At 47.7% G+C, this 102,467-nt stretch overlaps 3 protein-coding genes across 6 annotated transcripts; 1 reads left to right on the top strand and 2 right to left on the bottom strand.

Moving 5' to 3' along the window:
• Positions 1-10,061: 10,061 nt before the first annotated feature.
• PARK7 (Parkinsonism associated deglycase) lies at positions 10,062-28,730 on the top strand. Of its 3 annotated transcripts, none has more exons than XM_061602023.1 (7): positions 10,062-10,170; positions 14,939-15,080; positions 18,663-18,764; positions 20,216-20,275; positions 21,347-21,416; positions 27,089-27,175; positions 28,271-28,730. In XM_061602023.1, exons 2-7 carry the CDS (start codon positions 14,991-14,993, stop codon positions 28,429-28,431), a joined length of 570 nt encoding a protein of 189 aa, XP_061458007.1. In that variant the 5' UTR covers positions 10,062-10,170; positions 14,939-14,990; the 3' UTR covers positions 28,432-28,730. The 3 variants fall into 3 exon arrangements, with proteins under 3 accessions (XP_061458007.1, XP_061458006.1, XP_061458008.1); XM_061602022.1 differs by having other exon boundaries at positions 10,063-10,231; XM_061602024.1 differs by lacking the exon at positions 10,062-10,170 and adding an exon at positions 10,295-10,315.
• Positions 24,426-45,066, bottom strand: LOC133372887 (taste receptor type 1 member 1-like). 2 transcript variants are annotated; one of them, XM_061602020.1, is made up of 5 exons: positions 44,789-45,066; positions 41,841-42,632; positions 39,999-40,205; positions 37,541-37,664; positions 24,426-34,019 (listed from the first exon to the last, which is right to left on the bottom strand). In XM_061602020.1, exons 1-5 carry the CDS (start codon positions 45,035-45,037, stop codon positions 33,079-33,081), a joined length of 2,313 nt encoding a protein of 770 aa, XP_061458004.1. In that variant the 5' UTR covers positions 45,038-45,066; the 3' UTR covers positions 24,426-33,078. The 2 variants fall into 2 exon arrangements, with proteins under 2 accessions (XP_061458004.1, XP_061458005.1); XM_061602021.1 differs by having other exon boundaries at positions 39,999-40,166.
• A 15,068-nt stretch (positions 45,067-60,134) lies between these two features.
• Positions 60,135-75,176, bottom strand: ERRFI1 (ERBB receptor feedback inhibitor 1). Its single transcript, XM_061601070.1, has 4 exons — positions 75,060-75,176; positions 64,935-65,151; positions 64,700-64,776; positions 60,135-62,716 (listed from the first exon to the last, which is right to left on the bottom strand). The coding sequence occupies exons 2-4, from the start codon at positions 65,069-65,071 to the stop codon at positions 61,482-61,484; spliced, it is 1,449 nt and encodes a 482-aa protein (XP_061457054.1). The 5' UTR covers positions 65,072-65,151; positions 75,060-75,176; the 3' UTR covers positions 60,135-61,481.
• Positions 75,177-102,467: the final 27,291 nt, after the last annotated feature.

The raw sequence follows: 102,467 nt of genomic DNA, 5'->3' as shown, positions 1-102,467 counted from the left end.
TTCAAAAGAAAGTTATGAAGCAAAATGTGCAGGCAACCTTCTATGCAATTTCTGTGAGATGAGTCAGCTTGGCTGCTCCTGCCTTTCAGTATTTTTAGCCAATGAGTGAAATCAGTGCTGTGGTTGATTAGAATTGTTTGGACACCAGGCAAGATGAATCTCTGGGGTTCTAAAGAGCATCTGTCTTCCTCTCCCCTTTACTGCACTTTTCTTTCCTGCTTCAGTCTCATTTTATAGCCCTTGGGTCCCTATAGTTTGCCCTTTTTTCTTTTTTCTAGCAACCAGGATGCATCTTTCCTGTGGTGGGTTCATACCTCCTAGAACAGTAGTTCCCAGCCTAGGGGCCGTGACCTCCGGGGGGGGGGACGAACTAATTCAGAGGGGGGCGTGAACATAAAGAAAAGAATTATTTATTATTATTATTATTTTTAAAGTCTTCACTCCCTGGATGCTGTCTGCTCCCCATTGCCTCTGCAGATGACACCTCCCCCTTGCTCCAAATGAGAGGGGAGGACTTTGCTGAAATGCCAGAGCATCTTTCAGGCATGCTGAGGACAGGCATCTGCCTGTACCACATATGGCAGATGCCAAAGGAGGCTGAGGGTGGAGTTACCAGGAAGAAGAGGGGATTACTATCCAGACTCCCATCACTTCGCACTGCCGCTGCTGCTGACTCAGAATGAGAGGAGAGGGCTTTTCATGAAGCAAAAAGAAGCAGGGCTGCAAGGAAAGGCTGCTTTCCCCCTTGCTTCCTGGCAGCCAACCTGCCTGCCTTTCTTGACTCCTACTTTGCTCCCACCTCCTTAAAAAAATTATTCTTATTTGCGAGGCCCATATCTCGCTTTCAGAGACAGAGCCAAGGAGCAGTGAGGAAACTCGGGACTTGCTTGCCCCCCATCTCTGCCCCCCTTTCTTACACCTACATTCTGTCCCCCAACCTCTCTCTCCAAGATGCTGCAGCAGTTGAGGGTTTCCCCCCTCCCACAAGTCCAAACGCATGTGCGCCTGCAGATGCTTGCAGGAGGGGCAGGTGTGTTACTCTGCGTGCGCTGATCTGTCTTTTGCTCCACTGTCGTTCCCCAAGTGCACGCTAACCAAGTCACCAGTTCTGATGATCATCCCAAGGCCTAAAAGCACTAACACCCCTCCTCAATCTATCCACCCTTTTGTCTTCACCATTTAGCATCCCCACCACTACTACATTGCTGTTTCTTGATGATGGTGATTTTTATAAAGCTCAGCAGGTTGGCTGAGCCTGGGGTCCACATACTGCAGCTGAAATGTATTTATTTAATTATTATTGCATTTATACCCCACCTTTCCTCCAAGTTGCTCAAGGTGCTGCACATGGTTCCCTCCCCCCCATTCCATTTTATCCTTACACCAAGCCTGTGAGATAGGTCAGGCTGAGACACTGTGTCTGGCCCAAGGTCACCCAGTGGGCTTTATGGCTGTGTGGGGATGTGAACCTGGATCTTAGTCCAACACTGTAACCAGCTGGTGTTTGGAGACAGGACTGTACATTTTCAGACTGTCGGGTGGGGGAGTGGGATCCCATTTTGATTAGACCTTTGCATTAAGAAAAGAAAGCAGCACCTTCCTGTCTGCAGGGAGCTTTTTATGGAAAGGGATATTTGGAGATGTCTTGCTGAAGCAAAAACAGCATGGCTCCTGCAAGACTATCCCGCCTAACTAAACATGTAGAGTTCTTCAAGAATGTCAATAAGAACGGGCAATCCAGTAGACATTGTATTAAGACTTTTAAAAAGCTTTGATAAATTCCCTCACCAGAGTATTCTTATGATTCAACGTTGTTAAAGCATAGAAAACAGGATCTGTGTAGCAGCAAACTGGAAAACATATTACTCCATCAGGTTCAAATGGTTTAATCAAATATGGAGCCAGCACGGTGTGGTGGTTAGAGTGTCAGACTAGGACCTGGGAGACCAGAGTTCAAATCTTGATTCAGCCAGGAAGCTTGCTGGGTGACTCCAGGCCAGTCACAGTCTCTCAGCCTAACCTACAGCACAGGATTGTTGTGAGGATAAAGTAGAGAGAGAGGAGAACCATGTACGCCACATTGAGCTCCTTGGAGGAAAGGCGATATATAAATGTAATAATAACTAATTAAATAAATAAATATTATCTAAATTAGCATACTACAGAAGAAATAAATTAACAGCAATCAAATAAGTTTGTAAAATAAGGATTTTATTTGTGATGTTCTGGAATAACAAGTATCAGGACAATATTCAATTCTATATTTCCTTTGCTTTATTGCAATTATAGTGAATTAAAAATAACAACAACAGGAAGCAGAGTGTAGGAATAAATAAACAGTTCTCACTGTGGAGGGATGTAAGAAGTGGCATCCCCCAAGGATCAGTATTGGGACTGATGCTTTTCAACTTGTTCATAAATGACCTGGAGTTAGGGGTGAACAGCGAGATGTCCAAGGCTGTTGATAACATCAAATTGTTCAGGGCTGTAAAAACAAAAAAGGATTGCTAGGAGCTCCAAAAGGATCTCTCCAAATGGAGTGAATGGGCATTAAAATGGCAAATGCAATTAAATGTAAGTAAGTGTAAAGTGATCAAAAAATATTGGGGCCTAGCTTCAAGCTGCCCTCTGGCTTGCGGTCAAGGCCAGTACCAGAACAAGGCAGGACAGTTAATAATGACTGCTAACTAAGATGGCTGTGTGCTACCTCCAGTGTTGTAGAAGGTATGCCTGTTGTACACCAGTTGCTGTTGCTCCCAGGTGGGGAGAGAGCTGCTGTTGCACTAATTTCTTCCTCCTTGTGGCCTTGGTGGGAGGCCAGTGGCAGCACAGTGGCCTCAACAGCAGCAGCATCAACTGCTGGGAGGGTGATGGCTGGGCCTGGTTGCGTGGGAGGGTGGTGGCTTCTGCAGCCCAACCAACAAGGCAAGTGGGTTGGAGTGGGGAGTTGGGTGGCGAGGGGGAGTGTGGGTGGGTGTATGAAAGAGTTCCCCTCTCTGTCCATTTGGGGGTGCCTGGGGGGTGTCTGTGTGTTTGGGGGTGGGGGTTGGCGAGCAAAGCAAGCAGGCCCTAGTAAAACTATAACATGTCTCCAGCTGTCCATCACTTTTGTCTGTAGCAGTGGCTAGTCAAGAGGGAATCTTAAAAGCCGCCAGACTCTAGGACAACAGAGTTGCCTTGGTATCGGAGGCAGAGACTGCCCCATCTCTAAAATGGGTACGTATTTTCTAATAAATCTTTTTTTAAAAAAGAGGAAACCAATGCCCACATCCCCAGATGTCCGCCATCCCATCATTAACATGTGTCAGCTTCAGAATTACCACAGCCTTCATAGGTTCCATTGCCTAAAACCAAGACGTGTATTTCAAAGCCTTCAACGGGTTTTCTGTGTTAAGCGCTAAGGCAGTGATTCTGAAACGGTGCGCCGCGGCACACTGGTGCGCCGCAAGAGGTGACTAGCTGCGCCACGAATATTATGAAAGTATATTTTAAAAATGAGAAGAAACCCATTTGTATAGATTTATTACATCCATGATCAATTAATATATTAATATATATTAATATATTTTTAATTTTGTACACAAAGTGCGCCACAAAATTTTTATATGTTTTACAGTGCACCACGAACCAAAAAAGTTTGAGAACCAGTGCGCTAAGGGGAGGGGAGGGTAGAGATGTGAAGGTGTGGGGGAGAAACGGAGGGCTTCCCCCCGTTTTTTCACTATTTCCCCCCGTTTTTTGGGGGGGGAAATGGAACCACTTTCAAGCATGGAACTGGAAGGTGCAATAAGCCTTTCTAGGTGAACTGAAGTAGGCCATGAAATGATGACTTCTCCAGTTCTCGTTATTATGTTAGCACTGTGGCAATATTTTCTTTAGGTGGTAAAGAACTGTGCTAATCGATTGCTTTGTACGAATAATTGCATCAGGAAGTGTATTATCTTCCTCCTCTTAAATTCCACGCCTGGAGAATGAAATTTGCTCAAGTCCGTCCTAGACAGCAAGATCTCACCATCTCCTCTTTGTTCGGTAATAGGTACGATGCAGCTTTTCAACAAAAAGGACTAAACTCTGCCCAGGCTACTTTCGTCCAGTATTGTACAACTGTCTCCTAATAAACACATCTTTCTGTATGCAGTTTTGACTAATGTGCACTTTTTGCGAGGAAACCCATGGATGCCACCTTGCAGGTGAGGTGGTGCTGGGGAGCATTTTTCATTACTGATTTCTTTAATTGCTGTTTCTTTAAGGGGGAAAGGGGGCGACGGTTTCTTGGTTTGTTTGAAAGGTCATCTGAAAAATAAATGCGCGACGTTTTCACAGGGAGAGTCGCCGTTCGTCACCCGCTGAGCTGAGGGGGCGACCCGAGAGCGGCTAAACGCCGCTCTGAGAGAAGGAAAAGGCGCTCTTCTTTCTCTCTCGCTTTGCTCTCCCTCTCTTACGTCACGAGCGGCGCTCGTGCCCCGCCTCCGCTTCGCCCAGAGAACTAAGGAATGTCCAGCTAGAGCTGCCCCCATTGGCTCCCTCCTGCAGCTAGGCGGGCCTTAGCTCAGGTACAAAGGAGGCGGCGGTAGGGGCCGCGGGCTCTCTCGTGACGTCAGCGCGAGCCGCCGTCACCTCCAAAAAGCGCGGGTCGCGGGCGCTGTTTCTTCCTCGCCCCCCCCCCGCCTCCTTCCCTTTTTCCTCAGCCGCCCACGGCGACCTTTCAGTCAGAGGCTGCTCTGCTCCGCATTGCGGTCGCCGCCGCCTCGCCCCCTCACGGCCACCAAGTTCTCGATCAGGGACCCCTGAGGGATTTCCGCGCGGATAATATTAAATGTTTCCCTCCCTTTAAATATGTCTCTTCGGCGCCTGCTGAAGACCTTCCTCTTCCAACAAGCCTTTTAAGCAGACCTTCATTCCCAGCCTGCGTCTGTGCTGGGTGCTTTTCGTGTGTTTCTTTGCTGCCCTGGGCTCCTACTGGGAGGAAGGGAGGGCAGGACAGAAATGTAATAAATAAATGAGGGGAACATCTGTGCCCGCCACGGCCGCCAGATGTTTGCTGGTCGACGCTCCCCACCCTGCTCCTCACAGGCTGGGGAGTCACAGAGAGCTTCCATGATGAGGAAGAAGCCGAAAACCTCTTTTTCTAGGTCACGAGGTTTAATCCGTGAGGCTGGACAAAGGGCCACGACTTCGCTGCAGGGTGTGTGACGTCAGCCCCAGTTGTGCCATAGCCTGATCCTCTGCATGCCAAATAAGGCTGCTTCCACACTTGCTCTTTTGCAGGTGGGATGCGGCGATATACTGTCAAATTGTTGTTGCATTCTTGAGCAACAGACCCACGTAAATCAACGTACATCAACCACAATAACAAAAACCCAACACTCCAGACACTCTTGGATGAGACCGATTATCTGGATCCATTTCAATCGGGTTTCAGGCCCAGTTTTGGCACCAAGACAGCCTTGGTCGCCCTGTATGATGACCTTTGTCGGGTGAAAGACAGGGGGAGTGTAACTGTTGATTCTCCTTGATTTATCAGCAGCCTTTGATACCATCAACCATGGTATCCTTCTGGGGAGACTCGCTGATCTGGGAGTTGGGGGTACTGCTTGGCAGTGGTTCTGCTCCTACTTAGCGGGTCGCCTCCAGAAGGTAGTGCATGGGGAGTATTGCTCGGCACCTTGGGTCCTCCAGTATGGAGTTCCGCAGGGGCCAGTTCTATCCCCCATGCTTTTTAACATCTACATGAAGCCACTGGGTATGGTCATCAGGAGTTTTGGAGTGCGTTGTCACCAGTATGCTGATGACACACAGCTCTACTCCTTTTCATCTTTTTCAGGTGAGGCTGTCGAGGTGCTGAACCGGTGTCTGGCCACGACAATGGACTGGATGAGAGCTAATAAACTGAGGCTCAATCCAGACAAGACTGAAATGCTGTTAGTGGGTGGTTCTTCTGACCAGATGATGGATGTTCGTCCTGTCCTGGATGGGGTTGCACTCCCCCTGAAGGAGCAGGTTCGTAGCTTGGGCGTTCTTTTCGAACCATCCTTGTCACTTGAGGATCAGGTAGCCTCGGTGGCACGGAATGCTTTCTACCAACTCCGGTTGGTGGCCCAGCTATGCCCCTATCTGGACAGAGACAACCTTGCTTCAGTTGTTCATGCTCTAGTAACCTCTAAATCAGATTACTGTAATGCGCTCTATGTGGGGCTGCCTTTGAAGACGGTTCGGAAACTGCAGCTCGTGCAAAATGCAGCGGCCAGATTGTTAACGGGGACCAGGCGGTCCGAACATATAACACCGATTCTGGCCCACTTGCACTGGCTGCCTATATGTTTCCGGTCCCAATTCAAGGTGCTGGTCTTAACCTATAAATAAAAAAAAGAGAGGGGATGTCCTCAGAATGTCAAGGAGGGAAGTTCCAAACTGTATAGATTTATTTGTTTATTTTCTTTAAAAGAGAAAAAAATTATTCTTAAAATACCCAACGCGTTTCAGCCTTATAACTAGGCTTTCATCAGGGGCTACAAATCAAATATAAAGAACATCATTTTGACAGACATATGTAGGTATAAATTTTCGTTAAAATATCTTGAAAAAACATTCTTCATTTGATACACTTACAATCTTTATATATGCACAAATAATTTTTTGTTGTTATAAACAACTCCTTAAAGATATCATTTTGTTTACCTATAGACTATATATATATATATCTAGGTGCACAAATCCATATAAGATACCTTATCTTTCTATACAGTATCTAAAAGATTTTATATTATCAGAAACACTTACATTTATGTTGTTGAAATGCTTTATTCAATAGAGTACTTCTCACTTTCACTATGGATGGCTTCAATATCTTTATGACTTATTTCAAATCAGAGAAAACCCTTTAAATCTTTTTTTCATTGAACTACCATATGACCAGAAGGATAATTTTCTTAACCTTTTAGAAGTATAATAGAAAACACCTGTAGAATACTTATGAGTAAAAAAAATTTTGGACTTGAGAAAACCTTTACAATAAAGGAAGAAATGAACATTCTTCATTTAGACCATTAGGTGTCACTGTCTTGAGTCTTAAGATCCATCCTATTTCTTTTTTGTATAAAACAGAACTGGGAAATGATCCTTGTATTTGTTGTAAAACCCAAAATTTTAAACCTATTTTTATATATTCAGAACATTGCAGGCAATGAGATACCAAAGGTGCTCCTGGTTTTTTGTTTTTTATATTATTCAGATGTTCTCCTATCCGTATTTTAATTTTTCTTGATGTTTGTCCTACGTACATTTTTAAGCATCCACATTGTATTGCATAGATTACATTTGCAGTATTGCAGTTTGAAAAGTGATGTATTATGCATTTCTTTTGATCAATTGGGTTAATAAAATGTTGGACCTTAAAGGTGTATTTACAAAAAGAACAGTATCCACAAGGATGATGTCCTACTGGTGGGCGTGTTCCAGGGAGATTACAAGTAAGAAGAGGTGTATGTTTCTTGAAGTTACTATTCACTAACAGATCTTTTAAATTTCTAGTTCTTTTATAAGAGAAAAGTGGCAAGTCTTGGCACCCAGGAATATGTTGTATTATGTGCCAATTTCTTTTGATACTACCTTGTAATTTATTGGATACATAATCATAAGTGAGATTACAATGTATTCTCTGGGATGGAAGTTTATCAGTTTTTTTCATTAAATCCATTCGTTTTTTTATGTAAAACCTTTGTAAAATTTTGTTCTACAATTTGGGAAGGGTATCCTCTATGAATAAATTGTTGTTTTAAATTCTCTGAGTGCAAAAGAAAATCTTTCTCTAATGTACAATTTCGTTTTATCCTCAAAAATTGACTATGTGGTAGATTATATCTTAATGGTATTGGATGGGAACTGTCAAAACAGAGATAGGTATTTCTATCTGTTGGTTTCTTATACATTGTGGTATAGAGATGGTTATTTTCTTTCCTGATGACCAAATCTAGAAAATTTATTTCTGTTTTGTCATATTGATGATCAAACTGAATATTAGGATCTTTATTATTTATCCATTCTATGAATTTTTCTAATGATTCAGGTGAACCTTTCCAAATACAAAAGATGTCATCTATAAATCTCCACCAACATCGTAGTTGTTGTGTATATATATTTGAAGATATATGAATATCCTTCTCAAAATTTTCCATAAACAGGTTTGCTACCTCTGGTGCCATAGGACATCCCATTGCCACTCCTTTGATTTGCCAATAGAAAAATTGATCAAATTTAAAGTAGTTTTTTCTCATGGCTATATCTGCTAATTCTCCCAAAAAATGTGTTGGAGGATTAGTATCATGCCGTCTATCTAAAGTGGAGTAAATGATATCAAGTGCTTCCTGTTGGGGTATACTGGTGTAAAGTGATCTTACATCCATGGTTACTAATAAGTCCATAGGTGACACCTCCATGGGTTCTATTTTATTAATGAAATCTGTAGAGTCCCTAATATATGATGGTATTTGGGGTATAAAAGGTTTAAAAAAATAATCTATATATTGGGATATTGGTTCCAAAATGGATCCACAACCTGATATAATAGGTCGTCCAGGGGAAGGTGAGATTCCTTTATGGATTTTTGGTAGAGTATAAAAAACAGGGACTCTTGGTTTTTCTTTATCTAGAAATCTTTGTTCTTCCTGGGTTATATAACCTAAACATACTCCTTCTACCAAAGTGTTTCTTATTTCCCTTATAATGGAAAGGGTGGGATCACCTTGGCATGCCTTATAGGCAGTTGTATCCGCCAACTGTCGTAATACCTCTTTTTTATACACGTGTGTGTCTTGTATAACTATTGCTCCTCCCTTATCCGCTGATTTTATAATAATTGAATTGTCCTTTGATAACACTTTTAGAGCCTCGGACCCATTCATAAACACCTTTGAAACACTTATTACTCGAGACCTAGAAAAATTAGAATCATCTCCCCAACATCATTGGAATAATTTAAATAAAAAAGAACAAGAGGCATAAATGTAAGTGTTTCTGATAATATAAAATCTTTTAGATACTGTATAGAAAGATAAGATATCTTATATGGATTTGTGCACCTAGATATATATATATAGTCTATAGGTAAACAAAATGATATTTTTAAGGAGTTGTTTATAACAACAAAAAATTATTTGTGCATATATAAAGATTATAAGTGTATCAAATGAAGAATGTTTTTTCAAGATATTTTAACGAAAATTTATACCTACATATGTCTGTCAAAATGATGTTCTTTATATTTGATTTGTAGCCCCTGATGAAAGCCTAGTTATAAGACTGAAACGCGTTGGGTATTTTAAGAAGAATTTTTTTCTCTTTTAAAGAAAATAAACAAATAAATCTATACAGTTTGGAACTTCCCTCCTTGACATTCTGGGGACATCCCCTCTCTTTTTTTGATATTAATGAATGTCCACACCCTATATATATTTTGACTTAACCTATAAAGCCTTACACGGCCTGGGACCACAATACCTCATGGAACCTGTACACTTCGTTCAACATCGAAGGCCCTCCTCCAGGCGCCTACTCAGAGAGAAGCTCGGAGGGTAGCAACAAGAAAATGGGCCTTCTCAGTGGTGGCCCCCGAACTATGGAACGATCTCCCCCTTGAAGTATGCCTGGCACCAACGTTGTTATCTTTTCGGCGCCAGGTTAAAACCTTCCTCTTCTCTCAGGCATTTTAATCATGTAACATTATCACATCTTCGTACTTTTACATTTAATAATTTTAGTATTTTGGTATATTAGTATTTTAATATTTAGTATTCCTGTGTGTTTTTGAATTCTATATGTAGTTTTAATTGTATATTGATGTTTTATTCTGTTGTGAACCGCCCACAGAGCTTCGGCTATGAGGCGGTATAGAAATTTAATAAATAAATAAATGGTCATACTGACCGGCAAGTGTGAGATAAAAAGTGTACTTGACGCGAATCGCAATACGGTTTAACCTGTCAAATTGCAGCTCTGAGAGGACTAAACTACAGTTCCCAGGATTCTGTGGGGCGAAGAGGGAGGGCAGGCAGGCTCTCGGGCTGTTCCATTCCTCTGGACGGGGAGGCGGGGAAGAACTATTAGTCGCCGCTCTCGTTGCGCCGCCACTAGTCTCGGAGTCCCCGCAGCAGGAGGAGCAGCGTCTTGGCGGAGGTAGGAGGCGGCACACGGCTGCAGCTGCCGCCCTCGATTACGCGCGGCTTGCCTGCCTTTTGTACGTAAGGACGGGCTCGCAAGCGGGTGGGGAAGAGGGGACGTGGCCTGTGCCAGGCGAAGGCTTCGCGGTGGAGCCTGACTTGTAAGGCTGCCTCTGCGCGAGCGTGAGAATGCGCCACCAGCCACTTCGCCTCCCGCTCCCGTGGAAAGGAGGCGGGTCGGCCTGGCCTGGCCGGTGCTGCGTCCCTCCCCAGGCCGACTCGGGTCAGGATGCGAGTCGAGCGGCGGTGGAGGCGCCCCTCTTCCGGCCATCGGAGCGGGCGGCAGGCAGGCGCAGCTGCCGTGCGCCCCTGGGTCCTCACTTCCCCTCCGCCCCCAGCCCTGCTCGAAACGCCCAGAGGAACGTGGCCCCTAACTGCGCCCCAGGGCTGCCCCCCACCTACCTATCCACCCACGGGAAGCAGGCCCCGCCGCGACGGAGCCCCAGGCCCGCCAGCTGTTGCTGAGCCAAAGGCCTCCTGGGTCGGGCTGCAGCCACAGCCGGCGGTTGCTCTCGCAGTCCAGCGCCAAGGCTTCCCGCCCCCTAAAAAAGGCCAATATGCCTGGATAACAGCATAGGCCTACCCTGCAGGGCTGTCAGGCACACCTGTAACTCCTTCCTCCCCAGCTAAATAGATACACCTACATTAGGCTACTCTGCAGGGCTGATGTAGCCCGTGCTCTCTCAACCAGAGCCGTCAATGCTAGTGTAATAATGATGGAGTTTATCTGCATTGACACTGGCAGGCTATTCCCCCCCAAAAAAAAAATCCCATGAGGGGGTGGGGAAATCACTTTTTTGGGGAGGGGGACAGGGAAGTATGAAATAGGCCCCAGAGAGTTAGGAAGAGCATGAGCTCCTCTCTTTGCTAGTATCTTTTTGGCTTTGGATAGCCGCTCCACTGCAACACAAAAATCCTGGAGGGCTGAACCCTTTTCTATGGGGCAGCAGCCGGGAAGATGTGCAGAAGAGGCTTTGAAAATGAACCTTGAAGCTTTTCCTATAGGAAACTGGCATGTCACACTTGCCTTTAATTGGTTGGATCTGCTGCCCTTAATATCAGTCATTGCTATGACTTTATTCATTGACTAAAACAACTGGAAAGTGGGAGCTGGCTAGTTTCCCCCAGAACTGAGGAGCAGAGTAGTACCTGCAATTTCGCCTCCTGTCTCAGGTCCTACAAGGGCTAGAGACTTCATTTTTAAAAAGGAACGCTGTGACCCTGGCGTCAGCTAACCTGTAGCAGGCTAGGCTGCCCACTGAAGTCAGTGGGACACATTAGTTCAGGCCAACTCTGAAATGTCGGCACACTCCCAGAGAGACATCGTCTCATGGCAGGCTTCCTCAGGATTAGGCCCCATCACTGGATTTAGGGATTTCAGTCTGGCTCATTAAAAACCCCGGGTATTTCTTTGATCCATGAGCACAAAATTGTTTTGACTGAAGCTGGCTTTCCCCCCACAGAACTGCCCCTGTTGAACTGTACCTGGGTCCATTCCCACAGGGGCCAGTCGGGTCCCTCTGAAGGGCATAAGCACGTTCCTCTGGGGTCAGGAGCCCCTTGGCCTATTGGCTGTTGCCAGGCCGTCCTCCATTCATGTGTCATCCTTGACTTTCTTTATGGCCTGTAAGTTAGTGACTATCCTGGTATCTTGTGAAAAGGAATCTCAAAAGTTAATTATTCTAGGGAGGTCCTGTACATGCTAACGTGAAAATAGACTTCATCATTGCCACTTTTATCGATTGTTGTAGCCAAAGACCATTACATTTTAATTGTTATAGTCTGGGGTGTGTTATATACAAGAGCAGCTACAGAATATATCTTGGTGTTTCAGCATTCCATCATTAGGTATATTTTGTACAAAAGGAAGATGATTTGTCTTGTTGATATGATCTTTGACACAGATAATCTTCTTTGAGTGGTGTGTGAGTGTGAGAAAGAAAAGTGCTGAATGGAAATGTGGAGAGGGTTTTCTGTGTGCATGCATGTGAGAGAGCATTCACAGCCATCAAGTTAGGTCTGTTTTAATTCATGGTTTGTAAAATCAACCTTTTGAGGCCTATGGGCATATAGGCAAACTGGATAATATGTTATGGGCACCACCACCCCATAGCCTGTTGTATTGCCTCTGTCAAGCTTAATTTCTGCAGGGGTAGAGTTGGGGCAAGGAGGCCCTGAGGGCAACAGGGAAGGCCTCTGCGGGCACACTTGTGCCTGCGGGTGCCATGTTGGCAGCCTCAACTTGTAAAGTATGCCTTTTACATCCTTAATTCTTTTATTACTTAATCCATGCTTTAATTTCAATTGTAATCAGTCGCTTCCTTGTGTGATCTGATCTCTGGGTTGTAAGTCAGATGTCCTGTCAGTGCAAGGAATTTTCCTTGTGTAATGCAACATTCAGCCCTGAATCTGCCCTGAATCTGTTGTGCGGGTCCCTCAACCCTCTGCAGGAGATTTGGGGATGGTAAGGGGCACATGCTGAGGTGGGGAGGAAATTCTTTTGCGCTAGTTGAAGTTGTTCCACTGGGGCAAGGATTTTGTTGAATACCTCACTGTGTGTTTTGAAATCTCTGCCATGGATTCCCTTGATTTGCAGCCTGTAATAACGATGGGCCATATTCCAGGGCTGGCTGTGTCAGTTGTAACTATACCCAGTACACTTTTTGAGGGATTTGGAAAAATCATGAAGATAATAAAAATTGGGATCTTTAAAACGAGCACTATATGGTTCAGAAGTTAAGGTGAGTGCCTTGACTTTACATGCTTTTTGGTGCACGAATGAATGCCTAAGAGCCTTAAACAATTATCTAAAATAAAGTGTGGGGGGGTTTTGTTCTAGAATTGACCTATAATATATGGGTATGTATATACCACAAGCAGCAAGAGCCTTATTTGACCACCATGAAATCAGAGAAGGACAACAGAAAGCCAGGGGCCAGCCCATTGGGACTTGATTTATTTTATTTATTTATTTAAAAAGTTTATATCCCGCTTCAGTTCCAAAGAATTCTAAGCGGCCAAAAACAATAACATAGTGCAAACACATCATACAATATACAATATATAAAAATATAAATTATCTCTCACGCTACAATTCAAAAGCTAACCGAAATAAAAAGGTCTTAACTTGGCGACGAAAACTAATTAGAGAGGGGGAAGAACGAATTTCCTGCGGAAGAGAATTCCAAAGAGTTGGTGCTACCACCGAAAACAATTTATTCCTAATGCCAGTCCGATGAATTTGGGAAAAAGAGGGAATATTAAGGCCGGGGTCTAATGAAGATCTTAAAGGACGAGCAGGCTCATAAAACGAAAGACGATTTGAAAGATAACTAGGGCCTGAACCAGATAAAGCTCTAAACGTTAAGACTAGAATTTTAAACTGAACTCGATAAGGAATTGGAAGCCAGTGCAGTTGTTTTAGGAGCGGGGTAGTATGGACTCGCCAGCCTGCTCCTATTAGCATCCTGGCAGCTGCTCTTTGGACTAGCTTCAGTTGATGAAGTATTTTAAGGGGAAGTCCAGTATAAAGCGAGTTACAGTAGTCTAACTTAGACGTAACCAAGGCATGGGTAACCGTGGTTAGGTCAGAGAGTTCCAGGAAAGGGCGCAATTGGCGAACCAATTTTAGGCGGGCAAAGGCGCTTCTGGAAGTTGCTAAGACATGGGCCTCCAAAGTCAAGGCCGAATCCAGAAGGACACCCAGACTACGAACCTGGGTCTTTAAAGGGAGTGAAACTTCGTCTAATAACGGTACATTCCCTATTTCCAACTTGGTTCGGTTCCCAACCATCAGCACCTCTGTTTTATCTGGGTTCAATTTCAGCTTGTTCTGTGTCATCCAGGTCTTAACTGCTGTTAGACAGTTATTTAAAGGGAGGATAGCATATCTCGTATCCGGAGGGAAGGAAAAATAAAGCTGGGTGTCATCAGCATATTGATGAAATCGAATTCCAAACCTCCGGATAACCTCTCCCAGCGGTTTCATGTAAATATTAAACAGCATCGGTGAAAGCACTGAGCCTTGTGGTACTCCGCATGACAACGGCCAGGGATCAGAGGTAAAATCCCCAAATAGTACTCTCTGTGATCTGCCCTCCAAGAAAGAGCGGAGCCGGACTACAGCTTTAGAGCCTTGCCAGATGAATTATAATTATGGCTTCCTAGCATAACAACAGTTGGAGAGAACATTTCGTATGCCCTCTCTATAAGAATGGGCAAATGTGTTTCCCCAGCACTCAAAAGTAATAACCTAATTTCCCCAGCAATGACATTTGTCCCTCCATCATTTTGGTGGTTTGCGAATTTGGGGCTGTAGTTATAAGATGGCATCTTTTTGGCTAGTGTACCTGATAACCAACACTCAGCCGCAAAGGAGATCTCTCATCTGTTAATCTCTTCCCTCCTTTGGAGACTGAGGCAGATGAAAGAGCCAAGATCAGATACGCAGCTGGCAGGATGCTCCCATTTCATCACTCTTCCAAGAAAAAATGCTAAATCAGGGCTTCTTAAGAAACTTGTTGTGACTTTTGATCTTCTCAGAGCTCTGTGGGTGCCCATTGCGTTATTGGTGTTGACTTAACACAGCTACTTTCAGGTGCTGTTTAGGTGTGTTGTGCTCTGTTGCAGCATTCTTGCTTCACCTGCTCCTCAGTTTTGCTGCAACTTGAGTAATAAACTATGCCTGGTGGCTTGTCTAATATTGTCTCTCTTTTGTGCTATAGCAAGGGAGAGCTAGCATTTTGGATCAAAGCAAGCAAAGCTCCAACTTTCAAAATGACCTCCAAGAGAGCTCTGGTGATCTTGGCCAAAGGAGCTGAAGAGATGGAAACAGTCATCCCCACGGACATCATGAGGAGGGCAGGTGTGAGTATGCACTGGGGCTTCCTAGATCTCTTCCCCCCCCCCCAACACCAGACATTGTTGGCATTTTAATTTTTTTATTTATATGGCACCATCAGGGCCCAAGAGGACAAGTCCCTTTCTTGAGGAGCTTATTTATTTATTTATATCCCACCCTTTCTCCTAGTGGCAACCATAGTACTAAAAACACTTTAACACATCGTAAAAACAAACTTTAAAATATAGTAAAACAAAACAACCATTAAAAACATATTAAAACAAAGCATATTTAAAAACATTTTTAAAAAGCTTTAAAAACATCAGCTTACAGTCATCTAGTATTAGACTTGCCCTGCAGAGGTGGACTCAAGAAGTGGATGTTTTGCCACTTGTAGCCTCATTCATTCATTCATTGGCGATCACTCGTGGCCGAGTAAGATTGTCTTCCAAGATTGCTTGGAAGACGCCTGTGCGTGAATTTGTTTTATGTGGGGAGATCGGTGCACCACGATCAACACACAATCTTGGTAGAAATAGGCTTTGATCCAATGGCATGGGTACCATGACGATTGGAAGTCCTTTATCTGCTGCAGCCTTCATCCACCTTCACAGCCGTTGTAACATACACATTGTTATCCTCCGCCTGTTCTGCCGTCGAGGACTTTCTTGGATTGTTCTTTGTCTGGTTCCTCTCCCTTGACCTGACCGCCATGGGTGGACTCTGCTGGGAGGACATGACTCCCGACGGCATCGCTCACAGGGTTCATTGGAACATGCAAGCCCACTCACCACTACAAGGTGACGATCCAGTGGGGGCCATTTGATCACATCTAGCTGAATATTGATGATATGGACTAGCATTGGATCTTCAAGATTCCAGTCAATAGTCTCTTCCAGACTGAATTTTGGATGTTTGCATGCAAAGCATGTGCCCTACCACTGAGCTACAGCCCTGTTTTAAAAAGTATCTTTTAAAAGTATCTTTTAAATTCACTAATTGCTAGACCACCCAGATCCAGCCTATCCAAGTCTTGATGGGTCTGCCCTGGAACTGTGGTTGCATAGATGAGTTACCCTTGGTTGCACTACAGTTTTGAAATGGACTGAAAAGCTGCAGTGGCTGAAGTTCCCTCATACATGCGACTGTGGGAGGTCCAATGGGACCAGGGCTGTGTTAAATCCTCCAGAGCAGAATATTTTGGTGTGACTCAATCTCCATTAGGGATGCCACTCAGCTCCACTTCCCCTCAACCCCAGCAGGCATGGGTGATGGGAGCAGAGCTTGGAAGATTACTTTTAAAAAGTAATAAATTACAGTTACAATTACATGCCCCCCCCCAGAAGTAGTAATTACCGTTACAATTACAATTGCTCTGAAAGTAACTGATTACTTTGCTTTTTCTCAAAAGTAATCACTACAATTACATTTCAGTTACTTTTTTTAAAAAACGCCTACAAGGTGCTGGCCTTGGCTGCTGCACATTTACGTAGCCTAAAACAACATGAAAAATAAACACACACATACAGAGGTAGTAGAATAATTATTTTTATCCGTAAGATAGCAATGGTGGTCTCTCCGCTGGTAAGGGAGTTGGGGAGGGAGGCAGAGACCACTACTCAGATCTTTGCATATCAAACCAAGTGCCCCTACTCAGCCAGCAAGCATAATCTCTCTCACTCAACCACCTCCCAGACCCTGCCCTGCCACCAACTACTCAGCCACACAAGCAAACATTTTCCCCTGAGATGCAAAAAAGTTAAAATACTGCAGATGCATCACAGTAGCCAGAGAGGGTCGTGCCGGCCACTTTGTGTGCCAAGTGCAAACACAGTATTCTCTCTCTCTCTCTCTCTCTCTCTCTCTCACACACACACACACACACACACACACACACAGAGAGAGAGAGAGAGAGAGAGAGAGAGAGAGAGGCTTTGCTTGCCAAGTACAAACACACACACACACTGTCATCTTTCACCCCCACAGTGTCATCTTTCACCCCCACAGTTCTTTATCTCCATTCTGCTGCTGCCTCCTTCTCCTCCTTTACCCATGTTCTTGCCTTCCGGCTCCTTTTTCCTTCCACTCCATTTTTCTCCACCACTGTCCATTTTTTTAAGCAATTGTTTTCTCCACTCCACCCCGTCTCACTCTCCACCTCCTCCCTTGTCACCTCCTACCCACCCACAGAGCCTGAGGGAAGAGTGACGCTGCACAGAAGCCCAGTTTGAGGCACATGATTTTCATCCACAAATCAGAGGAGCAGACGACTTCCTCTGCTTCCCACTCCCCCCAGTAATGCCCAAAAGTAATGCTGGAAGCATTACAATTACTCATAGAATAGGTTGGACTCGATGGCCTTGTAGGCCCCTTCCAACTCTACTATTCTATGATTCTATGACTCCACAAAAGTAATAAAATTACTCCTAGTTCTATTACAATCAAAATGTAAAGGAATTACTCTCTTGTTCCTCAAAAAAGTAGTGAATTACAAGTATTCGTTACTTGTAATGAATTACTTCCAAGGACTGGACGGGAGGTGGAGTCCAGCAGCATCTAGAGGGCTGCAGCTTTCCTGCCCCTGCTCTGTCCAGATAGCAGATTGGGTAGGAGAAGGGGTTCTGCACTGTATCCCAAATGCACCTCTTACCACCTGTGCTGGGATGTTAGGCATGGTAGGTTGTTTTTACGTACATAGAGTGTTTTTATATTAAAATGTAGGGGAGCAGTCAGCAGTGCCACCACCACTACCCCCCGAACCCAGGAAAGGTTTTATTTGGTGCACATATTCTATCCTGTCCTGTCCTGTGGGCTCAGATGGGTCTACAGCATTTTTTTCGAAAGGTTGATCATTCTGTCCTCATGGGGCTCACTTTATAAGGAAACCAAACATTTGGAGATAAAAGGAGCCAAATAAAATAAGTGGCCCTTGTAAACATTTGCAAGCCCTGTTCATATAAATTAAATTAAATAAACCTTACTACACCATCAAGAAAGCAATCCAAAGGACAGCACCTTTTTGGGAGGCAAGCAGCAACCCTTTAACAGGGTGTTATAGATGGGCTTGGGCTGGGGAACAGAGGCGGGTTCCAGGTGTGGTGGTGTCTCTCTGATTGGCCATTTGTGTAGATCAGCCCTTGTCATCTGAGCTTGATAGACCTGCTGAATTCCATGCATGCTGTTATAGCAACAATTGCATGCTCACAGCATATTTAGATGGCAGGCATGCTGGAATATCTGTAGATTGTCATTTATCTATTTGCAGCCAGGGAGAAATGGAAGGTGCTGTTTATGGTGTCCCCTGTTGCTCCCTGTAATTATGCTAGGGAAAGATTTCTCAGAGGGATTCTTTGGAGAGATTCCTTTTTGAATAGTGGGAAGAAAAATTGTTACTTGCTGATGGATGGTGATAAATATATTGCATATAAGATTTCTGTGTTTGCTTTAGCAGCCCAGCAGATCAGACAAAATTTAACTGGACACACAGTTAATGCTGTTAATGCTAAAATGTACCTCAACCAGACCCGGTGCTTCTGTGATGACCCAGTGGATTTTAGCAAATAAATTTGGCTGACTGACTGAAGGAGAGCTATCTCTTTCCTCCTCAGATCTCTGTGACTGTAGCTGGCCTGACTGGAAAAGAGCCTGTGCAGTGTAGCCGGGATGTCGTTATTTGTCCTGATAAGAGTTTGGAAGATGCCCGAAAGGAGGTTGGTCCCACAGACTTCCTATTCTGTTTTGCGCTGTTTTGGGCCTGGTTGCCAACTGAGTCCATGTTGTGAAAATTGGTGCCGTACCTAGTTCGCCCTCTCTTTCTTTCATATGATGCCAAAGGTCTAGGGATGGCCCAAAGGTATTTTCAGCTGGCACAGTGATTAATAATAACAACAATAGGAAACTGCTGAGGAGCTTGAAATTTCCACTTGCACTGATGAGGAAGAGACAAATGGCAGCTGTGGTGACTTTTGAAGAAATCCCTAACTGTGCTTTGTTGAATCATGGCCACAGAGAAGAAATACAGTGGTGGAACTTGGAATTTTTTGAGTGGCTTCCCATCAGCAAATGTGGATAATGATTCTCAGTGCTGCTGAGTTTTAATAGACACTGCATTACATTATGCATCTCTCTCTTAATTGTTAAGCAGATTTTTATTTTATGTATTTATTTATTGAATTTATTAGTCGCCCATCTGGCTGGCTGTCCAGCCACTCTGGGCAATGTACAACATAGGCATAGATGCAAAGAGATTGCATTGCATTGTGCAAAAAAACAAAACAAATCCCACTGTTTATAAGTCACAGAAAAGGAAGTGCTGGGGGTCAAGGCTGCCTGGAAATAGCACCCTCTGATCTGGAAGGTCTCACCCCCCTGAAATCCTGTAGTGATGTATTGGTGAAGGAAATGTCCTCTGCAGCTGCTCAGAGGCACTTATTTCCATCTGTTCTTAGCGTGCATGTTCCAGGATTGAGCTCTCGCATGAATCATATACCAGGGACAGTTTGTCTAGACATCTGCTAGATAGACTTTCCTACTGCTGCCTGAATGGCTTCTGTTCCGATGCTCTCTTGGCAGCATTCCTGGTTACTGTCCTCTCCTAAAGTAAACTTTGGGCACCCTCCCTTGCTTGAAAGAGGGCCTAGGCTAGTTCACTGTGGTAGCCATTTTTGATGGTGTCTAGCCCATTGAAATGCTGCAAGGAGGAGCTATACTAGTAAATTAAGTTGCAGGTCTAGGGTAGCTGTATTTGGTTGCCATCCTGACCTGTGAAAATATACAGAAAGTTGCTTACAACTTACCTGGAAAGTGACACAGAGAGAGAAACAAGCGCAGAACTGTGTAAGTGATTGAAACTTGCTCACTCTGTGGTGACACTAAGCTTCAAAAACTTTATTAGCACTTTATCCAAATAGTAGTACTGTGAATGACAACTGCTTAGGGAGAACATTGTGTGTGTGTGTGTTGTGTTCGTGACTATTTTGATTTTTTTCCCCTCGGTAAAAAATTCTAATTTTTGAGGTTTGTCTGGCCTTTAGCCAGGGGGTGGGAGAGGCACAATGTTGAGCTATCAGCTGGTTGCCAAAGGATAGCTGCAAAAAGATTTTTGCTTTTGTTTTGCAAATCATCTTCATGTTGTTGTTTTGCAAACCTTTTTAATTTTTAGGGGCCCTATGATGTGGTGGTCTTGCCAGGAGGGAATCTAGGAGCGCAAAACTTGTCAGAGGTAACAACTTGGGCATCTCCTTTCCTCTCTGAGCAAACTTGAAGGAAGCAGAGTGCAATCTTTCCAAAGTCCTTGTATACTTGTGAACATTTGCAGTAAACAGTGCAGCTGCCAAGAGGCAGTGATAGCTGTGAATGCCAGAGGCCAGAGTCAGACACGGCCTGCTTGCAAACTAGCTTTGGTGGGCCTGGTCTGATCCTGCATGGCACAAATCTTGCCTTGGGTCATGGGCATTCTTGCTGCATCCCCACTTCCCCAACGATAGCAAGCTGAATGCCCCACTTTCCTTCCTTCCTTCCTTCCTGTGAGTCCATGTGCTTCCCTCAAATGGAGAAGCTGGGCTGTTCAGCTCTCCTCTGCTGAATAGCACATCTGCCCTGGTGTGTCTAAAGCAAAACAGGGCTGTTCCCTGGCAAAAGCTGGTACCCTTTCTCTTTCCTTCTATAGGGCTATGAATCCAGAGCCACCAGTGCTGGATTAGGCTAGCCTTATGTGAGTGCTTTGAAAACAATGGGTTGTATTGAACTAACTTAGAGTAGATCCATTAGTCACAGCCATTATTATTATTATCCAAAGGTCTCCAAGCGACTCACATTACTATATAATACCATAAAAACAGAACAACCAATCTCCATAACAGCCACAGGTAGCATATTAATAACAAAACAACGTAATCTCATTTGATCAAATCCCTGGGATAAAATATGTCAATGTAGCAACAAAAAAATGTCAAAGGTGGCGCCAGGCAGACCTCACTGGGGAGCGCATTTCACAGATGCAGAGCCACAACTGAAAAGGCTCTTCCTCTTGTCACCACCCTCCAAGCCTCCCTTGCAGGGAGTGTGACCCCATCTAGAATAAAAGTTAGTTGAATACAATCCTTTTTGTTTTGCCTCTAAAAAGGGCCTAAGGATGGGAGGGGGGGCAGAGTTCTTTACAAATACCCAAAAACTTTTTGATGCCTTCTATCGTACCTTTTTTTAAAAGGACCAATTGTTAAAAATAATAACCATCTTGTATGCGTAGCTGGAATGGGGTTGCTAATTGATCAAATAATAATTTTTCTTGCAGTCGCATGTTGTGAAGGATGTACTGAAAGACCAAGACGGCAGGAAAGGGCTGATTGCTGCCATCTGTGCAGGTGCGCTGTTAAGGTCCCCCTAAGCTCTGGGGAGCCATCCCTGAAAGGGCAGATACATTTTGCAACTTAGCCTACCTCACCTGAGACTGCAGTGGGTGGGTGGCTCACTCTTGAGGTTTGGCTTCCTTGTGCCAGTGATGGCTGAACAACAAGTGTGACTGACGTTGGGGTGCTGCAGTTTTCTGGGTTTGAAAACTCTGAGAATGGAAAAGCTCTCTCAAATGTCCTCCCACTTTGGAGAGAAACTTTATGATTAAAGTCCTTGTCCCCGTGGGGAAGTTGTTCCATTTCTTAAGCTAAGCAGGGCTCAGCCTGGCCAGTTTGTGGAAGGGAGACTTGCTTGGGGCCCCACAGTAACTCCTGTGAGTTGGGATGTCAGACAAAATAAAACCCTAATGGCAATAGTGAGCTCTTCCAGGAAGGCACCATATCACTTCTGTATCACGCCTGCCATGCTGTTGGAGCTGTGCAGTTATTAAGCCAAAAGAGCAGCAAATCTTCCAGAAGTCACATTAACGTGGCTTGCTCTGAAGCAGAAACGGGTACATTTTTTCCACATGGAATTCTACATCCCTCTTCCAGTTATTAGTAGCTGCTGGGTGTGATTCTGTTCCTTCTCTCCTTCCGTCTCCTGGCAGAGTTGCTGGTTGGGTTCTGCTCTGCTTACCATTTGTGGTGAGGCTTGCCTTCTCTTGCCCCTTGGCCTTTGGATGCTCTAAGTGTAAGGTTTCACACCCTCCAAGGCTTGCTCATTTCGAAAGCAGCACTGTCTGGAATGATTCTGGGCTGGCTGTTGAGAGCAGATCAGGTTGCCAAATCACATGATGCATCAGGCTTGGCCTAGTGCTTCAGGAGCCCTCTCGTTACTGTGGGGAACCTTGCTTGATCTCTCCTTAGACAGCTGCAGTTGGAGTAAGAGTGCTTTCCTGTGTGGGAATTTCCCTCGACAGTGGGGAAACACCAGTCTCCCTCTACTTTGTGGTAACGTTAACTCTGTGCACTGCTTATTTGTATTTGCATATGCAAAAGCCTTCCAGTCTCTTCTTTCTTAAGTAGAATAATAGAATGTGCCTCCTGTGCTGTATTGCTCAGGGCGGGCCCAGTGGGCCATCTGCCTGTCAATGATCTGCCATCATGATGACACCAGGTGACTGACTGGTAGATGAGTAGTTCTGCCCCCCGTCATAGTTGATCCACGGGATGGGGGAAGGGGACTGTGCTCCCCTCAGGAAGCACAGTGGCAAAGCAGCACCAAGCAGGATTGAACTCTGTGTGCATCAGCTGATGAGCAGTGACTTCAATGCTGCTCCCTGCAGCGGTCTGAGCAGGATTTAAACCCCTTCCCCCTTTCATCAGCTGATGACCGGGAGTTAAATCCTCCAGCTTTGGCTCCCTGTGGGGAACTGGCACGTGCAGCCACTGCAGAACTGAACCATACCACAGTGTTCAGTTTGACGCCTGATAACAGGTGTGCAAGGTTTGGGGGAAGTGGTCTTGGAGGCCATGTTACCCCCCCAGCAGCCCCCCCCCAGCTTAGGGCAAGGTGAGCAACCTTTTTTTCTATTGAGGGTTGCATTCCATCAGGGGTAATCTCTTCACAGGCCGTATCCTGGTGATAGTGGGTGGAGCCAGAGCCAGTGATTGGCACAGCCAGACAAAAGTGATTTGGATTAATGGATCCAGAATAAAGATCTTTGCTTCAGTGTTCACCATGGTGACCTCAGATTAGAATTCCCAGTCCTAAACAGATCTACCCTTGCTGGTTTTGATGGGGTTGCTCAAATCAGCATGTAGATCTTTTTTTGCTTTTCTTTGCTTTTCTTCCTCCAACAGACCAGTACAGCTATTGTTCTGGAAGGCAAGTGAAAATAATCCCTTTCTGACCAGCATGTTGTGTAGTCCAAAACATGGCAGGGCACCAGATTGAGAGAGGTTGGTCTCAATCTTGACAAATGAATTTGTTTAAATCTCCTCCTGGTCCCCCTGACATTGGAGCCAGGACAGGTGAGAGAGTCTTCTCGGTGGTGACACCTGGTTTGTGGAACTCCCTCCCAAGAAAAGGTCTTCTGGCACCAGGCAAAGATGTTTTTATTTCTCCAGCTTTCTCTCATGTATTAATGGATGTTTCATATGTTTTATATTTTATTTGCATCTTAATTCATTTTAGTAAGCTGCCCTGGAAGCTCTGATGAAGGGCGCTATAGAAATCTTTTTTGAAAAAACTCTAATAGGTTCAGAAGGCCTGGTAAAGTCTAGGGGCAGGATGAGTGAGTCATAGGGTAGATTAGAAAGTTCTCTTTTATGTTTCAGCTTTTGAGCTGAGCATAGAGAAGGGCTCTGGAACCAGAAGTTAAAACTCTTAAGTAAACGGGCATTGGTACTCTGCGTTCTGTGGAAGGTGGTATCAAACTTCCTGTTCTCTTGCTTCTTCAGTTCAGTGGTTTTAATCAGTACTAATCTGGTTGGTGACCTACTAAAAGCCTAAAAGTGCCTGTGAATATTTGTGTCACTAGAAACAAGTTCTCTGTCATAGATTTGTATTTTTTCTCTATGTCATAGATTCACCTGCTTTCCAGCTGTCTTGAAGGCTTCCAGTGTCGGAGGGCTCACCACCTCCCTAGGCACTTGGTTCCATTGTCATACCTCTCTTAACAGGACGTTTTTCCTGATGTTAAGTGAAATCTGGCTTCCTGTAACTTGAGCCCATTATTCCATGTCCTGCACTCTGGGATGATTGAGAAGAGTCTGGCCCTCCTCTAGGTAGCAACCTTTCAATACTTGATGAGTGCTGTCCTATCTCCCCTCAGTCTTCTCTTCTCAAGGCTAAATATGCCCAGTTTTTCCAGTCTCTCCTCATAGGGCTTTGTTTCCAGTCCCCTGATAATCCTTGTTGCCCTCCTCTGAACCTGTTCCAGTTTGTCTGCATCCTTCTTGAAGTGCAGAGACCAGAATTGGATGCAGTATTCAAGATGAGGCCTAACCAGTGCTGAATAGAGGGGAACTAATACTTCACGCGATTTGGAAACTATACTTCTGTTAATGCAGCCTAATATAGCATTTGCCTTTTTTGCAGCCATATCACACTGTTGGCTCATATTCACCTTGTGATCAACAACAATTCCAAGATCCTTCTCACATGTTGTATTGCTGAGCCAAGTATCCCCAATCTTATAACTGTGCACTTGGTTTCTTGTTCCTAAGTATAGAACTTTGCATTTATCCCTGTTGAATTTCATTCTGTTGTTTTCAGCCCAATGCTCCAACCTATCAAGATCCCTTTGAATTTTGTTTCTGTCCTCCAAGGTATTAGCTGTCCCTCCCGATTTTGTTTCATCTGCAGGTTTGATAAGTGTTCTCTGTACCTCCTCATCCAAGTCATTAATAAAGGTGTTGAAGAGCACTGGGCCCAGGACCAAGCCCTGTGGTACCCCACTTGTTACCTCCCCCAAGTTTGAGAAGGAATCACTGATAAGCACTCTGAGTACGATTCTGTAGCCAACTGTGGATCCACCTGATAGTTGTTCCATCCAGCGCACATTTAGCTAGCTTGCTAATCAGAATATCATGGGGCAGTTTGTTAAACACTTTGCTGAAGTCAAGATATATTATGTCCACAGCATTCCCATAGTTTACCAGAGAGGTTACCCAATCAACAAATAAGATTAGTCTGTTGGCTTCTAGTAATCACTGCAAAAGCAATTAGGAGCTATAACGCAAGGTCTGAGTGAGTGATATCAATGAGACTTAATGGGAAACCTATCAACATAACCATCATCCAAGTCTATGATCCAACTGCAAACATAAAAGAAGAGGAAATGGAGAGATTTTACAAAGACGTACAGGAAGAAATGATCACACACCAAAACAGGATGCTCTGATAGTCATGGGGGACTGGAATGCAAAAGTAGGGAACAGAGAAGAACTAGAAACTGGAAAAATGGGGCTTAGGAGATAGAAATGAAGCACTGCCTTTTCATTGTCATCTATTATCATTTTGCCATCCTCACTGAGTGGCTGTACCACCATTTCTTTTCTCTGTCTTTTACCATGGATGTACCCGAAGAAAGCTTTTTTGTTACTTTTAGCATCTCTCGCTAGCCTCAGCTCATTCTCAGCTTTAGCCTTCCTGATGCCATCCCTGCAATTCTGTGCTAGTAGTCACTGTGCTGTGTAGTCTTCCTTTGCGGCCTGGCCTTCCTTCCATTTTCTGTATGTGTCCTTTTTTGTTTTCAGGTCATCTCTAAGCTTTTTATGAAGATCCATTGCCTCCTTGTGCCGTTTTCCACCTTTTTTCCTTGTTGGAATTGTTTGCAATAGTGCCTTTTGAATTTCCTTTTTTAGAAACTCCCATCTTGGATTCCTTTTCTCATTTGGGTCAGATGCCATGGAACCTTAGTTACATTGTTCCGACTTTATTTAAATCGTTTTTCCTGAAGTCCAGGGTACATGTATGGCTGCTCTCAGCTTTTCCTTCCTTTAAAATAAAGAACTCAAGTATAGCGTGGTCACTTTTGCCCAGAGTTCATGTAATTGCCACTTCATCCACCAAGTCATCTCTATTGGTGAGAATCAAATCAAGGATAGCCGATCTTCTAGTTGCTTCCTCCGCTTTCTGTAGGAGAAAGTTATCAGTCAGGAATTTCTTGGAGGGGCTGTGTTTGGCAGAATTTGTCTCCCAAAGGGTATCCGGGTAATTGAAGGCTCCCATTACTACTACATCATGCTTCCTTGGAACATTGGCAATTTGCTTTTCAAATCGTATGTGCCTTTTGAATTTCCTTTTTTAGAAACTTCGCAAAATGTATGTGGAGTCTGGTACCCCGAATTACAACTTTTCTCTAGCCTGCATGCAACCCAACAATAAAAGCCAGCGTTGCTGCAGCTTTTTCTTCCACAAGGTGAGGCTGGCTTCCTCCCACCTTCGCTATGTAAAACAAGACCAGAGTTCTCCCAATGCTGATTCAGTTGTTGGTCTTGCTTCAGTGCTGGGCTTTCTGTCTTGCTTTTTCCCCCCTCACTGCAGATACATGTATTCTTTTAAATGTTCGTTTATCAACCTTGTTAAAAAGCAGAAGGCCCCACAAAGTCACAAAACTGCTCTGCGGAGGATGTGGGTGGGTCTGTGATGTCATAGGCATAAGTCCACAGCCGAATTCTTCTGCAAGCTTGCAGAACCAGTTTCTCCTGAGTTCAGCCTCAGGGAGCGGCTTGGCCCTTTGAATGTGCCCCACTGCCAAAGTGACAATAAGACCATCCTCTCCCTCGGATGCTGCTTCAGTCTTCTGTTGTTCTAAGGAGATCTGTCCAGTATGTTGCATATTACACATGTTATACTTTATTCAATGGGACTTACTTCCAAGTAAATGAAAGGATTGTAGCCTACGATGCATAATTTAATTTCAGGTTCCTTCAGACCAGCGAATATTATTTCACATACTTGGAAGGGGAGATATATTAAAATGTATGATTTTGTCTTCAAACATCCATTCTTTAAACCTAGTGCTATGATGTAAAGCCTTTCGCTGCAGCTGCTCATCTGGGGGGTGGGGGTGGGGATTCCCTGGAGGTTATGTGGCTCTGGCCTCACCTGCCACTGAAATGCTGGAGCCATTTTCCAGCGTGGTCGCACAGCCGTCTGTTACGTGCACATGTGACTCTTTGTTGCTCTCTAGGACCTACAGCTCTGCTGGCCCATGGAATAGGATTTGGAAGCAAGGTGACCACACACCCCTTGGCCAAAGACAAGATGATGAGTGGAGGTAGGTGGACATAGGAGATGGCTGCATCTTGGCCGGGGGGAGAGAGAAGAGGTCAATTTTGGGGAAACCATGTTTTGTGAAGTATGCTTCATTCCAGGGTTGTAATTAAGGTGCCTGTTCCATAAAAGAATGTCATGCGAGGCTTGTATTATGAAAGACTTGGATTTTGAGGAATAGAAGTGCTACACTTTCTAGCTCTGTAGGATTTAAAAAAAACCCAAACTAAAGCAGTTTCCACAAGTTAGCACAGGCAGGGTTAGGGTCTTTTGTGGTAGGGATAATGTGTGAGCCCTCCACTTGCAGAAAGACACTGATTTTTGAATAGCAATTTATTTATTTATTTATTTATTTTAATTTATATACCGCCCTAAGCCAAAAAGGCTCTCTGGGCGGTGTACATAAATGATTCCCAATACATTCTGAAGTTCTCCACCTAAGTTAAAACAAGAGGTGAGAATGGGTGAACGTTTATTTGTTATTCATAGCACGAAGCCGTTGAAGCAATGTACGAGATAAAAATAGAAGAAAAAACCATAAAACTACAATGTACTGATTTTTTTCACTGCTGGCCTGGAGGCATTCTTGAGGCTAAGCCCTAAAAGGGCTGAATACATGTCGGGTAGTTCAGTGAAATCCAAAACAAGCTTCCAACTTCTGCCTGGCCTGGAAGGATCCCTGCACAGATTCTGTGAGACCAATAAAAGTGCCAGCATTGATGGATGCCTCGCCTTCCCCAGAGCCCCCCTAAGCTAGGAGATGGGTGACAGGAGAAAGGAAGGCAAAAGGTGTGCTGCCAGCAGCGTCCCAAATTCTTGGTGGTAAAGATCAGCCCCATGAAGGGAGGAGGGGCCTTCTGAACGCAGCTATCTTGACCACCTCTCCCAAGTTAGATGCAAAACCGGAATCTGTGTGTGGTCTACAGCTGGCAGTTCAAAAGCTGGGAATTGCAGCCTCCCTCTTAGCTACAATTGAGGAGGGCATCTGAGTGTGCCCATAGACAGGGATGGAGCAACAGCCCTGCGTATGAAGTCTGTGCTTATGGCTGATGCCTGCCTTGTAACAGGTCTATTCTGTATTTTGTGTTGTCCTCTTTAGATCACTATAAATACTCTGAGAATCGTGTGGAAAAAGATGGGCACATCCTGACCAGCCGAGGGCCGGGCACCAGCTTTGAGTTCGCCCTTGCCATTGTGGAGATGTTGCTCGGGAAGGAGGTGGCTGCCCAGGTGAAAGCCCCCCTCGTCCTGAAGGACTAGGGCAGGGCCTGCTGAGAAAGAAGAAATCCTGGCGTTAGTCCCTCCTTTCCCTTTTTAGGAATAGCGGTGTGTGCGCACACGCTAAGTGTGAGGCAGTCTGCTAAAGTGCAGCAGCAGGGTGAACAGTTGCACTCACACCCAGAAACTGCCCCACGTTTCTCAATGTCAGGAGCGTTGTCCTTGGAGCCCCTTAGCAGCTTGGAGCGGAGGGGAGAGGCAACTGCAACACCCAGCCATCTCAGTCCCATCTGCGCTTTCTGAGACTTGTTTGCCTTCAATAAAAGAGGAACTCTGTTGAAGACAGCTGTCTTGTGTCTGGCTCTTTGAGGCAGATGGGGAATATTTTATCAATTTGTTCTGCAGAATTTATCCCATCATTCTTTCCAAATTAACCCAATAAAATAATGAAAAGCCCATAAATACAACAGCTAAAATAAAACCACATCATTGTAAAATAGGTTGAATTAGGCACAAAGCACTCCGCAGAATGAAACTATCAAGAAGCAAGTGGCGACCTGTCTACAGACATCACCATTTCAGCCCAAATGTGATGCAAGACGGTCAGTCTAAGGCTGTTGCCTGAAGCTATATAAAGGCTGGGCTGGGTGAGCAGCCTTGCTGGGGTTGGCCCCGCAACAGTAAGGCCCTGCTTCTGTGGATGTCCACATTACCTCACCGGGCAAAGGCGCAAGGCCTCCGGTGATGGCCAGACTAAACAAGGCAGTGCGCACAGAAGAAGGCAAGCCCAATAACATTGTTCTCCAGGGAACTTGCCACATAAAACAATAAGATACAATATAAATTAAAATGTCATAAAATCACAGTTTACACCACAAGACTTTTACCCAGCAGAAAGAGGAATAAAAATTCAAAAGTACAGGACTCACAAACAGTGGCTACAAATACTAAAATCACATATGTGTTGAAACCACAGCTGCCCAGGAGGCCTGGAAGAATTAAAGACTTCAGCTGCCCTGCAAAGAGACAGGCAAGCATTCCTCAGGCATGGTGCTGTCACTGAGAGAAGGCCCCTCTCCCTGGTACTAAACAAGGTTAGAGCGACATGGCTTGCAGGAAAATGTGCCCCATAACGGTGGATATCAACCTCCAGGGTCATCCTGTGGTGAAATGTTCTGTAGTTCCTCAGAGGGGAGGGCGGAGGGAAGTATTTTAAACCAATAGTTAAATGGCCCACAGGGGCTTTCATTTTTTGAAATATCTATAATTGGATCAATAACATCAGAAATATTGGGCGGCAGAAGATATACAGGGTGCCTTTCCATCTGGTCACAACACAAAGCCACTTTTTTATTGCTACGTCAGCGTCGGCAAAGGAGTGGGGTTTTTTTCCAGTTTTTTTTTCATGTACAAGGCCTTGCAGTTCAAGTTACGTAACATAGGAAATGTGCCTGGTGCAAGTCATTGATAAGGACTAGCTTAAATCGGTTTCCTCTATTCCCCCTTAAGAGCTGCTGGATCAGGCCAACGGGGGCCCATCTAGTCCAGCATCCTGTTCTCACAATGGCCAACCAGATGCCCATTATGGGAAGCCTGCAAGCAGGCACAGGCACAAGAGCTATCTCCCCTCCTGTGGTTTCCAGCAACTGGTATTCTGAAGCATAGCGCCTCCCAACTATGGAGGCAGAACATAGCCCTCCATGAATTGGCCCAATCCTCTCTTAAAGCCTTCCAACTTGGTGGCCATCACTGCCTCTTGCAGGAGCAAATCCTACAGTTTAGCTGTGCGCTGTGTGAAGGAGGACTTTCTTCTATCTACCCTCAACTTCCAGCTTCATTGGATGTCTCCGCGTTCCAGTGTTACTGGAGCAGGAGAAATACTTCTCTCTATCCACTCCATGCCATGCACAATTTTATACACTTCTCTCATATCACCTCCGACTCTGCTTTTCTCTAAACCGCCCCAAATGTGGCAACCTTTCCTTCATTGGAGAATCACTCCATCCCTTCAATAATTCTTGTTGCCCTTTTCTGAACCTTTTCCAACTCTACAATGTCTTTTTCAGGTAAGGCAAGGTAATATTGTACACAGCGTTCCCAATGCAGTCTCATTTGTATAGCAGCAGTTTTATTTTCAATACCTTTTCTAATGATCCCTTTAGTATCATCAGCAAACTTGGCCACCTCACTGCTCACTCCTAGTTCTAGACTGGTTATGAACAAGTTTAAAAAGCACAGGTCAAAATACTGATCCTTGGGGGACTTTACTTTCTACATCCCTCCATTGGGAGATCTGTCTGTTTATTCCTGCTCTTTGCTTTCTGTTTCCTGGCCAGTTCCTGATCCCACCTGGATCCCTTTTTTAAAATTGGTGTTACATTGGCCACTTTCCAGCCTCAGATATAGAGGCAGATCTGAGGGACGTTGCATGTAAAGTTTCACATTTAATTTCAGCAATTTCACATGTAAGTTCTTTGAGAACTCCTGGGTGGTTGTCATCCAGATCCATGAATTTGTCAGTTTTTATTTTGTCTATTAGGCCTAGAACTTCATCTCTCGTCATCTCAATCCTCAGTTCCTCGGACTCCCTTTCTGCAAAAGTTAGTTCAGGCACAAGGATCTGATGTACATTTTCCACTGTGGAGGTAGATGCAAAGAATTTATTCAGCTTAGCAAATGTTTTGAAGCCTAAATTGCTGAAACGTGGATGCAAAGTGGCATTTTGACCTCCATGTAAAACACTGTGTTTGCTTGTCAAATTAACGGGTTTGACTGTTCAAACCATGCAAATGGAAGATTAATGTTAAGGGAAGTGATTAAATGTGATTCTGAGAGAGTTTTGCAGAGAATACACAGATTGTTAAAACATTTTTCATGTTAATTGGGCACAAATGACTTCTAATATTAATTTTCATACACACTATTTATAGATGTTTACGAGGAAGAAAGTGGCTCTGGATCACTGCTTTCCTTTAACTAAACTGCAGTGAGTTGCATGCCTAGAGGCCAAAAGGGAAACATTTGTTGTTCTGATGCTGGGTGGCATCTGAAGCATACACCAGGTGTGCACCAGGGAAAATAGCAATGCAAAAAACAGCAAAACCCATGCAGCCCAGTAACTAGAATTTAAGGATTTCAGTAGTGCTCTCATAACCGCTGATATATGAACACACTGCTGCAGAGGAGAGGCTCTGCTGGGATCATGGGGGGGACTTTTCCATTGGCCCTGGCCCACCCCCACCTGGACCCTTATAAGGAAAACCTCCTTCTGCTCTCTGGCATTTTTCTGAGGACTGCCTTTTGCCTTCTGGCAGGGACATTTGAATGTATTTTACTCTTTTTTGAAATGTTAAGATTTTTGTTTTGTTTTTGTTTTTTTTGCTTGAATTATCCATTGAATTTTCCTTTGCGAGCCACCTTGGGGGCCTTTTTTGGCCGAAAGGTGGCATAGAAATAAACTAACATAACACATTCCTAGAAGCTGAAATGAATCCCATCCCTTAAATTCTGGGAAAGGCTGCTTGAACCCTTAATCTGTATGGATGGGTAGCATCATTTTAATGCCATTTATATTCTGCTTTTGAGACAAAAAGACCCCCAAAGCAATTTACGAGCAATAAAACCAGTAACAAGATAGAGCTACAGTTTGACGCATCAAAACCAACTCCCCTGGAACAGTGTTGTATATCCTTTCCTTCCAAAAGGAAGGTCTCAACCAGCCTTCTAAGCACAGGGAGGGGAGGGCACATGTGCCTCTTTTGGCTTAGCATTCCAAAGCATGAGTGCCCACTAGCAAAGGCTCTCTGACTGCTTGCCACCAGGGGCACCTCACAAGGCAGAGACACCCTCCCCCCAGTAGATCTGGTAACAGACAATTGGAGAGCAGAAATGGACAGATTGTGCCACATCACTGGTATGCCTTGGCCTGGTGGCACCAAAGCCCAAAGACGCAGCCCCTGCCCTTTCCTGGCGTGTGACTCTGCTCCTCCTCACCCTGCTGGGGCCGTCAGATATTGCTGGACTCCAACTCCCATCAGCCCCAGCAACCTGCAAGGGATGGAAGTGGTAGCCCAGCAACGCCTGGAGGGCCCCCACAGGTCTCCCCAGCCATCCCCGTACCAAACTGTGTGAAAATGTCTTCCAAGCACAAATTAAACGTTTAAACTGGCCTGTGATCGTACCTTCTGGTGACCGGGGGTGGGAGCAGCTGCAGTTTTGTTACGTAGAAGCCCTAATAAAGATGGAATTGATGGGCAGTGATGAAGGGACCCCGAGGGGAGTCTGTCTAGCCCCAGCCCTCCCGGCCAACAGTAGCAGGGGGAGGGTCTCTTTTTAATTGGAGAGGTCCTACCCTAAAATCCACTAACGTTCTACACTCACGTTTTCGCAGGTATGAAATATACAAGCAGCCGAGTTCTGTCATTTTCACTATACTGCACTTGTGGGCACAAGCATTCTCTGGTTCTTTCCAGCCCCACCCATCCTTCCCCATACGGTCTATAAGGCAGGGGAAGTTTAGAGGGGCCCCCATACTCTTATAAAATCCGACCTTCAGTTGTCCCCATTTTTGGTTCTTGTTGGAGCAACATTTTCCTGATGCTGGCAGACTAGCAAGCAACCCGTTCAGCCTTGGCCGGCTCCTGTGGAGAAGACAGAGCGGCGGTGATTTCCTGCCCTGATGACGCGTGCTCAGTGCCTGACGTTTCGGGCTGTGGTCGTGTAGGCCTGGATGCAGGTCTGGAAGTGGGCCACTGTGTTGAACTGCGGCTTAAAGAGGACAATGTAGCATTTTGGCAGGAAAAAGGTGCAGAGGATGGCATAGACGCTGGTCTGCACAGTGAACATCTGCAAGGCTGCGATCTGCTTCCCTTTCCCTTCTGTGGTGGTATAGATGAGCATAAAGCAGCCCCAGCCCATGAGGAAGATCAGCATGCTGGTGGTGAGGAGCCGGGCTTCGCTATAGTTCTTAGGTAGGTTCCGTCCCCAGAAGGCAAACACAAAGCAAGCCCCGCCCAGCAGCGTGATGTAGCCTAGCACAGCGCCCAGCCCGAGGAAGTGGCCCTCGGAGCAGCGCAGGAAGACTTCCCTCTCGCTGATGACATCTGCTTTCAAAGTGGGCGGGGAGAAATAGAGCCAGAGGGCGCAGAGGACCGCCTGCAGGCCACTGCTGAGGCCCACACATGCATAGGTGCCCTTGTACCTGAGCCAATACTTGTGGGCTCTGGGGAGCTTGCCAGCCATTTTGAAGATGAAGATGATCTGGAAGGAGCGGACCAGGAGGCAGGACACACACAAGGTGAAGCTGATGGCGAAGAAGGGCTGCCTGACCAGGCAGGTGGCCCAGGTGGGTCTGCCAATGAAGAGGCTGGTGCTGGCACAAGAAGCCAGCAGGGAGGCCAGCATGACGAATGCCAGCTTTCCTCCGGCAGCTTTGACCACCGGCGTCTGCCAGTTGATAGCGAAAACCAGCAGGCAGCCGCAGAGCAAGAAGAAATCGACGATGGTCAGGATCACCAGGGCTGAGATGTTGGTGTCAGCCATGTCGAGGAAGGTGACGTGCGGATAGAAGCACTGGCTGCTCTTTGGAGGGGACCACATCCCTGCGGGGCACAGGAGGCAGTCGGCTGCACCTGGAGGCGGAGGAGATGGTGGTTAGCTCTGGAGCTGCAGCAGCTCCAAAGAGCGGCCTTGTGCCGAGTCCGGCCACTGGCCCAGGGAGCTCAGTGTTCTTTCCCCAAAGGATTTCCGAGTCTCTCCCAGCCCCACTGGGAGGTGCCACTGGGGATTGCACCTGGGGCCTTCTGTAGGCAGGACAGATGTGGCCCTTCTGCTTTGATGGCAGGTTACAGGCCTCCTGCTTCCCACCACACGGTCTTGTCGGAAAGAAAGCTTTTATTTATTTTGGATTTGAGCCCCACGGACTAGAGGGAACATAGACACCTGGGTGTGTGATGGGCGTGCAGATCTCGGGGTTAATTGCCTGCATGCCCTGAAGGATTCGGACATTGTCTTTCCTCTAGATAGCCCTGTAGACAATGCTAGGGAGGAGTCAGTAGTCATGGTGCACATTGGCACCCATGACACAGGGAAATGCAGCCATGAGGTCCTGGAAGCAAAATTTTGGTTGCTAGGTGGGACGCTGAAAGCCAGGACCTCCAAGGTAGCTTTCGCAGCTATGTAGTCTTAATAGTTGGATGAGACGATGGTGTCGGATGGAAGGGTTTTGATTTGTTAGGGATGGGAATATTTTGGGATAAGCCAGGCCTATAAAAAATGGACGGGCTGCACTTGAAGCTGAATGATTAAAAGAAAAAGGGAAGCTCCGAGGGAGGCTCAGAGGATGGCAACAAGGGAGAGGGCCTTCTCAGTGGTGGCCCCCAAATTATGGAATTATCTCCCTGACGAGGTGCACCTGGCATCAACACTGTTATCTTTTTGGCGCCAGGTCTAAACTTTCCTCTTCCAGGCATTTTAGCATGTGTTTTTAAATTGTTTTTTGTGTTTTAAGATTTGTATATTTGTTTTTATTGTTTTTAATTGCTGTAAACTGCCCAGAGAGCTTCGGCTATGGGGCAGTATATAAATGTAATAAATAAATAAATAAAAAGGAACTGCGAATAGTTCCAGAATAATCTCCCCAAACTGAGTGCATGGGCAGGAAAATGGCAAATGCAGTCACTTCACAACTGTAAAGTGGTGCATGTTGGGTCAAAAAATCTTAATCTGCTATATACACTCATGGGTTTGAACTGGCGGTGACTGACCAGGAATAAGACTTTGTCTCATTAGTCATGGATAATTCAAGGACGATGCTGACCCAGTGTGCGGCAACCATGAAAAAGCTCACCTGAAAAAGGATATGGTAGAAAAGACTTAGAAAAGGGCAACCAAAGGGATGGAGCAACTCCCCTATGAGGACAGGTTGCAGCATTTGGGGCTTTTTAGTTTAGAGAAAAGGTAAGCAGGAGGATCCACAGAGATCTGTTTGTTTGCTTTAGAATACTTATATTGTGAGCTCTTATAGCCCCAAAGGCTCTCAAAATAACTTGCAAAAGATTCTTACAAATAAAAATCACATTCACGTCTGGTTTCATGAACATATGTCACTGGGGTTCCACGATTATTCACGTGGCATCTCTTGCTCTCATTTATTTATTTTAAAATGTATTCTCAGCGGTTTTTGATACCGTCGACCATGGTATCCTTCTGGGGAGACTTGCGGAGTTGGGAGTTGGAGGCACTGCTTGGCAGTGGTTCCGCTCCTACTTGGCGGGTCGTCTCCAGAAGGTAGTGCTTGGGGAACATTGCTCGACCAGTTCTGTCCCCCATGCTTTTCAACATCTACATGAAGCCGTTGGGTGCGGTCATCAGGAGTTTTGGAGTGCGTTGTCATCAGTACGCTGATGACACGCAGCTCTACTCCTTTTCATCTTCTTCAGGTGAGGCTGTCAATGTGCTGAACCGCTGCCTGGCCGCGATAATGGACTGGATGGGAGCTAACAAACTGAGGCTCAATCCAGACAAGACTGAGATGCTGCTCGTGGATGGTTTCTCTGACCAGGTGGTGGATATTTACCCTGTCCTGGATGGGGTTACACTCCCCCTAAAGGAGCAGGTTCGTAGTCTGGGAGTTTTCTTAGATCCTTCCCTGTCACTTGAGGCTCAAGTGGCCTCGGTGGCTCGGAACGCGTTCTACCAACTTCGGTTGGTAGCCCAGCTATGTCCCTACCTGAGCAGAGGGGACCTTACATCAGTTGTACATGCTCTGGTAACCTCGCGATTAGACTACTGCAATGCGCTCTACGTTGGGCTGCCTTTGAAGACAGTTCGGAAGCTACAGCTTGTCCAAAATGTGGCGGCCAGATTAATAACGAGGACCAAGCGGTCGGAACACATAACACCTGTTCTGGCTCGCTTACATTGGCTGCCAATATGCTTCCCTTCCACCCTTCCCTGTGGGACTTCTGCCTGGCAGACCCGCATCCTGCAGGACCAGGCCCCAGGTACCCAGCCAGCTGGGACTGATTGCTACCGCCTGTCCCTCTTTGGAGGGATACATAAGCCGGCTGGCTGGGGTGGCCTGGGTGTTTGTTTGTTTTTTGTTTGCTTTTTGTGTGTTGCTTTTTTTTTTTTGTGGGATTAAGGAGGATTAATTTTATGATGTTTTAATTGGAAATTGGTTTTAAATTGTTTAGGACTATGGTTTGTTTTTGTATATGTATATTATGTATAGCTTTTTGTTATTGTAAGTCGCCTAGAGTGTCCACTAACCTGGACAGATAGGCGACCAATAAATAAAATATTATTATTATTATTGTTATTATTATTCCGGGCCAGATTCAAAGTGTTGGTTTTAACCTATAAAGCCCTATACGGCGCGGAACCACAATACCTGTCGGAATGCCTCTCCCGATATGAACCTGCCCGGACATGCGTTCTACATCGAAGGCCCTCCTCTGAGTCCCGACTCATAGAGAGGCTCAGAGGGTGGTGACAAGAACTAGGGCCTTCTCAGTGGTGGCCCCCGAACTCTGGAATAGTCTCCCCGTTGAGGTGCGTACGGCGCCAACGCTGCTGTCTTTTCGGCGCCAGCTTAAGACCTGCCTCTTTTCTATGGCGTTTTAATTTAAATTTTAAAAAATTATGTAATCTGATTTTTGCACTTTATACGTTTTTGTAATATTTATTATGCACTTTTTATGAGATGTATTTTGTATTTTCTGTTGTACACCGCCCAGAGAGCTATTGCTAGTCGGGCGGTATAAGAATCTAATAAATAAATAAAATAAATACATTTATTTCCCACCTTTCCTCCAGGGAGCTCAAAGTGGTTCTCCCCCTCCCCTTTCTATCCTCATGACAGCCCTGCGATGTAGGTTGGGCTGAGAAATTGTGGCTGGGCCAAGGTCACCCAGTAAGCTTCATGGCTGAATAGGGGCTTGAACCCAGGGCCTGGTCTGTCACTCTGACTACTGCACTACAGCAGTTCACCAGATGACTTTCCTTCAGCCTCTGACTAGTAGGCGGCAGAGATCACGGGTGACCTCTGAGTCAAGGGAGGTGTGTTGAGCAGCTGGAACCTGCTGAGCAAGTCTTGGATGTAAAAATGAGGCTCCCTGGGCTATGTGGCGGCAGCAGAGTTTGCTCTTACCTGTGCTGTTGTTTTGATAGGTCCCTTCCTGGCAGTCATCACAGCGGCACAAGCACTCGTCCAACAGTTGCTTGGTTCGGATCTGGCCCACACCGCACACGGCTATGCAAGACGACTTTGGAACCTAGAGTGGGAGTTTGGTTAGGCGGAGGAGACTTTTCAATAGTGGTTGTGGGGGTTGTTGCACAGTTTCACTTGTTTAGATACTGAGAAGGAATGGGCCTGTGCAGTCCTGGGCTTATAATATGGACTATGCTTTTTAAGAAATGCTGTGTGTGACTTGGGGATGCATGTTTGAACCTGTCTGTCTGTTTAGGAAGTTATAGGGATAACCTGCCCAAACCACTTGGCTGGGGTATCACATGACCTGGCAGGGTGTCCACTCTTGCCTTTGTGTGGAAAGTCACATCCAAGTCTGGACCATTCGTGACTTCCTGTGACTTACTGGGTTGGGGCGTGTGATTGACAGGGAGAGTTTTTATGAAGGATTAGCCACCCTGGAGTTTTGCAGAATGAGGGAGTTCTCATGGTGTTAAGGTGCCTGGGTGATTGGCAGAAAGAAGTCCTCAAGGAGATACTTGTGCGCAAAGAGCCCTGCTGGGGGTCTGCGGTGTCTTGGGACCATCTAGACAAGGGCAAGTGAATTACATTTACCCAGTTTTAATTGGCTTTTGCTCCAAAGGGATATTCTGGGTTCTGCATCAGATGTGGTGGCAATCTGGGGTATTGCAGTTCTTTCTAACTTTTGCTTGGCTCAAACGCCACCTTTTTCTTTCTGCTTTAAGTAAACTCTTCATTTGTTTTATAAACCTGGTGTGGTCTCTCCTTATTTTTACTACCTGCACCTGAAGCCTTTATGGAATGCTACCTCAAGAGGAAACGCTTTTGATGTTGTTGTTGTTGTTAGACTGATTAATAAGGGGCAGCATATAATCATAGCACTCTCGCACACAGCCCTTTATTTGGAGGCAGCAAGCTCTTAATGGGGGTGCAAAGAAAATGGCACCCTCTCTTGTGGCAGGATCGCCCTTCCCTCCTCCAGGCAGCGAGGGAGGGACCCAGGGTGGCTGGGTGTGGTTGTCACAGATACCCGTGACCAGTTCCTTTCCATGCACCCCAGACAGCTGCTGGATCTCATCCTACAAACTTGTATAGTAAGTGACTTCTTCTAAGATGCCTACCTGTCTAGAAGTTCCAAAGACTAGCTGCAAATGCTCTTGTGTACCAGTGAAATGCAAATGACAAACTAAAGTAGGCCGTAAGAAAGGCCCTGCATCAGAAGAGCTCTGCTGGATCAGAGCCAAGCTCAGCATCACCATGGTCAACTAGATGTCAACGGGCAGCCTGCAAGGCTGAGCTGAGCACACCAGCACTCTCCCAAAAGGCGCAGGGGCCTGCCACCTCCAATTCTGGAGAGAGCACACAGCCACAATGGCTAGTTGCCTGTGGTAGCCTTTTTGCCTCTGTGAATTTGTGTCGTCTCCTTTTAAAGCTATCACCAGGTACTGTGGAAGCAAAACCCATAGCTCTGCAATGCGCTCTGTGAAGTAGGACTTCCTTTTATCTGTCTTGACTCTTCTACCATTCAGCTTAAGAATGATTCCAAATTCTGGTATTATGAGAAATGGAGAAGCTTGTCTTTATTCATTTTCTCTCCACCATGCACAATGTTACAGATTTGCCTCCCCCCCCCCTCCAGACTGAAAACAAAACTGTCCAAACCGTAAAAGTCCCAAAAGTGACCTTTCCTTGCAGGCGAGTCACTCCGCCCCCTTACTCACTTTGATTGCTCTTTTCTGAACCTTTTCTAGCTCCACAATATTCTTTTTGAAGACAGGTGACCAGACTGTACACAGTATTCCAAGTGCGTTTGCGCATTATGATATGGGCAATTTTCTTTTCAATTCCTTTCCTATTGATCCCTAGCATAGAGTTTGCCTTTTTCACAGCTGTCACCGCACACTGGGCTTGCATTTAATCAAGCCATCTCCTATGACTGCAAGGTCTCATTCCTGGCCAGCTATTGCCAGTTAGGGTCCCCATCAGTCCATGTGTGAAATTAGCAGTCAAAAACCCAACTGCCAGTGTTGCAATACTTTTATGCAACTCTGTGTTGAGACTACAGTTGGAATAGTGTAGAATATTGTAGAGTTGGGAAAGTGCAGAAAAAGGCAACCGAAATAATCAAGAGGCTGGTGCAGCTAACTCCCCTAAGGGGAAATGCCTTTATTTAGCCCATCGTGGACCTCAAGATAGCTTCACAGAAGCATCTGTTTGGTCACTGTGAGAAATGGAACTGATGGATCTCTTCTGGTTGGATCCAGCAATTCGGTTGCTCTTAGGTGAGCCCCAAGCCTGTTCCCAATCTGGTGCCCTCCAGAAGTTTGGAATACCCTTCTGTTATAAACCCAGCACTGTCAGTATGTCACTACTTCCTGAGTTTTTCACATGGTCTTACCTGGCCACCTGGTGTTAGCCAATCAATATTGGACTGGTTGATTTTCAAGCTTTGAGAGCTGTAACTGCCAATTGTCTTGAAATCAAATGCACCGTTTCCCCAACTCCAGGTGATCACATTGTAGCCAAGGAAAAGATCCCCTTGGTCACTGAATTGAATGGTGTTGTTCTGCAGAGAGAAGTTCAGCTTGTACAATTTTTCATAAAGCTGAAATGAGAAGATAAGTGCATCTTGGGGAGGAAAGGCCCAGTTTACTATATCTAGTTTATAAAGGGTGGGGCTAATTGTGAAAAGGAGAAACCCTTTTCAAAGGCTGGGGGCAGGGGAAACAGCTCCCTTCAGTTGCTGCTGCTCTGGCTGATGGGAGAGGCCAGAGTCCCCTTGCCTTCCCCTTTGCCCTCTCAGAGCATCTTATCCTAACGTCAGTTTGCTGTGATTGACTTGACTTGACTGTCACAGCTTCGCAGCTGGGCATGCTTAGGCGGCTCACTTGAACGTCTGCCCTGGCCCAGGACCCACAACTGGGATTTACAGCTACCCAATACCAGTATGTATTTATTTTGTTTTACTAGATTACCTACCTTCCCGTTACCATAGGGCAAGTTACAACAATAAAGCATACAATTATAAAACAAATAAAACAGTTAACCATAAAATAAGAAAAGTGTAAAAACAGAAACAGTTTCGTACATAAAAACCATACAATGGGTTGTAGCCAATAGCAGCCTGACTCAGAGTAGACCCATTGAAGTTAATGAAGATGAGCTCCATTAATTCCCGGACTCAGCTGGATACACCCAATAATTACCTATTACACGTGCGCATAGTCGTAATTTGATTGTTTTTCAGTGTTTATAAGATAAAAAACCCATTTATTAAAAAAATCTGTTACCCCTGCATGTGACTAGTGCATGGTCTAAGTCTAAGTCAGCTGCTGACACTGCATCAAGAGATGCTTGATTTGGGAAGGGCCTCATAGCACAAGGGCAGAACACCTGCTCTGCATATGGAAGATCTCAGATTCTAACCCCCCCTGACTGCAGGTAAGAGTTGGGAATGCTCCTGCCAAAACCCCGGAGAGTCCGTGCTAGTCAGTGTGGGGCCAGGGAGAGCCTTGTGGAGCCCTCAGGTGGTCTGGAACTCCCGTCATCCTCATCACTTGTCTGCCGGCTGTGGCTGATGGGAGTTGGCTCCTACAGCTCCTGGTATAGATGATGCTGAGCTGGATGTCCAGGAGAGCCTTTGCCAACCTGGTGCCCTTGGATGTTTTGGACTACAACTCTCATCAGCCCAAGCCAGCATGGCCATATGATGGGAGCTGTGGTCCAAAACATCTGGAGGAAATACACCCAGGAAATATTCAAAATACCTTTGGATAGCTCTAGACATAGTTTTACATATGAATCCAGTTGTGCCTGTAATTAATTAAAAACCATTTTTAAAATGAAGAGAACAAGAACAGAATACACAGTCCCCAATAATGCAATTAAATATGCTGATCATGCAGAGATGAGGGACAGGGCCAAGGAAAGCACTTTGGCATCTGCTTCTCCAGGACTCCAAATCAGGGGTGCCCCAAACCTGCCATGCAGTTTGGCTCCCTCCAGACGTTGGGAATTTGATCACAGGTGCTTCAGCCGGCCTTTCCCAACCTGCATTTGAGCAAAGGGACCCACGGAGCTGCCTGAAACTGAGGCTGAGGTTACCCAAATGCACCAGATCTTTGGGAAGAAACAAATGAGCTGAATGGAAGCTCACAGGAGATGAGATTTATAAAAACAGCAGTAGCAACAATGGTCTTTCCTTTTGCTCTTTCTTACTGCACAGGAGACAAGGGCTTACCTGCCATGGCTCAAACTCCTTCCTGGGGGGACACCCTCCCGGTCCGCACCCAAAAAGCCAGTGGAGAGCCTCAGCCAGAGTGTAGACAGCCGCATAAGAATAGAACGACCAGTGCCAGATGGAGGAGTTCAGGATGTCAGCCAAAGAGTCCAGGGACAGCAAGTGGCACTCGTCACATGCCTGGGAGCAGCCCTGCGCCCTGCCCTGCTCGTGGGGGCCAAAGGGCACCGGGCTGGCTGGGGGGCTGGCTGCATGGGGGCACTGTAGTGTTTTTTCAACAAAGTGTGTGAATTGGGGCAATTTGATTGGCTTGATGGTCAGTCCAAGGACAGTGCCGGTTTTTTCAATGCCTGGTACTGCAGCGACTGAACTGGATAAGACCCAAGTCTCGGGGGCAATCCAGACTTTGCCTGTGATCTTCAGTTTGGTGACGATTTGGAAAAACTTTTGAACTATGGCATCGTCACTGAGGATGATGGTGACGTTTGTCCCAGCTTTTTCAATGTTCTCAATCACTTTCTGCAGCTGGCTCTCTGACACACTGAGGTCAGCCGTCATCACCCCCTGGTAGGAAATGCAGATGTCCTCCTCAGCAGCCTCAGCAATCAAAGTCTGGACTGATTTCTGGCTGGCTTTGGTGCCGCTGCCCACAGCGGAGACCCACTTCCAATCAAAGGCTTTGATCAGAGAGATGAGCCCTGAGATCTGGTGATTCTCATTGGGCACCATCCGGAAGAGCAATGGGAATAGATCCTTGTCAGTAAAGATCTCATCCTTGACACTGTAGCAAATCTGGAGGGATAGATAGTTGGATAGGAAACAGATACAGTTTAAAAAGTTGCTTCCCTAAAGATGTAACAGTCTAGCGACAGAAGGAAGTCAGTCAGAGCATCCCAGGTAAACAAGCCTATCCCATCTGGAGGACCCTAGCTCTATCTCCCTTCTGGAACATAAACAAAAGAACAAAACAGGAGTTGCTCTTGCCCTGCTTCCAACAAAGAGGAAGGTCAACATGCCTGTTGCACAAGGGTGGGCTCTTGGGTGGAAGGTGCCCTGGGCAAGGTGCAGGTGGGGGATGTGGAAGGGGGAGCAGCTGTCCTTTATTTGTGTATCTGTTTGATTTATTAATCTCCAAACATTTGCAACCAAGTTCAAAACCAGGCACAAATTAAAACATGAGCGACCATCAGCCATTAATCAACATATTAACAACAGCAGCTCAAAAGCATCACCAGCAAACAAGCCAATCCCAGCACTGAAATGATATTGTTATGAGTTTGGGGGGGTGGAATGGATGATCCCTGTGAGTCCCTTTTCCAGCCTCTGATTTGGAATCCTGTGCCTTGGAATGAGGAACTCACTCTGCTGGTCAGATGAGTCTCTCCTTTGTTAAGCTAACAGAATGGCCAGGTAGTTAATGGGCCTATTAGGTGCCCAGCAACTGATGAATGAGCCAGGAAGATCCTTTTGTCGTTGAAACTCTTCAGGAGAGCCTCCCCCCCCCCCCTGGAGCCTAGGAGACGTTTGTGTTTTTAGTGTGTCTAGAGAAAGGCTGGGGACTGGAGGCAGGCAGAGAAACTGGCTCTCTGCACCATGGCATTTGGGGTGCCTCCTGTAATACAGATGGAAAAGCTGGATATTGGACTGCTGATGCCTTGAACCCCCTCCATCTTAAGCTCACGTTGGAATGTGTGTAAATAAATAAACCATATTTCATAAAGACACCACAGTCTCCACTGACCTTCTTCCCAAAGGAAACCAAACCCTCGAGGAGTTGAGGGACCCTGGAAATCTAACACTCAGAGATTGGGGAGGCGCGCAACAATATTAATGTCAGTGCCAGGTAAGCCTCATTGCAGGCAGAATTCCATGGGTTGGCCATCCCACCTCTGTTGATGCTGTTGGCTCTGGTCTGCTGCAATGCCATGGCGGGGGGGGGGCACATCACTGAAGCCCTTGGCATCTGAGTCCCATGGCTGATGATGGGGAATTTCTAACCAGTAAAATGTTCTAGCAACTACATCGTGGCATAAAGCAGAGTTTGGGGGAGGGCATTTATTAAATGTATACATCCTCCCAGAAGGATCCCAGGGGGGTATTTATTTTTGTTGTTGTTGAGGGGAATCTTCCAGGGGCTGGGAGTTGGCAAGGCCAGAGCCAGTGGGAGGGGGGAGCCAAAATGTTGGGGGAGTCCCTTTTCTCCCACTCATTCTGTCACCCCCTTTCCTCTCTACCTGCCTACCTGGCCACCCAAAACATCCCCAACCCCCGGAGAAATTCCTCTCAGTTCAGGGGTTGGCATAGATTCCCCCCCCCGCTTATTTCCTTCTTGTTATTCCCAGTGGGAGGGCAACAGCGACGAAAGAAGAAAGAAAGAAATGCAAGAGAAAGGCCCAGGAGGGCTTCTCCTCCACACTTCACATCTGTCCTGCCGTTCCTGAAAACCGAGCAGGGGCCTTTAACTGCCTTTGGATTTTCCTTCCTCACTAAGGCCGTGAGCACACATGCCGCCTACAGCAAAGCGTTTCCATTGGCCACACCTGGAGGGGAAGCGGGTTGATCTGCCGATCAACTGCGAAATCTCTTTGAAGCTGAATTTTTTTTAAAAAGCACTCAAGCTGCTCCCACCCAGTTTTAGAGTAAAACACGGTGGGGTTTGACTAGCATCATCGTGCACCCCCGTTTTCAGAAGAAAGAGGTGGAAATGAGCTGGAATCGGCAGAACAGGGAGGGTGTCCCCACCCTGTCAGGTGTTGGCTCCTTGAGGTTTATTCCACAGTTTTCCTGGAATCTATTAGTTCATAAATGCAAACGTGGTTGACTACATACAAAATCAATCAATATATCGGCCTGCACAGCAGCAGAACCATGTTCTGCTTGGAGACAACAACAGAGCCCTATAAAAGGTGGACATTAAAGTCCAATTTCCTGAAAGTTTAGCAGCTCACCTGTGGAAGGCGGTAGAATGTCAGGATTCTTGATGTCAGTTGCGTCATGTCAGCGGAATCGGGACCCACAACGCCAATTACTTTCTCAGGACAACCTGCTTGTTGTGAGCGACACCGTTGATCTGGGGCCAGCTGGAAGACGGCTTGCAAATAATGTTTTTCTTGGCAGGTATCCCAGATATGGTATCCCAGAGTGATATTGGGGAGCAAGATGGAGGAATTGTTGATTTCTTCAATGGCCAACCTCATGGCTTGAAACTGAGTGTAGCCCCATGGATTTAAACTGTGGAAATAAACATGCCACTAAATGAAACCGGCAGAAATGGTACTGTTGTGTGCCCCCCAATCTCCGAGCAGCAAGAAACTTCCAGGGGTTCCTGCACTTAACCAGTGTTCAGTTTCCTTGGAATGAAGGTCAGCAGAGACTATGGTGTCTTTAAGATATATGGTTATATTTACACATATATACAGCCTGAACATAGATGGAAAGGCTCACAGCATAACCACTCCAACAGATCTTGCTTCCCTACCAGGGTTCTAGGGGATGCCCCAAAGCCATGGCTTGGGGTTCAGCACACAGAGCAGTCAAGCCCCTCTGTGTCTTTCCAGCTCCTGGCTTCACCACAGACTAAGTGGCACATACAGACAACCTCCAGGCCCCAGGATGGGTGGAGGCAGGTTCAGCGCCAAAGGGTGGCCAGATCGGGCCCTGGCCAAGGGCCCCTGAAGTGCAGAGGGGCCCCTTAAGGCCCCTACATTAGGGTGGGAGAGTAGTGCTCCCCTTCCGTAATCCACAGCAGGGTCCCTGCCACAGATCGCAGGGAGGGAGCTTCCAGGCCACCCGCCCATTTGCTTGCTCCACCTGCCTCTTTTCTGTGTTGTGCTGCTGCGTGCGCCGTGCGTTCTGCTGCGTGCGCAGGGCTGCCATCAACCAAGACAGCAGTGGAGGCTTCTTTAAGGGGCTGATGCCCCTATCACCATCTTGGTTGATGGCAGGCATGTGCGTGCACCTAGTGTACCTGGCATCAGCCCCTTAGAGAAGCCTCCGCTGCCATTTTAGTTGATAGCAGTCCTGCGTGTGCAGCGCACGCAGCAGCAGCAAGAGAGGGGTAGGTGGAACAGGCAGGAGCCGCACATCCAGGGCAAGCTGGTGTCCAAGGGCCGAGCCATGCCTGGCACCAGCCTTGGCCGGGGCAATCACTCTCCTACCAGAGCTTCTATAGCAACAGGACTGCTCTGGACCGCATCTTTTGACATATAGATTGGCCACTCAACTGGCCCATTAAGTCATAGCTGGCTTGGCCAGAACTATTAACTTATGAAAGGAACTGGTCTAATCAGTTCAGCAAGTCTCACCAATACAAACTGCATTTCTTCAGATCACAGGTTGAAGGGGACCCACAGACATCATCCAGACTAAACCCCAGTCCTATAACAGTACATTATGAATAAAGGTGTACATTAAATGTTTTGTGGAAATTTACAAAAGCTAGAAAGAAAGAAAATTAGTTATAGCCCTCCTCCAAAGGAGCCAACCAAAAGGGGTGTCTAAGATTGCTTAGATTCCACCCTTCTGTTAAAAATACAATACTCAAGGTAGCTAATACCCTCATAAAAACCAGTCAAGTGGTAGAGGAGGGGCAGACCTCAGGATGTTTGTTTTTTACTAAAACCCCAGGACTGGGTGCCAAAGATGCATGAGAGAACAGTGTCAGCACTAGATTTTACAAAAGCCCACTCCTCGTCAGCCTTCTTCATTTCAGCAACCTAATTTAGGTGGGAAAAGTGATTTTGTTGCTGCTGATATTAAACAATTGAGAGCCTACAACACTTGTTGAGCAACCAGATATGTTGCAGCAGATCTCACTCTGCATTAGGCTGCAGCATAATTTCCAAATCATGTGAAGTTCTAGTTCCCCTCTATTTGGCACTGGTTAGGCCTCATTTTGGGTACTGCATCCAGATCTGGGCACCTCACTTTAAGAAGGATGCAGACAAACTGGAACAGGTTCAGAGGAGGGCAACAGGGATGATCAGGGGACTGGAAACAAAGCCCTATGAGGAGAGACTGAAAGAACTGGGCATGTTTAGCCTTGAGAAGAGAAGACTGAGGGGAGATGTGATAGCACTCTTCAAGTACATGAAAGGTTGCCACATAGAGGAGGGCCAGGATCTCTTCTTGATCATCCCAACGTGCAGGACACGGAATAATGGGCTCAAGTTGCAGGAAGCCAGATTTCGACTGAACATCAGTAAAAACCTCCTAACTGTTAGAGCGGTATGACAATGGAACCCATAACCTAGAGGTGGTGGGCTCTCCAACACTGGAGACCTTCAAGAGGCAGCTGGATAGGCACCTGTCAGGTGTGCTTTAACTTGGATTCCTGCACTGAGCAGGGGGTTGGACTCGATGGCCTTACAGGCCCCTCCCAACTCTACTGTTCTATGATTCTATGACCTCCCCCTGCCCCCTTGCCCTAAAGGACCCCCAAAGTGTGTGTGAGCTGTTTCATTATTCTAATCTCCGGTTGTGGGGGTGCTCGTGTCACGTCATTCCTTCTGCTGCAAAAGGGGGTAGGAGCCCAGGGGGCTCTTACGCTGAGTCAGACCTGCCGGCCATCTAGCTCAGTGCAGTCTACACTAACAAGCAGTGGCTCCCAGGGTTTCAGCCCAGGGGACATTCCTCGCCCTTCCTGCCGCTGGCGCTGGGGACTGAACCTGGCTCCCTTCCTTCTGCATGCAACACAGATGCTAAAGTGGGGTGCAATGGTGCTGTGGAAGGAATTCAGTGAGGAGGAAGAGGAGGAGACGCCCATGTGACTGGCCCATGTGCCAATGAAGCAGCATGATAGGCATCCACCCCCCCAAAAGCAGGGGGGCATTCACTTGTTGACATGTAAACTGGGCCTTGTGACTGCTCTTGAGAAGCCACCGGTGCCAAGCGCCAGGCAGAAGAATGCAGGACTGCCCAGGGCTGAATGGAGGCAGCCCCAAGGCACACACTTCCACTGTCATCTGGGGGATGGAAGAGCTACAGCCAGCCTCAAAAGCTTCTGCCTGGATAAGCTCAAAATGACTGTGCAAAACAGGCCCACGTGTTTTTAAAACGTTTCCTTTCTAATTATCCCTTTCCTCATCATGAGCAATCTTGCCAGTGCATACTGGCCAAGCAATCTCTGTCTAGGAAGCCGGAGGCCTTCAAGGAGAAGCCAGGCTGCCCACAGTTATGGGGATGCCCAAGCGCTGGATGTTCTGCATCCGCCAGGAGGCTGGACCGATGGCCAGCAACCGGTGGCGAACCTTGCAGCCTGAGGGCCACATTCCCATCTGGGCAGCCTTGTGAGGGCCACGTGCTAGTGGTGGGCGGGGCAAGGAATATAAATTCCGCCTTTGTACAGTAAGCCAGTTTCTAGATAGACTGACCCCCCATCATCCAGCAGGATTGGGGCTTGAGGACACGCCCCAGCCAGGTGGAGACCCTCCAGGAGGGTGCAACGAGGTCCTTGGGGAGCGCTGCGAAGGCAGGCAGAGGGTCATGTTTGGCCCTGGTCTGAGATCCCCCCTCCCGCTCTGTGCCTTTTGACTCTAAGCTTGCTAAAGAGCTTCGTACCATGACGGCTGCATTGGGTGTTGGATGCCCCTCGACACAGTGGCTGAGGATCTCCAGGAGGTCCTGCTTCTTGTGGGCTTCTTACGGGGTGCTGGACTAGTTGGCTGTCTTTGGCCTGATCCAGTCAGTCTCTTTTCATGTGTGTCTGCTCACACATTGCTCCACCTCAGGTCAAGGAACAGCCCTGCAGGAGTCATAGCATCCAGCCCTCCGGAGGCCCAGGACGGCTTCTGAGGACTAGCCAAAGGGCCTGAAGCAAGGGAGGCCACTCCTCCCCCCCCACAAGGTGCCACTGGAGGAAAGAGCTGCTACAAAGGAAGGCCCCCTCCCCAGCGCTCCACACACAGATCGCTCCCCAGCAGTAATTGGCCCACTCACCGCTCACACGACAGCAGCTGGAGTGGGTTGGTCCCATTGCGCCCAGTGCTGTTTTCGCGGACTGGAAAGAGGCCCCCAATGATGAAGTCACCTGGCAGCTTAAAGAGGGACTTGCAGGAGCTGTGGGCACCAGCACAGCCCACCAAGCAAATGGCCACGACAATCCACCCAGTCATGATCCCACAGGAAAAGCCACCCCAGAGCCTCTCCCCCTCGGGGCAGGCAGGTGGTGTGGGGTGGAAGGAGGCTCGCTCACCTCTTCCTTCTGCCGGGCTTCACCACCTGCTGCATGTTGCTCATGGCGGGGGGGGGGGAGGCTCTCCAGCCTCTCCAGGGAAGAAGCCCATTTGCTTGCTCAAAGGATACTTTACATGCAGCTGAGCCTGCTTTGCTTAATGGTACAAGCCGCGAGTGGGATCAGCCAGCAGTAGGGAGTGGACCAACCCAGCTCTGTGAGCAGAAGCAGGATGGCCAGAGGCCTATGGAGGACACTGAGCAATTTAAGAGCTTGGGCAGAGTCCTGCTGGATCAGGCCAAAGGTCCATCTAGGCCAGCCAGCACCCTCTTGTCAGATGCCCCATAGACAGAAGTTGTCAGTCATTAGTTACAAACAACAACTGAGTTGTAATTTATTACTTTTTTGAGAAATGAGTGGGGGATTCCTTTTGATTGTAATAGTACAAGGAGTAATTTTATTACTTTTGAGGAGTAATTGTAATGTTTCTAGTATTACTTTTTGGGTTTACGGGGGGACAGGGGAACTCTTCTGCTTCTCTGATTTGTGGATGAAAATCGTGCCTCAAACTGGGCTTCTGCGCAGCCTCGCTTTTACCTCATACTCTGTGGGTGGGTAGGAGGTGACAAAGGAGGAGGTGAGAGCGAGATGGGGATGGAGTGGAGAAAACAATTGTTTAAAAAAATGGATGATGGTGGAGAAGAATGGAGTGGAAGGAAAAAGGAGCCGGAGGGCAAGAACATGGATAAAGGAGAAGAAGGAGGCAGCAGCAGAATGGAGATAAAGAACTGTGGGGGTGAAAGATGACACTGTGTGTGTGTGTGTGTGTGTGTTTGTACTTGGCAAGCAAAGCAGCCTCTGCCACTCTCTGTGGCTACTTTGCTGCATTTGTAGTGTTTTAACTTTTTTGAACCCAAGGGGAAAATATTTGCTTGGGGGGGTGCCTTAGCTGGTGGCAGGGCAGGTGGCTGAGTGAGAAAGATGATGCTTGATGGCTGAGAGTGTGTGCGTGGGCACTTGGTTTGACACACAAAGATCTGCGCAGTGGCCTCTTCTCCCTCCCTTACCAGTGGAGAGACTACCACTGCTATTTTATGGATTAAACATTTTATTCTACTACCCTGTGTGTGTGTGTGTGTGTGTGTTTATTTTTAATGTTGTTTTAGGTTACTTAGGTAGGTGTGCAGCAGCCAAGGCCAGGACCTTGTAGACACTCTAGTTTTTTTGTTAAAGTAACTTAACTGTAATTGTAGTGACTACTTTTGAGTAATGGTAAAGTAATCAATTCCTTTCAGAACAATTGTAATGGTAATTTATTCCTTTTGGGGGCAATGTAACAGTGATGGTAATTTATTCCTTTTTAAAAGTAATCTTCCAAGCTCTCCCCATAGGAAACTCGCAGGCAGAACCTGTGTGCAACACTGCTGCCCCCACCTGGGATTACTAGCAACTGGTATTCAGGGCATATGGACTGCAAGTGGAGGAGGCACATAGCCATGGACAGCCTTAGTCCAGCCCAACGCGGAAGTGCTGCTGCCAATATCAGCCAATATATGTACACTTGAACCTGTGACATGTAAACACCTGTCTTTGGCCATGTATGCACATGTGCACACACACCTGTGGATGTGCATCTGACACAAGTGTGTTTTCCAAGATCTTGGGTGCAGTCATGGCCTGCCACAGGGATGTGGCCTTCCACTAATAGGATGTGGAAATCCTCAGTACTACAATATTGGCGGGGAGGGAGTTTGTATTGCCCAGGCTGTGGTCTGAAAGGACATGAGGCCACTACTTTGCTGAAGCTAAGCAGCTCTGGGTCTGGTCACTGCCTGGATGGGAGACCGCCTGGGAACCACATCGATGCTGGGTTCTATGGTGAGAGAAAGGATGGTATAAATGTAACAAACAAATAATAATAAGAAACTAGAGAATGATGGCCTGGGCTGACAGCTAGTTGGTTTGGTTCTCGGAGGCAGGAAAAGGAGGCAAGAGAGCCCTTAGGATCAAAGGAAGCCCAGATGCAACTGGCCGGGGGAGAGGGAGGCATGGAATAGATGGGGTTTAGGCACATGAGGGGAGGACAGGGAATTTGTGGGGCTTGCTGTCAGGAGTTTCATGGGCAAACCTGTCTGTAGGCTTCCTAACCTTTACTGCTGCTGATGACTGTTGACTGCATGACTGGTGGAGGGAGACAAGAAGTGCTATTTGGGATTGTGTGTTTGTTCTCATGAGGACTACAGAATGGTCAAAGAGAGCCACATGCAAAATCATTCAGGGGCAGAGAACGGCATTGCCATAAACCCAACAGTGAGGGTCCCAGGCAATCAGAGTGAGCCCAACTCCAAAGAGATGGCCGTTGCTCGTGTCCTTGGCTGTACTTGCATCGCCCCATGCTTTGCACAGCCGCAGATTGATGCTTTAGGGAAGAGGACAACTCAGCATGACGGTGAGGTAGAGCCCCTCAGTAACAGGTGTGTGCTCCAAATTATACAACTCGGAGAATGTCCTCTGTGAGACGCTCTTGTCATGACCAAACCCAGGGTCCTGTCCATCTTCTAAAGTGATCTTCACAATGGTGCCATCTGCATCAGCTGTAGCTGTGAGTCTTTGCCCTGAGAGTAATTCTCCAGCACTGATGATGGCTTTAAAAATTACACTTTCTTACATCAAAAAGGCACATAAAGAAATGCTCAGATGGTAGCATTTCTCTGCATGTGTTCTGAAGGCCCTGCACTAAGTGAGAAGGTGATCCATGAGTTTCTGCCAGGCATGGGTGCTACCCAGCCACAAGTGTGTGGGGGTCACAGCTCTCCACCCGGGCTGGTGGCCACCTCCTCTGGCTTACAGGTTGCCAGTGAGATTCTGCTGCAGGCAGTGTGATGCCTGGTGCCATGGCGCCACCTCGTGGCAGATAGCTGGGACTGGTGTTTTCTCCTAATCCATGGAATACCCATCCATTCTGGGAGAAATGGAATGGATAAGAAATCTTATCAGGAGGTCCGTTCTGCACAACATAGGAAGTGGACCTTTAGCGTGGTGGCACCTACCCTGTGGAACTCCCCACCTTTAAATATTAGTCAGGCACCATCTCTGTTATCTTTTCGGTGCTTATTGAAGACCTTCCTCTTTCAACAAGGCTTTTAAGTTGAGACCTTATCCCAGTCCCTATACGGCCTAGGTCCAGGCTATTTGTCAGACCATATCTCCCTATATGAGCCTGCCCGGGCCCTGAGATCTTCAGGAGAGGCCCTGCTCTCAGTCCCAACACCCTCGCAAGTGTGATTGGTGGGGACGCAAGATAGGGCCTTCTCGGTGGCTGCTCCTACGTTCTGGAACTCCCTTCCTAGGAAGGCATGAATGGCCCCCTCCTTGCCATCCTTCAGTCGGTAAGTAAAGATTTTTTTATTCCGACAGGCTTTTGGGATAGAAGCTGTTTAGGATTGGGCTTTACAAGGCTTGTTTTATTGTTTTATATTATTATCTGTATTATTTTAAATTGTTTTTTAGTATTTTAAGTGCCTGTTTCATGGTTTTATGGTTGCGTATAGTTTAATTGTATTTTAATTGTATGTTTTTGTATTCTTTTAACTACATGTTGTTTTATTTGTAAGCCTCTCTGAGTTCCAGTTTGGAAAAAGGGCGGAGTAAAAATAAAGTTTCATTCATTCATTCATTCAGTCTGTGTCTGTGTTGGAATTGCTTTTTAATAAGTTTTTAAACCTTTTTTTAAAAAAAACACGTTTTTTTAACCTTTTTTTTAAAGATCAAAGCTTTTAAAAATACTTTTAAAGTTATTTTGTTTTAATGTATTTTAAAGTCTGTTTTTATGATGTTTTAAAGTATTTTAGTGCTTTTGTTTGCTGCCCTGTGCTCCTGCTGGGAGGAAGGGCGGGATATAAATCAGATAGATAGATAGATAGATAGAAATTTGGGGATTTGACGTGGCTTCTTGCAGAACCAGGAGAAAATGACATGTTTCTAAAGGTGTGTGTAAGGACAACTATTGTATTTTAAAAGAGATGCTCTCTAGATGGGCACAGAGGAAATAAGATGACCCAATCTTAGTTTGGTAGGGCTTGGACTACGAGCTGGCTTCTAAGTAAGCAAAATGCTTGGCAAGCAAAAAAGCGAATCTGCTTGCTTAAGGCAGCAGCGCCACCTGACAGGGTTGGGCTGGGGCTGTGGTCCCTCAGGGTTTCCTCAAAGGCTTCCCTTCTATCAAGTTGCCTAGTTGGCATTGTCCTCCTTCCGTTGCCTCCAAGGCCCAGCTGCTCTTCAGGTGGGCATCTCCACGTCTCCCCCCCCCCAAAGATCAACCTTAGTAAGTTGAGAAAAGGGGTCTGACAAAAGCTTTGGCTATGGGGAAGTGTATACATGTCATAAATAAATAAATAAATAAATAAAAGACGCCAAATGGTGTAAATACTTTCAGACTGTTGCCATTTTGCCAGGGGTGATTCAGTCGCATGCCAGCACATTCATACTGTGCAATTAAAGTAGGCATGGTGCTCTTTTGCCCATTTCCCCCCAAAATTGAGCTTCTCAGGTAAGGAAAGTGATGAGGAAATGCAGTGGCAAGTTTAGGGTAACAACTGCTAGATGTGACATCATAAAAGCTCCCCACAAACAAATCCGGATGAAGACTCAATGAACAGGTTATCTGGAAGTGACCGTAGATCCCATATCTGCCTCATGGTGAGTGACTTTTGTTCAACTCCTGGGAGAGTCTGCACTCTTCCTTCACACAGAATGTGGCTGTTACCCCTAATTTTCTAGTGCAATTATCAGTTTTCTGCTGGAAATAGGATAGTAGCTTGCAAATGTCCTGCTTGGGAGGAAGGGCGGGATATAAATCAAATAATAAATAATAAAAATATGACCTCCATGCAAACATATAAAGATGCTCACCAAACAGTTGACACCATATAACCTCCATGCAAGGTTTGTGCGAACGCATCCGCAGGAATGCTGAATTAACAGCCAGCCTGGAAGCTGCCCAATACACTGTTTCTCAGCCGTTTAGACATCTCTGCAGCAGCATGAACATTCACACCCAACCAGCCACTGAGGTGGGGAGATAGGAATAAGTGGCCTAGGTCTTCTTGAGTCCTTCCTTGCAGCTCTAGGGGCCTTCCTTCTCCCCCCCCCCAAGAATGGGCCTTTCCCTCCCTCTTCCTTGTCATGGAGGACAGGGCTGTGCATGACGGCTGCATGTCTCCCTCCACTCCCAGAGGCAGCATCGCCTCTGAATACCAGATGCTGGGAACCACAAGCCAGGAGCTCGCTGTTGCATGGCTCGGGTCCTGCTGATGGGCTTCCCTGTGGGGCCTCCAGTGGGCTTTTCTTATGTTCTCCCTTCTACTTTCAAGGCATCAAAAATAGACAGCATCTGTTTATAGTCCCCAGTTTTTTGGCCTGAGGACCACATTCATCCTCAGCCCATCCTCTAGGGACCACATGCCAGTGGTGAATGGGGCTACCACACACTCTTGCAGCCACACCCAGCCCCCAGCCCTCCTCCTCAGGGATGAGTGGGACTCAGCTGAGGCGTCCTCGTTATTGTCCCCTCTCTGCTCATCTGAGGACTGGGGAGGCGGCAATCTGCATCCCCATTACGGCACTGGGCTCCACACATCCCAGCAGTGAGGTACTTACTTTCATTCCCCTCCCTTTTTTTGCCCCTGCTGAATAAACAGACCCCATAAAAAAGCAACAAATTTAGAGACTGGTTGTGATACAGAGTGAATGCCTGGAAGACAAGCTCCCCACGAAGAAGGGGGAAATGTTCTTGGGAACCCACATTAAAAATAGCTGGCGTGAGCAGGCTTCAGTATTCCTTGCCTTGTCCTGCCTGGCTACTTCCCAACAGTTCCTGGCTGTTTTGTAACTGGTCTTGCCCTTCATTGTGGTCGCGTTCAAGTCTTCTCTTCCTTTCCAAAAGGAATGCCATGACTGCATTCCTCAAAATCATGAAACCTGAGGCGCACTTATTGAGCATCATGTGCCACCTACTCACAGATTCCTAGTTCTTTCTAAAGATCCGCCCAGGTCCTCATTAATTTACAATGATCTCAGGAAGTGCTTGGATCTGGCATACTTCAGAAGTATAGGCAGTGCAGGCACATCTCTCTGGATTGTTACTTGACAACATTCCAGCCACATTTCTAGAGTGAAGGAGAGAGCTGAAGACTTTGGCAATAATTTATTAACACTGAAAATATTTTCTACACTCTAGAAAAAAGGCTGAAGTATGCAAATGAGGAAAAAAATGAAAAACATGTAATTTGGTTTCACACTAACGACTAAAGGCATTCCTGTTTGCCTGGATGTTGAATGGCTGAAGGGGGCTGTTCCTGGCGACCTGAAGATCACTGATGAATGTTTTTAACTGCAATGGCATTTTAAAATGTTTTTAACTGTGATTGTGTTGTAGAATGTTTTAAACTGCTTTTATAATATTTTTATTTTTCCTGTTGTTTAATTGTTTTTGTTGATATATTTGCCACCCTGGAGTCCTTCAGGAGGAAGGGCTGGATATAAGTCAGTGGATAAGTCAGGTCAACTGTCATACAGAAGAATACCATTCAGAGGTGAAACCTTTGAGGGGCAAATTTCCCGCTCATGTTGAAGGGGCTGAGATTTGCCCTCGCCAGCTTTTCTCTCTCCTTTTTTAAAAAATTGGTTACCCAAGATCTGATGGCCTAAGGTGGATGAGGTCTACCAACCAGGTACAGTCTGCAGGGCGGACAAGCCACTGAGGGGAGAACCCTCAGCTCCCTGGAAGGGTGCCTGCTGTGAGCATGTTGGGCACAGCAACCTTAACCTCCTCCCCCTGCAGAGGGGTCGGTGGGTGGGAGAGAGGGGTCCATGGGTCAGAGGACTTCCTAGCATGGTGGCAGTGGATGAGAGCTCTACAGCAGCCGCAGGAGCTGTGCCCTTGGTGTGCCAATGGTGGCGAGGCCAAAAAGGGGGCATTCTGGGCAGTGCCGGTGCCATGCTATTTTGCACCCTAGGCAAGGCTACCTACTTCCACCCCCACCCCCAAATTGCTAACTTCAATTTTCAAAAACAGATGTCTTGTAGAAAAAATGAAAAGCACAAAACTTGAAACTACTATTTATTTTAGTTGCATTTTTTCCAAGGGTTAAAAAAACTAATCTGTATAAAACTGTGCCCTTCAAAGGTCAGTACTGAGCCCCTCTGAGGTCTGCGCCCCAGGCGGCTGCTGAGTTGGCCTAATGATAGCACTGGCTCTGATTCTGGGGGTACATCAGGGGCAGATTGGTGAAGGCTTTGAACCTATCAAATGCAAAGCCCTGTTGTTCCTGGGGGCGGGATTATTGCAGTCCAGGAACTGGTGCATCTACTTTCCCTCTCCTTGGAATCCCCAGGACGGGAGAATTTTGAAAAGAGGAATCAGAGAGGGGGGAGAAATGATCAGCCCCTCCTTTCCTCCCTGGCAAATGTGATACTACCAGGGCTGCTGTAGCAGCGGTTCCTCCTTCACCTCAGGCGCTTCCAATCTCTGCTGGACTGCTCTGCCCAGGAGGGTCTTGGGTGGGCTTCTCACTAGCAGCCCAAGTTTCCAGGGGTCTCTGGGAAACCACGGCCAGGTTGCTTAATTGCTCCTCACCTCTTTCCCTACGCAACATTTGACTGGCAGGGATCCGTTGTGGCTGTCACTGAAGGAATGCCACTGCGGATGGCATTGGAAATGTGGCCTCCCTTGCAAGTCTCCATTGTGGAAGGCAGAGCGTCCTGGGCTGTTGTATTAAGGGGATGACTGCCTTGACACATCCACGTGTGGAGTGATTGTGTGCACAGATAGCACAGGCTGGTTGTATAAGCTGCAGGCCGCAGGAGTGGCTTCCACATTTAATTCAGAGTGGCAAGGAGAAAACGATGTGCCCATGGAAATTGCCATGTGGGCAGGGATTACACAAGGGCCCAATTACACGGCAGGATGGGTGGAGGAGAGCAGCCGGCTTGGCCCAGGCAAAAGGCCAATGACAAGGCCGGCCACAGAATTCCTCCCACTCGTGGCCATTGCAGGTTAAAAGTGTGTCCACTTGAGAAGCTTTCATTTTGGAAGTGAGCAGCTTTCAGAGGAATGACCTGGGGGTGAGTGGCCATGAGCCCCCCAGACTTATTTATCCCTGGCAAGATGTGGAACCTCTTGGGAAGGAAGCCCTCTCTGCAGAGGAGACGCTTGCTCCTCCCACGCAGCTGTACCCCATCTCCCCAGAAGAGGAGACAGGCAGGGGCGACTCTCTCCACACCTCTTCGAAGAACATTTGGCGCCCACACAGAGAGCTGCAGGGACAGGGAAAGCACGGGGGGGGAGAGATGTCAGGCTGCAGGTGCCCTGCACCCGCTTGCCCTGCTCAGGTGTCCCCGTGCTGGAGCTCAGCCTTCCTGCACTCTTCCATGGAAGGCACAGCCCAACAGCTGAGAGGGCAGGAGGCCCTCAAGGACCGACATAGGAGGAAGGGGGGGACACCACTGCGATGAGGCTCATGGGAGCTGTAGTCCAACAACATCTGGAGAGCACAAGGGCGGAAGGCTGGTCCTCACGACTGGTCTCTTACTAAAGGCTCCGTCCCCCAGATTGGCAGCATCTGACACTCCTCTTTCTGAGGGCCACCTGCTGGACAGACTTAATGTGTGCATTGTGGAAATAAACTCAAATGCGAAAAGCACCTTCAGCTTGCATTTCCCTCATGAGGAAGACAAACCGTAGTAAGGAAAGTGGGGGGTAGGGCAGAGGAATACATACCAGTTGCAACCACCTGACTCTGCAGACAGGGTGCACGTGCCACAGCAGCTGAGTGGGAGAGCACTTGCTCTGCATGGGAAGGGCCCCAGCAGCACCGGCAGGTAGGGGAAGAGTGCCCCCTGGGCCGGAACCCTGGGCCTCTGCCAGGCAGCGTGGCCAGGACTGAGCGGGAAGGAGCAAGGATCCCTGCATCCCTGCTGACAGATGAGCACGGCCAGATCTGAGCCCCTTCACCACTCAGGACACAGATGGGTTCAAAAGGAAGAACCCCAGGCCCCGATTTCTCTCACAGGGCAGGAAGCAGAGGCTCATGGTTGGGGCCACCAAGTTCAAGCTGGGGTGGTATCTGCGGGTCAAAACTTGAGCCCACAAGTAGCTTCGTGCAGGATTTTATTGGTTTATTGGGCCGGCATTTATCAAAGGATGCCGAAGGCCAAATCCTGCTCATGGCCTGCTGGTGCTGGGTGTCATATCCTCTCACCACCACCAAAGCAGGGCCTGGAGGAGAATCAGCAGAACAACCAACTGGGTTCCACTGGGGTGTTCAAGATCATCAAGCAGCCATCACATAAGGTCACTTGGAGAGTTGGCCTTAGCAGGAGAGCCCACTGGGGGCTTTCCTGATCCTGGGAGGGGGGGGGGGGGAGAGAGAGAGAGAGAGAGAGAGAGGGCAGCCATCCTTGGCTCTCTGACAAGGAGAGTATCACTGTCTTCCCCCCACGCCCAAGCCGTTTCCAAATCCAGCCCTCTCTGGAGCGTATCTGGGTGAACGATCAAGAGGCTCCTTGCGCAAGCAAGACGCAAGGCCTGGACAAGTCACGTCCTGCACTGCCAGGGGATGAGCAAAGAACCTTCTTGGCTCACCACCAACCAAAGCGCAAAAGGCTAATGGCTCAGAGAGGGGGTGGTGGTGGTGCAGCTGCAGCAGCAGCAAAATGGAAGAAAGCCAGAGGGTGGCACTTTGCCTACTGGCCAGAGGAAACAACAGGCCACTCTTGCCCTGCTACCTGCCAGAGCACCAATGGCTCTACCCCCCATCAAGGGGAGCCTTGTGGAGAGAGACCACCAGATGTGTGGGGGGGTCCTCCACCAACAGCCAGTGAGGCCTGCTGAAGTAGAAAGCAGCCACCCACACGGCCACCGTCCATGCCTGATTTCACAGCTGGGGAGAGGCTTCAGGCCTGTGGTGGGATCTACTCTCCTTCCCCCAAACCCCACCATCCAGACCCAGGGGAAAAGACACAGAATTAGAAGCACTGAAGCCCAGGGATTAATGAGTTTAGTGGTCCTCAGCGTCCTTTCCACACAAACTTACATTCTCCTCCTGCCCAGGTTTTAAAACAATTAATTTCAGCACTATAATGGCTGGCTTGGAGTGGCCAGAAGGGGAAATCAGGCTATAGCTTGAGAGAGAGAGAGGTGCCAACTCCATGGGAGGGCTCAAACGCTCGACTCCTTCCAAGAACCGAAAAGGTGGCAGCAGCTTTAATGCTGCGCAATGGGCAGAGCTGGTGCAGGGAGGGCCTCCATGGCCAGCAGGTCACCCTTTCAGGGTTTCTTGGCGACTCTGCTTCTGGAAAGGGCCAGATACAGACTGTGCCCCCCCCCAGCTCATGGCAGCAAGCCCCCCATAGACCAAGGAGATCCCAGAGAAGAAGGCAGATGCAGTCACCGTAGGGAACAGGCATGGAAAGGCCACCTGCCCAGAATGTGGAGTATCTCCAGGTTGAAATCAGAGGGTCCTCCTCCCACCCACTCACACCCTTTCCTGCAGCTCCTGTCCTTCCTGAAGCCCTCTGCCGCTGCTTCTCCTCTTCCCTGGGCTTTACTGCCTGGCCCACAGCTCTGCGATCCAATCCCAGCAAGGGAGAAACAGAGGAGGAAGAGGAGAGCTCAGCCAGAGCCACTGCCCGTCTCTCCATCCCCTTCCTGACTGGAGGGAAGCTCAGCCAGTCACTGCTGGGGCTGTCATCACTGCCATCATCAGCCCAAAAATCCCTTAGCATGTAGCGATTAGGATACAGAATGGGTCACAAAGTGCTCACCAGGGCAGAAATTCTGGGAGTTTCACATCCTGCCTACCCACACGATGGGTGGCACCAGAAGCGATGCAATTATGGCATCCTTCCCAATCTTGATAAGTTACATAGCATGATTTTATGGAGCTTCTTATTGGCTAACACAGAGAGCCAGAAGACGCACCCTAAAATGCATGGAGTGCTGGCCCCATTCAGCACTTTTAAGTGGCCTGCAGTGCAAAGGAGGTAAGAGGCTGCTCTGCAACTTTTATGAAAAGGAAAGCGAATGCCACACAAGCCAATGCGAAAATCCAAGGCAACAGATGTTGTGTTATCATAAATAAGTACATTATAACTTTATTATTCAAGACATGGCAATATCCAAAATACAAAGTGAACAACATAATTCTTCCTCAATACTGTACACCTGATGCATAACTCTCAGTGCATTGTTTCCAGAACATGTACATTGCCTTCATTTAGTCTGAACTAGAGGTTTCAGGGGGGAAACTCCCAATCAGCAGTTTGGTTGATTTTTAACCATAAACAGCACTTGTGTTTATGTCCATTGGGAGATCGTGGCCCTGTTAGACACTGGTCAGAGAGCACCTTTTGACCAAGGCTTGCAATGGCAAGTATAAATGGCCTTGTGTGTGTGTGTGTGCGTGTGTGTGAGCGAGAGAGAGAGTACGCAAGAGAGATAACATGCAGCCAGCCCTGACTGGGCCACCTTCACAACAAAAAGGACTTTGCTCACCAAGCCAAGCCTCCTCCCTGCAGAACACTGAACAGGAACAGGCACAAGACCAGCTTGCGCCTCACTACCATGTATAAACACACTTCCCACCTGAAGAACAGCAGTTGGTCCCATTTTAAAAGGGGAAAAGTTTACTGGTGCTGCTCATGCTGTAACTGCAAAGATGGCTTCCAACAGATCCTCCTCTGGCGTCATGAAGTGAACAACTGTGGTGGAGACGGGCATCCGCTGGTCCAGGCCAGGGGAGAGAGAACTGAATGGTCAGGCCATTGGGGGTGGGAGGAAATTAGGCACTGAAGACAAGATTCCCCTTCGCCCTGCCCCCCCCAATCAAAGACTGAGAAAAGCCCACCCAAACGATGGCGCCACTTGCAAAGCTCAGAAATGGGTGGGCTTCCTTGCCCCCTGCGCTGAATCTCTTCCCAACATGAGGGTAACTTCTGGTGAAGGAGGACAGGCCTCTCCCTGCCCCCAGGCAGAGAAGGACAAATATTGAGAGAAAATGATTTCAAACAGCCACTGCCACCACCATGCGGACAGCTGTCTGAGGAACAGATACAAATATTGAACCGGGCTTTCTTTCTGCCTCTCCAGCTTAAGCCACTTGTCTTGATAGCAAGACTTTGTTTTCCTACTTATGCGACTTTCTAAATATATATATATATTACTCTAAAATATTGAATAACGACTGGCCAACCATGGCTATGTATGCTCAAGTCTTTCTCCAAGTCCTCTCCCGGCCACCGCAGCACCAGGGACAGGAGCCAAGCCCACAGCAGCAGAAGCCCCTGCCAGCTTCCCCTCCGCTCCTGAAGCCCAGAAGCAGCTTGGCTGCACCTCATCCCTGGAGCATGGCTCGTGACCAGGTCCCAAAAGCCTCACTCCCACACACGGATCTGTGCCAGGCCTCCTGTGCTTACGGAGAAACCATGCAAGGCAAATGTTTGCGCTTCACGGGGCCAACCAGGTCAGCCTTGACCATCAGGGCCAGCTTGGCTGCGTCCTCCTCTGCCTTGTTCCACAGCTGCTGCCGCCCTTCCAAGTGCAAGCTGGTCTCTTCCGCTTCTTGAAAGAACTTCTCATACTTGTCCAGATAGGGAGGCCTTTCTGGCAAGAGGTAGTAGTGCGTTGAACTGACCTTCTTGCCATTCTCAATTATTGGGAGGATACAGGGGACTTTGTTGCTACTGCTGGCGGCAGAGCCTTCGCTATGCTGCCTTTGCAGAGCTTTGCTGCTGACATATTTTGGGTCCGGGGCAAAGCTCTGTGTGGGCGGCATGATGCCATTCAGGTACAATGGCAAGCTTTTCGGACTCGGTGTTCGTGAATTGCTGCGGGAGAGAGGGCCTCTTGGGGGCACCTTGGGAGGCTTGTCGTCATCGCTGTAGGAGTTGGAAGCCACTTCAGCCGACCACCTCCGATAGTCTGGTTTGAGCACCCGGGGGGGAATAGGCACCCTCGGGGGAACCTCAGGCCTATCGTCGTCAGAACTGGGAGATGCCCGATGGAAGTGGCTCGATACTTTCACTACCGGCTTGTTGAATGACCCAGCTGGCCCGGAATGTGAGCGGCGCAGCCGCCGGTGCAGCTGATGCGGTGGAGGTGGCGGAGGAGGCAGAGGGCAGGCGCTGGCTGGACACCCATTCTGCTGCTTGGCCAAGGCAGAGGGGGGCTCCTCTAGTTCAGGGTCTGCTGGGGTGTCAAAGTAGGCGTAATTGATTTGCCCGCAGCCCCTGAAGCTACGCCTGCCCTGAGCGCTGGGCTTAAAAGCCGGGCTGCTGCAATCCCCCAACAAGATATCCGTGTCGGAGCTGGTCAGGAACTCGACTTCCCTGTCCGCATCATCGTGCACAAAGTCCTCAGGGATGGGCAGCGGCGGCAGCGGCCTGGCACTTCGCTCGCCGGAGGGCGCAGGAGAGAAGACGAATGCTGGCAGCCCACTCTTGCCAATCGGGGTGGGAGGCGGCGGCGCTGCCTCATCGGACACACCGCTCATGGTCACAGAGAGTCTGCTGAAGCCAGGAACGACGCCGTGATCCTCTGGGCTTGAACTGGTCCTCTCGCTACTGGGGCTGGGCTTCAGGGGCAAGACGCTGCAGCACTTCTGTGCATGGCTGCGGCTTTTGACTGGATCAGGAGCTGAAATGTGGCCTGAGAGAGAGAGAGAGAGAGGGGGGGGGGGACAAGGATGAGTCCTCAGCCTCAAGCAATGCAACCCCCCCGTACACCCCTCTGCTTTCTCAAAGTTCATGGGAGCAAAAGGAGACCTGGCTGCTGGAGGGAACCAGAGGGGGTCCATCCAGTCCAGCACCTTGCGCCCCACACTGGTCAGTCAGATGTGCCTCACTGTTTGTCACCAGCACATGCCATTTATTTAGAGAGGTAGACTGAAGATGTTTCATCTTACCCTACTCTCTGCCTTTGTCCTTCCTAGAGGCACCGCAGAGTAGCCTTATCCCCCCCAGGTCATCACTGCTCCCCCAGATTTCCACTGTTATCTGCACTTTCTTCTAGCATCAGACATTCTGACAGCAGCCCACCATCACTTCTGAGAGAGAAGGCGAGTCAGAGGCGACACGAGAGAAGTGTATAAAATGATGCATGGCATGGAGAGAGAGCACGGAAGAGAGTTCTCCCTCTCTGACAACGTTAGAATTTAGGGACATCCAATGAAGCTGAACGTTGGAAGATTCAGGACAGACCAAAGAAAGTCCTTCTTCGTGCAACACATAATTAAGCTATGGAACTCGCTCCCACAACAGGCAATGACAGCCACCTGAGCAGAGTGGGGCTTGCCTCCTTCTGCATGACTTACGCAGTTTAGACCTGTGAAGAATTAACCCATCCACATCTGCTATAGGGAGATATCCAAAAGGGAGGGGGGGGGGCAGCGGGAGGTGGTCTGAGATTAAATGGGCGGGGGGAAGGCTTTGCACTTTAGACACTCAGGCAAGGGCTCCGGGGATCAAAGCTAGGAAATAGGAGCTGCTCTTGGCCAAAGTCTGCAGAGACAAAACTAGCCTACTCCAGAGCACTTTCTGAGGCACCCGACTCTCCTTGTGTTTCATGCCACCCTGAGAACTCGAGAGGGGGCTGCCCTCTGTGGCTTGGCTCAGCTGACACCTGGGGCAAGGAGGCAGGATGGCAGGAGGCAGTGGGGAAGAACAGCCAATTCTTAGGCTGAGGCTTCCTGGATGGCTGCCAGGCATGAGCGGCTGGTCAGGCGTTGAGGACCGTGCCTGGTTTCAAACACACGCAGCTCCTCCTCGGTTCTGCCAACGGTGAGTTGCTCCAAGCGGCCTTCCCCCGCTCAGCGATACTGGGTGAAAGATGCCAAGCCTCCTGACCTCACAGATGTTTAGCCACACGGTGGACATGTAGATGCACATGGATATTATTTCAGAGGGCGATAACATTTCCTTTCCCTGATGAAGTTTCCACAGAAACTGACACCACAATGCACCTCCTAGCCTCTGAAGTGCCACAAAGCTCTTTCCTCAGCTGTTGCTGTGTTAGTCCACTGGAGGGTGTGTGCATGGAGTGGATCCAGCGGATGGACCAGACCCTTCTCTCTCCTGACCCTCGGCGGGCCAATGCTTAGCAGGGCTGCCCACCTATCATTCACCTGTTGGCACGACGTCAGATGATGCGGTGCTTTGAAGCCATGGCAACTGGCGGATAGTCGCCCCTCCAGAAGGCCCCTCCGACCCAGCCCAGCCACCTTTTTACCCGCCCGCAGCTGATGCCATATGAAGCCAGCTGATGGGCAGCTGGATGGGGCTTGGTCAAAATGGCCTTGCGAGACCTGGCTGGTCTAGTTAGGTCACTGGGCCGTAGTGTGCAGCATAGAGAGTCCCGTGCAGCCTTAACGACCACCTATGTATGCACCTGGGGAAGTGGGATGCTGCCCACCAAGGCTTAGGCCATAATAAATTGGTTAGACTTGAAGGTGCAACAAGGCTCTGCCGCCAAGACTGCTGCTTCTGCTGCTACCGGCCAATCTAACCCCAGAAGAAGAGAAGCCGATGCCCTCGAGGGCTGAGGCGGTGGTGGAGGAAGGAGGAGCCAAGAGGCTCGCTACAGATGAAACTCAACTGAAGGGCCTTGAGCAGCGACATTTGACCAAGTACCTACCCATGGACATTAAGTGATGCTGCCCTGATGAGTTCAGGCTGTAGCCCGTTGTTACGGGGTCGATGCTGAAGAAGGCGCTGGAAGAAGGGGAGGGAAGAGGGAGAATTAGCAGGCGGCAGCAGCGAGGAGCCATCAAGAAGCTCCAACCCTCCAACGAGACCAAACCCAAGTGCAAGGAAGTGAGGGAGGGGGGACCAACTGCCACTCAGATCTGGAGCCCGCCCACAGCACTCACTTTTCAAACTGGCCACCGCTGCCGCCGCCCGGAACACCCCAGCAGGGCTTCAGACTCCCAACGCCCTGCCCGCTGTGGAGGAAGGCGTTCTTCAAGGGGCCTCTCATCTCCTGGGCTGCGACGCCTGCTGCAGACATGCTGCCGGCCCTGGCTGGCGGTCGCTCTGCGTTTTCAGAAGTCCACTGTCCTCGTCAGGTAGCCGCCCAACTGCTGCTCCCTTCAGAGGCAAAACAAACAAGGGGGGTGAGGACCACTCAGCAAAAGCAACAGGGCTCCCGGGGAAAAGCAGGCACAACTTGCCAAGGCTCACAAGAGCAGCTCCTTCGTGCAGTAAGACAAAGCTGGCCGGCTGAGGAGACGCTTTCCCTGAGCAAGGAGGCCTTCTCAAGATTTTAACCCCCGGCATAAAACTGTTGGAACTTGCTCCAAAACTGTAGCCCCAAAGAACAAAGCGCTTTGTAACAAGGAGAAGTGGCCGCACCACACCTGGGATGCATGCGAATGAGCACGGTTTCTGCTACTGCGAGGGAGACACATCTGCCGGGCCCACAAGATCCAGCCCAGAGCCCGCAACTGGGCCCTGATCACCCACGGCTGACACAGGGCAACATTAAAACACGGAACTCCTTACAGCCATTGGTTGGGCCCCCCAATGCAGGATCAAAACACTAAATTCTACCCTTGGATTTTGGATTAATTGCAACCACGCGGAGTGTTTAAAGTTCCCAGAATAGTCACAGGTGCTCTTGAAGCAAGAAGGTAGTGATCATGGCGGGGAGCACCGGCACTTGATGTTTTAACAGCAAACAGGCAGAGCTCTCCTGGAGGGAGGGGAAAAGAGACTCCGGCCTTCTGGTGGCTGGCCACGGGGGCGGGAGCGCCAGAAACCGTGTGGAAACACCAGCCACTTTCAACAGCCAGCCAAAGAAGATTCTCACCCAGTGCAAGGCGGGCAAAGCCAGTGAGGGCTGCTGCGTCCTCAGCCGCACACGGGCCAAGCAGCAAGAGCGGGGGACTCTGTGGAGCTCCAACTCTCCCTCCCTGACCACTGGTGGGTGCTGGGAGTCCAGCATCTGGATGCACCCACCTCAGATGGGGTTCACCCCGTCCCAGCACAAGCTCCCCCCACCATGGCTGCCCCAGCTGAGCCTCTCCCCCAGCTGCTTTGCACAGCTCTTGGCTCAAAGCTGCTTGCGCGAGCTGTGCAAGCATGACGAAGACAGAGCACACTACGTGTCCCCCCTCCCCCTGCAACAGGGCAGTGCCCTCCCGGTCAAAATGCAGCATATCAGCATTTCAAGGCAAAACACATTTCCAACACACGGCACGTGGCTGCCTCTCAAAGGGAAAGCTTGAGTCCCAGCCAGCCCTCTCCTGAAGGGTGGCCAGACAAGTGGAGCCTCAGAGCCAGCTTACCCCTCTCCAGAGCAGCTGTTGCCCCAGGCGGCACTTGTTAACCCCCCAGGCTGCCTGGGTGCTCCTCCTCAGGTTATGCGACATTCCCTCAGTGGACTCCCGGAAGCCCCAAAGTGGTACCAAACCCTGTAAGTGCAAAGCACCCTGTGCCAGCCTTCCCCCCCGGCAGCGCTTGCAGGGATGTTGTGCAACCACCTCCTGTGTTGAAATCATTCTGGAATGCAAAGCCTCCCTGTTTCCATCCGCACAGAGACAAGGGCGGAAAGATCCTCCCTCCTCTGGCCTTCTCAGGAGGCGGCGGAAGTTGTGTGCTTTATTGCCCAGTTCCTCCCTCCCTCCCTCCTTCAAAGGAAGTGAGGCACCCCTGAATGAGTTCTCTTCCACGAACAGCTCCTGCGTGAAAGCCAACAGAGGACCCCACCCAATGCTCCCGGCAGCATTTTAACCGGGAATTGGCTGGTGGCCAACCTGACCCAATTGTTTGGGGGGGGGGAGGAAAGAGTGCAGCCTGAAGCTCACCCAGATAGGGAGGTGGTTGTTGTTGTTGTTATTATTATTATTATTATTATTATTATTAATGCTAATGGTGATGGTACTCACCATCCCAGCAGCCCCCTTCTGGTCCTACATATTTGTGCTGCTATGTTAAGGTAGCTTTTGAACAAATAATGGTGCACATCCCTCACCTCCAAACGGCTCCTGGAGAGGAGCTGGGCACCAGTCCCGTGGCCCCTGGATCCCAAGCATGGAAGGCTGCGGGTGGCAAAGCACCATCTTGACTCAGTTTGGGAAGAAGGCCATCAATTTGACTGCCATGGAGTCTCTTGGAAGAGTGGTTATCAGCCATGGAGTCTGCATGCTGAACATTCATGAGGGTGAACTAGGAAACGGATCGGAGGCCTCGCACACGAGACCCATTGAGAATACTGCCAGCTAAACCCACTTTGCAGGGCAGGCACAGAGGTCTCCGCTGGTTGGATGGCTACAGACAGTGCCATGTGCCCCACTAAGAAATACAGCCTCAGCTCTTCACCAACCCCAATGAAAGGGGAGTCCACAGAGAGCCCCCACCCCCCACGGTCTGGATTTCGGCTGGCTTGAACTTCCTGGATTGTTGGCTCAATTCAGTTACTGGCAACAAATACTTCCAGTTGCCCCCACCTAACTCTGCATGGATTAAAAGGCAACAAAATGAGCAACTTGCAAGCAGTTTCTGAAGACGCAAGTTATGCAATTATGCAAGACAGTACGAAGGAGGAGGAGGATTTGCAAGCTATCCCAACAAAAGCCGTAACTCTGAGGTGGGCGCTTAGGGGACTTTCAAGCAGTCTGTAAGTTTGCAAACAAACAAGTGTTGCTCAGGGAGAGAGCAAGAGAATGCTTTCATTAAAGACAACCTTGCCAGGGACAAGCTCATATTGAGAAGTATTATGTGCTGTTCGGCCCTGTGATCGTGACCTCCCTGGGGCAGAGACTCCTCTCTCTCTGTTGCTTCTGTTTCTCTGGCAAGTGAAGGGGTGCGGATGGCAAAAGTTCAATGATAAAAGGAAGGAGGGGCTTCTGGGGAGGCTGGCTGGGCACTGCTCTCCCGGGCAGGGATGGTCGAGCCAACGAGAAATGGGATGCAGGCCCAGAAAGAAGACAAACAGCAGCGCCGATGGAAAAAAGTGGGACCCGGAGTGAGGCAAGACAAAACCGGGGATGAGGTGAAGGCTGGACTCCTTGGCACATCATCCAGCTCTGGAATAAGCCCCTTTGGACCTCGCCTCTGAATACCGAGAGGAGCAGGCAACGGCTTTGGCCATTTGCAGCATAAAAGCAGGGCGGGGGAGGGAGGATTCTCCACCAAGTTCCCAGGAGGCAACTGCAACCCCCGCACCCAACATTTCAGCAGGCAATGCCCACCAGGCTCTGCCCAATCCCTTCTAACCCCTCACATGGAAACTGGAGCTCTGGATGGCCCCAGCTGGGCGGCCTCAACTCTTCCACAGGCAGGGGCCACAGCATTGGCCAACTGCTCCCAGGAAGTGCCCTTCAATGGGATGCAGACCCTCCTGGAGACCCCAGATACATACTCCTCTCGGTCCCTTCCCCACAGCAGGTTTGGGGGGGAAGGGAAACAGGCAAGGCAGCTGCCAAAGGTTTATGAGCCAGCTTCAACCTACACTTATTTTAGGGATGCTTCAAACATGCTTGCATTTCAGCACTTTGCCATCGAGTACAGGTGGTGGTGTTCTTTTCAACTGGCTATTATCTGACTGAACATCTCCAAGGGCACCAGTGAGGAACAAACATATAATGTGGGGCTGCTTGCCAGGGTCACACAAACCTCCAGACTATTACAAATTGCATTTTTACTGTCTGTCCCCACCCACCTGACTCCAGAATGGCTAGAGTTAGCCACTGCCTTCACCGTCTCTGCAGCAAGCCAGCCAAGGTTCACAAATGCATGCACCCCAGGCTCCAAACCCGCTTTAAGCCATGGTGTCACATCCCAGCTTGCAGCCAGTTCATAGCCATGGCTTAGATATTCAGATGCTCAAAGAAAAAAAACTACAGCTTCACCTCTTCTCCATATAGGGCTTGTGATGTTGTCGGAATAGAATGGGAGTGGAAATTATCTGCAAGCAGGAAAGAATAATAATCCTGTATATAAAACAACCCGGGCGGAGACCAGCCAGGAAACCTTCCTGTGCCCGCAGCAAGCAAATGGGCAAGATCAGAACATCAGGACCCCTTTCTGTGCTGAGTGCCACACTGTCCACAGGGGCACACAGAGCTGTGTTTATCCACCTGCCCTTTCACCAGAAAGAAGAGGCAGCTGCTGCTCTCTGTCATGCTCTCTAGCGGTAACCTGGATTGGCCTATTTAGCTGCCCAGTATCATGAGTAAATCTCAAAGGAGGGAGGGAGGGAGGGCCACATTGCTGCCAGGCAAGTCATCAGCCCAGCCCGCAGCTCTTCCCTGCTTGACAACCCTATGATGTCATTTCCTCCTCCTCCTCCTCTAAACTCAGGAGATGTTTCCCCTTCATTTGGAGCCACCTCTGAGCCACTTTTAAAAAACACACTCCTGGGATCTCAATAACCTCCCCCCCCGGGGGGGGGGAAGCTGGCACAAAGGAGCAAGCTGTGGACTGTTAGCAACTCTCACGCGTCATGCACTTCCTCAAAGTCATAAAAGGACAGTGTTTTAGCTCTGGAGAGGCAGTTACATAATGTGAAGTGGTGCTGCCTTCCTTGCAGCCTTTTATGAACTCATAGGTAGGTGCCAGGACATCTGGTTCTCCACGAAACTCAGAGACTGTAACAGACACCACTGGGCTTTCACAACACCCTCTCTCTTCCTTTCTCTCTAGCAGCAATTCAGTCCTGTTGATAAGCACTCCCCTCCCTCCTTCTCTTTAAATAAATGATCAGTCTGCACCCCGGCCACCATCCCTCTTTGTCACAGGGCAACTTAAGCAGCAAGCCTGGAAGCTACTCACCCGGAAGGAACAGCTGTGCTCCCTGGGCGAGGAGGCAGCCCCAAGGACCCAGAGCAAGCCACTTAACCCAACCCTTGCAACTAACTCGGTGGGCTTCCCTTATGCTGCCCTCTGCCTGCCACCCTCTTTCTGGGCCAGGCCTTGCCTTGTTGCTATCCCTGGGGGCAGGACAGCCTGAAAAAGCCACTCTGATGCTACTCAGTTTTAACCTGTACAGTTTAGCGTGGTTCACCTTCTAAGGGTCATTTGCAAATGCTGAGGCACTCCAGAGTGTTTTGTGCTGTTCACCACTGTGAGCTTTAAGGAGAAGCAGCGCTAAAGAGGCAGAAAACAAACCTCTTGGGTGTGGAGTGCCAAGGAAGGCACACACAGAGCTGAGGGCGAGCCCATGGCTGGCCAACTACCACCTCCTCCTGACAGCCCACCCCACACAGCAGAACGGCTCAGAAACTATGCTTCTGTGCTTGCAGGAACCACGGCCTCTCAATGTGGTTGTGACGGCTCACAAACACTTCCCTCTGGAGACAGAGAAACCTGAGAGAGCGCTTGGAGCCGTCCTGTGTGCCCCCGCCAAACCCATGGAAAGGCTCTCCTGAGGCCTGTACTACTGCGGACTGCAGCCCAGCAGAGATGAGAGGCACAGGAAGAGATAGTGCGACCGTGCCAGCAGGTCTGCCCCACCAGCACCTCTGAGGCTCAGGCATTCAACAGAGCACTGGCACGTGGGCCTATGTGCATGAACAGAAAGCACGTCCCTGTGCAATCATTCTACTGTGTGTGGACACAGGGTACAAAGGAGGAGCCAGACATATCTCTACAATCATGAGAGTGCCCTCTGCCCCCCCCAAACACATCTGCAACACAGGTTTGAGTTTGCAAGGGAGAATTGCATGGGGGGGGAGACACACTTCCATATCCCAGAGCCAACCGTGCAAACCCTGTTGAAGAACCAAAAGGGAGAGCAAAGAATCAGGATGAGGCAGGGTGCCCTTCCACAAGCAAAAGAGACAGAAATAAGAGCCAAGAGAAAAGCTGGGGGTGGGGTGAACAAAGACAAAACTCTTTCAAGGGCAGCTAAATCCTGCAACTCCTGCAAATTCACCCAAATCACATGATTAGGCTCTTAAATGCATCACTTTTCCTTCCAATTCTGCCATGGGAGGGGGCACTACGGTGCCATAGAGGAGCCCCCTCTTACTCTCCCCTTTGAAGAATGTCTTCAGATGTCCTCACATGCCTGCAAGGTCATGGGGGCTCAGCCCTTAGCTCTCCCCACCCACAGTGCACATATTTCCAAATAGTTGTGGTTTTTTGACCTTATGAGCAACACAGCCCAGAGCTGCAAAGAGGAAGACAAAAGTAAACTTAAAATTGAGGCAGAACAAATGAGCAAAGCAAGGCTGGGCTAGGGAAGAGCCAACCCAGGTGGGATGGCCAGAGAAGCTCACAGGCAGGCCTGGGAAGATGCCACCCACCATGAGGGGAGGCCCCTTCCGGAGGGCTGCCCTCAGCCGCCATGACACAAAATGCGGACCTTTTATTCCCCTGGGAGCTGGAGCTCTGGAGTCCCCCTTGGCCTTCAGAAATGGCCCTACTCTTCTCCTGGCCTGGTTATTTGGGGCAGAAGAGTTCACTCCCCTCCTGCTTTTCCAACATGGAGGAAAGAGCAGGGTAGAGGAGAAGGAGGGCTTTGCTTGCACAGGGAGTCCCGACAATAGTGTGGACACCTGGGAGGGGAAAGGCGAGCACCGCTAAGAGACTGACCTCTGAATCACAAGTCTCTGGTTGGAACCTCACCTCTGACCTGACTGAGAGAGGGATCCCCAGAGCAATCTGCAACATGGGGCTGACAACGCGTGCTAGCCTACCAGGACAAGGCACCATGTGGAACATGTCAAGAACTCCTTAGGGGCAGTGCAGACACCCTTGGGGGGGGCTCCCCACCAGCAGCCCAAGGTTCCCCTTCACTCATGGCCCAAGGAAACCTGCAGAGGGAACACAGGCATCCTGCCCCCCACCCCACGGCGGCAGGGCTATCTCCCCCTCCCCACTTTTCTCCTCTCTCATTAAAGCCCATCATTCCAAGCCCCAGAAGATGTTTAGAAGCAACAAATGAGGATGACGGGAGGCCAGTATCTGCTTTGGGCTCACGGTAGGACTTGGGAGAGGACAAGCCTCTGCTTCTCTCCCAGACGTGTCCATCTCCCCAACGAGACCCGGGAACTGCCGCGTGGTGCCAAGTCGTGCCCCCCAGGAAGGCGCCTCAGGTTCACAGGAGAGGAAGCAGCCACCCTGCACCATGCTTGGGCAAGGAAGGCACTTCTCTTCATCTGCATTTGTGAGCCGGGTGGCAAAGAAGAGAGCAAGGGTCAGCTTGCCTTTTCACATACGAAATGCAACTAGGAGGCTCCAAATACAAGAGGAAAAGTAACATCTTTGAAGACAACTGTTTCCACAAAACCTGTGTCTTAAAATCGGGCTGGTTTTTTAAAAAACCAAAAACTGACTTGAGTTAGCAGGCAGTGAGAAGAGACTCCACCTTTGCATAAAGAGATTCTCCATCCCTTCAGAGTTGGGGGGGCACAGAGAGACCCACCCTCCTTTCAACTGACCCAGACTCTACACAGGCAAGGACCAAGAACAATCAGCCAAGGCCACAACTAACACAGCCAACCCGGTGCCCTCCACATGTTCTGGACTACAATTCTCACCAGCCCCAGGCAGCACAGCCATCTGGGGGGTGGGCACCACGTTGGAGAAGGCCTCATCTAACACATTGGCTCCTCTCATGCCTGATAATGCCTTGGTTGCAGATTTCACCAAGATAAGCATTTATAAGGTAAAAAGGTTCAACTAGCATACTGTTCACAAACCCGAGGACATCCCTGTGTACTTGTGTCTTGTCAGTGCCGCTGAGATGAGCAAAAGGAATGGTGCTCTCTCTCCACACTTCCTGCAACAGGGAACGGGGACTGAAGGCTGACCCCCTATTCTCCTTCACACTATTGAAGGAGATTGGGGCAGCCCACGTGGTACCCTCCAGGTGCTGCTGGACTCAGCTCCCATCAGCAACATCATCTATGACCACTGGCTTTACTGGTGGGAACTGGGAATCCAAGCACATTTGCAGGGTACCATGTCGGCTTCCCCCTGCAGTAGGTCAACCCACCACTACAGAAACCAATCGTTGGGTCCGAGAGAACCCTGGCCAGCAACCAAACATCGTTTTTTGAGCGGCTGTTCCATCACCTGCATGTTAAGTGAGTGGAAAATGGAGTGTACTTATTTAAATATAGAATACATGCATATCTCCAGCAGATATGCCTACCTGAGACAGGGAAGGAAGCCATAAGAAGTCACAGTTTAGTGAATGACACCCCCTACCACCCTCCACTAGAACTGAAAGGCATCCTCGGAAGCACAGCGATCCCCAAAAACAACTTCCTTGTGCTCTCAGACACAACACGCCATCCCCTGCCTCTCGCCACTTCATTTGGAGCCTTTGTATAAAACTGAGTCCAGGCAGCAGGCCAAAGCAGAAAAACAAAAACATTCAAACAAATATTTAAAAAGCATGAACTTGCAGGCCTGGATTAAACAGCTCACTAGCCCAGCCTTTTAAAGGCTGTCAGGCGCAATATAGTACAACTCTGGATTCTGAAAGCAGACACCACACATTGTTTAAGGTTGCAATTCTCCATGCGCTTACATGGGAAGTAAGCACCACTGACCTCAGTGAGACTTGCATCCAAGTAGACATATACAGGATTGCACTGTTTGAAAGCAATTCACAGGCTGCCCCAGTTGTGTGTAACCATAGTCAGCATCAACAGTCACATCAACAGCCCCCACAGAACAGCTTCAACAGGCCCTCACCGCTGCGCAGTTTCCTTTCAGCATACAGAAAGAAGCTACACATACACACATGCGTTGCACCAAGGAGTCTTTCCAAGGGTCACGTTTATGGAGCAGAAAGCAGCGCAAGACCTTCGCTTCACCAGCACTCAAAAAATCAACACAGAAATGCACCCCTCTTTAACATTCAACTGGTCAAATTTGGCCCACAGAAAAAGTCACAAATGGCAGAAGTCTAAGGTTTCTGGGGGAAATGTCATGGAAACCCAAAATGCAGAAGGCGCTGCCTGGCGCTCAGAAGACCAGGGAAGGCTTCCGGAGGTGGCCCTCCTGAGAATGGCCGCACCACAGCAGGAAACCTCACCAAATCCTCTTGGCAGGAGCTGCCACACAAAACCCAGTGCGGCGGTTGTGCATTCACAGTCCTGGGTGAGACCACTTATCTAGCCTGGCACGGAGGGCAACAACTAGATAATGGCTGCATTTTCCTCATCAGACATTCCTCACCAGCACCTCCTTTCCAAGCCAGACTTACGACCACAGGGAGACTGACACAAGATGCTCGAGGATGACGTCGCAAGTGAAATATGCTGGAATGACGTCATGTTCCAGGTGTCCCAAGAGCCCGTCCTCTTTGCGTCACGCACGGGGGCCACGAAGGAAAGGCCGGCTGGAGGGCGGGCAGACAGGCTTCCCCTGGGCAGAAAAGCCTCCACATCAGCCATCCCGAGAAGCCTGGAGCCGGACGCAGGCAGACAACCAACTCCAAGGTCGGCGACTTCCACGGCCAGCTCACCACCCGAGAGAGGGCAGAGCGCCTTCAGGCCCCTGACGCGGAACCAGCGGGAAGGCCGGCCAAGGCAGCCCCCGCCGGACAGCTCGGCTGGGGGGAGGTCCCGTCGGGCGGGCCTGGGATCCCCTGCCTACCTGCCCGCGAACGGTTACCTGGCAACGGCCCTCGACCCACCTGTGCGGAGGTGCTGCCCCGTCGCAGGTCGCCTCCGTCCCCTCGCCCGCTCCGGCTGTTCCTCCAGGGGAATGACTAAGCCGCCCTTCACCAGCGCCGCCGCGGAGGAGATGAGAGATACTCGGCCGGCGCCTGCCCAGACGGCTTCGGGCAGAGGCGGCGGCGGCGCTGGGAGCAGCACAGCCTGGCCGGCACCTGCGGAGCAGTGCGACGGGCGCTGTTCCGCGCGCCCCCCTCCTCTAAAGCAGCGCCCGATGGAGAAGGAGGGCATCTCCGCTGCCCCCTCCAAGCTGCCCAGCCCCGCCGGCTCCCACTGGGGGCTATTCTGCCCCACTGGAAGAACTACACGGGTCCACCCATCCACAAAATCGCTCCCCGCCTGGGGTCGCTCTGTCCTTACCCAGAGGGCAGCGCCGGGGCTCGGCATGTCCCGGCTCCGTCGGTGTCACTACGCACACCCCTCCTCCCGAGACTTTCTCCGACGACGACTTCCTGGCTGAATCGAGGCGTCTTCGAGCAGCAGCTTCTTTTTTACAAGGGTGGGCGAGGCCCCCGCTTAGGCCCCGCCTCTTCATCAGCTCTCGAGCGAGTCTTAAAAGGGCAACGACGCCGGAGTCCGATTCGAGGAGGGTCTCCTTCCTTGGCATTAGGGCTGCCGTGCGGGGGGTGCGGGTAGAAGAATCTATTCCTTAAGTGCAGATTTATTATTTGTTAAATTGGGGGGAGAGGGGATTTATTTATTACATTTGTATACCACCCCACAGCCGAAGCTCTCTGGGAGGTTTACAACAATTAAAAACATTAAAAACAAATATACTAATTTAAAAAACACATTTTAAAAAGCAATTTTAAAACACATTTTAAAAAGCAATTTTAAAACACACGCTAACATGCCTGGGAGAAGAGGAAAGTCTTGACCTGGCACCAAAAAGATAACAGTGTTGGTGCCAGGCACACCTTGTCTTATAAATAATTCCATAATTTGGGGGCCACCACTGAGAAGGCCCTCTCCCTTGTTGCCACACTCCCAGCTTTCCTCCGAGTAGGCACCCGGAGGAGGGCCTTAGATGCTGAGCATAGTGTGCAGGTGGGTTCGTGTCGGGAGAAGTGGTCCCTCGGGTATTGTGGTCCTAAGCCATGTAAGGCTTTATAGGTTAAAACCAGCACCTTGAATCGAGCTCGGAAACATACAGGCAGCCAATGCAAGCGGGCCAGAATCAGTTTTATATGTTCGGACCGTCTGGTCCCTGTTACCAATCTGGCTGCTGCATTTTGCACAAGCTGCAGTTTCCAAACCGTCTTCAAAGGCACCCCCACGTAGAGCACATTGCAGTAATCTAACTTGGAGGTTACCAGAGCATGGACAACTGAAGCCAGGTTATCCCCGTTAGGATAGGGGCGTAGCTGGGCCACCAACAGAAGTTGGTAGAAGGCACTCTGTGCCACCGAGGCTACCTGAGCCTCAAATGACACAGATGGTTCTAGGAGAACCCCCAAGCTACGAACCTGCTCCTTCAGGGGGAGTGCAACCCCATCCAGGACAGGTTGGACATCCACCATCCAGTCAGAAGAACCACCCACTAGCAGCATCTCAGTCTTGTCTGGATTGAGCCTCAGTTTATTAGCCCTCATACCAGTTTTCTGATGAAAATTGCTTGCTTCTGGCTGCTTTTAAAAAAAATGCAAATAGCATCTTTAGGGGCAAACAGCAGCCAGATCTGGATCAGGAACACATTACAGAACACAGAAGCAAAGGAGGCTGTCTTACTGCAATTGGCCCATCTAGCTCAGTATTGTTGACACTGACTGGCAGCAGCTCTTCAAGGTTTCAGACAGGAATTTCCCAGCCCTGGCATCAAGCCTGGGACCTTCAGCATGCAAGCAGATGCTGTGGCATTGAGCCATGACCCTTTTCCTGCAGCTGATTTGTCTCCAAAAAAAAAAAAATGGAGTGAGACTAAGCGTTCATCATATGCATTAACATCACACATAGTTTGGTCGCCAGAGTCCCCGCATTATGAGAGATGGGTAAAAGCTTCTCCCTGTCTATCCAAGCATGACTTTCTGCACCTTTTCTGCCATCCCTGTCTGTCAGGTAAGTCTTCCCCCTACTGTTCCCAACCAATAGACATCAGATTGTGACTCTTCTTGAAAGTGGAGACAGACTAGGCTCTAGTAATGATGACATCCTAAGTATAAACCTTTTTTCTTCATCAAAGGACGACTCATGTGCGTGTCACTGCCAACGTGATGCCCTTAATGCAATCTTTCACATATTCACTTACCCATCTTCAGGATGCAGGAATCCTATTGTTGCACGCACCCCAATCTCTGAGCGGCGAGAGACTTCCAGGGGTTCCTGTGCTTATGCAGGGTTTGGTTTCCTTGGAATGAAGGTCACTGGAGACGGTGGTGTCTTTAAAAGATAAACAACCTGAGCACAAGATGGAAGGGCTCCCAGCATTAACACTCCAACAGATTTTGCTTTCCCATTCATTTTCCAGGGAGGCACCCCAAAGTCATAGCTTTGGATTCAGCACAGAGAGCAAGTCCAGCCTCTGTGTCTTCTCTGCTCCAGACCAGACTAGCCAAGGCTAGCTCCTGGGCTATTGCTCTCCTACCTACAAATGACCTCCAGTCAGGTCTACCCCTCCTGAAAGAGTATCACCAGCCAGCTGTTCCTGTGGCAACATGGCCAACATTTTAATCATGCAGATAGGATGCTTAACAGATTTGGCCAGGGCCATTACCTTAACAAAGAGACTGGTTTAACCAGTTCAGTTACAGATCCCAACCTTACAGATACAGAATTACTGGCTTGAAGGGGACCCAAAGACATCATCCAGACCAACCACCCAATCCTATAACAATATGCAACCCCCACAGCATATAGCGCAAGGGTTCAAGAACACCGAGGACTTAGAAGCAATATTTTGTACTCTACACTTCCCAAGGCAAGAAATAGTTTTGGGAGCAGCATTTTGCAGGATTAGTAGAAAAGAGCCCTCAAGCCATATGATGCTTTTGTAATATTCATCTACAGATTTACATGCCACTGACTCTCCACTCACTCCAAGGAGCTTCTCACCTTTCATGGCCTCCTTGTTTATCCCAGGATTTTGGATGATACAGCTTGTCATGCAGAACTGGGAAATTCTATCTTCTATATCACAGCTGCCAAAGTTCTGGGAGCTGAGAAGCTGTTCCCCTTTGCATCTTTGCCCACCAGCAGGGTCAGCTAAGGAGGACATCAAGGGAACTTCAAATGTAACATTTCAGACTGTCTGTCTGTTTGTCTGTCCAGCCCCTTTTCCCCAGAGGATGTGAACTGGCCGTGGTTCTTTCAGGAGAGCCAGTGGTGAATGCTGATCTACTTCCTGGTAAGAGCAGTTTCTGCCTGATGTTTACAAACTGCAAACTGAAACTTTCTGCAATGCATATGGTACCAAATGGCATTTGTCAGGATCCTTTTGCTATAATATCCACAGCCTTCATTGTGAGATCCATTGATCTCAGAACTGTTCTTCTGTAACTGCATTTCTTTCTAAGCATTCTCACTGGGGATTGTTTGTACTTAATGCTCAGTGGTTGATTTTTGTCCAATATATCATTGTGAGGTCTCAGTCAGGGGAGTCCCCATCAGAGGATTCCTCATCGGAGGAAGACCAGGAGGCTCCAGTCTGGACCATCTGAGGGTGAGGGGCCAGGGTCCCATGACAAGGCACAGGATGGGCTGTCTGCACCTGGGGCAAGTTTGGCCTCCGACATCGAGGCTGAACAGCCCCTGAGTCCAAAGGAGCCTCTCCCTTCTGACACCAGGTGGAGACCCAACCCATCTGGAGGAGTTTGTGACTACAGGTCTGGCCTCCTCAGGAGTAAAGGGCTGGCTGCAGATGATCAGTGGGAGTCAGCTGAGGGTTGGGGTGTGGTTCAGCAGCTCCAGCGTGGAAAGGCTGCTGGAACAACATCTGCCCTCCAGCTCTGTACCTGACCAATCTGTAGTTTGCCAGTGGGCCCCAGGCCTGTCTCTTGCCTTGCCCCTGACTTGCGTTGCTTACAGACTGCTTGGTTTCTGACCCTGACCCTCCCTGGCCCCCTTGGCTTTGAGGTGGACTCTGGACTGAGCCTGGATACTGCCCTCGCTTGTGCTTCTGAAGAAGAGTCTGCTGGATCAGGCCAGTGGCCCATCTAGTCCAGCATTCTGTTCTCACAGTGGCCAGCCAGATACTTATGGGGAGCCCACATGCAGGACCTCTGGCCTGTGGGCTGCCATTCTGTGCTGCCACTATGGTCCTTTGCGGTGGTGAGTGGACTTGGCATGGCATAAGGCTGGGGGGTGCCCAGTGGAATTGAGCACTGGGCCTCAGGAGGTCCCTGGCTGCGGAGTGGTGCTCAATGAAGGGCCCTCCCAGGGCTCCTGTGGTGTGTAGTCCTAGATTGTCTTCAGGTCACCGTGGTTGGGCATCTGGGTTGTCATGACAACACCTTCCTTGTTGTGTCTAAACTGAGAGAGGCTAAAATTCTGGAGAAAAGGCAGGCTGTTCATCCTTCTGGGACCCACCAGCTCCCTCAGTAGTGCTGTCCAAGGAAGTTGCATGTTGCCTTGTGAGACAGGCTGCTGCAGCACAGATGAGAGATGTTTTCCTCTGAAGCACAAAAATATACTGTAGCTATTAATAAGCCTTCCTTTCACAATAATTACCCACTTCAGCTGCTGCTTTGAATGGTCTCAGTGCCCAAGCTCTGTGCCTTTGAGGACTTCCATGGGAGGAGCTGTCATGCATGGCCATGGTGCTGGAATAACAGCAATGATTATGATGCATGATAATGAGAATGTCCTGATCTCATAATAACACATCTGGAAGCATAGGATGCCTTCATCCTCGGACTCCTTGTTCTTTGCCCGGGTGGGGGGTAGGGGGGACCAGCTGCAATGGAAAGACCCTCTGGTGCCTTTCATGGCTGCAAACGGAAGGGAGGGGAGAGCATTCTAGCACACAGCAGCTTTTCCTGTCCCAGGAGGGGCATGTACTCTTCTCCAAAGCTGCACCTGCTGGGATTCTCTCTCCTACCCCGCTCCCCAGCTGAGAAAGCTGCAGTGCTGGAGCCATCATTACCACTCCTCCTCTCCCTGACCCCAATGCCTTCCTTTCTATCTGATCAGCCTGGGAGGAAAGGAGGAGGGCGGCCTGGCCAGGGGCTGGGGTGCTGGCTTCAAGGAGGAGGGAGAGAGGTCTATTTGCCCTCTGCTCTGCCAGCCCTCTCCAAGTCCTCCCACAGCACTTGCTGGCCTCTGCTGCCTCTTGCCAAGGAGAACAAGCCATGAAGTATCCCCCCTCAAGCCCCTTTGTGCTTCCATCTGGCCCGTCCTGAGTCTGACAGAGAGGCAGAGCAATGGGGTTAGCAAAAAACAGAAAGCATATCTGCCTGGGAACCATGGACAGGAAATAACCTCCTCCTGTTCCCGTGGCAACAGGAGAGTCCCAAAGAGGATGCAGCCGTCATGGTAGCAGCCAACGCAACGGTGCTTGGAGAAGCGGCTTCTTCCCCTCACACGGGCTGTTTTCAAGTGGCCAAGCAAGATCCACCCTGAGCCAAACATTTCGAAGCACAATGGAGCTTGTGGTTCCATGTATGTCCTGTGATAACGGCACATTTTAGCTCAGGTTTCCTGCTGCCCTGTCTGAGTGCAGCAAAGATGTCCTGGGTGGACAGACTGGGAAGTGGAGTGTTAGAAGTTCTCTTTGTAAGACTGCTGAGGATTCTGGGATTCCTGGGTGGGGGAGCCAGCCAAGCGGATAATAGCAGGAAGGCTTGGAGGACTCACATGCTGGCTTCAGCCTGGCCTTTGCCTCTTGGATGTGCCAGTGGGCTGCCTAGAGCAGCTCGTAGGTTGCTGGGATTCCTTCGAAGAAAGCGGGGAAATGAGGTGCCGTTTCATCCAACCTTTCATAGATGAAATGCATCCGTGTTCTTGCACGTCCTGAGGTTCCCCCGTCTTCCAATTAGCTTTTGCTGAAAGCTCTTCTTCACCCCTTATACACTGGATTCATTCACCCTGCAAGAGCCTTTTCTGCACTAGCTTCTGAGAAAGGATAGGCAGTAGAGCTGAACCCTTCTTTTTTCAAGAACAAAACAAAAACCCTTGACTGGCTTAGGTCCATTGATTTCAGTGGCTCTACTCTGAGTTTAATACAACCCTTCATGTTTAAGAGACTTTAATCTCACCATCTTTAAGGTGCCAAAAGACTCCTTGTTAGACGAACTTGGGCTGCAACCTCTTGGGAAAATGTGCTTGGATTGCAATGGTTTTATACCATACAGATAAATGTATTAGTCTTTATGGTGCAGAGCTTGGAAACGTTACTTTTTTGAACTACAACTCCCAGCAGCCCCAGCCAGCATGGCCACTGGATTGGGCTGATGGGAGGTGTAGCTCAAATAAGTAACTTTTCCAAGCTCTGTGTAATGGTGGTGCCACAAGACTCATTGTTTTAACTGAAGCACAGTTTCTAGTAAATGCTTGGTTGTGTGATGATGGCCCCCTTTCTTCACTTTTGGTAGCTCCATCGCTTCCAGTCTATATTTGAAAGATAACTGACCCACCCATGGGCCTCCTCAGGCTCAGTCTTGGGAGCAGCAGGAATGAACCATGGAAAGACTTGGGGTATGTGTGTCAATCTCTTAGCTGCTGTGCCACCCTAGTCAGAGGCAGCATGCTTCTGAAAACCAGTTGCCAGAAGCCTCAGGAGGAGACAGTGTTCTTGCACTCGGGTCCTGCTTGCAGGCTTCCCCCAGGCACCTGGTTGGCCACTGTGAGAACAGGATGCTGGACTAGATGGGCCACTGGCCTGATCCAGCAGGCTCTTCTTATGTTCTTATGTTCTTATGTCCAAGCACCTGGCTGAGGGATATTCTTCCACTGTGTTCTTTGTAGTTCTCTGTGGATAAGCAAGAATGGACAAGGTCCTGAGAGGTCATTCTGATGTGATGTAGTCAAACTAATTTTTATATCATAATCAATGGTGACATAGTAGTAGTAGTAATAATAATAATTTTTTTCTTTTCATTGGGAGAGACATCAAAGCAGTGATGATGCAGAGGTTTTTGTGTAGATTGAGGGTTGCAGCATGGTGGGTTCCTTTTGATGGGATGCATCTGAGAGTCTCTTACAGAGCTTCACTTTGGTCTTGGACTTGCATTTATTATATGCCATAACAACAACAACATTTGTATGGCATTTTAAGTGTTATAGTACCCTGTGGAACCCCATAGCACAAGTGCCAGGGGGCTGAGGATGCTCACCCAACACTACTCTCTGGACACGATTCTGAAGGTAAGAGCAGAATCGCCGTAGTGCCTCCAATACCCATCCCACTGAGTCGGTCCAGGAGAACAGCATAGTCAATGGTATCATTGTAATGAATCTAGATAATCAGTCTCATCCAGGAATACCTGCAGTTGCTCTACAACTACCTTCTCCACCACCTTTGCCAAGAAAGGGGTGCTGGCCACTGGCCTATGTTTGTTACATTCCATTGGGTCCAGGGTGGGTTTTTTAAAAAGTGGATGTACCACCGCCTCTTTAGGGGCAGTTGCCTCCTTAACTGCCTATATAGTCCAGCTTCTTTTGACAAAAGTCCACTTTTAATCCACTGGGATTATCTCCTGCAAATCCCTTGCAACTCATTTGTACATGGGGTGAGAAAGTAGTACAGAAGTGCCCGCTGAAATTTCCAAGGTTACTTAAAGGAGATGTTTAAAAGAAGTGCACATTTCCTCTTTTAAATATATTGTTTATTGGGTTGCATTTTCCTCTACTAAGAAGATTCTGGCATCCATCCTGCTGACACCCATCCTGCCCTAAAGATGCCCTCTGAGCAGGCCCCAGGTTCTCTGGCTGGCCACCAGGGTGCGCTCTCCTCCCTTCCCAGGAAATGGTCCATTCTTCATTAGACAATCCCAGGTACAGTATTCAGCCTGGTGATGGCAGCTGAACTGCAGTAGATGTTGCATGATCCAATCCAGGCAGCCTCCTTATGAGAGGAATCTTGAATGCCCTTGTCCTCTGTTGCAGGGAGATAACATTTGGGGTGCAGATTGTGAGGGTGTACAACCTCAAAGAGGACGGGCCAACAAAATGGAGTGCAATGGAGTGGAATTTCAAACTTCTCCAAATGATGCAAGGAGGAAGAGGGACTTGTGATACCATTGCAGTGACATCACACACACTATCCAGTGAGTGACAGTAACACTTGTGACCTCACAAACCAAATGGCAACCATATGCTCAGTGGGGGGGGAGCATTTTGCCAACAACTTGGTGACAGAGTGGCTTGCATGCAGAGAAAGGGTTATTTCCCAGGCAGTGGCATAGTAAAGTGTATGTGTGTGTGTGGAAGAACACTGGGCATGTGTACTGGGCGCAAAATGGACTTCAGAAGTGCTTTGAAATAGTGACAGATTTTAAAATATTGCTAGCATGCCAGCTGTTAAGGAGGACTGGACAGTGACTGGGCAGTTTGCTCTTGTTACAAAGGTCACTTCCTCCTTCAGCTCAGTGGGAGCAGTTGTCATAGCCTGACAATCAAGGCTGAGCTGAAGCACTCTGAAAACAGATTTAGCCATCTGGAAACAGATGTCCTCACTGTGGGAGGCTGTGTGGATCCAGAATTGGCCTCCACAGTCACTTACGGACCCACCTTTAAAGACCTTATTTTGGAAGACAATCTTACTCGGCCACAAGTGATCACCAATGAATGAATGAATGACCCATAAAGATGCATTCGCCACTCATTGCCAATCCCATCCCAAGCACAGTGGCGGTGGCAGCAGCAGCATGCACAATGCAGGTGCGCATGGCACGCACACCCCAATCTTTGTTGCATCAAGGACTGCACGGCCAGAACATGACAGAGAGGGCCTGTGGGAAACCAGTTGCATGCTGCAGGCTGGAAGACATCTGGCTGCCACTTCCTGAGCTTGGGCACTTTTGAGGAACTGGTTGCTGACTACTTTGTTCATGATGTGGCTGCATGGAAGACTTGATCATATCCAACTCTGGTTTCTATATTTCAACAATCAATATTAGACTGACAATAAATTAGACTTGTTAGTCGCTTCTAACCTGAAGATCTCCAAGTGACTTACAACACATTGAAAACATAAATATGAATACATCACACCAGATACCTTCTGGGGGCTGCATGTCAGCGATTGGATGGCCCTGAGGCCAAAGAGGCAAAAGCAATGGATGTGACTCTTAACTTTCCCACAGGAGACCCCACATTTCAGCACTCCAGGGAAAGAAGAGGCATTATCCTGAGGTTGGGCACTTTTGAGGTGATATGATTGAAGGGCACATTCCAGATGGACAAAAGCACGCAAAGAAGGTGTGGCCTCTGGGAGAGGCTGAGGTTCCCCATTCACCTTAAAATGTAATCATGTGAGCATTATCAAAATGAATTGTTTATCTGAAATGTTATATTAGGTTTCGAAATGAATTTATATTAGACTATTTTAATGTCATTCCGCATTGATTTTGTCGTCTTGCTGTTCTTGTCTCATATGAACCACTCTGGACACATTTATGTAGAAAAGTGTCAAACAAGTGGTTGTTGCAGTTATAATAGCAACCCTAAGAACTATCTGCACAGTCCTGGTTTCAGGACTATGGTTTGGTGTGAGCTTGGGATCCTTACCCAGATGTAGCAGTGACTCTGGTATGGTTCAGTCTGTCGTTCTGCCACAGTATGGATGGACTTGCTGGGAAAAAGTCATCTGGATTATACTCAGCAGAAGAGTCAAATCTGTTCATCCCCTATACAAAACTGACTCCATCTGGACAAGCTGATAATGTTAAGTGCTGCTTCTCCAAATCCCAAGCCTGTTCGTAAGAGTGGACTTTTTGGGTGGGGAATGAGTTTTAAAAAACCACCCCCAAATTCCTGCTGTTTGGTCAACTGCAGCAAAAAGGGACAGCCTTCCACACTAACCAGCACCCTTCATTAATGCAGGATAATCTTGTGTCTCTTCCTTGGCTCAGGATAACACACACATACACACTCCGTGAGCAAGTGGCTATTCATGCCCATTTCCTGGTTTCTGCAAGCGAGGGATCTCTGAGCTGGTCTCTTCCTTGCATGGTTTTTAGCAATGAAGCAGAAGATGTGATTTGGTTTTTGTGACCCTGTGAGAATGGATTTATGCCCTGCCACATCCTTCTCAAAGTGCCCAGCATCCGGCTGCTCTCCATGTCCTTCTTAAAGGCTGATCTCCAACCACTGAAGTCCACAACCAGTTGGTGGGACATACTTAAGGGAGGGCAGATCCATCCATCCATGCCACAAGTTTTTATACCAATTTAACTGTCATGGCTTCTCCCAAAGACCCCTAGGAATGGTAGTTTGTGCAGAAAAAATTCCTTGGAGGTGAAATTCTCTGGTGTCCCCCCCCCCAAGAACCCTCAGCTAAAGGAATGGCTATCAAGTCAGTTTATGTCTGTCTGTGATTATGAGCTATTTCCACACCACTTCCTAGGCCCAAGCACAAGGTGCCTGCCTCTAGCACCCATTGTGAAGTAACTGATACTGTATGCATGCGTTTTATATTGCTTCTCAGCCTTTGGGCTAAGATGAAGTGTAGTAGTATTTCATACCTGAGTGCAAAATTATCTCTTAAGAAGTGGCTCTTTCCTGATAATTTGGCCCCAGACAGAAGCACCTTGCAACTGCCAAGAGAACTGCCACTTCCTTCCTGCAAAGTGGTGGGGAAATTTGGGGGACTCTGCAGCTAGTTCCAAAAGGATTGTTTCTCTTTGCAATGCTTGGATGGGCTGATCAGTGTATGGGAAAAGATCCAGCCTTGAGTTCAACTATTTACCTAGAGACATCTGGGAAACAGTGCAGAAAGTTGTACTCAAAATATTAATTAGAAGGGCACCTGGTCAACTGGACTCTCTGCCTTCCTTCCCAAAACGATCCGCCATGTCTCTGTAAAGGTCTAGGGCTAAAGTCCCTTCCTTTGGTCCAGTTGCTCATATTTTACCCTCCGACAGATGGTAAGATCTTTCCTGAGAATTACTCAGCAATTAGAAATTATGCACAACTTCACACGTACAAGTTACCCTATTACTCTATTAAAACAACTAAAACTGCAATCCCCAGCCCACTTAATCTGGGATTAATCTCACTGAATGGAATTTCCAAGTAGGAATGTGCAGGATTGCACTGTAAGTTTATATTTATTACCTTCATCTCAGAGGAGTGATTTCCCCCCCAGACTGGACTCTCCTCAGCTCCTGTTACCCCCCCCCCATCAGTTTAAAGCTGCTCTGCCACTTTTTGATTTTAAGCACTAGCAGTCTGGTTCCATCCTGGTTCAAGTGGAGCCCATCCCTTTTGTACAGGCCTGGCTTGTCCCAAAATGCCCCTCCTCCTGACACCATCTTCTTATCCACACATTGAGACTACGAAGCTGCACCAGTCAAGCCGGTAACATTTCAGAGAAAGCTACCTTCGAGGTCCTGGCATTCAGCATCCTACCTAGCAACCTAAACTTTGCTTCTAGGACCTCATGGCTGCATTTCCCCATGTCATTGGTGCCATTGTGCACCACAGCCACTGACTCCTCCTCCTACCAAGCTGCCTAACCTGATGGACGACATCTGCAACCTTTGTGCCAAGTAGGCAATCAGCTTTGCGGTCTGCACGCCCATCACACACCCCACTACCTGTGTTCTTAATGATCAAATCATCCACTATCAGGATCCCTCCACTCTCCTGGAGGTGTGAGTATATGATTTGGGGTTAAATATTAATTTGGGGTGCACACCTTTCAGCAAGGGTGAGAGAAGCCCCCCCCCCCGTCTAAGGAATAATTGGCTCCATTGTCAAACTGCTGTTACTGATAACTGAAGTTTCTTCTAATGGTCAACCAAAATTTATCTCTGCCTGTTCCATCATAAGGCAGCCCTAAATCCTAAAGGTTATACTGCAAGGCAGAACCCCCAAAGCAGATGTAAAAAATGGCTGTGGCTGCCAAAGACCCTCAGATTTTCTGGCTGCCCCTCTGGAATGGCTTTCCAGCAAAGGTGCCATTTATACAAGATCACTGTAGAATGGCATTTTTCTTATTTCTTTCCCATGTTGGCTGATTGTAATACACCATAACCATGTTACATTTTCCCACAGCCTGTCTCCTTGTCATTTCCATGCTGCTGGATCCCCAAATGCCATATGGAAAAATTGCCCTCAAGTAGACCGCCTAGGAAGAATTTGAGGAGCACATTGCTAAGAACATAAAAACATAAAAACCAACAACAAAAAATTCTATAAATACATTCAAAGCAGGAGACCATCTAGGGAGGCGATTGGACCCTTGGATGATAACGGAGTCAAAGGTGTACTAAAGAACGATAAGGAGATTGCAGAGAAGCTAAATGAATTCTTTGCATCTGTCTTCACAGTGGAAGATATAGGGCAGATCCCTGAACCTGAACTAACATTTGCAGGAAGGGATTCTGAGGAACTGAGACAAATAGTGGTAACGAGAGAGGAAGTTCTAGGCTTAATGGACAATATAAAAACTGACAAATCACCGGGCCCGGATGGCATCCACCCGAGAGTTCTCAAAGAACTCAAATGTGAAATTGCTGATCTGCTAACTAAAATATGTAACTTGTCCCTCGGGTCCTCCTCCGTGCCTGAGGACTGGAAAGTGGCAAATGTAACGCCAATCTTCAAAAAGGGATCCAGAGGGGATCCCGGAAATTACAGGCCAGTTAGCTTAACTTCTGTCCCTGGAAAACTGGTAGAAAGTATTATTAAAGCTAGATTAACCAAGCACATAGAAGAACAAGCCTTGCTGAAGCAGAGCCAGCATGGCTTCTGCAAGGGAAAGTCCTGTCTCAGTAACCTATTAGAATTCTTTGAGAGTGTCAACAAGCATATAGATAGAGGTGATCCAGTGGACATAGTGTACTTAGACTTTCAAAAAGCGTTTGACAAGGTACCTCACCAAAGACTTCTGAGGAAGCTTAGCAGTCATGGAATAAGAGGAGAGGTCCTCTTGTGGATAAGGAATTGGTTAAGAAGCAGAAAGCAGAGAGTAGGAATAAACGGACAGTTCTCCCAATGGAGGGCTGTAGAAAATGGAGTCCCTCAAGGATCGGTACTGGGACCTGTACTTTTCGACTTGTTCATTAATGACCTAGAATTAGGAGTGAGCAGTGAAGTGGCCAAGTTTGCTGACGACACTAAATTGTTCAGGGTTGTTAAAACAAAAAGGGATTGTGAAGAGCTCCAAAAAGATTTCTCCAAACTGAGTGAATGGGCGGAAAAATGGCAAATGCAATTCAATATAAACAAGTGTAAAATTATGCATATTGGAGCAAAAAATCTTAATTTCACATATACGCTCATGGGGTCTGAACTGGCGGTGACCGACCAGGAGAGAGACCTCGGGGTTGTAGTGGACAGCACGATGAAAATGTCGACCCAGTGTGCGGCAGCTGTGAAAAAGGCAAATTCCATGCTAGCGATAATTAGGAAAGGTATTGAAAATAAAACAGCCGATATCATAATGCCGTTGTATAAATCTATGGTGCGGCCGCATTTGGAATACTGTGTACAGTTCTGGTCGCCTCATCTCAAAAAGGATATTATAGAGTTGGAAAAGGTTCAGAAGAGGGCAACCAGAATGATCAAGGGGATGGAGCGACTCCCTTATGAGGAAAGGTTGCAGCATTTGGGGCTTTTTAGTTTAGAGAAAAGGCGGGTCAGAGGAGACATGATAGAAGTGTATAAAAGTATGCATGGCATTGAGAAAGTGGATAGAGAAAAGTTCTTCTCCCTCTCTCATAATACTAGAACTCGTGGACATTCAAAGAAGCTGAATGTTGGAAGATTCAGGACAGACAAAAGGAAGTACTTCTTTACTCAGCGCATAGTTAAACTCTGGAATTTGCTCCCACAAGATGCAGTAATGGCCACCAGCTTGGATGGCTTTAAAAAAAGATTAGACCAATTCATGGAGGACAGGGCTATCAATGGCTACTAGCCGTGATGGCTGCGCTCTGCCACCCTAGTCAGAGGCAGCATGCTTCTAAAAAGCCTCAGGAGGGGAGAGTGTGCTTGCACACAGGTCCTGCTTGCGGGCTTCCCCCAGGCACCTGGTTGGCCACTGTGAGAACAGGATGCTGGACTAGATGGGCCACTGGCCTGATCCAGCAGGCTCTTGTTATGTTCTTATGTTCTTATGATCATAGTTCTTTGAATCTTGCAATGCAGTTCTCCACTCAAGTAACTTGTTCAAAAATGCTCATTCTGGGTTAGTGGTCCCCAGCTTTTTTCACCATGGATCATATGAAAATTGCGGAGGGTCTTGATGGACCACTTAATAATTTTTCTGCCTGTGGCAGCAATTGTAACATGTTACGTTAGATACTGTATGATTTTTAATAGTATTTTTACAGACACACTGCAGAGCACCTGAATGAAGCTCACAGACCACTTTTGGTCCATGAATCAGTTTGGGAGCCCCTGTACTACTATTATTATTATTATTATTATTATTATTATTATTATTATTATTATTATCATCAGAGCTTGGAAGTAACTCGTTATTTTTAACGAGTTACTTGTAATTAGTTACAATTTTAAATAATAAGTGGGTAATTCCATTACATTTGGCAAGTAAAGGAACGACTAGTAATTTCCCTACTTTTCAGCCGCAACTTTAACGTTTCCACGTTAGGTTGGACGTTACTTGGGGGCGGGAACAAGGGGAAGTCAGCTCCTGGCTGTGATTGGTTAACACAAGACATGTGCCTCACACTGATTGGACCTCTGCGCAGACTCTCTCTTCCCTCATGATCTGTGTTAGGAGGCACGAGGAAAGAGGTGAATAGGCAGGGCCTGCTGCTAGCGTCTGAGAGGACAAAATGGACGCCGGAGGAAAAAGCCAGTTGAAGGACAACAGAGAAGGCAGCAGAATGGCGAAGAGCTGTGGAGGTGAGTGACAATGATTTGTGTGTGTGTGTGCCCCGGTGTGTGTGTTTTCAGCTGAAGTCTCTGGTTTTGGGGGGGGGCACCAGCTCTCTGGCTACCACCCCTTACTCTCCGGACTCTCAGCTTCAATTAAAAAAAAAAAGTAAGTTTCTAGGTGGTCTAATTCCCGAGATATACACCAAAACGTAAACCCCCCCACACAACTTTTTTTTAAACAGATCCATGCTCTAGCTACAACTCCCATCAGCCCAATCCAGTGGCCATACTGGCTGGGGTTGATGGGAGTTGTAGTTTTAAAAAGTAACTTTTCAAAGCTCTGGCTGTAACCCCGCCCTTTCATGATTGTAGCCAATGACGCCAGAGTTGTGACTTGTTGATCCAGGCATGCCTAGGCTGAATGTCAGAATATGGTGGCTTTGAGTTTTTTGCAGTTTGCGTAAGTAATATGGCTTAATGTTTTTTTTCCTCTTCTGTCCAAGAGTCAGACCCTGGGCTATGAAATATGAAAGTATTTAATCCAATATCTGCTTTTCTGGGAGTAAAGCCATTTCTGGGAGTAAAGCATGTACCTGGAGTAAACCCCATTGAACTCCATTAGGACTTGCTTTTGAGTAGACATGGTTAGGATTGTGCTGTAAATTAATGGGACTTGTGAGTAAACATAGTGCAGACTTGTGTTTGTGTTGTAAATCTCTCTCCCTCCAACCCTATTTTTAAAGAAATTAGGCAGGGTTTATCACAGTTTTTATTATGTAGGAAACTAATACTCATTTTTTTTAAAAAATGAATGAAGTTTATTTATTTATTTATTTTTATTATTTGATTTATATCCCACCCTTCCTCCCAGTAGGAGCCCAGCGCAGCAAACAAAAGCACTAAAAACACTTTAAAAATCATAAAAACAGACTTTAAAATATATTAAAACAAAACATCTTTAAAAACATTTTAAAAAGCTTTAAAAACATTTTTTTTTAAGAAAAAGTTTAAAAACATATTAAAAAGCAATTTCAACATAGACGCAGACTGGGATAAGGTCTCAACTTAAAGGACTTGTTAAAAGAACAAGTTCCTTATCACTTGAGGCTGCAGTTTTCCCTGGTTGAGTAAGCCCCATTGAATACATTGGGACTTGCTTCTGAGTAAACAAACATAGGATTGCACTATAAATATCTTTACAGGTTATATAAATAAACATATTTGATAGTCATGCTTATATAAATATTTTCATAGAATCATAGAATAGTAGAGTTGGAAGGGGCCTATAAGGCCATCAAGTCCAACCCCCTGCTCAATGCAGGAATCCAAATCAAAGCATTCCTGACAGATGGCTGTCCAGCTGCCTCTTGAATGCCTCCAGTGTCGGAGATCCCACTACCTCTCTAGTAATTAGTTCCATTGTTGTATGGCTCTAACAGTTAGGAAGTTTTTCCTGATGTCCAGTCGAAATCTGGCTTCTTGCAACTTGAGCCCATTATTCTGTGTCCTGCACTCTGGGATCATCGAGAAGAGATCCCGGCCCTCCTGTGTGTGGCAACCTTTCAAGTACTTGAAGAGTGCTATATCTCCCCTCAGTCTTCTCTTCTCCAGGTTAAATTTGCCCAGTTCCTTCAGTCTCTCCTCATAGGGCGTTGTTTCCAGTCCCCTGATCATCCTTGTTGCCCTCTTTTGAACCTGTTCCAGTTTGTCTGCATCCTTCTTGAAGTGCAGAGACCAGAACTGGACACAGCACTCCAAGATGAGGCCTAACCAGTGCTGAATAGAGGGGAATTAATACTTCACATGATTTGGAAACTATACTTCTGTTAATGCAGCCTGATATAGCATTTGCCTTTTTTGCAGCCACATCACACTGTTGGCTCATATTCAGCTTGTGATCAACAACAATTCCAAGATCCTTCTTGCATGTCGTACTGCTGAGCCAAGTATCCCCCATCTTATAACTGTGCATTTGGTTTCTTTTTCCTAAGTGTAGAACTTTGCATTTATCCGTATTGAATTTCATTCTGTTGTTTTCAGCCCAATGCTCCAGCCTATCAAGGTCCCTTTGAATTTTCTTTCTGTCTTCCACGGTATTAGCTATGCCCCCCAATTTTGTATCATCTGCAAATTTGATAAACATGCTCTGTACCTCCTCATCCAAGTAGTTAATAAAAATGTTGAAGAGCACTGGGCCCAGGACCGAGCCCTGTGGTACCCCACTCATTACTTCCACCCAGTTTTGTCATGCTGTGTCCCTATAAGTATCCAATTGCATACTATGGTTGTACAATACTTCCTTTACATTTTAAGTATGCCTTGGGGTAGTCATGGTTCTCCATTGTTTTCATCCTGAGGGGCAGATAGGCTGAGAAATGGTGAGTAGCCCATGGTCACCCACTACACTTTATAGCTTATTTCCATTTTGAAAAATTAATTAAAACAATTTACATGCAGGCAAAATTTATTAAGCGGATTCACACAATATGTGTAAAGCACATCCAACTCGCATTTAAAGCGCATGACTTCCCCTAAAGAATTCTGGGAAGTGTCATTTCCCCCTCACAGTTATAGTTCTCACCACTCTTAACAAACTGCAGTTCCCATGATTCTGTGGTGGGATTCATGTGCTTCAAATGGGTGTTGAATGTGCTTTAAAGGAATGGTGTGGCTCTGCCCTAGGTATGATGTTCATTCAAGAGTGAATTGAAAAGAACAATTTTAAAAGATACTTCTTACTCTTACTCATTTTTCAGACCTCTTTCTGAAGTAAAGGGTCAAATCTGTAAAAACATTTGGAGCAGCCACATTAAAAGATAAGGGCAGGGTATTCCAGGCAGGGGGTTGCCAACCCTGCTTGGATATGGATGTCTTTGCAGAAGAACCCTAGTCAAGGTTTACCAACAGCACAGTCCAAACTATATCTACTTAGAAGTCAGTCCTGTTGAGTTCTATGGGGCTTAATCCCTTAGTAAGTGTGTTTAGAATTGCAGCCTTCAGGAGCCTCCATCTTTACTCCCCAAAGCTCCCATCTAACATCTCCACAACACTAGGCTCCTTTGTCTCTGCTGTGGCCTTCTGGTGACTGCCCTAGCCTGAAGGCACTTAACCCTTCTTGCTGAAAGCAAGTAGGCTAGATTAAATGTTCCCTACCCAGGCTCATATATATAAAATATAAAAGATAAACGGCATTTTGTCAAAAGTATTTTTGTCTACATTTTATACCTCATCCTTGGTTTTCCAAGTTTGGCATGGAATGCTTCTCATGCAGAATTAATTTGAAATGCTGCATATTTATTATCATAATCATCATATTCAAAATAAAAAATATATGTACCGCCTTCAAGTTGATTCCAACTTATGGTGACCCTATGAATAGGGTTTTCATGAGGCTGAGAGGCAGTGACTGGCCCAAGGTCACTCAGTGAGCTTCATGGGTATGTGGGGATTTGAACCCTAGTCTCATTTTGTTCTCACAACAACCCTGTGAGATAGTAGGTTAGACTGGCCCAGGCAGGGTTATTTAGTGAGCAAAAATGATGCAAATAGGATCTCTTTTAATTGTGCTATCGACCTGCTTACTTCCACTCTGACTGGGGGATCTTGCAGCATGGGGAAGAGATGGGGGCACATCACAGCTGAAGTTCACCCATATAGGAGCATTATCTCTTGTTTATTACAGAGACGCCTGTTGCAGGTTTTGCTGCTGAGAGCAGCAGTCAGTTAGTGCGGCCACTTGAGTCACAGCTTGTTGATCCTGAGGAGGCAAAACTAGAAAGTGAGGTTCAGAAAGGAGGCCCTGTGCACGAGGAGGAGGAGGGCATGAAGCAGTGCCAGTTGCCCACAGCCACATCTGCAGAACAGCAAGTACCATGGTTTGGCTTTGAGAAAGCTTGTACATTTGTGAGCCAGAGTGGGAAAAATGTTGTTGTACGATGCAATTACTGCCTTCCAAGGATCAAAAATCTGAGATCAGCTGTTTCCTCCTCATCCAATGTGAAGAAACATTTTGAGGTAAGCCTTTGTCATGCTGGTCCTCAAAGAGTGTCCATTGTCTATTTATGTTTAAATTGTGACATTCCTCTTCCATTTTTTCTTGGATTCATGCTTTGTTCTTCTTCCTCAGAGGGCACACCCTGAGAAGCTGAGAGCAATTGAAGAAGCAATAAAGGCAAGGAGACGTGGCCTTCCTGAACCAATGCATGACACCCCTCCTCCCAAAATGCTGAAGCAGCAGCAGACAACCCTTGAGAGGTGGGGATCTGGCAGGGAGCCTGTCACCCAGAGCAATCTCGACAGGAGAATCATTGATTTCATTGTAGAGGAGACATTACCACTTCAGACTGTGGACAAACCATCATTCATTAATCTGGTTCGTATTGGACTCCCCAAAGATCTCACCATCATATGTGCCAAGACTCTGAGAGACAGAATTGAGAAGAGAGCATGCCACATGAGAGAAACTCTTGCAAACCGAATGGGTGCTGTGGCATATATAGCAACCACTGCAGATTGTTGGACCAATGGCAAGAAGAGTTCCTTTGGGGTAACAGCCCACTGGATCAACCCAACTACCCTGAAACGTGAGGTCGGGGCCTTGGCTTGTAAGCGTCTGAAGGGGCGCCATACATACAATGTCCTTTCAAAAGCACTGCATGATGTACATGTGCAGTACAGGATCCACAACAAAGTTATGTGCACTACTACAGACAATGGCTCCAACTTTGTGAAAGTGTTCAGAGTTTTCATGGCCAAAGAACCAGTGGAAGCTGCAGGCACCAGTGACGATGATGGTGATAACCAGGAGGAGGAGGAGGCTGAGGTGGAGTTTGTGCCTATCTGTGAGATCCTGGACACAGGACCTGAGGCAGAGGAAGAAGCTGCAGACTCAGGAGAGGATTTTGTTTTACCACCACACCAGAGATGTGCTAGCCACACCCTCAACCTTGTGGCAACACAAGACATAGAGGCCATGCTTTCTGACTCCTCCAAAAGTAGTCTTCTTGGTCCTTTCAAGAAACAGTTTCGTTCCTTGATGGGAAAGTGCAGCAAGTTGTGGTCCAAGCAGAACCAGTCAGCACAGATTGCTGAGTATATCCATGCACAATATGGTGTGTATCTGAAGGTACCGAATAAGACCAGGTGGAATTCCACCTTTGATGCGTTGAAGCAACTACATGAGCTCCTGTCAACTGTGCCACTAAAAATGCATGCCATAATGGACCGCTGCTCCTTGTCCAGGATCACAGCTGCTGAGATTGAAGTGGTACAGGAATACACAGAGATTATGGAGCCACTAGCCCAGTCCCTAGATATCCTGCAACGGGAGAACGGCATGTTCATGGGGTATTTGCTACCAACGCTCTGCAATCTGGACCGCAAGTTAGAAGGACTGGAAAACAAACCTGAGAGGTACACATACTGTTTTCAGCTGCTGAGAGGTGTGCGCGAAGCCCTAAGAAAGCGGTTTGCAGCTATCTGGGAGGACAAGAGGTTTCTTCTGGCAGCCTGCCTACACCCTCGCTTCAAACTAGATTGGCTGGAATCGTGTCAGGCCACCACCCATACCAACAAGTAAGAACATTAGGAAAGCCCTTTGGGTGGATTACTCCAAGGGAAATGTTGTCTCAAGGGAGGCATCAGAGGGCTTAAGGTGGTAGGCAGGGGCTGGTCCTTTTCTTCCTGGGGCTCCTCATCACAACCTTGGGTTGCTGCAGGTAATCCTTAAGGGTCTGCTGTGCTGCCCCATGAGTGTGGTGACTTGGTCACCTTCCTACCTTCCATGTCATCATCCACAGGCTCAGGCTGGACCCTGAACCAGGGGACATGACAAGCATCAGGAAATGAAGAGCAGATGATGGTTTCCTAACATATATGTGTTAACATATCCTCTCTCTTTCTTAGATACACAATGGAAGCCTTGTTGAAAGCTGAAATAAAGATGGGTGTACTTAATGAGGACAGTGATCAGTCTTCAGATAAAGACCAGGAAGGAGATGAGTTAGAAGATGACTTCTTTAACTTTCTGCCCCAGGGCAAGAAGTCAGCAGTGGACACTGCTGAGGAGGAACTGGTGAGGTACCTGAGGTCTCCCAGCAGGGAAGTGTCATCACTCTATGGCTTTCCACGTGTGCTGCGGTGTTTTTTGCATCACGACACAGGCATGCCTTCAAGCGCCGCAGTAGAACGCCTGTTCAGTACTGGTGGCAACGTAATGACTGTAAAAAGACATTCCTTGTCTGACATGCTCTTTGAGCATCTTGTTCGTTTGAGACATAACAGAAACATATTATAAAAGCATTTCAAGTGTAAAATTTGATTTCAAAAGTTGGGGTATCTTCATTGCTTGGGGGGATGTGAGATTCTGTTATGCCATTATGTTAATCTTAAGGATAATTTTTTTTATTCTACTACCCCCTGTGTGTGTGTGTTTATTTTTAATATTGTTTTAGGCTTCTTAGATGTGCAGCAGCCAAGGCCAGCACCTTGTAGGAGTTTTTTAAAAAAAGTAACTGAAATGTAATTGTAGTGATTACTTTTGAGAAAAAGTAAAGTAATCAGTTACTTTCAGAGCAATTGTAATTGTAACGGTAATTACTACTTTTTTGGGCCAAGTAATTGTAACTGTAATTTATTACTTTTTAAAAGTAATCTTCCAAGCTCTGATTATTATTATTATTATTATTATTATTATTTATCACATTTGTATACCTCCCCATAGCCGAAGCTCTCTGGGCGGTTTACAACAATTAAAAACATTAAAAACAAATATACAAATTTAAAAACACTTAAAAAAAAAATTTAAAAACACATGCTAAAATGCCTGGGAGAAGAGGAAAGTCTTGACCTGGCGCCGAAAAGATAACAGTGTTGGTGCCAGGCGCACCTTGTCAAACAGATCATTCCATAATTTGGGGGCCACCACTAAGAAAGCCCTCTCCCTCGTTGCCATCCTCCGAGCTTCCCTCGGAGTAGGCACCCAGAGGAGGGCCTTTGATGTTGAGTGTAGTGTATGGGTGGGTTCATGTCGGGAGAGGCGTTCCATCAGGTATTGTGGTCCCAAGCCGTGTAAGGCTTTATAGGTTAAAACCAGCACTTTGAATCAAGCTTGGAAACATACAGGCAGCCAATGCAAGTGGGTAAAGTGTATGTAAAAACACACAGTAGTGAAAATAAAATGCTAAAATGCATTATATTACGGGAAACCACTTTGCAAAAATGTGTATAGGCAAAATTGCATACAAAAATGTCCATATAAGGAGAAGTCACACTAAAACTTTCATGAGGACTTAAACAAAAAATCACAAACTGATGTGAAACTGTGGGGAACTGATCTTAAGATTGGAAAAATCAGAAATGTACAGAAGCTGAAATGGACAAGTAATGCAAAGCAAAAGGGTCATTAATGATGGCTCTGCTGCGTAAGGAGGGCAAGAGAAAAACCACATGGCTGAATCCAAGAGGACCGCCTGGAACTTCGCCTCCAGGAGGAAGTCAGCTGGACATCTGTCTGTGCTGCTTCTCCCACACATTATAAATGTTCTACAAGCCTAACATTTGCTTCCTTCCTTGGGAGAGAAAATCCGTCATGCTCACAAGAAGCTGAGCCTGACTTAACCATTTTAACAGGTTATTTCTTCCAGAGTCCCCTTTTCATCTTTTAACATTTTTATGTTAGAAATTGCAATGGGAAAGAAATCTGTGTAAGAACAATTAAGTGAATGCTGAGCAACCCCCACCCCACCCCACCCACCATCTTGCTTCATATTTTATGTTTTACAGCAGTGTTCCCCAACCTGGTGCCCTCCAGATGTTTTGTACAACGGCTCCCAGCAGCCGCACTGCCACCACAGCAATTTCTGGTAGAAGCAACGGACGCTTGTTGTGAGGTCTGATGGAAGCTGCTGTTGCCAAAACATCTGGAGGGCACCAGGGGGGCAGGGACCAGGGACAGAACACTGGGGCTGTTTTATTCTTTTTGTTGCCTTTTGGTTTGATGATGGTGATGTTTTGTATTTACATTTTAATTACTTTGGGTTGTTCCTAACTTTAGTTGTATTGAAAGCCGCAAGAACATTTTGTCTGGCTGAGGTTTCAAATGTATTTGTCCACAGCTGGGCACATCTCCCTTCCCCCACTGCAGATTAGGACCACCCACAGCAAAGCATTGGGCCAATCAGTGTGTCTGCCTAGGAATGGAATCCTCTCCTGTTTTACATTTTGTTTTTAAGTGGGATTGATGATTGCCAGTTGAAACTTCTCAGATCTAAACTCTAGGCAAGCATCTATTTTCTCTTTTAGTCACCCCCATTCTGAAATATGGGGGTGCTGATGCTGGCCTGCCCAACAGGAATGTTGCCAAGATTACTGCAACAGTGCTTGTGAAATATTTTCAATTCTATAATGGGCTGCATAGTAGAAGTTGTAGCAGCAGCAGCAGCTTTAAGCTCTGTTCCAACTGTGGAACAAGCGTGCCCAAAGGAGCCTTTGGCCCAAGCCAAAATCCACTGGCTTTCTGTCTTGGGCCAGCTAAGCATGCCTCAAAGTAAAAGGTCAACCCTCAAGCCTGCTCAGACAGCCTTCTTTTTCTGAAGCCAAGCAATTCTCCACACCTGTCTTTGCATTTAAATCACCTTGGCACCTCCCTCCTGCCAACCCCATGTTGTTCAGCTGCTCAACCCTCCCCTGGTTTTGAGAGAACTTCACTTCTGCTGTTTAGTCTGATTGTGAAAACCAGGATTCAAATCCCCACTCAGCCAAGAAATTCACTGAGTGACCTTGGGCCAATCACCCTCTAAAATAAGGAGACTGGCAAAGTCAAGAGAGTCTAATCTCTCGGAAACCTTTCAGCATTATTCAAAATCACAATAACAGAAGTTCAGCTAGATCAGGAAAGGTACCACCAAGGCCTAGCCAAGGCCAGAGTGGTTAATGAGCAGAGTCAAAGACGCCATTAGAAGCAAAAAGGTGCCTTCAGAAAATGAAAGTCTTGCCTGAATGAGAACAAAAAATAACACAGACTTTGGCAACCAAAATGCAAGGGCAGTCCAGGCTGCTGCTGCTGCTAATGATGATGATGATGGAGCACTTCTCTAGAAACATTAAAACCAACCATTTTTTCTTTTTTCAAAAAAATCTGCACATACATTAGCAGCAGGGAACCAACTAGGCAGGTGGTGGCTGGAGCTTTGGATGACGAGAAAGTCAAGTGAGTGCGGGACAAGAAGGCTGTGGACAAGGTGAATGAATTGTTTGTTTTCACAGCAAAGTTCCCCATGCCTGAACTAACTTTTTCAGGAGAAGAGTCTGAAGAATGGAGGTGGAAGTATGAGGCCTTTCTGAGTGCTCCATTTTACATAAATGCACGCACACACATTGATTTCACAAGAGGCATTTTAGGGAGGGAGAGCAGACAGATGGAAAATATCCTTGACAGCCTTCTTTCTGAGTCTAGCCCAACCAGAAATGCAGGATTTCTTGGCCGAAGGTTGAGTAACTGTCACATTGCAAGTGCTGCCTTCAGTTAACTCCTTCCTGCTGTCGCCAATGTCCAAGGGCTTGGTATGTGGAGAGCAGGCCTTGCTTGAGTACCACCTCGGGACTGGCTTTGTTTGTTCTAGCTAGGCTGGTGGTTTCAATGTTCCAATCCCACAGGTCACATTATTTATTTATTTATTTATTTATTAGATTTATATCCCACCCTTCCTCCCAGTAGGAGCCCAGGGCAGCAACAAAAGCACCAAAAACACTCTATAACATCATAAAAACAGACTTTAAAATGTATTTCAACAAAACATCCTTAAAAACATTAAAACGAAACATCTTTAGAAACATCTTTTTGTTAAAAAAAAATCTTTAAAAAAATCTTTAAAAGCAATTCCAACACAGAAGTAGACTGGGATAAGGTGCCTACTAAAAAGGCTTGAAAGAGAAAGGTCTTCAGTAGATGCAAAACAGATAACAGAAATGGCACCTGTCTAATATTTAAGGGAAGGGAATTCCAAAGGGTAGGTGCCACTGCACTAAAGGTCCGTTTCCTATGTTGTGCAGAATGGATCTCCTGATAAGATGGTATCTGCAGGAGGCCCTCACCTGCAGAGTGCAGTGATCAACTGGGTATATAAAGGGTAAGATGATCTTTCAGGTATCCTGGTCCCAAGCTGTATAGGGCTTTGCACACCAAAACCAGAACCTTGAATTTAGCCTGGTAGCTAATTAGGTAGTCAGTGCAACTTTTTCAGCAGAAGGTGACATGTGGGTGATACCTTGCCTCACTGCCACATTATGCACCAGCTGGAGCTTCCTGACCAACCTCAAGTGTAGCCCCACATAGAGCACATTACAGTAATCCAGCCTGGAGGGTACCAGTGCATGGACAACAGTGGTCAGGCTATCCTGGTCCAGAAATGGTCACAGCTGTCTTACCAGCCGAAGCTGGTGAAACAAGGATGGATCCAGGAGCACCCCCCAGAGTACAAACTTGCTCTTTCAGAGGTAGTACGACCCCATCCAAAGCAGGCAACTGACCAATTATCACCAGCACCTTGTTTACTTGATCAGGCCATATCAACTGAAACTGATCCCAAGAAGTTGCAGCAAACATTGCACTGGACACCTCACTGCGGACTACAGTAGATGTGGATGGGGCATCAAGATTGCTACAGAGGCAAGCAACTTTACTCTCAAAGTGCCTTGCAAACAATTTACAGTGGGCCTCTGAAGGGTCTAAAACTCCATTTCATGATGTCAACAGGCCCCTGACAAGTGGGCCTTCTTTGCCACCCTCAACACCACACAGTAGGCACAGTTATGATGTTTTACTCGTGCCTGATCAGCCTCACATCACACAGAATCATAGAATCATAGAGTTGGAAGGGGCCTTGTAGGCCATCGAGTCCAACCCCCTGCTCACAGCAGGAAATCCACAGCTAGAGCATCTCCCGCAGATAGCTGTCCAGCCTCTGCTTGAAGACATCCAGCGAAGGGGATCCCACCACCTCCCTAGGCAGTCGGTTCCATTGCCGAACTGCCCTTACTGTCAAGAAGTTCCTTCTAATGTCCAATCTGAATCTACACTCCTGCAACTTAAAACCATTAGACCTAGTCCTACCCTCTGGGGCAGCAGAGAACAAATCTGTACCCTCCTCTATGTGACAGCCCTTCAGGTACTTAAAGAGTGCAATCATGTCACCCCTCAGCCTTCTCTTCACCAGACTGAACATGCCAAGTTCCTTCAACCTTTCCTCATAAGACTTGTTCTCCATACCGGCTATCAACCTCGTCGCCCTCTTCTGAACCCGCTCTAACTTGTCTATATCTTTCTTAAAATGAGGCACCCAGAACTGAACGCAGTATTCCAGATGAGGCCTGACTAATGCAGAATATAGTGGGACTATTACTTCCCTCGACCTGGAGACTATAGCTCTGTTTATGCAGCCCAAAACCGTGTTTGCCTTTTTTGCCGCAGCATCACACTGCTGGGTCATGTTCAACTTGCGATTCACTACAATTCCAAGGTCCTTCTCACACGCACTACTGCCGAGTATTTCCCATCCTGTATCCGTGCATTTTGTTTTTGTGGCCTAAATGCAGAATCCTGCATTTGTCTTTATTGAATGTCATTTTATTAATTTCAGCCCAATTTTCTAGTCTATCCAGGTCCCTTTGGATTTTATTCCTGTCTTCCATTGTGTTAGCTATCCCTCCCAGTTTCGTATCATCCGCAAACTTCATAAGGCTTCCCTCCACCCCATCATCTAAGTCATTGATAAAAATGTTGAAGAGTATTGCCACTTGTGCTCTAGCCATCTTTCGCCCCTTGTGCTCTAGCCATCATCCAGCCTGTTCCATTGTCCTTAGCTCTCTGGTGTACCAAGGTACAAACCAGGCTCCACAATGACACTTGGGGGCAACTGTGTCAAGAGCCCGACATGCCTTGCTTTTCCACAGTGTGACAAGGGCTTCAACAGGGTCACCTGCTCTATCTACTGAAAACTCCCCCAGGGCATCCAGGAATCCAGTGGATTCCATTAGTCTCTGGGACGACCAGCTGCAGCTTCCAGCCGGGTTGGCTTTTGTGGGAGGGGCGGGTGGCTTCTCCTCCTTAATATCACTCCAATCCTTCGGGAACTACATTGGCTCCCGATAGTGTCAAGGGCGAAGTTCAAAATACTGGTTATAACCTTTAAGTCTTTTTCTGATGCTGGTCCGATTTACTTGAAGAATAAACTTTCTCTTCTTGGAGAAGGTGGTCGTACCAGATCTTCAGCAGCTAGATCTCTCCTGGTTCCTTCAATTAGAGTGGTTAAACTAGCCGGCACTAGGTCCAAAGCCTTTTCTATAGCAGCTCCCCTATTATGGAATACCCTGCCAGTGGCCATTCGCCTAGCTCCATCACTTTTGTGTTTTCGGAAGCAGCTGAAGACCTGGCTTTTTGATTAAGTTGGTGGGGATATCTGTTATAGCCATTCAGTGTAGGATGTGGATTGGCTGTCATAATTCATTCTGATTTGTACGTTGTTTTATTTATATGCTGTAATTTGTTTTAGTATGTTGTAATTTGTATTTCGATATGTATTTTATTTTTACTGTACGTCGCCTAGAGTGACAGGTTTCACCTGCCAGATAGGTGTCTAATAAATTTTAGATAATAATAATAATAATCTTAATCTGTCAACCACCCCTGCAGTGAAGGATCGGAGCCATTAGTGTAAACTTCAGCAGGAAGTGGTCTGACCATGACAATGGGGTGACATCCACCCCCTATATCCAGACCATCCCTTCCTCCATCTGGAACAAAAACCAAGTTGAGGGTGTGCCCTGTCC

The sequence above is a fragment of the Rhineura floridana genome, chromosome 18 (assembly GCF_030035675.1).
Source record: "Rhineura floridana isolate rRhiFlo1 chromosome 18, rRhiFlo1.hap2, whole genome shotgun sequence".
NCBI lineage: Eukaryota > Metazoa > Chordata > Lepidosauria > Squamata > Rhineuridae > Rhineura > Rhineura floridana.
Note: the sequence above shows the minus strand (reverse complement) of the source record. Positions and strands in the feature narration are given on the sequence as shown.

Excerpts from the sequence above, each read along its gene's own strand:
- PARK7 (XM_061602023.1), top strand. The coding sequence starts at position 14,991 with ATGACCTCCAAGAGAGCTCTGGTGATCTTGGCCAAAGGAGCTGAAGAG. Across the intron at positions 18,765-20,215 it reads TGGAAGATGCCCGAAAGGAG|GGGCCCTATGATGTGGTGGT; the intron begins GTTGGTCCCACA and ends TTTAATTTTTAG. Across the intron at positions 20,276-21,346 it reads GAGCGCAAAACTTGTCAGAG|TCGCATGTTGTGAAGGATGT; the intron begins GTAACAACTTGG and ends TTTTTCTTGCAG.
- LOC133372887 (XM_061602020.1), bottom strand. The coding sequence starts at position 45,037 with ATGAGGTTGGCCATTGAAGAAATCAACAATTCCTCCATCTTGCTCCCC. Across the intron at positions 42,633-44,788 it reads CATTCTACCGCCTTCCACAG|ATTTGCTACAGTGTCAAGGA; the intron begins GTGAGCTGCTAA and ends CTATCCCTCCAG. Across the intron at positions 40,206-41,840 it reads AGGAGTTTGAGCCATGGCAG|CTTTATGAAAAATTGTACAA; the intron begins GTAAGCCCTTGT and ends TTCTCATTTCAG.
- ERRFI1 (XM_061601070.1), bottom strand. The coding sequence starts at position 65,071 with ATGTCTGCAGCAGGCGTCGCAGCCCAGGAGATGAGAGGCCCCTTGAAG. Across the intron at positions 64,777-64,934 it reads AGCGGTGGCCAGTTTGAAAA|CGCCTTCTTCAGCATCGACC; the intron begins GTGAGTGCTGTG and ends CCCTTCTTCCAG. Across the intron at positions 62,717-64,699 it reads GCATCACTTAATGTCCATGG|GCCACATTTCAGCTCCTGAT; the intron begins GTAGGTACTTGG and ends TCTCTCTCTCAG.